At 44.2% G+C, this 144,179-nt stretch overlaps 1 protein-coding gene across 1 annotated transcript; it reads right to left on the bottom strand.

Moving 5' to 3' along the window:
* Positions 1 to 72,421: 72,421 nt before the first annotated feature.
* On the bottom strand, positions 72,422 to 123,685 carry LOC138468037 (GTP cyclohydrolase 1-like). Its single transcript, XM_069608439.1, has 6 exons — positions 122,864 to 123,685; positions 92,289 to 92,398; positions 88,623 to 88,678; positions 84,128 to 84,159; positions 82,061 to 82,145; positions 72,422 to 76,934 (listed from the first exon to the last, which is right to left on the bottom strand). Exons 1-6 carry the CDS (start codon positions 123,192 to 123,194, stop codon positions 76,808 to 76,810), a joined length of 741 nt encoding a protein of 246 aa, XP_069464540.1. The 5' UTR covers positions 123,195 to 123,685; the 3' UTR covers positions 72,422 to 76,807.
* Positions 123,686 to 144,179: the final 20,494 nt, after the last annotated feature.

Here is a 144,179-nt window from a genome sequence, read left to right as displayed (position 1 = left end):
TACTGTCCATTTGGCATTTCTGGGGGGTCCCGACCTGCCCAAATTTTGCTCAGGGGGGCCCTGGCCAAAAAAGTTTGAAGACCACTGCCTTATACCCTCAATAGGACAGCCCACAGACAGATTCAATGTGTTCCATTGTGTCGATCACACCCAACTCTGCGGGTGAACCATGCATAGGGGTATCAATAGGTGACAAAACACATTCCTTTCTTGTAGACACAGGGGCGACTAAGTCCTGCATTCGAGAGGGAAGCCAAAGGTTGTCAGGCGATGCCATGAATACTCAAGGAATATCTGGGGCTGCGGAGGTAGTTCCTTTTACAGACAATATTTCCCTTTCTATAGGGAACACGATTTATCTGTACCTTTGCTTTACTCTAGACAGACACCTGCAAACATACAGGGGAGAGACATCAAGAGCAGGCTTAACGTGACGATTTCATTCACAGACAAGGGAATAGTATGCTCCACACCCCTGATACATTTTCTCAATGTAAGGGAAATCATTCAAGCATATTGTGGATGGAAGGTACAGAAGTGGGTGCCAGGGGATGAGGAGCTGTTCCAATATGGGACTGAGATTGCACATGTCGCGATATATTACACGGCACAAGAAAGTCAGGGATCTCCTTCCCCTACAATGAATGTGGTGCAGAATAGAAACACTTTTTATTTCTACAACACAGGTTCTTTGTTAAGAAGGCCTCCAACCCGTCTCACACCCAACCTCCACAAACACCCCATGTCACAATGGACTAGGAACCAGGCCGTTGTGTATCAATAATATATTTATTAATTTATTATTTAATGACCAATTAGAATAAACAAATTACAACAGCCACCAATGTTGCGGCAACACCAAAATGAATTAACCTCTATAAAGCAACCAGGTGACGATATACTGTCATAGTTACTTCCTTTTTTTAATGGTTGAACAGAAGAAGAACAATTTACCACACAATGATATCACATAGAGTTAAGCACCCCCCTGCAACACTTGATTCCTTTGAATGGAAGGCTGTGGCAGGGAGTATGACTACAGGGGGAACAATCGGTTTTGGTGTGGTGCCCACAGAAACAAGATGGGGAGCCAGCAAAGAATGTGAAAATCAGTTTCTAGAGCACAATGGAAGAATGGGTTTTTTAATTATTTCTCACAACTGCTATTGGAAAGAGTAGAACAACAGGGTACTTGCTTGCTTATGTTTAGAAAGACAGCCAGGGCTTTTAGGGAATACTAGTCTGCACACAAGGAGTAAATCGGTTTCAGGATATGCAACACATGGGCAATGGAAAGGGAATGCAAATAGAAATTCCTTTTGCTGACACAATAGGGAAAGAGGAACAGAAGGCGAAATAAGTTTTTGGGATGCTAAGTTCAATTTCAATGGGAAAGAAAATGCAAATGGAATTTGTTTTTACTGAGGCTGCAATTGACAGGTAGGCTATGGGAAAGGGGTTAGTACAAATGAGGGTTTTTTTCAATGGGGATTTGCCAACATACACAGGCAAACAAGAAATTCTTCAATGGGGAGATGACTGAAATACACATGAAAATGAAGGATTCTTCAATGGGGAGATTACTAAAATACGTGGCCAAAACAAAGGATTGTTCAATGGGGAGATGACTAAAATGCACTGGCAATTGGGGTTTTTCAATGGGGAATATTCAATGGGTAAACTATTGAATGCAATGCTACAAGAATAAACAATGCTGCAATGCTACAAGAATAAATGGCTCATGCAATTTAGGGCTGGGGTTATTACTACTTACAGGAGAGGACTGGACTGGACATCAGGGGGCATCAGAGCACCACTGCTGGGACAGCCAAGGTGGTCAGTCAAGGATTTTCTCCTTCCTCCAAGGGGTACCAAGTCAGATACTAGGTCTCCTGACCCTCTGCTAGATTAGGCCTCACTGCTTGGATGTTTCTCCAGATTTCGGCATGTAGATCACCTCCGGGGTTAGTTGCAAGAGGTGGAGTAACCTAGTTATAGGGCAAGTGACATCACAAATGTGTCATAGTTCTCGCAGAAGGGATTGGTGGAGTGTCACTAGTCCATGCCCATCTGTGTGTTGGTAGGTCCAGAAAATGTTGGAATGCTTTGGACTGGCTAGGGGAGGAGACCACTGCATCATCTTCCTTTGGCAATGGGCTTGATCTGATTCAGGGACATAGAAATCTCCCTTCATGACAAGTGCCCTTAATCTTCATATTTTAACCCATATGACAGCATTTTCTAATCTTATATTTTGCTGCAAGTATAGAAATAAGAAGTGGAAACATACAGGACTTCCCCAAGGGTAATGTGAGTTACCTGCCATATTCAATAGGGTCCTCTAGATGGACCTAGGCAATGTACATATGGAGAGCATGGTCATACAATATGTAGATGACATTTTGATCTGCAGCACAACAGAAGAACAGTGTAGACATGACTCAGTGCACATTCTGCTGTTGTTAGCTGACAAGGGATACAAAGTGGACAAAACCAAACTACAGTACTGTCCAAAAGAAGTGCTAAACATTGAACAGATGATCTCCCAAAATGGCCGACAGGTGACTCCCGAAATGGTGGAGGCAATACGCAGGACAGCAAAACCCACGACAGTGAGAGAGATGCAACAATTTTTGGGGTTATGCAATAACTGCAGGGTATGGGTGTTCGACTACACTTACACCTGGCCTCTACTGAGTGCACCGAAGGAAGCACAAAAAGGGGCCAAGAAAATACAATGGACAACAGAAATGATCGAGGGATTCGATGAGCTGAAGGAAGCGATATGCACAGCTCCAGTGTTAGGGATCCCAGTCTATAAAAAGCAATTCTGGGAACAAGTCCCCAAGTGCCAGCTGGCCTTTTTTGTCCTATAACATATGGACATCGCCATCTAATGTCAGAGCTATTCCTGGGAAGTTCCACATTGATGCTTCTATACTGTAAGGAGTTTGATGTTTAACCTACTAAACAGCCTGTTCCATGTATTTACTGTGGTACCAACCGGGTTGAAGGTGCAAGAGTCTGCATGCCTATTACTAACGCGGACAGATTTCAGGTCACTAGGCGCTGCTCTGTACCGTTCCAGCAGCTGTGGAGAGGTGGAGAGTAAATATACCAATATCCTGCAAACTGTGCTAGGGCAACAATGAATTATAACTCGAAATCCAGAGCTGCAATACTCCCTCATTCGATCAGTTCCACCACCTTTTCCCAATTAATTCTGGCTGCTCCAGCCCCCATAGAAACACGGTTACCAGAGATCTTAACGAAGTAAAGAATTCCCTCCCTGGCCAAATGGGTATATTAGTAAAGAAATACAATAGTTTGGGGAGAACCACTATTTTCAGCCAGGAATTGTGACCATGCATTGAGATTGGGAGTCCAGACCACACCTTCAGTTTTGCTGCAGGATAAGCGAGTTATAGAGCATAGTTAGCCATAAAAAAAGACTGTAACATTCTGGACACCCTGATCCCAAGGTACGTGAATGTTGAGGGAGTCCATTGAAATCCCAATAAATCAGGCATGGGTTTAGTAGCATCTGTCAATGGGAAAAATTCTGATTTAGCTCCGTTAACCATATATCCAGAATACTGTGCAAATGTATGTGCCTCTTTCATCATGGTGGTAAGATTAATCTCTGGGTTGCAGATATACAATAAAGCATCATCAGCATATAATGAAATCACCTGGGGTCGTCCAAATATGCGGCTGCCCCTTTGTCCATGTTTTCACCAAATAAGGTCCACTAGTAGCTCCATTGAGAGCACAAAAAGCAAGGGGGTCAGGGGGTCAGGGGGCAACCTTGACCGTCCCTCTGCCCAATATTATCTCTGGGGATAAAATATCATTAGTATGAACCCTCGCTGTGGGGGATGAATACAAAAGTCACACACAGCCTAGAAAATACTGGTCAAACTGAAACTGCTTAAGAAAAGAGAAGAGCAATTTCCAAGACACAGAATCAAATGCCTCCTTGTATTTATTGAGGCTGCCTCACCCTTGGCACCCAGATTTATCTGTGAAAGAATACAAACTAAACACCCTAAATTTAGTGTTGTTGATCTGGTTGGAATAATGATCGCTTTCCTGAGTGACGGCACAAGAATCCCAGCCTCCAGTGCTTCTTCCCACAATTTAAGTTACTGAAGCGAAAGACTAAACTTACATTCTTTATAAAATTCCACCCCTATCCCACAAGACCCTGGTGCCATACCGGACAAAAGTGCAGAGATTGCAGAAATAACCTCTTCGACAGTCAGGGGATGTTCAAGAGCAAGTTTGGCTTCCACAGATAGTTGTGGCAGCTCGATACCTGCCAAATAGCTCACCATGTCCGCTCCATGGAAATATAATGGGCCTAATTCACAGAAGCGCTTTATAATGGCAAAACCCCATTGGAAAATGTTCTGTGAATTAGGCCTAATATGTCTCATTAAGGGGAAAGGCAAATATTGCTACCTGCCAACCCTTGGTGCAATCCAGAGGGAATTCAATCCCAAAGTAAAATCGATATACCAAGCCTGTTGGGTCTAGTGTCAGGCCCACCGCTTGTTATTTGTAATCTCTATGTATTCTAATTTCTCTAGGTCAGGGGTTAAAGTACTAGGGTATGGGGAAGTCAGGGCTAATGGCTAACCCCAATTTGTAATGTGATTTTTCCAATGTAATCCGTTTGATAATCAATTAGATTAAAAGTATATAAATTCACAAGTTCAACAGTTTCCATCAACCTAATTCTGTGACACAATTTTAAACAAAAGTCAAAAGTTAAAGAAAAACTTTTTAATGAATTGAAATCTACAGTTTTTTTGTGTGAATATTTTTTATAATCACAGAAGAAAGAGAAAAAAGGAAAAGTAAAGCGTAGCAAGTTTACATCACAAGCCTTGTTTTACAGCGTTTCAATTTTAAAGATAAACCAAACATTCTTACTTCAGGCATAACATAACGTTGAGGGCATATACTCCCCCTTACTTTGACTTGTGGACAATGTCACGTCCCAAGCACCTAGGGGGTGTTTGTGTGTTTGGGCCTTGGATGTGAGGCACTTATTTTAAACCCTTAACATATATTTACAATGTCTCTTTCAAATTGTGACAGGAAAAATCGGAAAATAAAGAATAATAAGGTTCTTTGGTTTGCAGTCACCAATCCAAAATAGCATCAGAATTTTTCAATGTCTTGCCAACGCGTTTCGGACTTTACAACAGTCCATCTTCAGGGCCAATCTAACTACTTGTTCCAAGCATATAAGTGTTCATGTTTTCAATTCCTAATGTACCGAAGTATAGAAAAAATTCTATTAATAATCTTGTTTAACTGACCAATTGTCAATAATTCCAACTATACAAATGACATGAGACGTACCTCTTAAGTGCTTGCAGAGCCTCTCTTTTCAGACTTTGAGCACACCCATGTGCGTGGATCTGCCTGTGCCGACTGTACATGTGGTAAATACCACCTCAAGCGAACTAGTACAGAAGAATGGTTTCTAAAATAAAGACAAAAGGAGGGAGGAGTGGATTTAATACGTTTTCCATTCCAGCTTCTAGATATCACTAACACCGTTAAACTCAAATGTGTTCCTGTATTGCAAATTTTAGTCTGCATGGGTGAGCAGAGTCATCCACCCTACCATTCTAATTTGCTAGTTAACCCCTGGTTGCTAAATTCCAAGGATGTTATTGCTATCCCAAAGTTCCCTTTAACCACGGGTTTGGGCACTTTTGGGGCAATTGTAAGCTTTCTCTGGGTGTACAGAAGAAAGTATAACTCTTACCGACGCGGACGAAAAAGGGGGCCCGCACCGGAGTCCTCTGGTCTCCAGAGGGAGAGTCGCGCTCTCCAATCCGTGAGTCTTAGTGTGTAGACTGCTCAGGTCCCTGTATTTGTGTGTCATGCGCATTGCGCGAACGACCGGGTCGAGACACTTATCGTTCGCGCATGCGCACGACACACATTCCCTGTTCCTACTTGTGCATGGGCTAGGCAGGCAGCGCGTGCACAGGGATGAGCCGCATCCCCCCTACGCATGCGCATGGTGGGAGATAGCAGATCCCGGGCACTGTACGCCGCTCGCCAGCGCATGCGCATCCACATTCATAGAGTCCCCCGCGGGGGAGACTAGTGTGAAATCATTCACGCCTGTGTTTTATTCTGACTTGGAAAATCGCACTGGACTGGAGGCGGTACCTATAACTGCTCTGCATTCCCAGAAATCAGCTGTATCTGTGTCGGGTATGTGAATGTGTCTAGCCAACAACTACCTATACGCATATTTATTGTGTAACCCTTAAATCGGTCAAGGTATCAGATAAGACCCATCAGTGATCCCTCTGCATAGGGTCTGATCAGATCTTTGCATATCTGAGGGTGCCTATGAGGTCTCCATAAGGTGAAATGTTTGACTCACATAAGAGTCCCATTTGTTTTAATTGTTAAGGAGATGACTGATTGGGGTGGGGATGCAGTCGTACTGGTCCAATGTGTTGGGCGAGTGGGGGTGACGCAGACCTGGGTCTGCTTGGGTCCCCATCTGTCCCATGTCATTATCCCAGTCTTGCAGGGCCCTACTGAGGTAATCTTTCTATGTGTAAGCTGCCAGAGGTAAGGATAGTTTTTCGTACATGTCCCATTGTTCTCTGCCGTCATCTAATTCTAATATACCATAAGGTATTTAGAAGACGTTCTATAACATGTAGATGACATTGTTAAATATTCCATGTTCAAGAACGGGGCAACACCCTGAAAACCACATTAAATATATCTTTAAATAACACCAAAGGACTTAAATCAAAACATGGCTTCACCTTGAATTCAAACATCAGATACAGAGGTGGAATGCATCTGTAAAAGCAAGTTCATATCATATCCTGATGTTTCAAACGTAACACATCAGGTCGAACTCTACGTTCATGCCCCTGGGGCTGAGACAATCAAGTGCATCAATCCACATTATTTCTTTCTGATGTAAAGTTCTTACAATGTCTCCACCTCTAGGGCCTAGATTCACTTGTTGAATTATTACACATTTAATTTATGCTATTTAATGTCTAGCTTCTACGAAGTGCATTGCGACCAGTGATTTTTGACTCCTTGTTCTAATGTTGGATTTGTGCTCTGACCACCGGATTTTGGCTTTCCTGGTGGTTATGCCTACATAGAATAGGCCGCACGGACACTTAAGTCCGTATATGACGTTGGTTGAGTCACATGTGCAGGAGTGTTTAATGGGGATGGTTCTCCTTGTATGTGGATGTCTGATTGTGTTTCCCTTCAGTATATTGCCGCAATGCTGGCAGTTGTGGCATGGCACAGTACCCTTGAATGTGGATTTCCTGGTTCTCGTTGTACTTATATTTGCTCTGATCAAGCTGTTCCGTAGGGACTTATTGTTCCTATAGGCGAATGTTGGTCTTTCCGGGAAGAGTTGCTGTCATTTTGGGTCCATTTGTAACATGCCCCAGTGATTATGGATAATCCTTTTTATCCTATTGCTCTGGGTTGAGTATGTTGTCACGTATACTAATTTTTGTTGATCTTTGGTAGGTCTCAGTGTCAGAAGTGATTCTCTTTGGGTCAAGTTTACCTTTTCTTTAATTCCTGAGATGAGGTTTCTATCATACCCCTTTTCCATAAATTTGGTTTCTTAGGCTTGTGACTGCCTGGAGAATTCTGTTGGTTCTGAGATGTTCCTTCTGTATCGTAGAAATTGACTCAGCGGGACGCTGTCCAATGTTCTTTGTGGGTGAAAACTTGTGGGCAAAAGCAGATAGTTGTGGCAGCTCGATACCTGCCAAATAGCTCACTATGTCCGCTCCATGGAAATATAATGGGCCTAATTCACAGAAGCGCTTTATAATGGCAAAACCCCATTGGAAAATGTTCTGTGAATTAGGCCTAATATTTCTCATTTTCTGTCAAGTCTCGGAATGGGAGGAGTTTGCATTTAATCTTACCAAGCAGTTCCCTATCTTTAGTGATCCAATGTTCATTCTCTAGATGTCGTATCTGCACCCTGAGAACATGTAAGTCAGACCTGAGTGTTTCAAAATTCTCAACCATTTTTGACAGCAGTTCCCCCCTTACATATAGTTTTAACGCTTTCCAAAGTGTGTCTTGTGATGCAACACAACCAAAATTATTAACAAAGGAATCGAGAATCTTTTCTGAAAGAGAGGACACCAGTATAGAGTCTCCCAGCATTGAAGGAGACATCCTTCATAGCGGTTGAGACTTGCTGCTATGACTTAATTTGAGTGACAATAACACTGGTGAATGATCGGAAATAGTGTGTGGCAACATTTCACATCTAGCTACCTCATATGAGAAGGAAGACAAAATCAACCAATTATCTATTCTGGATAGGGAATCATGAATTGTGGAATAATAAGTATACTCCCTGGTCACTAGATGGGAACCTCTCCATGCATCTAGCAATTGTAAATGCCACATTACCTGCAGTAGTGCCAGAGCTGCAGCTGAAAGGGCGAGAGGAGTCTTGGAGGAGTGACCCAAATCAACATCCAGAATAATATTAACTCCCCCGCCAGATAATAGGAGTGTCTGCCGATCTAGCCAATATAGCAGCCACTTGCCCATAAAAATCTGTGTCATCCACGTTTGGCCCATATGTACTAACCGAACCTATTGCCTTACCTGCAAGATTGACCCAGAAAATCCCATACTTCTCCTGTGGCTCAATACATGGTTTAGTGGTTTGTAATGGGACTGAAAAATGGATAAGGGTCATTATACCTTGGGCCTGTGATACCATTGGTTTCCCAATTTCCTGGCAAAGCCATAATGTACCCTCCCCACTGCATGAGTCTCTTGCAGCATAACTATATTAGGGGAATGCTGTTCAATATATGTAAGCAACTTTGTGGCTTTGATGGGATTATTCAGCCCATGAAGTTTCAAGCGAGGACCTTAAGCACATTGCTTACTACTTTGGATCCCATTTCGACCACAAAGATGTATGCCAGTATTGTCTAGCAGCATACTTGCTACCTATGTGACTTATAAAAAGATGTCTGCCAAAATGTTTAAACTGTCTAACAACAACACCGCAGCCCCTACCTTCCACCCTCACCATCCACTCTGCCCAGATAGTGTTAGACCCCAACAACCCAATATGAAAGTTCAGGGGCAGCAGTACGAGCAGCAACCCTGCAATTAAGACCCTCGGCTACCCCACATGTGCATATTCAACTGCGCACAGAGCCTTTATATCAAACAAGGCTAGGAACAATTAAATCACATAATTGGAAGCATTCAGTCCACCATATCCGAGAGGCTCGTAGATGGGCCACTCCCCAGACCCACGCCATCAGGGGGGGTTCATTGATTTAAGTGGTATTGATGCCTCAATGTAACCCCTGGCCTCAGTTGGAGTCCTGAAGAAATGTGCTTGACCACCATGCTGTATTCAGAGCTTTGACAGAAAGAGCATGGCATATGCTATGTGGTGTTCCCTCAGTAAGTGTTTGACTTGGTGAAAGGATCTTCTTGGTGTCTGGAAAATCTTGCTGAATTCAAATTGTAGCTCCCTTGCCACTTAAAGGACCATATCGATGTCTCTGTATTTGAACAGTCTCACAATGATCGTACAAGGCGGTGCACCTGTGTTAAGGGTGGAAACAAGTGCTTGGTGAGCCCTTTTTACCAGAAATTGTGGTGAAAACTAAGGATCTCTAGGTATCGATCACAGTAGACATTCCACAAATTGTTTCATGGGCCCCTTTGAGGTGTTCTCAGGTATTCCATCAATACATCCATTGTTGTGCCGTGATCTAGATTCCAGATCATCACATTTCAATCAAACATCTGTCAATTCCTTTCTGACCACCGCCATATCAATGCTATGTCGTTCCACTTTATCAACCAATTCACTAATCCGTGTCTCAGCCTGTGTTATGCACCTGCTTTCTCTATCCAATTTGGATTGCAGAGAATTAATATTGGCCACTATGTTATCCCATTTAGAGTTCACTGATGCAAAGCCATGATCGAATCCAGGTGGGTAGAGGGAGCGCCATACTTCCTCCTGGAGTGTTATCTGACACATCATCGTCGATGTTTCCTCAGCAGGTGTATTAGTATATGAATCCATCAGCTCTTGCTTCTATCCAGCTCCTCTCATCAAAGCAGGGGCAGGTTATAATTATAGCCCTACCAAGGCACTGAATTGCCCCACTCAGCCAATATATGTTCCATGCTGCAACTTAGCACTCCTTTATCAATTTAGCTCTGGAGTATGCTCTCGACGTCAGAGGCATGTACCCTGTAGTACACCTGGAGACACCCAGTGATTGTACCCCTATCGCCTTATTAACAGTGGCCCCACTCAGGAAGCCAACTCAGGAAGCCCACAAGACTGCTGCATAGATTCTCCCAGGAGTCGTTATGTTTAACAATATCACAGTGTATTGTCCCACGTCACAGGCTGGGGCTACGTGACAGCCTAATCCTCCACACTGTCACCGCCAGCCCTCTGCTCCTCCTCACCTGCAGAACGTATGGGAGGGGCACTGGCAGTTGAATTGCTTGGTCTTATGAGGCTCTCAGCTCCTCAATTCACTTGCTCCAGTAGGCACCCCTTGCCCTCCTATAAATCCACTGCCACAAGACCAGCTGCGACCGTGGAATCGCACTTCCACATGCCTCCAGCAATGGCGCACTGAGCGCAGCCCTGCTCCGGGCTGAGCGATGCCAAGACCTTGTGCACACACACAAGCCGAGATGGCGAAGGGCCCAGTATGTGCACCAGCGGCTCACTTCTATGTGGTCTTGCAGCATTCATCACCAGGGCCGACCTGCTGGAAAAGCTGGCTCGCTCTGCCTCACAGCTTCCGATATTAGTCCAGACCCAGCATATCACTGAATGAGGCACAGTGCAGGATTTATTCAACTAAGGATAGTGTCGGCCTCCAGAGCGCCGGTGTTATGCCGCTCAGTAGCGTCCCTGAGTGCTGCACAATAATGATAGAAAACATATCCCAGTAGATGGGTTTACTAAAATCTAAATTAAAATAGGGTGACATCTTTTCACCCATCCGGTGGTAGTCGTAGCACCCCAGGGCACACCTGGATTACTGGGAAACTATTTACTTCAGAGGCTTTTGACTCTGATTGATTGTATAAAGCAGGTCCTCTGGACACAAACTTGTAACCCAATCAAGCTAAAGAGAAATGCTAACTATGTTAGTTTGCATGGCATCTGTCATTTGATTGAAAAGTGGAGATCCATTTTCAGAACACTCAATTCACAGACATCACTATTGTATCTATGAAAGAAGAAGGTGGACGTGAAGGGACTCCCACAGAAGTTTTGAGAAGAAATCTTCCTCCAAACAATTAGTAATTGGAAGGAAATACCCTGAATGATCAGCAAATTCCCACTTTTAATCTGATAGATTATTGGGAATTTGGGGTTGATGCAGTGGACTCAAAACATATGATTACTAGCAGGTGCATGCTGGAGAGCCAAATGGGAAATAAAAAGATACATCATAATTGTTGGGTTGTGAGAGATGTCTTCAGTGATTGATTTTTGTATCGGCAATGACATATGACACTGATGTGCAATTAATTTGGATCTTATTAATAACCATGTCTGGTCCAGAATCTGGGAAAACCCAATGGCCTTCAATGACCTACAAAATGCATTTAAGTCAGCTGAATTGCTTCCTTATGCTGCTGACGTTCAGATAATAACTATTCTAGGAAACACAACACTAAACAGTAAAGATCAGAAAAGGACAGACCTTGTTTAATGAAAATCCTATAATAATACCCTTCAGCAGCAGAGCATGTCCCTACATCCAGCCTCATTAGCAGATCTCAAAGAAGACACAATCCAAATATTGGTTAATAATAATGATCTCCAATGTGTCATTTTATCCACAGTCACTATAATTGGAATGTCTGTTGATTCTGGAAACTTTGCTTTGTATTTAGCCTATCCTATCATTGGTCCTATACAAGAAAATGCTTATCACAATACTGACTTTAACAAACCAGAAACTATTTATTCTTGACACAGAGGAATTTTGTGGTGTACGCTTTATGCCCCTATGGAGTGGAGGATGATACCCCTCAGATGCTGGAAGATGAGATAGTATTCAAAGTCACTAGTAACTACCTCGACACTAAGGAATCAATCGCTCAAGAAGATGCCATAAGGAAAAACCTTGCTACTCAATTCAGAAATAGCCACCTCAAAAATATTTCCAGGCTTCCGCCAGTTGGTCGAGGAACAGATCAGTATGCCTGCGAGACAGAAGAGTAAACGCAAAAATTAAAACAGATATTTTTGGATTTCCAGAATGTTTTCTCTCTTGATTCATATGATTGTGAACATACGTTTCTTCTTTATGCAACCATACTTGTGAACCCTAATATGTCAGCAGTATTTGGAAGATAATGCTGGTTACATCTAATGTCCAAGGAATCACTTGCAGAGTTTAAGAAGCTAGAATCCCATGGGGTTACTTGACCAATCTACTTATCCAGTACTAGAAATATTGAAACCCAGTGAACAATGGAGACTCAGAATCAGATCCAGAGGTTCTAAAGTAGTACGGCCCTCAATTTGACTGATGGATATTGGACTGTCTCAGTACTTTGTGAACACCAATATAAACTTTTAAGTATGGGGGGGCAACAGTACACATAGAACATAACTCCATTGTGGTATATTAATAACAGAAATGAGTTCCACATATTCCTACATAAAGCCATTCCTTACCTTGTAGAAAGAAGGAATTTAGCCAATGTGGATGACCTCCTAATCAAAAGTAAAACTGTTGAGGAACACCTGGATGAGAGCCGCCATGTGTTGACTCAATTGAGACATGTATGGGCAAAGTTATCCCTTCCGAAACGACAGTGGTGCAGAACTAAAGTAAACTTTCTAGGGCAGGAAATGACAGCCAACAGTCTTAATCCCCAAAAACACAAAGGTTGAGGTGCTACTGAATGAACCTCACAAATCTACATGATTTATGAACTCTTTTAGGATTGATTAATTACAGTCATAAATTCATAGAGGATTACACAGAGATCACTCAACCCTTGGTCCACCTTTTAAAGGTGAAGTGGGAGGTCTCCCAGTCTGTAAAAGAACTAAAAAGAAGTTTATCCTAAGCTTTATGCTTGGCCTATCCCATCATAATCAAGGAATTCTTCTCAGAAATAGGATTTTCTGGCACCTGTTTAACTGTGGTCTTACTTTACAAGCATGACTATGTTAATAACGTGATCTCTTACATGAACAAAACTTTATTGCATGTGAGGCTTGAATTAAATGAATAAGAGAAATCACTCCTGACAACGTTATGGGCACTGAAAAAGATCCATCCGCTGATCCATGGGGAATATATTATAGTTGTGTGTTCCCACCAGCCTCCACAATACTTGCATAGTGACCAGATATTAACTGGGAATGTCTCTAATTCAAGGATTGTTTCCTGGATTCTTTGTAGAAATCAGATATGGACAAAATAAAAAGAGTCCAATGGCACAAAGATTAGTCAATCTACATGACTGTTATTTTGGTATTGTACGATCGCACCGAAAAAGGGTCTGACCGTACAATACGACCGAAAAAATGCTACCACCAAAGGTTCGAACACCAAAAGTTCTAATCTTTGGAGGTAGAATTGCAGGTAAGTAATAAACCTTTTTTTTTAAAACGACTGCGAGGGGTGCGCGGGTGTCCCCTGCAACACCCCGCCCACTGTACTGTATGGTATAGTGAGCGGGGGTTGCAGGGGACACCCCTGAAGCCCCCGTAGTATGTAAGTGTCTTCGCATGAGAAAGGTGCAAACTTTTGGTAGTTCGCACCTTTCTCATGCGAACTTTCCGGCCGGGGCAAAATCAGCCGTGGTCGGATCACTTAGAATCGTTATTTTATCTTATGTTGATTTATACCATGCACCGCTACCACCCAGTGGCAGTCTCAAGGCGCTTGCGTGGCTCTGCAAGAGCGGGTTGTGGGAGGTTAGTGGGGATAGGGTGAAAGGATAGGTTCAGAACCAGGAGTAATTGGTGTCTGTGAGTGTTGTTTTGCATGTGGGAGTTTGTGCGAGAGGCCTTGTTTGTTGTGACCGTATGGGTAGGATTCTGTGCCTTCAGGTGTGGATAGTGTGTTTTGTTGGTGTTGGTGTGTTGCGTGGGGTTGTGGCAGGTTTGGTAGTGTGCAATGGTTAGATTGTGCCCATAAGGGATCCAGAGTCACGGGCGATCGTAGCTGTAAGATAATCTGGTATCATGGTGTGCAATTGCTTTGTTGATGGTTTTATGGACTATGTGGGTGGTTCACTCTAGGTATGCTTCCGCATCTAGAGATGATGTGTGTGAAACATAGTATTGATTCTTGTTTATTTATGTGTAGTGTGACTAGACCAAGGTCTGGTGTCATGGCATCAGCTATGTTGGAGGAGAAGGAAGGGGAAACTGGGCTAGTAAGTTGGTCAGCTTGTTGGAGCCTCTGGTGCGGCTCTTTGGTTGCCGCTTGACGGTATCTAGCCATGTTCTTGTTTGTGGTTCTTCAACCCATCTCATCTCTTCTCTAGTTGTTTGTCTGTGATGGTGTTGTTGCCAGTGTCCCTTCGAGGTTGTCATTGTCTGTTGAATAACAAGGTTTTGAGACGTTTCCTGAATGTGATGTGGTCTTCTGTGGTTCTAATTTCTTTGGGCAAGGTGTTCAAAATATTAGCAATTAGACGTGAGAACGCTGTTCCGCTGAAATTCCTTTTTTTTCAATGTTTTGCCTCTATTTGTGGGTCGCTGCTGGATCTTAGTTCCCTCCCTGGGCGATATCGGCAAATCTTGTCTTGGAGGAATTCAGCTCCTTGTGTGTGCAAGGCTTTGTTTGCGATGCTGGTTTACTGGTTTACTGGTAGGTTTTTCAATGCTTAAGTGATATGGTCTCTTCTGTTCAGTCTTAATAGGATCCTGGCTGCTGTATTTTGCACCCTTTGGAGTTTCTTGGTAAGCCTTTATTGCATTCCTAAGTAGAAGCTTTTTGCGTAGTCAATTCTTGTGAGTATCAGGGATATGATTATGAGGCTTCTTTAGGGGAAGGATCAGTAGGCGAGTAATCCTCTGAGCAGTCGTAGGAGGAAGAAGCATTTTTTGGCAATTGCGTTGACTTGCTGTTCCAAGGATAGTGCGTTGTTGATGAGTATTCCTAGGTTATTACTACATCAGTAGTCTCTAGTTGCATTCTCATGCCGATCGGCCAGTCCAGTTGTGGGATCCCCTATGTCAAATCCTGTGGGTGAAAGTATTATTGAATTTTTCACCAGGTTAAGGTTGTTCGTTGTCATTCAATTGTAGATGTCTGTGAGGCAGTTGTTGAGGCTGCTATTTTGTACCTGAGTTCTGTTTGTTTTCACAACCAGCTGTGTGTCGTCTGCGTATTTGTAAGTGGCAAGTCTGTGGGTTTTAATGATTTTCATCAGTGGACACATCTAGATGTTGAAAAGCAGAGGAGAGAGCCTGGATCCCTGTGGGACTCCGCAGAGCATATTTTTGGTGTTTGAGGAATGAGATAAGCCAATTTAGTGTGAATTCCTGTATGCCACATTTCATCAATCTTTTTATTAGTGGTGCATGGCTGATTGTGTCAAATGCCGCTGATATGTCCAATAGTATGTGGGCTGATTGGGTACCATTGTGTTTATTTTCAGCTCTACCCATGTTGATAGGAGTGCTAATTCTGTTCCTCTCATTGGTCTGAAGCCAGCTTGTGACCGGTCAAGTATTCTGTTTGTTTCAAGGTATTTTAGAAGGATTTTGTACATGTCGTTCTCCAGGATCTTTGTTGGGTAGGGCAGGTTGGATATCGGTCTGTAGTTGCTTGTGTCTTACTCGCTTTCTGATTCTTTTTTATCAGTGATTCAATGTATGCTGATTTGAAGTGGGACAGTACTATTCCTCTTTTGAGTGATTGATTCATTAGGCTCAGGAAGGGTTTTGCGGTGTTCTGTGTTTGAGGATTCCTTTGAAGATGCCAGGTGGGCAGGGGTCTTTTGGGGATCCTGCAAGGTTGGTGTCCTTGATCATTGTGGCAAAGGTTTCTTCTGTGACTGGTTCTAGGCAGGTGAGTTTTGCTGTAATCTGTGTTTCACCCAGTATCTGTGGTACGGCAGTCATGGTTGTATTTGCCCAGGCTACGTTGATGATCTCCTGGATTGTATCTATTTTTGATCTCAAGTGGTTGGTGATGTTATCACAAAGTGCTTGTGTCGGGATGATGGAATTCTTGCAGGAAGAAGTTTTTTTGATGTCTTAGATGATTTTGAAGAGTTATTTCTGTGGAATGTTTATTATTGTGGCGTAGTAGTAATTTATTGCTTTGAGTACTGTTGATTTGTATAGTTTATATTTTTTTCAATTTTACTGTTGTTGTTTTTTAGGTCTTTCAGTTCCTCTGTGAACCATTTTGCTGCCATTTTTTTGGTGTTGCTTTGAATGTTTTTGCTTGTGCAAGTTTGTCTAGGACCTTGTTGATCCAACTGTTGAGTGTGTCTTCTGCTGTGTCTATGGTTCTTTCAGTGGGTTCAGTTTCTCTTGGGAGGGTTGCATATGGAAGGTTTGTTAGGGCCTCTAGCTGTAGGTTCTTTTCTTGCTGGTATGTAGTACTTCCTTTCCGGCCGGTAGGTGTGTTGGGATGTGATGTAGAATAGCATTAAGTAGTGGTGGCTCCATACCATTGGTGTAGGTTGCGCGAATGTGCATAGTCCTTCCCTGCAGACAATTGCATCCAGGGTGTGTTCAGTGTCGTGGGTGGATCCGTTTACTATTTGCTTGAAATACAAAGTTTCCAGCAGTGCGCCGAGTAAGTTTGTTGTGGATTTGTTTTCTTTTTTGACCCAGATGTTGAAATCTACCAGTATAACTAAGTTGTCGTGGTAGGTTGATAGAATGTTGTCTGGTAATTTTGTTGCAAAGTTGGGGTTGTAAGAAGGTGGTCTGTAGATCAGGAGGAAAATTGAGTCATTGAGATTTATCTTGATGAAGAGGGATTGACAGTCTTCTGAGTTGTGTAGAGGAGGAGCCAAATGCCTCTACCGGAGGTCCCGCCCCTATTTTGACTATATGTTGCAAGCCGGAAGTTGTGACATGCATGACACCAATAATGGTACTTATCCAACGAAGAATTCTTGGAACAAGGTATCCATTGAGAAAGACCTACATGATGTACCCGTGGAGAAATGACAGTCTCTTAAAGGAGGTTCCTGAAGAATTGTGAAGCGGTGAAGGCAAGAGACTGGTGACGTTGCATGAAGCGGAGGTGACGCACCAAGAAGAGATGCCAAGGAAGAAAGTATATAAACCTTATAGAATCTGATGACGAAGTAAAGAATTGAGTAACATTTCATGTGCGGAATGAAGTTTGTACGTGCAAAGAGCACTGAAGAAAATACAAATCGCTTTATAATTGTACAGATGCTGCAACGCAAGTAGACTAAGTAACCATGAAGGCTGGCTATACGCTATGCTAGTGAATAGACTGCAGGCGGTGCCGTCATTATATATATATATATATATATATATATATATGAATATAGAATCTGGATGTTCCATGTCGCATTTTAGCAAACTAGGACCTCAGTTGCAAAAAGACTGAAAGTGCGCGTGGTAGAGAAAGACAGCTGATGATGAAGGAAGATTCGAGAAGGGAGAAGGGTTGTCTGGCCCAGTGTCAAAGGTTGGGGCAGCCAAGAAAATGGTTAGCTATGCGAGAAGATACAATGAACGTGAGAAGCGAGGCGAGCTCCTGTTGAGGTGCAATGGAAAAACACTATGGGTGCCAAGTTTTATTCGTTTAATAGTATTAAAGGCGAAGAATTAACTAAAAACAAAATCTCCTGTCACAAGGGGTAGATGGAAATAGACTTTGGGCAAGCTATATCGAGACTGAAGATAAGACTGTGCTAACACTCCATTCTATTCTCTGGCGCAGTGATAATTTGCAAGGCTGAGTTCAAAGACATTTTGAATGGCAGACAGCAGGAGTGATGATGGATGATGGGCTAATTGGGTGGGGAGGCATGGTCAAAGTCCACCCACAAGCTCATGGGGTACAAGATTGCATGCTGCTAGCGAGTGGCATATTCCAGAAGGGTAGAAGCGTGCCAACCTATTATAGAGGGCCACATAGCAAAGAGCACTATAGTTTGAAAGTCAATGAAAAGTCATGTATTTTATGACACTGAAGATGACTTGCACTAGGGGTGGGCATAGTTGTCCACCTGACTAAAAAGACCCAATCACAATCCCATTCCCCATAGAAAGTATACTTAGATGTTCCCCGTAGACCAACCACAATCCAAATTAGGTTTTCTTATTTTGCCACGTAGTGTGACGTCAATGATGATGAGTTTTTACTATAAATGTGTTTTTTCATGTAACACTTTGAGCGAAATACTGTGAGACGTCCGTTGATGTCCGTTATACTCCCTGTTTTGCCAACTTCCTGAGTCGGTGTTATTATTGGTGTAAGAGTAAATTTTGCATGCCCGTCCATCCCATATACTGTTATCTCGCTTAAAGGGCCTACGAGTTCAGATGCTTGGATGTGTTCTTTGTGTATGGTTGCAATTCTACCTCATCTTCGGTTTTCTCTGTTGGCGTGTATTCATTTATAATTGTCTGTTGGCTTTATAGCTGTCTAATAACCAGGTTTCTGTAAGAAAGAGCATGTCTGTGCCTCCTTCGCTTAGAAGGTCATGGATTTGTATTGAGTGTTTTGCCATCAGTCTAATGTTGAGAAGGCGGCAGTGCAGTTTGTTTGATTTTCCTTTAGGGTTGTTGTTTGTATTGTTTGTTTGGTTCGGTGTGTTGTCGGTTGGGTTTCCGTTGCTTGTGGATTTTACCTGGTTAAATCTGTTGGGCGGTGTGGTTCTTTGGTGATAAGTCTCCTTGCCAAGCAGACTGATAAGGTTTATGGTTGGATTGGTTGGTTTCGGTTCATTCCGGGTGGTGCATTGTGTTGGTACGCGACTGTTGGTCCAGTCTTTGGTGATGTAGGGTGTGTAGAGTGTAATGGATTCCAGTTTGTCCCCGTTTCTGGTTGGAGTATTGTCCATGGTGTAGACCGGGTTGAGATGGTTTATTAATTGTTGTGTTGCATTTGGTGTCCCAATGGGGTCTGTATTCGTAACGGATATTGCCCGTTGGTTCATTGTCGCTTGTCCATTTTTGTTTACCACGCAGTGGTATGTGGAGAGGTAGCGAGCGATGTAGTTTGTGTCCAAGAAAATTCTCTCGAGGATGAAGGATTCAAAACAACTAATAACACATAGACATATCTAGCTTCTCCACATAAAGTATGAAGAGAACACCTGTCTGGGAATGCCCATAGTTCATATGGATGGTTGTTCCTACCATATTAAATAAAATGATGAGAAGGAAATAGTAGCTCACACTGGGAATGATTGAGTGAATGACATCCCTGAACCCTCAGCGGATATAAAATTTGATCCCAGAGTAGTCAGATGGCAGAATTGGTAGCCATGTGGCAGAATTGATGGTCCTATATAAAGCTATCTTTATTGTCGTAATCCACAGCTCCAGGATCTAGAAAACAGAACTGATTCAAATTATTTCGGAAATGGATTTGTGGATCCCTTAGTAAACTGGAAAACCACAGGTATGCTCTCTGCAAGCAACAAACCCATGAAACACAGCAAGCTAATCCAAACCATAGATGATTTTGTGACATCAAACAATATGACCCTATTTTGGAAGAAAATAAAGTGTCACTCAACAGTTGAAGGTCCTGATACAACAGGATATGATTTGGCGATCAATTGGACAAAACCAAAGCAATCCCAGGTTAATAGTTTGATATGGAACATCTCCTTGGAGAAAAACAGGTGACTCGATAATATGCTGAAAGTGAGATTTCTATATTGTAGTGGAATATAGATGTTCCAGACCAAGATTTAATTTCTGTAAAGAAAAAGAATCTGACTATAGAACAATTTTAGAAGTATTTGGAAGATCTGGAATGCTTTCCCTCATCTGAACCAGATTGGCAAGGAAAGAAAGATCTTTGAGTATTTATGAAATTACAGAAGATGTTCAAAATTCAAGACAGACATTTGGTTAGGAAACTCCAGTCTGGTTAGGATCAGTGGGTGGTGCCTACCTCATTCCAAAGCATAATGTCAAATCATGCCAGTGATGCAGCATCAGCATTTTCAAAAGACAATGAGGTTCCCACGTGAGGTCCCGTAATGGCCGCATTTGGGTCAAGACCTACATATTTATTTAAAGGGGTGTCTAGTGTGTGTGCGGTTCCAAATGAGTTCTCCCTCTCACTGTGCTCCTCTACAAATGAGAGGAAGGACATTACCATGGTCTGATCTTCAGATCAGTTAGGATCATTGGGTGTTGTCTACCTCATTCCAAAGCATAATGTCAAATCATGCCAGTGATGCAACAACAGCGTTTTCAAAAGACAATGAGGTTCCCACGTGAGGTCCCATAATGGCCGCATTTGGGTCAAGACCTACATATTTATTTAAAGGGGTGTCTAGTGTGTGTGCAGTTCCAAACGAGTTCTCCCTCTCACTGTGCTCCTCTACAAATGAGAGGAAGGACATTACCATGGTCTGATCTTCAGATTAATTTTATTGGTCTAGTGAATTCTTCTGCATGCAACAACAAGTATATGTTGACCGTTATGAGCCTCTTCACCAAGTGGGTTGAATGATTTCCTGCTCCAAATTGTAAGGCCGAGACAGCAGTAATGTTGTTGATTAACCACATCTTTTCTCCTTTCATCCTCCCTCAAAAGATTGATATCCAACTTAAGTAGTCATTTAACCAGTGAGGCGATGACTAAAATGTGGGAAATTACTCAGAGTGAAGAGAAAGCTTCATATCACTGACTACTCAACATCCAGCTGTAGCGAACAACTGTGGACATTTTAAAGACATTTGTGGTGGAGTCTGGACCCAGTTGGGACTTGTGATTACCACTGGTCCTGGAGGCTCTGAAGGTCTACAACTACTTCTGCTATTATGATGACCCATTTTGAACTCATGATCAGTAGACACAATGGTGTTGCCTCCACATCTGTTGTGCCAAACCCAGGAACAATTAACAACTTTACCACTCATGAATACGTGGCCAATTTTAGGAAGCATCTCTAACATGCTTTTTCCTATGTGCAGAGGAACTGGGAGAAATCGCTAAAGACCTATTCTGACCTGCGGGCACTCAAAAAGGAGTGTGAGGTAGGTGATCGGGTTTACCTCTATAATTTCCAAAGAAATCAAGCAAAGGAAAGGAAATTCCTCCCATCCTGGTACAATTGCACCAGGGGAAGCTCTCTCCCAATGCATACAAGATCAAAATTCCCAAAAAAAGTCAGACAGAGGAACATTGGGTTCATATGAACCAGCTTAAGACCTGTCATCCTCTCAACAATGTCACTCTCAGATGTACAGGTTACCTTCTTATCAGGCTGTTTTATGTACTTGAATCCCTTCCTTTGGGAATGAAGACAGTCTGAGAAGATAAAAGGTTGATCCTGACCAGCTGTACCTTTGTTAGCCTAAATATGTCCACGGAGCAGAGTCCAGTAGGAAGCCCAACAAAAAAGGGAAAAGCGAGCTGCACCAAAACTCCTCAGAAATGGAGGTTAACAGCTTCCAGTAGGGCAAGTATGGTCAGAAAGCTTGGCAATGTGGCAGTGGAAGACAGAAATTGACTCCAGGTTCAATATGCAAGATAAAACAATCCAAAAAGGAAAAAGGGAAAAAACAGTCAAATCTGAAAATACATGGACAAAACACAAAGGAAAGGAAGATCCAGAAAGGCAGCAGCAGTAATGGGGAAAAACAGAGAAGAAAGGACAACCAAAAGGCAAGGAAGTAGGCAGCATAATACCCAGGCACATCATTTGGGAGTTTTTAGGGGTAACAGCTACTACCCCTGGGTCCTTCTGTGCTACCTCTAGACCTTTCCTTGCTACGCCTGGGCCACTGGACAAAGAGGCACTGCCAAGAGCAGATATATGTGGTGCACCTGAAAAAGGCAGTAGTAAATGCAGCTAAATGTGCCACAGCTTTTTTCACCTGGAATTTCGAGCCTATTAGCTGGAATAATAACAGGGATGCAGGAAAAACCATGAAGCCACCATTGCTAACAGGTTGACAGTCCATTAGTGAAGAATGCCTGAATTGTTGGAATCAGAGGTGGCGTTGTCTGTGCAGCTCATACCTAGTACTGTAGCAACAGGAAGGGTATGGGGGATAGTCAACTAGCAGGGAAGGGGTAAGAGCAGCTTGCAGTACTCAGTAACAGCACAGCATGAACGCAAATCTCATCCGTGTTTCTCTTTGTCTGCTTTGCACATCCAGTGAGCCACTGGGCCTGTGATGAGAGAGGTGTTTCCCAGTGGTTCCTGCCATCAATCCTGCCTGGGCACAGTGTGACCTGAAAACGGCTCACAGACCCAGATTAGAGGTGTGGTGGAACGATCTCCTGAAATGGGCAGATGCCAAAACAATAGCATGGTATGAGGCGGCTAGCAGGGGAGGGAGACGAAGTGGGACCTCTAATAGCATGGAGACAAATGGTAGCCACATTTTTGGGATCCTCCCTAGCCGAACCCAGTGAATGTGGCATGTCCGATAACGATGAAGGGGATTAGCCCCCAGAGAACGGGAACCCGTGGATCTGAGGTGGAAGCTCGAGTTAAAGGGGGGAAGGGGAAGACAGTAATAAATAACATGTAAATGTATGATATGAAGCAAGTAACTGAAAATGTCGGGTGTGTTGGTTGTGTTTGTTTGTTGTAAAAACCAATAAAAATGTATTTAAAAAAAAAAAGGTTGTTAAATATGACATGGTGCGCTGAGGTGGAGACAAAAGCCCTTAGTGGGGCACAGATGTGGCAATAAGAGGATTGAGAAACAAAAAGCAATGGTTTTTTACTTAGCAAGAGGATGAGGATGTTCGAATTGTCACAAAGTGTTATAGCATTTGGGTTAGGCTCAAAGAGCAAGTGAAGGAATTGTGGCGTGGGCTTTAAGGGTGGAGAATACAGTTTGGGCGATGCGTGGAGCATGCTCCTGTTGACGGTGGTGAGCCAGAGAGGCTAGTGGAATATTTTGAGAATTATTATGATTTCAGAGAATTCAATTGAGAATTGACGATAATTGTGAATTGTACAAAGTGTTGAAACGTGAAAAAATCCTGACTTGTGGTCAAGTATGTATCGCAGTCAGAAAACGTTGTGTGACGATAGAGGACACACCCCTTAAGCATTTGTGCAAGTTCCTTCCTATCAAGACAAAATATGCAACTATAGCAAGGAATAGACTCACGATACAGAGGGCAAAATAGCAAAGCCATGGCCCACAAGGGTAGTGTTTCTAAATGTGTGCTGCAACACATGACCACATATTTACATGCTGCCTATATAGGGAAATAATTGAGTAACCGATTAACTATATTGGAACTATCGAAAAAATGTTTGAGGACAGGGAAGAGGACCCACCCAAGAAGGAGTGGATGCTGAGCCTGCATGATGTGGGGGGCGAAGCGTCCTCAGCTCCTGCTCCGCCTCCTTAAACTCCAGATCCTATAACAGAAAGTCAGGAATTTTACCCCTTGGAGGAGCTAAAAGCAGCGGAAGGATATAATAATCCTGTTTATGCACCACCCGTGTGTAGCAGCAAGGACATGCTTAGTGGCGCGAATTAATAGAGCAAGAGAATAGAGACTTTAGGTGATGGACGCAAAGAGCACAGCGACCTGCAAGCAAAACTGTTGGGGAACAACAAAGGGATATTAGGACGTAGTGGGTATAGCGAAGTGGCAGCCCCACAAGACGAGTGTGTAGGAGCACAGATGCTGCTCAAATTAGATGGAAGAAACGCAGTCGAGCATAGAAACACAGAGGAGGAAGCTCAGATATGTAACGGGACACACTAAGAGGACAGAGTATGGGCAGAGATAATGGAGGAGGTGAAGAAAAGAGAGAAGGAAGAGAGAGAGGAACAATAGTGGCTGAAAAGGGAAACATAGAAAGCAGAAGAAAAGCAAAGGAAGAAACAAGAAAAGAAAAGGCAGAGGAAAAGGCGTTGAGAAAAGCAGAAGGAGAAAAAGAAAGGCAATTGCAGATGAAGAGAGAGAAGAGATTAGAAATCGAAATGCTCGCTAAAGAGCGTCGATGTAGAGGAGAAGAAGAGAGGGACAGGAGACAGGTACTGGAATGAGAGAGAAGCAGAGAGACACCTTAAGGAGGTAGAAGACATCATGACGAGACCAACATGTTTAAATGACAATTAGGAAGAGGGGATACTAAGGATAACAGGGATATTATATTGGAGCAGGAGGGATAGCGCCTCTGACCCTAAAACAAACAGTATACATGGGTCCTCCTTGAAGGGTGAGAGCAGCTCACTGGACAGAATAACAGGGAAATGACAGGGGAAACACTTGCTAAAGAGGCTTAATTTTGAAGATGAGGACAAAGAGAACAGCGATGACAGCATAGGAACCATGGGATCAGATGAGGACCTTGGGGAAAGTGACGATGACGAAGGGAGGAGGCCATGCCGCCCATCCAGGTAAGTAAGCCCCAAATGGGAGACACTGTGGGGTGGAGAGGAAGGCATTGAAAAAAAAGCAAGCTGGGACCCGAGGGACACCTTGAGTGTCCCAAAGGCGAATCGCATAGCACAGACAAGTCCACAGTGGCTAAGAACCTTACCTTGATGGGAAAGAGCAAGTATGGCAAGAGTATTTACTACCACCAAAGATGTAAGGAAGCATGACAGAGGAGTAGAATTGACACAATTTCCATGGCTAGAAAAGGGTGGCGAACAACCACAATATATACCGTGGCGACAGATCGACAAAGATAATTTGAGGTGCAAGTTGCCCTTGTTGACCGGAGGAGCGGGGAAGTGGATATATGACTAGGTTAGGCTATTGCAACAGGCTAATCTCGTATCACTCCAGGTTGTGCAAAATGGCGCAGTTCACTCCATTCATGGTCTCTAAAGGTGGGGTCATGTCACTGATGCTAGGAGGAATCTTCATTGGCTCCCTATTGCACATCATATCACACACAAAATTCTCAAGCTGGCCTATAAATGTCAGACTGATGCAAGCACTAAATACCTTAAGGATTGTTTGAAGGCCCATAAACCGGGACGCCAATTGCGATCCTTGGACAACCCTACTTTTCTTCAACCCAGATACAAGTTAGTCGGATTTGGTGGCAAAATCTTTGATGTCCAGGCTGCACTGCTGTGGAAAGTTCTAGCATGACCTATTAGATTGGACAGCTCACTGGATCTCTTCAAAAAACTGGTCAAGCACCATCACTTCAATCTTAACCCGGGTTAGATTGGCAATTTTTGTAGTATTTGCCCCCCCTATTTTTGAACCCTGTTTTGTTATGTTTTTCTTTTTATGTTTGTGGTGCTCCCTGAGGCCTGTGGGCATGTGGCACACTATAAAAATGAAATAATAATAATGAGCTAGAGAGGTTGACGGCAGGGCTGGGGTATGAACTGTCCTTATAGGAGCTCAGGCATGACTGGAGAATTCTGTGGTCTTGTGAATTTGGGTCTAGTGCATGCAGTGCCACATTTACAGTGCAGGCCTTCCCTTCTACCTATGATTACTAATATCTATGCAAAATAGCGATGACGCTGGTGCCTTGGACCACACCATGTAGTTGGACCATATTTGGTTATATTGAAATGGAGTCCTGTTAAACGGGAAGGCATCCCTCTCACTGTTCCCCCTCCCCTTAGCCCATCAAAGTGTCTCAAATGCATCTCACCTCACTTTAAAGCGCCTGGGGGGACGGGGCTGCACCTTCCCAACATTCTCACCTTTCGTTAATTCTACAGTAATTAATTCTGGAATGCTTCTGCACTCCCGCTCCCCCTTTTCTGCATCTACATATGGCTGTGTCCCCTTTATTGGCACACAGGCCTTACATACTGATCACAATCTCTCCCCCCTAAGTGCATACTGTTCAGGAGAGCAAGTTATATAAATTCATCCACCCCTGCCAGATTCACCCAAAGCTCTGTGTAATTTTCGAGGTCTGGGCGTGGGGAATTGATAGTGTGGTATAGAGGATCAACTTCACCTCCATATGGGATGGGGAACATTTCATAATTCGGCCCACCCTGTGGGACATCAGTTTGTAATTCAATGTTTTTTGTTTCGCAAGATGCTTTTGGAACCACAATTGATACCATCATTCTTGCGCTATCAGGTGCCACAGTGGCACAGCATCAAAGGACCAGCTGACAAGTGCAGAAAATGACCAGGATGAATACAGTGATGGACATTAACATCTTCACAACCACTCTGAGCCACGACAGGGCCCAGTTAAATGCCATAGTTAGCCAGTCACTGTCCTGTATTCCTCCCTACTCCTTCATGTGAACACCGAGGCCATGGACTGCTGCAATGATGGGGGATAATGATGCGTTCTCTGCACTGCCGGAGGCAGGAATAACCAATTTTTTTGCAAACCCTACCTTCCATCACTGTTAACATGTCCAGCACGTAACGATTTTGGGTCGTCATGAGTCTCATTGCATGCAACTCAACCTTGATCACATTGAACCCATTCTCTGAATCGTTCGCGAGCTGGACCAGTCTCCACCTCACTATTTGAAACCATTTGGCATTGACTGCAGCCTGCACTCCTGGCAAGAGTAAATATGTGAAAAAGGATTCTGCTGAGCTGGAAAGCCTGTATTCCTCTGGTATTTCAGCCACCAATGTAGAAGAGTCTTTGAATATGTAATTTGATCTTTTCATCCTCTTCAGTTGTTGGAACTGTCCTTTTCCTAGCCGGATGTGGGGCTCTTGTGTGAGTACCAACCTCTTATCTTCATTTCGACTGTTGGAAATCTGTTGGCCCCTTAGCAGGCAGTACACCCCCTTCAGGTGTTCTTCTGGGATTACTAATAGTGCTGAGTGCAACGTGGCCAGCGAACAACAGCCCCTCCATGATGGTGGGAGGTGCAAGTAAGCTTGTCGGCCACAGACCCAGTAGTGATCCATCAGCACTGCCATTCCTTTCTTCATGTCTGTGATCAAGAGAGTTTTATTGCAATGTTCATTTGTGAGGACAAAGACTGTACCTTTGCTGTGGAAACAGAGTCTATATTCTTCTTCCTTGTGCACTCGCACCAGCTTTTCTATTGTTGCAATCCAAGTCAGCTTTGTGATGTGCTCTGTCCAGATTTGTGCACAGAAAGTGACCACTCGTGCTATCCTTTCCTTGCTATATGTTTCCAGTCCCTCTGCCAAACAAGGTAGTACTGCCAGTTGTTATTGACATGTTTACACCCTTTTACCATCAGATAGGGTAGCTCCACACACTTGATGTTTTTGGGTCTTCATTGCACTTTACAATGCCTGGGCCCACCATTTGCAGGTGCACACTATGCGCCTGGAATGTTCCTTTTATTCTGCATAGCGCAAGATGACCTAGGTATTGTGCCTCTATAATTGACACTGCTTGCGGTACTAACACTTTAGAATCCCCTAACACAAGTGGAATGGTGGAACACACATAACAGTTCCCATTCACAGTGTTTTCCCCCACACCACTCATATCAGAGTACCATCAATTAGTGAAAACGGGGTGATGCATATCCTCAATCACATCAAAACCCAGCGATTGATACATGTCATACTTTTGTCACACTTCTCTCTTTATTCTTCTATACATGCTCTCAGGGATTGCCTCTTTAATAGTGCTATCGGGAATACCATTATATTGTTTCGCAGTGGTAGACAAACCCCTAATTGCTGAAGATAACCTATTTACTGTCTCCCTCACTGATGCATTGTACTTATCAATGTCAGTCAATTAATTTCCATTATTATTGTTAGTATTCACATTAGTGCTAATATATGTAAATCCACTCATATTATTAATATTCATATGGATCATCCCATTCGTATAATATACAATCCTTTTTCCCCATTCCCCCTTAGTAAGACCTCCCCCTATAACACCCTCCCCCAATTCATTCCCAGTAGTACTAGCAATATCACACACAGTGCTCCAGAAATAAGTGACCCACAATAATAGATATAGGTCCACATTCTCTCATATGTGTGTCTGCGCTTCTGGTCCATACTTAACAAATTATTTACATTTATTGTATCCATCTTTCCTGAAATAGAAGCACAGACACACATCACAATGAAAAGGGAGAAACGTGCAAGATGAACTTTGTACACCAAAGAAGAAGGAACAAGAGAGAGAAAAAGAGAGAGAGAGAAAGATAGAGCGAGAGAGAGCGAGAGAGAATAAAGAACTCCTAGAAAGAAGAATATGGAGTTAGAAGCTGAGCTTCTGTCTGCCACTTGAGCGTACCACCACACCCATATCACGCCTGGACAGGCCGATGAGATAGTTGGGGTACAAGTACTGTTACCCCTCATTTCAAGATAACTGATGCACCAGTGTATTCTCAGGAGGTGCCCTATGAATGTCAGAGAGGTGGACCCTTTAGCGCAATTCTTTGACCTTCACTGCGAAGGGAGTACAGAACACCACCTCGTAGGGCCCTTGGAACCAAGGGTTATTCCATCTGGTACAACATTGCAAACATAAATGGAGTCCCCAGGCAGCAGCGGTTGTGTGGTCATATGCTCAGGATCTATCACTGTAGTAGGCTCAGCATCTGGCGTTTCTGTCCTCACAATGCTGGGAAGTGCAATCTGTCCGGAGACACATTTATTGGCCCGAGTTAGTGTAGTAAAATATTCTTTGAACTCCTCTCCTTGCACCGTGGCAGCCCTTTGTGCATCAGAAGCCCTTCTTGTAGGGGACATGGGAGTATGCATGCACTGGCCAGTGACTGCTTTGTTAGATGGCAAATGGTGGTCTTTGCTTGGCTGCATGCGTAGACTGAAAAGAGCCAGGGGCAACAGTCCACCCAGTTTTTCTTCAACTTGGTATACAGTTTGGATAACTTAGTTTTAAGGATCCCATGAATTCTCTCCACAATGCCATTGGCATGTGGGTGATAAATCGAACGCATCCAATGCTTGATGCCAAGTAGTGCTGTAATATGTTGAAATAACGCATTGAAAAAATGTGTCTCATTATCTGACCTTAAAACCTCGCACACACCCCATCACAGGAAAACTTCCTGCACTAAGAATCTCGCAGCACACGGCCGTGCTTCCACCCACCATGAGAAAGGACAGACCACTATAATGAGCTACCTAAATTCATTACAACGCTTACCCATATGAGTGTAATCTATGTGTAATTCACAGAACGGCCCAGTAGGGTGGGGCAAGGAACCCCGTAACGTCCGCAGTGACTATTTCTGTAATGCTTTCCTGGATGTTTAGTATAAACCAGCCCTTCTGTATGTCTGGAGCTATGTGCTGCTTCGAACTCTGGGATGGATAATGTAACTGCACTCCTGCCTCCATAACAGATCTGTCAAAGATTGCTTTCATCCTCTCCATAAGCACAACTCGTTCTCCCTTTCAGGCGCCCTTCCTTATAGTTCGATAATCTGGGAGATAGGCAATGCTGTGCAAGGTACTGGATGCTTGCTTCCCAGTGGGGCAGTCACAATTTACTCAGCTGGTATTTCATTTGGCAGATACACTGCCATTTTGGCTGCCACATTGGTAGCTGCGTTCCCCTTTGATACTTTATCTGTCCCATTAGTGTGGGCAACGCAATTGATGACTGCCACTACAGATGGGTGTGATAGCGCTTCTATCCGCAGTTCTAACAGTGCTGCATGCTGCACTGGGGATCCACCCACCCTCCGAAACCCCCTCCTCTTCCAGCGGGATAGACCAGCGTGTACCATTGTTGTAACATATGCCGAGTCAGAATATATTATGACATGGCACCCTTGTGACAATCTCAGTGCTTCGATGAGTGCTTTGATGAGTGCCACAAGTTCTGCCGCTTGTGCAGAATAATGCATAGGCAACCTTTTCAAGACCACCGTCTTGTACTCCCTTCCTCAAGTCACACCACAGATGCCCCTGTCCATCTCTGCCCACCCTCCTGATCAATTGTGGATGACCCATCAACGAAGAGTACCTCACCCTTTGTCAATGTACAGTCCCTTGCTTTGGGAGTGTCATCCTTATCCACCTTCTATGTGGCACAGTTGTGCACTGTCAGGTCCTCTCTAGTACACATGGCAGGATTCAACGTTTTGCATCTAACCTCATGAATATGGGGTTTAGAAATGTTGATTTCATATGCCAGTGACCTTTGTGTAGTCAGGGTACATTTTGACCTTTCTAGAATGGGCAACAAAGAATGTTCCACATACAACGTTACTGAACACCCCATTATGATTGTAGAACTTTTCTCTATCGCAAAAGCGGCAGCTGCCAAAGCTTGTTCGCACGTGAAATGCACTTTCATCACTGCATCCAAATGTGCTGCTATAATAGGCCAATGGCTTATGGCCCATAGTGCTTTTCTGCATCAACACCGCTGTCATGAGCTGGCCATCTGAATGTGAAAACAAATACAAAATCTGGACATTCCCACCAAACAAGTCTCCAATCCCCCTTCCCCAAGCACCCCCTCCAGCACTCTTGAGTTGTGCCCGGATATATGCAATGTAACCTTTCTGGTGTGTAGCGCCACTGAAACATGACCTTGTACCAGCCCTCCCTGATTTGTATAGATCTCGTGAGCTTAGCAATATTGCCCCACAGGTGTTCCCAGTGGGTCCCTGGTATTTCCTCTCCCTGGGCCTCATTACGAGGAGGGCGGTAAGGGGTTAACAGTGCCGGTAAAGGTGCCAGAGCCGTTAACCCCATACCGCCCTATTACGAGGGACCCACTCTGGACGTCTGGTTTTACCAGACGTCCTTTGAGGGTCCCGTGAGGGGACAAGCATGCTAACAACGGGTCCGTCATTAACGGGCCCATTGTTAGCATGCTCCCTATTCCCATTAAGCCCTATGGGGGCTCAAATGGGAATGGGGATGGTCCGGGTCTGGGTTCCCTGAATGGGGAAATACCGGGCCCTCCAAAGTCGGAATGGCTCGGTATTTCCCCATTCAGGGACCACGGACCCGACCCGAGTTTGGAGGCAGCCATGCCCTTATTAAGGACATGGCTGCCTCCAAACTTGTAATGAGGCCCCCTGTGTCTTTTTCCATCTCTGCATGTATGGCCATGTAGTTATGTTATGTTATCTTTTCTTATAAAGCGCACGGTCGCCCAAAGGCATCATGGCACTGGTAGCGTCCTGGCCTTCCCCACATGGGCTGAATACAGGTATGACACTAAATGATTGTCACCACAGTGTGTCGTTATACATTTCCTGAATGGTGTGAGAATCCTAGAAGTCGCTGTTTTGAATTCTGGCTGTTTCAGGCAATTTTGCAGTTGGTAGTATTCAAACCTGTCCCTTTCTGTCAGGGCCAGGTAAGTCTTACTCTTCTCATATGACATGACTTCCCCTCGCTGCACCATGTACCCCACTTTCACACAGCCTTTTGCCCTCCAGCCATGGAAGGTTTCTTCTTTGTTCTGGGGAAGAATTGCAGGACATCAAAGAGAAGGGTAAATGGAGATGGACGCGTCGATAGATGACATTTCCTTAGTAGTCGATCCCATATCTTACACATTATCGTTAGTATCTGACTCTGTCTGATGCCATGAGGTTGGTCCTGCTTTTGTAGCCCTAAGAGCCCTGCAAGTACAGTGGTTACCACTGCGTGATCCATTCTTGCCCATTGCCTAGTCTTCTCAACTGAGAACCATTCCCTTAATACCTTAAGTTGGGCCACCTCATAATGTTTTATAAAATTCGGAAGTCCAAGTCCACCTCACTGCTTGGGAGCCGTCATGGTTTCCATAGCTAATCTTGGTCTCTTATTTCGCCATATAAATTGTGATTTGATTCTATTGAGTGATTTAAAGAACGTCGTTGGCACTGCAATGGGGAGCACCTGAAAGGAGTATAGCAATCTTGGTAGTACGATCATTTTGATCATGGCGATCCTCCCAAGCCAGGAGATTCGTAAGGGGGTCCATACACTAAGGTCCGCCTTGATTTAAGGTAGGAGCACCGGGAAGTTTGTCTCGTATAGTCCAGAGAACAACGCCATCTATTTCATACCTAAGTAGGCAATGGATCCCTTTGCCAAGTTGAATGGCACTGCTGATTCCTGATCCTGGGGTTAGACACCCAGGATACCAATCCACAAGAGCTACGACTTAGTCTGATTAATCGTTAGCTCAGAGACCTTCTCTCCCTGAATCAGGGCCGGGATTGACCTGTTATGGTCCGTCAGAGTCAGTAACATGTCATCTGTGAAGGCCATGACTTTATGTCCCCCCCAAACCTTATTCCGTGGATCGATGGGTTTCTTCTAATTGATGCCAAAAGTGGCTCTATGTATATAGCATTCAAAAGTGGTGACAGCAGGCTACCCTGTGTTGTGCTCCGTGTAATGGGGATCTTATCTGATAGACAGGAATTAATTGAGAGTCTCATTGAGGGGTCTGTATAATCAGCCTCTACTTTCCGTATAAAATTTGGGCCCAATCCCATCTTGTGCATTGCTTCTAGTAAGAATGACCATTCCATCCGGTCAAAAGCCTTTTTGACATCGAGGGCTAGTAGTAGTGCCTGTTCCCATCTTTTCCCCACCTTCTCCATCAGGTGTGCAACACGTCTAGTGTTATCCCAGGTATGTTGACCCTTTATAAAACCCGATTGGTCCATATCTATCAGCTCCGAGAGGAGGGGTGCTAATCTGGCTGCTAGTACCCCTTGTGTAGATCTTAGCATTCAAGTTCAGACGGGCCATTGGGCGATATGAGCTACATGCCGTCAGATCCTTTTTGGGCTTCCCGAATACCACCACTTTTTCCTCCCTCATTGTGTGTGTCACTATTTACCCCCCCCCCCAAGCTCCCCTGCATCCTATAGAATTGAAGGGTTTTGCTAATCTAAATCTAGGGCTTCGTTTCTGGCTGCATTTCTGGTAGAACCCTGCCGGGAACATATTGTGTCCCAGAGATTTGTGTCAAGGACGGTCTTTTATTACAGTCTCCACTTCCACCTTGTTATGTCTTCCAGGTGAGCCTTATCTGAGGGAGTAATGTTGCATAAATGGAGGTTTCTAAAGTAGTCTTTCATGGCGGTGTGGTCAGGATAGACAGAGGACTAGCCCCATATTTCTGGAGCAAATATTGCTGATGCCCTGGTCTTCATATTATATTTTTGCAATGCTGGAGTTAGTGCCCCATTGTCATGTTAATAAGAGTGTTTCAGGACAGCATTACTATGTCTTTCCAAGGTTTCTCGAGCTGTGCTAACCAACCAGCTGTTCCTAAACCATAAGCCCAAGTACTCAAAACTTGCAATCTGGTCGATGCTATGACTGTCAACATTTATATATAGTTCTGGATTCGGTTTCTTATGTGATGGGGACAAAACATTCACTTTGTTTTTTCAAAATGTATTGTCAGCCCAATTTTGACTGCATCCCTCATAAAAAGTAACCACTTTCTTTCGTAAACAAGTTGGAGTTAGTGAAACCAGAAAAGAGTTGTCAGCAAATAAGACCAACAGGATCTTAACCTGGCCCAGTGAGTGCATCCGATTCTATCCCCTCCAGTTTAGTGATTAGACGATTTATATATATGCAGAAGAGTGATGGGGTAAAGACACGGAGAATACTGAAAAAGAGGACGTCATTTCTTAATAAATTATCAAAATGTATTTAACATGATACATAGTTTATACAAAATTAATCAATCGTATATTAGTCTACACTTTGAATTTCATTTGCGTTGCAGGAAAACATAGAGATACAAAACAACCATAAGAGCCATACCATTTTACTCCATTTACAGTGAACTATTCATTCATTCATCCACATTCAGTGCCAAACATTCATCCACAAGCCGTTAAAATGAATACCAGAATAGTAGGGCACTATATAGTGGGACACCCTGGTTGTCACCACAAACCACCCTATTTCGTATACATTCAATGTTTGAGATCACAATAATTATGCAACATGTGGTCTACTGATGGGGTGGATCGAATCAATATAGTCCAACTGATCACATCTCCAACTTTTCTTCTCGACTGGTTTCGATGTATAGAGATGATTAAGTCAACGGGCCTCATTACGAGTCCGGCGGTAACCGTGGCGGTAAAACCACCTGGTTACCGCCGGACTCGTATTACCATTCCGCCTCCGTGATTCCCGGATTTACCGGGGCATTACAACCCCGGTTTTCCGGGAATCACGGAGGCGGAATGGAGTTACTCCCCATTCCCATTGAGTCCTGTGGGACTCGATGGGAATGGGGATCATGGAAACACCTGGCGGGAACATCACCTCCCGCCTGCAGGAGTCGGGATCAGGCGGTCCGGAAACAACGGTCGCAGCGGGTTTACAGCCACCGTTATTTCCGGAACGCCTGACCTGTAATGAGGCCCAACGTCTTCATCAGGAAACCCACTAAATGTACATGCATCCATGGGCATATGCTTCCATGGGAAGAAACAGTTAGACATTGGTAGCAGCCAGAATAGCGTCAACGCCTTATTAATAAGAAGAGATTAGAAATGGTGCATAAATGTACACCAATAGTGCACCTGCATGAAAAGGAGCTGTCAAATCTTTGGCTTGGTGGACCCATATGTGATTAAATTGAGGTATCCACGCAATAATTCCATGCATCTGGCTGTGCACAGACTCGCTACATATTCAGTCCGTAGACTGGAGCAACACAAACAGCTGGTATGCGCATGCGCGACCATTTAAAAATACAGGGGCCTTGCCTCACCCCTCAGCAAATTTTAATAGGAGCAGATAAATCACCTGATTGATTCCAGCATATGCTAGCTGTATTTGAGTTATATAAATTCACTAGCAAAAAGTACCCATAGTCTGCACAGGTTCTGTAGACAGACATGATAACACTCTCCTCAATTGTTGAAAATCAATTATCCTGTAGGTCTCTGTTCTGAGTTGCTTATTGGTTGATGTGATTTGCTTTCTGGCCTTGCACACTTGGACCTCTTCTTACACCTGGGTCTGTTGTCAGGGATCTGGGAGTTAAGTTGTCATCCTCCCTCTCTATGGGGTCTCAAATTGGAGCCACCTGTCATGCAGGATATCTTTCCAGCTGAAAATACTGCAGATGCTCCTTCCCTTCCTCCATAAGCATTTTCATGGCCCGGTGGTTGCTTCACTTGCTATGAGCTGCCTTGATTGCTGCAATTCATTATATCAGATGCAGCCCTTGGATCTAATTCAAAATCTACAACAACTTCAAAGGGGGTGGGGTGTCCAAAGGTCATGTAGCCAGTTATGTCCTAACAGGTGACTATGAAAAATGTGTTGCAGATTGGTGGAATGGTGTGGAATTGTATAAGGAACAAACTAACAGATGTTCTGCTTTGTATATAGAGATAATGGCTTCACGCAAATGTCTTGGGATCCCTGTCCTAATAATGCTTGCCACAACTTGGAGCTACGACCCCATGAAATGTGCTTTTCAAATCAATGAACATGGTGTAGAAATTCATCTTTTTAAGGGAAACATATTGATGTTGTAGTAAAAAGAGCCTAAAAGATTGATTAACCATTGAACCCGGCCTGGAGATCTATGATGATATTTTCTCCTTGTGCCCAATCATCTAGGTGGAACAATAATGAACATGGGTAATTCTTTCCAACAGCATCAAGTAGAAAGATCGGTCTATAATTTGCAGGGTCCTCCTGGCCTCCCTTCTTGCATAAGGGCACAATAACTCTGTTCACCAAGAGCATGGTATAGTACTGAACTCCAAGACTGTGTTGAATAAAAGCCAGACAATTGGTGCCCAGAAATTCCCTCTTCAATATTTGTACTGGTGCCATATCTGGACCTGGGACTTCCCCCATTTTTGTGGGGTATCCGCCTCCATGATCTCTGACAGTGTAAGTGTTAATACGGGTTGGGCAGAGTGAATATCTACACGTAAACAGGCGTTCTTATGGGCTGAAGCCCCATGGAATCAGAATACAGATTGACAAAATGGCACAGCCAAACATTCTCAAGTATGTTTCCCTGTGTAGTTGCTTTGTCATCTTTACCTGCACAAATTACCTGCCTCCAAAAATCTGTACTATCTTTGTTGATGACTGCTTCCAGAAGACCATACTATTAACTTTTTACAAAGTAACTCTTTTAAAAAAAAAATCAGGGCCTTATAAAAAGCCCTCAGTCACTGTAGAATAGTCTTATCTCGGCTATTAACATTTTTCGATTCTCTAATGACAGGCTTTTTTTTACCTCCTTGCATTCACTGTCATACCAGCTGCTATGGTGAATAGATGAATTGTGCACCTGTTTCCTGGGTTCTGCGACATGTGGTACGATTTGCTCAATGATTTCCTCAAATATCATCATTACCTTTGAGTTCTTCAGCTTACCTGTTAGCATTATTTCCAACAGGGGCAGGATTTTATTATACATGGTTGGTACTATGTTTTTCTCTACTAGAAATAGCCATTTCATTTTAGATCTTGCATTGCCTGAGATATTAGTATTGGAATTCTTACATGTATCTGGGGCAGGCCATAGTACCCTCTTTCTAACAGTAACTAGAGGCAAAGTGGTCAAAGGTCCCTGTCATTCCTATCCCTGACCATCACATCTTTGACTGAAGTCTAATCTTTGATTCAGAACGGAATAGAATCAATGTGAGAACTTTTGCCACCACTTACAAAGGTTGGCTTAGCTGGTTGGTCACTCCTTGTTCTACCATTACAAGAACAGAGTTCTAAATTATTAAGAATCTGTGCAGTTTCAAGCACTAGTTTATGGACCCTTTTCGGATAATCCTTCAACAGCATAGTGATATCCTAGCCACCATATTTTTCATTCAATGTGCCATCTAATGATCTTAGGGGTCCGAATTGTAGGTTGAAATCCTCTGCTAAAAGCATAATGACTTACGATTGGAGGACATTTTGGACAAATCGATTCTGCTCCTGATCAGTTTGATTACACTATTCCCACAGCTGGACATAGAAAAATATATATGTTAAGCAGAATTATCTGATGGTCAGTTCCCTTGTCTATGTGTAATTCCTGGATGTCCTCTGTGGTCAATTCCCGATTTACCATTTCACACTTACATCTGGTGTCTACCCATGTCTTTAGACCTTCGCTAAGAGTCTACACAATTTTACCCCTCCCCCACCCACTAATGGAAGGGAACTCACTATGGAAGGGAATGCGTTAATTAAATAGATCCCCATGCAGACTTTTTGTTGGACAATCTCTGGGCTGGCACTCATGTACTCAGCAGGGCTTCGCTCTTAGGAAAAAAACAGGGTTCTGGCCAGCACTTCAGTCAATGGTCCACAGCAATCCTCCCTCTATGGTTCCAGTGAAGTCTCACAGCCTCTGTTTTGCAGTCTCCCCAGCAATATGTCCACCCAGATAAAGTTTTTGCAGATATCCTTTGGTAATCTTTGGCGGCTGTCCTTGCTTATCTTTTTGCAGCTCTCCCCCGCTTCACAGTGCATCCACTTTATTTACCACTCGCAAACCTAACAATCTAAGGAGGTGTCAATTTATGATCTCGCAACCAGGACTGGGCAGTTACCCTTCTCTCTCCACCCCCTGACTATCAATAGGTTATGGGTCTGGTGACATTTACATTATGGAAATAAAGAAGGAAGGAGACAAATCCACTGTCTAGAGTGACATTTCTTTATATGTTACTTTGCAAAATCTCACCTTACTGGTCCCTGCATGGTAACGATTTTTATTTTAAAAATAATCATCATAATGTATATATCTTTATGATCCTCTCATCGTGAAACATCTGTCTAGACATCTCTCATGTTTGCGCCATTTTGTCTGCACAATTGGTGGGTTATTTCTCAATTACATGAAGATGTTAGTGGTGATTATGTACAAACTTTAGCACCAGTTATGTGATACATTTAGCAAACTATAGTCCCAAGTTTCAGCTTCTTCCCACTTTCTGGGAAGCAGTGATTACTTTTTGGCTAGGTACCAGAGTTCTGAAATGCCAACTGTTATGTGAATAGCCCTCACAGAACTACCTTGAAATTAGCTTTAAAATGACATATTCCACAAGTCTGTAACTATAACCGTTCATTAATTCCTGAATAAAATCACATGTCCAGTGTAATTCTATGGCCACATCATTGACATATATAATATTTAGTTTCACATAGCAGCTCTCATTTTCTTGCAAGCATATGACAAGAGCCTCCTGGGCAGAATCTTTTTTAAGGCCAGGGTCATATCCATTAGTCTTTTTGTTCTTAAACGTTGATGGGTTGAGGATATCCTTATCAGGCAGCAGACTGTTAGCCTCTGCCCTGTAATGACGTTAGGTCATATTGACATCTGGCACTTGGTCCTGTTATCTGAAGTTGATCACAATTTTGATCTTAAAACCTTCTATTTTCTTGTATTTTTCTCCACCCGGGGCTGCTAGTCATTTTATTGCAGTTGCAAATAACTGGTATACATGAGCTTCAAAGGATTTCCTTTTCCAGATCCAGAAGCCAACATGGTTGCAATGGGGGAAGCCAATTGATCATTCTGCCCAGAGACCCAAAGATTGTCCTGAAATTAACTTATGCATTACATTTTCAAACATCAGTCTTCAATCTTTAAAATACTGTGTATTCTACTGATCATGGTTCACTTTGCTTTTGAATTGGTGGATTTCTTATTTCTTTGCACACAGCATTGGTTTTTAAGACAGCTGAAAGTATAGGGCTGTTTATATTAGTAATTCATGACATATACGTTTCATTAACTGCTGTTCATTTTTGTGCTGAAAAGTGGGTCTGAGTTGTCGTAGTCCTCTGTCTTTTGATTGGTGGCAGTTTCACTGAAAAATGCTGCTTTTCAGTGTGAATTTTCCCTTTGTAATGAAAAATAGGCCTTTCCATTTCCAGTGCTTGGCCATTCACATAGCTCTTCCTTGTGTTATTTTCAGAAACCCACACAGTCGGCCTTAATAGGCCCATTTTCAGTGTGAAGGTTTTTGAAGGCTGGCAGGTAATTTTTCCAGTGGGCATTTCAGTTACGTTTGTTTGGAACTTTGATTCAACCACACATGTCACCCCCTCCTGGTTCTTCCATGATTCTCTCATGGGGAAGAGCAGGGCAGAGTTGAAGAGGGGGCTTTTCTTTTGAAGTCCCACCTTTTTTTCCTTTTTATATTTTTCCTCTTGGTTGGAGCCTGTCCGGCTCAATGTCCTTCCTTAGGGAGTGAACACTCCGGCCTCCTCTTCCGTCTTTCTGGTTGGGTTGGAATAGAAACCTTTCCTTCTCCTTCCTTAGGGAGTGAGCACTATGGCCTTCACCTCTGTCTTTGGATTGGGGGTGTAGCACAGAACCCCCTTTCCTTCCTTCTTCCCGGGGGCCTTGGGTTCCTTACCACACTCCCCTCTTGCCCCCAGGCTGGATGTGAAGGAAGTTAATTATCTAGCAATAGTGAGAAAAGCAAGGTTCAATACTTTTTACACAACATATTTCCCCGGAAGATAGACTTGGGGCCTCATTCTGAGGTCGGCGGTAACCCGCCGGTGTAATCAGTGGGATGCCGAAGACCTGGAAACACTGAATCTGCTGCCTGACTTCATCCGTGCCACTGGGGCATTACAAGTCCTGGTGGAGATGGAAGCCAGGTGGCAGATTTGGTTACTTCCCATTCCCGTGGGGGAGTGGGGAGACAGAAGCACCATTGCTAACAGTGCTGGTGCTTCTGTTATGACTCTGCCTAGCAGGGCCAAACCGCCTGGCAGGGTCAGACCTGCCGGGCACTATGGCCCCTGCAAGCAGACCTGTAGTGTGGTCTATTGCTTTTGAGAGAAAAGAAACATAACACAGAAATAGACAGATTTCAGGATATCAACATAACATTTTTTCTTTGACATTTCCAAAGAATATTTGATTAACCTACCACCTGTTATAAATCTCCTTCAAGGGTTTTCACCCTTTCCTTTCACTCCTCAGATGGTTCCTCTACTCGACTTTCATTTAGCTTCTCAATCAGTCATAAAGCTTGTTGGGTATGACAGCTTTTCAACTGATTGATGTGGACCCATTTTTCTTCTATCAGTTCTCATTTTGGAATGCGGATCTTGTTGGCAACAGGTGATATTTTATCTACAATTTCAAAGGCACCATGCCAAGACGGAAGAGATTTCCGTTCCTTGGTCTGATTCCTTTGTAAATTGTACAGGTAAACCTTGTCCCCTACCTCATACTCCTTCTTGGTGATCTTTTGATCATAATATGTTTTCATCCCTTCAGCCGACTCTTCTTATTTGTGCTGAAGGTGCTTCCTTAAGTTTGCAATGTACTCGTGAGTGGTGGATGCATTTATCAGTGTCTTCTCCTGAGTTCTGTAGAGCAGATATTGAGGTAACACAATTTTTCATCTGGTCATAAGGTCAAATGTAGACATTTTAGTTGCAGAAGATGGTGTATACCTAATGGCCACCAGGACAAGCAGTAATCAGATGTCCCAACTGGGTCCAGAGTCTGCCACAAACTTCTTTAAGATGCTCACAATTCTTTTGTTGTATCTCTCAACCCCCCCCACCCTGCACCGCCCCCACTTGAGGCTGGGTGTTATGCAATGTGGAGTTTTCTTTTCACTCTAGAATCTCCCACATCTTTGCCATTACCTCACTGTAAAATTACTTCTTCGATCTGACTCAATCCTTTGTGGGAGGCCGAAACGGGAGAAGATGTGGTTGATCATTAGTGCGGCAGATGTTTCCGCCTTACAATTCGGGGCCGGCTGGAAGACACTCTATCCACTTTGTGAACAAGCATGTTACAGTCAACATGTTCTTGTTTCCTCTATAGGAGCCAATCCCTGTCCCGATGAAATCGACTTGCAAATCTTACCAACGTGTGAGTGAACTGGGTGGGAATTGAGCACACACAACACAACCCTTTAGGTAAATGTCAAGGTCCTGGTCCATGTCTGGCCAGTAGGCAACCTGGCGCAAGATTTCCAATCTCGTATGAAACCACCTATGACTGGCACTGGCCGCGTCATGGGCTTGGTTCAAAATCAGGTTCCAGAATGAGGTAGGTACCACCCACTGGTCACAGCCAGATAGGGCTCTCCTTAACAACAAACCATTTTCTATCCGGAAGACCTTGAAGAACTTCATCAACATCCAGAGATCCTCTTTACTGGCAGGATCCAACTCTGTTAGAGGGAAACACACGTGGTCTTCAATATGTCGATAACATTTCTTAATGATCAGGTACTTATTCTATGTAGTGATCAAATCTGCGTTGGTGGTATCTTTACTCCACTGGGCAGTTGAGTGTTCACTGTTGGCATGGATTTGTGACCTGTTGACAGCAGCAACTTGGATTTCACCCAGCAGGGATTCCGTTTCTATGAAACCCCCCTGCAGAGCTCAGGTTTTAGCCAGCTGGTCAGCCAGGTCATTTCCAGTCTTATCTGACCCCTCTATTTTTGAATGACCTCTTATCTTCTTCCAATAGATGGTCATCACATTGGAGGTCACCAGATTATCAAATGACTGGATCAGTTTGGCATGCTTTAATGGTTTATTGTTGGCACAAAGCATGCCTTCATTCTTCTTTTAATGCTCTTCTGCCTCATTCCTGACATAATCAGAGTCAGTGATTATGATCAACTCCGCAACCTGACTACTTCAAGGTCCTATTTGGTAACCAGTAGAGGGTTCTGTGGTATCGTATACCCAGGCATTCACAATGCCAGTCACTAATTCTTTTTCCCCATCGTTTTCAACATAGTAGGAGCACCCATCCACATAAACCATGGGTATCCCCTGACATGGATCTTCTTCATAGATCTTGTGTGAGGAAGTTAAGTACGCCTCCATGTTGTTGTTGGTCATTAGACTTTTGTCCTCGAGATAGTTTTGTTGAGCACAATCATGCAAGTCTGCCAACCCTTGCGCTAGGGACTCTTCTTGTTTTTGCTGTATCTGACATCCACAGGAAAGCTTTGCATGGACAGAATCCAGGAAGGTATTTTGCAATTACTAACATTCCCTGCACAAATTCTGTCAAGGGATGGTGAGGAGTCTCGACAATGATGTTCTCCCCCTGGATGTATGGGTGCTAATTTTTCAATGCCCACACTATGTGCCTTCTCACAGTCATTGAATTTTTCATCCACAGCGGACAAAGTTTTTCTCATGTACGAGATGACTTGTTGATCTTGTCATGCTTTTGATACAACACCGCTGTTAGGCAAGTATCTGAGAACACAGTCTCCAAGAAGAACTCCTTGTTCTTTATGGGGTAAGCCAAACAAGGAGCCTGGAAAAGGCTTCTTCTCAGCTGTTTAACTGCCTCAGCTTGTTCTGGAACCCATCCCATTTGACTTTGGCCTTTTATAAATGAAATACAGATCGAGTGACCTCTGCATAGTCTTCAATGACATTTCAACTATAATTAGTGTGAGTCCAGCGAAGCTTCCTCATTCTTGCAGAGTAGTACTGTCTTTTAACGTAATTAAAGCTTTAACCTTCTTGACCTGGGGATTAAGACCTTCAGTGGTGATATTGTGCCCTAAGAAGTCCATTCGGGTTTTACACCACAGTGCCTTCTGAAAGGAGAGATTTCCTCCAGATTTCTGCAACTGGGTCAGAACATAGCGGATTTCTGCTATATGTTCCTCCACAGTTAAGCGCTTGATCCAGACATCATGCCGGTCAAGTGGCACAGCGAGTAGAGCGCTCGCTTTGACATCCAGTGTGTAGCTTGCTAACGCAGGTTCGAATCCCGGCAGGGCCAAACTCAGCCTTTCATCCTTCCAAGGTCGATAAATGAGCACCACACACCATGGGTAATAATAAGCAGTGCTCAGATACCTGAGGGTTCGTAGCGCTATATAAATGCAAAATTATTATTATTATTATCATCTACGTAGGCCAGGTTTCCCCTTTTGCCCAAGTCGGGCATGGCCTTATGTAGAAAGATGTTGAATTGATTGGCAGAGTTTATGTATCCAAAGGGGTCCACATATATTGCTGCGCCCTAAAGGTAAAGGCAAGCTTCTGCTGATTTTCCCTACTCATGGGTACTGTCCAGTAGCTGTTGGCCAGGTCAATGTTAGTGTACATCTTTGATCCTTGGATCTGTGCTAGCCCCTGATTGATGTAGGCAAATGGCCATCTTGACATGTGCACCCGTTTGTTCAACTCCCTCAGGCCTGCACATAGTCTCCATTGGCCGTTTGGTTCGAGTATCCCCAGTACCGGATTGTTGAAGGTACTGTGGATGGGACAAATTATCCCACGGGATTCTAAGTTATTAAAAATGTCCATGAGTGAACCCTTGGACGCGAGAGGTAAATGGTATTGTTTTACAAATACTGGAGATATCTCGGGGTCTGTGGGTATGGCGGTTGAATGAATAGATGTGCCTTCATAGTCGTATGAGTCCACTGAAAAGATATCTTGAAATTCCAGGAAGAACTCTTTCAGCCTTTGTCTTTGATCCTCAGTCTCACAGGCATCAGCGATAATGATCCTTTCCTCAACCATCTGCTTGAAACCTGGAAACACCTCAGGCTTGGGAATTTCAGTGGTATACGCTAGTTTGGTGGAGAGATCTCTTTTGATGGTATTGATCTGAACAGGAGGTTGCAGGGATTTGAGGTAGTGGTTCCTGACTCTGAATAGTACCTCCTCCCACCTGATGTCACAGGACACCTCTTCCACCCCGTAGATGCAGGAAGAGTACAACAAGAAATTCCCCCCTTGCCTAATAGAAATCTTTTCTGGAGGAATACCGTTGCAGGTATCGAAACAGTCTTTTGGCATTGGTCCCATGATTTCATTACCTAAATCAATACAGTAATGTTGGGCATCAACCGCCATTCCAATAAAAGTGTCTGTAGACAAAGTGATACATCGAGGGTCGCTGTTACCCACCAAATATTCAAATCATTTCATGTTCTAAGTCTACTAGATGTGTCGGATTTAAATGCAAACCTTTTTGTAGGAGATGTGAACTAAAATTGATATAGGCATCCTGATGTTTGAGGTTCTGTCCTCGTTTAATTTTGAGGGGAATAGTAAATTGTTGCACCTGTCCAGGGATGGTAACCTATTCTCGCGCTTGAACTTCAATGGCATAAGGCAGCATAAGGCAGCAATTGAGCGGACTGGAATGCCTTTTCAGTGTTGTCAAAGCTCATGGCGTTATCCCCCATGTCGGGACCAGGCTATATTATTAATTAGGTCCAAATTGATTGCGAATCAGTTGAGAATGTCACTGCCTAGATAAAAGGTGTAAGGGACATCTCTCACAACCCAACACTTATGCTCTATGCTTTTGGTGCCAATGGAAATGTTTAGCATACACCTGCTAGGCAGGAGATGTTTGGAGTTTCCAGACCGGCTTCCCATTTGTCAATCATTTTAAATGTGGGAATGGTCTGATCTTTTAGGAGTTTTCTGAATAATCCTTTGCTGATGAAGCTCCTTCCATTATTCAGGCATACTCTGTCAAGCAGAGGCTCCTCCCCCTGTTTTATCTGCATGGGAAAAACCACTTTTCGCCCTTTTTTGAATGTCTGTCAGACTTTGAGCAGGTTCTTCATTGTATGGTTTCACGGGACTCAATGTTTCTTTTGATTTTGCACTGGTGTAAAATTTCAGGGTGTTTCCTTGTAGTGTGGATTGCTACTTAAAACTGGGAGGACAGTTGATTTTCAAGAATGGAGAAGGGTTCCCATCACCAATATTTTCTCCTACAAAGATGACAGTGATGCCTGGGACTTGGTTATTCTTGAAATGGAATTCTACTTTCTCAGAGCATTTGTCAATTAAATGGCAGAAACCATTCATGCTTACATAATTGGTACTCATTTTTTATTTTATAGGCGGGTTAGTGTGTGCCCAGATAACCTGGTTTAAACAGTTGATCAGAGCTGATAACCTACTCATGAGATTGTTCCCCAGTAAACAAGGTGTTCCCTCTGGAGTCACAAATATTAGCAGATGTTTTATTTGATGTTTTATTTCCAGATCCTCTGTATTTTCGATGGAAATGTCATTCTTGTCAACATTTTGGAGTAGTCCGGGAAGTGGTGTGAGGGGAATTTGGTGACCCTCCCCCCATACTGAGTTTAGCTGATCAAAAGTATTATTGGACAGGAGGGTGGCTTGGGTTCCAGTGTCCACCAGAGCTGATAATTTACACTGACCCCGCACCCCAACTGGTGCATAAATCCGGCCTTCTTTCTACTCCAGGGTGCAAAGAAAGTGTGCGTTATTTGCCAGCCTGGTGGTCATTTTCTTAATATTGAACTCAGACACTGTGTGATCTTGGGCAATTTTTCGTGTTGAAGTTTGGGAATCTGTAAGGAAAATGTTACAACTAACAATGGGTGGATTTGGGGAATACTGGTTGCTGCCCCCACCCCTTTACCTGGAGGCAGTTAACCAAACCTGTTTGGGATAAGGACACCTCAGCTTCTATTCTGTCTGACTCACATTGTTTTTTTTTTATATTTTATCATTTTTATTTTCACCAATAAAGTTTGCAGTACAATTAGAAATAAACAAGCTTCATAAAATTACAAACCTGGTCACAAGATTGAGTCCAAAGGAGAAGAAAAAGAAGAAAAAATCATCTCATAATGAATAACACAACATAAATAAGGAGAAAAAGTTTGTTTGTTTGTTTGTTTATTCATTTGTTAAGCGCAACAGACTCGTAAGTAAAAGGGCGCAATGACAAGGAAATGCACGGCTTACATAGTTACGTATACACAGGTTACAGAATTTACATATAGCAAGATGAACAATTTTTGCATGAATACTGGATATATACAATATGAACAATAGGACTGAAGCAGAGGTACATGCACTAATGATATAAAGCTTATATGGTTACAGTTAAGCTTATATAAGCTACAATATTTACATAAAGAAAGAATATAGCAAGATATACTGTTTTCTTAATTGCAGGATAGTGTCTTCAGGGGAGAGGGTGATGGGAGGCTAAGGATTGGTGGCAGTGATGCGTTTTATTAAATTTTCCTGAAGAGTGGATATGGTTCGTCAGCCCTCAACTCCTGGGGCAGTGAATTCAGTTTTTGGGGCCTTAACAGTGAAGCCATTACCCCCGATGGTAGTAAGTTTGTATTTGGGGATATTTAGGCAATTGGTGTTCCCACTTCTAGTTGGTCTGAGAGAGGTTCTTCTCTGAAGTTTGTCTGTAAGGTAACTAGGGGCCGCATTTTTCAAGGCTTTATGAGTCAAGGAGAGTGTTTTTAGAAGTATTTTATTGGATGTGGAGAGCCTTTTATGTTGACGTCTCAGGGCAGATGTTAGGCAGAAACCTGTGCAGTTCCCTCTGGGACCACTGCAAAAGATTTAAGTCTACAGGTGTTGGCAGTAAACCCACTTGGTAGCAGTCTGTACCACACAGATTCACTGTGGTAGCTGTGGCTGAGCAGTCAGACTTCCCTCAAGAAGAGTTAGGCAGTATACAGAGGATACATAATAGGTACAGAGGTACACTAGCACAAGCAAACACTGACCAGAGCTAGGTGTAAAAGTATAAACTTATTTATTAAAGGTACACTCATAAATTACACTAGCACATTAGAAAAGATAAGAAAGTCAAACACAGTTACTATTACTCATATGTACATCCCTACTCGTTTGTTGGACAATTCTAAGTTAACACCACTTATTTCCAACCAGAGGTGAGCGCTTAACGTTAGATGGTACTCCAACAAGTATTACCAAAAGGGAGGGAAAAAGGCAAAAATAAAGAGAGCAGTAAGGTAAAACACTTTTCACATAAGGTTAGCAAAGACAGTCAATAGTGGAACAAGGAGAATTAGTTCGGGGCCCGCATTAGAGGGAGCCAGGCGAAAATGTGCCCAAGATCACACAACGTCACAAGTCTTTGCAGGTGAGTAGAAAACGGTTTTACTATGGTTCTGAAAAGTTTAGTTAGGGTGTCCCAGACCTACCCAGGTTTGAGAGCCGAGGGCTAAATCTACCCTGTACAATCGGTGGCAAGGGAGGCCGGGCGGAACACAGTACCTTTAAAAGTGGAAAGATTCCTCCAGCGGTGGTAGTCGTTCCTGGTAGTGGGTGCAAGTCACGGCGTCGTCCCGAGGAAGAGGTGATCTCGACGGGGAGGAAGGCTGCAGGTCGTTGCACTACCAGGGATGAGGCCAGCCGTGGAGTTCTCCGGTCACAAAGGATTTTTACCCCTCTTTCGCGGTTGAGGTAAAAAGTGGTAGCCCGCTGGCCGGGGTGCTTGGCACAGGCAAGGCGGCCACGAGATGCTTCGGGACGGCGAAAAGAAGGCAGCAACTGGTTGTCCCCACCAGTTAAGGGAAGAAGACTCTCCGGCGGGAGATCTCCTCTGTCGTCGGGAAAAGTGGTGAGGCGATTCTGCAGGGCTTCACCGGTGGTGTCGTCTTGGCAGGTCGGCTCCGCTTCTCCCTTTTCGGCTTCTTAGGTCCTGTGGCGACTTCTGAAGAACCAGTCCCAAAAACCCTGCTTTTATGCAGCAAACCCCCATTCATACAGCCTAGCTGTCACTCAAACATGCTAAGTGGTGAGCGGGGTGGCTCACCACTTGGGCCAATCACACTAGAGTGCGACCTGAGTTGGCAAGGCAACTCGGTCCAGGGTGCCTAAACCCCCTCCCACGCCCCCTGTGGTACCCAGACAGAATGGCACCACTTTGGAGGGCTTCTGTGCAGAAGCCCGCCAAAAGTGGAACAAAGGCTCGACTCGGGTTCAGGGTTACTGAAGTGAACCTAGACGCCATTTTGGCGGCGAGTTCCGGCAAAAAATCCCAACCGGTGAATTTATATTAATTAAATAAACCGGCGGTATCTTTAACATTGCACCAAAAAGTGGTGCATCAAAAACCAATGGGAAATCCCATTGGGAAATATTCCGGTGGAATATTTCCGTGGTATCCACTGCCACCAGCCAGAACTCGGCGAGGGGGGACGGGACAGTACCCCCTCGACAACAGACCCAGGGGCAATCTAATTGCCCCTACCAGTACTTCCACAGTAAGATGGTTTGTACTGGTTAAGTTCCTAAGTTAAGACTAGTAAAGTCAATGGTAACTTTACTGACCCAGGGAGACAGTAGTCAGTCCCAGGGTGTGGAGTCTATGCTTGGGGGTCTCTAAGACACCCCTGTGCTACTGCACTGAGGGTGCTGTGTAACACACATTCAAAAACCAATGATGGCCTATGGGGAAAACTATCCCCTAGCCCATAAGCACATAGCAAGTCACAGAGAACACTCTCAAGTCATGTCCAAGAGTGAGGGTAAAAGAGTCTCACTCTTGGCAGGAGAAAAAAATAAACCCCAAAAATCCAGCAAAGCTGCTGGGGGACTCACTGGGTTAGGAAATCCAGCCTAAACAGAGAATTCTTCCTAACACTCGCCCCCCCCACCAGACTAAGGGACAGGAGGATTTAATCCGCTCCTGGATGAACCTCATACCTCTAGTCGATGACATACATCCTAGAGAGTCCATCAGCATTTTGATGGTGACACCCTGACCTGTGCTCAATGGTGAAATCAAACCCTTGGAGGCAGATTGACCATCTCAATAGTTTTGGATTTTCCCCTTTCATTTGCATTAACCATCTCAAGGGTTGGTGGTCAGTCTGAATGGCAAAAGTAGAACCATACAAGTATGGCCTAAACTTCTTCAGTGCCCACACAATAGCAAAGCATTCTCTTTCGATTGTTGCCCACCTTGTTTCAGGATCCTTCAGTTTTCTACTGATGAAGCAAATGGGGTGTTCCCTACCCTTCTCATCCAGTTGGCTAAGGACTGCACCTATACCTACATTGGAAGCATCAGTTTGTACAATGAAAGTTTGGTGGTAGTCAGGAGCTCTGAGTACTGGAGCTTGTCAGAGAGCTTTCTTCAGGTTTTCAAAGGCCTGATTGCATTCCTCAGTCCATTTGACCTTCTTAGGGAATTTTGGAGAGGAGATCACATTCAGAGGAGAAGCTATGGTCCCATAGTTCTCAATGAAATTCCTGTAGTACCCAGTGAGGCCTAAGAAGGCTCTCACCTGGGTCTGAGTAGTAGGTGTTGTCCAATTTTGCACAGCTTCAATCTTGCTGAGCAAAGGCCTTATTTCTCCACCTCCTACCTCATGTCCAAGGTAGACCACTTTACTCTGACCAATTTGGCACTTGCTTGCCTTTAAGGTCAGATTGGCCTGCTCAAGAGCCTGCAAAACATGTCCTAAGTGGGTCACATGTTCTTCCCAGGAGTGGCTGAAGACTGCAATGTCATCCAAGTATGCCATGCAGAAGTCCTCCATCCCAGCCAGAACTTGGTTCACCATCCTTTGGAATGTTGCAGGTGCATTTTTCAGTCCAAAAGGCATAACCTTGAATTGGTATAGGCCAACTGGGGTAGAAAATGCAGTTTTCTCCTTGGCATGGTCTGTCAGGGCTATTTGCCAATAGCCTGACGTAAGGTCCAGTGTGCTGAGGTACTTGGCTGCACCAAGTTTATCCACCAACTCATCTGTCCTTGGCAAAGGGTGGGCATCAGTCTTGGTGACTGCATTAAGAGCTCTATAGTCCACACAGAATCTCAACTCTTTGGATCCTGCCTTTGGTACTAACACCACTGGGCTAGACCATGGACTAGTAGAGGGCTCTATTACCCCAAGATCAAGCATCTTCTTGAACTCACCTTTGATGTGGGTTCTGACATGTTCTGACATTCTATATCCTCTGCTTTTGACTGGCAGACAGTCACCAGTGAGTATCTCATGCTGTCCCCAAGGGGTCAAGCCTGGTGAAAGTGAGAACAGGGGGGCAAACTGATTTAACATAGCTTTGCACTCCTCTTGTTGCTCAGGGGTCAGATCTGAAGAGAGATTAACTCCTTCAACCTTTTCGTCCAAAGGTAAGCCTCTCAGGAGGTCAGGTAGAGCGTCACTCTCCTCCTCCTCTTCCGATGAAGCTGGAAGCAATGCTCCTACTTCTGGTCTAGAGACATAGGCTTTGAGGCGGTTGGTGTGGAAGACTCTGGGAGCTTCCCTGGGTTTGCCCAGATCCACCAGATAGTTGACCTCTCCAAGTTTTCCCACAACCTTGAAGGGTCCCATCCATTTGTCTTGCAAGGCCCTCTGCCTTGTTGGGAGCATAACTAGAACTACCTGGTCTTGAGTAAACTCAACCATGTTAGCCTTCTGATCATGCCAATGTTTGATCAGAGCTTGGCCAGCTTTCAAGTTATCACTTGCTTCTGCCATCATGTGTGACATCTCCTTCGGAGACCTATCACATAGTCAGTCACTCTGACTGGCTTGGGGGAAGGAGCACTCTCCAACCCCTCCTTAATCAGGGCCAAGGGGCCTCTGACGGGATGGCCATAGAGAAGTTCAAAGGGGGAATAACCTACTCCCTCCTGAGGGACTTCCCTATAAGCAAATAGAAGGCATGGCAGTAGAAGGTCCCACTTTTTCTTAAGGGGTTCTTCTAAGGCACCTATCATGCTCTTCATGGTTCTGTTAAATCTTTCTACCAACCCATTTGTCTGAGGGTGGTAGGCGGTTGAGAACTTGTAGGTAACTCCGCAGGTTTTCCACATGGCTTTCATGTAGTTGGACATAAAATTTGTCCCCCTGTCAGAGATCACCTCCTTAGGAAACCCAACCCTGGTAAAGATACCAAGGAGGGCCTTAGCCACAGCCTGAGCTGTAACAGTCCTCATAGGAATTGCCTCAGGGTACCTAGTAGCATGGTCTACTACAACAAGGATAAACCTGTTGCCTGAGGAGGTTGGGGGATCAAGGGGACCAACAATGTCAATCCCTACCCTCTCAAATGGGACTCCCACAACTGGGAGAGGCACTAAAGGTGCCACATTCTTGGAACCAACCTTACCAGAAGTCTGGCAGGTATGGCAGCTCCTGCAATACCTATCTACTTCAGCCCCCATTTTTGGCCAATAGAAGTAGAGAGAGAGCCTTTCCTTGGTCTTCTTGAAACTCAAGTGACCAGCCAACGGAATCTCGTGGGCTAGTTGCAAGAACTGTTGTCTGTTCTCTTGGGGCACTACCAGGCATTGGTATGCTCCAGGTTCAGATTCGGTTGGTTCACTGTAGAAGAGGCCATCTTCCCAGTGTAACCTATACTTCCCAGGCTCTTGCCCATCAGCCTGAGAAGCTGCCTGCTAGCGAAGGCCCTCCAGAGTTGGACATTCTCTTTGTCCCTTACGAAAAGCTGTCCTGCTGGGTCCACCTTCTGCCAGTAAAGACTGCAGCTCAGTATGGTCAGCCGGGTCCAGGTCTCCAATAAGTTCTGGGCCTCCTACTAGCTCTTCTTCAGAGTCTAGTTCAACCAAACAGGGTTGTACCTCCCTCTCAGCCTCAGCTAGAGGTGGAGTTACAGGTGTAACTTTGGACAACCTCGGGGAAGTCCTTGTTGGAAGCACTGGAGTGCTTGCTGTAGGTTTTTTTCTATGAGTCTTGGGTTGCCCCTTTGCTCATGATCTGGTAGTTACTGCAGTAAGTTGCTCCAGTGGGAGAGGAGTGATTTCTGTCATCATGTCCTGAGATAAACCTCGCAGGGTTTTCTCTCTTGCAGACTTGGTGAGCTCCCGTAACCTTTTACTAGGAGGTCTGGGGGTATGTGACACAACTCCAAGAGCTTTTAGGTCATTTCCCAGCAGAACTCTTCCTGGCACTTCACATTGTATACTGACAGGTATCTTCACAGCCATATCATTACACTGGATGAGAACTGGTAACTGGGGACACATCTGCACAGGCCCTCCAGCTAACTTGGTGAGGCATTTGGGTGCCTTAGCAACATCCTCTGCCTTGAAAAATGATTCATCCACCACAGTTATGCTGGCCCCAGTGTCCCTGATGGCAGGGGTCTCCTGACCATTCACGTGGACACTGTCCTTATAATACTCTTTAGTATTATCTGGGATAGAATTATACACATCTAAATTTTGTTGTTCCCACAACCCCAGAGAGACTAAAGAAACACTGGCATAGACTCCAGTGGGTTCATCAGCCAGTAGTAGAAAGTTTCCACTTGCCATAGTGACTTCCTCCTCTGGAGCGAAGGCTAAGGAGACAAGTTGGACCCCTGAAGGTTTACCCTTACATCTGGGATCTCCTTTCACATGGTCAGTAGCCTTACAAACATAACAGGCCCCAAAGGTCCTTTGGAATGGAGGCTTGTTCTGACCTCCTTCTGGTTTAGCACCAGAAGGTATACTACTCTGCTGTGGTTTCCCAGGTGGCTTACCCTTATGGTTTTGTTTGGGGCCCTCTTTGGAATTAGGATTATTAGAATTCTCTTTGGAGTCTTTCTTAGGCTGTCTTCCCTCATCCTTCTTCTGAGTTACCCCAGAATCCTTGTGAGTAGCCCTGTTGGCAACCCACAAGTCAGCAGCCTTAGCTAGTTTCCTAGGGTCTAATTCCTGTGAATCAGCCAAGTGCTGTCTGAGCTCAGGAGAGCAGGCATCATAAATTGACTCCATCATTACAAGATTTCTCATTCCTTCATAAGTGTTCAGCTTGTAACCCTTAATCCATCCCTCTAAGTTTTTCAACCCTTCACACACCCAGGTAGCCCAAGGGGTACCATCATGCTTTTTGAGGCTCCTAAACCTCTTAAGATACTGGGAAGGGGTCTTCCCAAACCTAGCTATCAAAGCTAGTTTCACACATTCATACTCTTTCCTATCCTCCTCCCCCAACTCCATTACCACATCAGTTGCAACAGGGGGAAGCCTAGAGAACAACCAGGTGAGTAACTCATTACCTGTGATGTTCTGGAGCCCATGATTATACTCAAACATAGACAACCAATCCAACACATCCAACTTAGGCTCATACATACCAATCAATTCCGTAGGCATCCGGGGTCTTTTAGGACTGGAACTTCTAGAGGAGCCAGAGAGAGAAGCATTCTCAACAGACAATTCCTTCATTTCTAGCTCATACTTGAGCTCCATTTCCCTTAGCCTTAGTTCTTTGTCAGTTTGAGCATTTAGTTTCTTGTACTCTAATTCAAGTTTCATTTTCTCTAGTTCAAAGTATTGAGGGCTAAATGTGGGACCTGGCAAGGGTCCAGTAGGTACAGCTGGTAGAGCAGACAGAGGCCTAGAGGGACTATCTACAACAGTTTCATCCTCCTCTTCTGGTTCTGACCCAAGATCATCAATACTTTGTTCCATATCAAGATCATTGCTGCTTTCTACATTTGCTGGAGTAATAGGTTCCTCTGGACCATCCTCCAGACTTTGGTTTTCTAACAACCTTTCTATTAGCTCTATATTCTTTCCTTTAGTCATGAGATTCTTATGCTTACAGAGAAGTCTTAGACAATCAGCATTTTTTGTAGCAAGGAACCCTTGACTATAACTTTCCATAGTAGACAGGTTAAAAATGACTTTTTTCTTTCTTGTGCTTAAGCTTTGTGGTTAGTTGCGCTAAGGTATCTCAAAAGTACTCTAAAGTGTATACTCAATACAGATCCCACCGCTGTACACCAGTGTTAGGCAGAAACCTGTGCAGTTCCCTCTGGGACCACTGCAAAAGATTTAAGTCTACAGGTGTTGGCAGTAAACCCACTTGGTAGCAGTCTGTACCACACAGATTCACTGTGGTAGCTGTGGCTGAGCAGTCAGACTTCCCTCAAGAAGAGTTAGGCAGTATACAGAGGATACATAATAGGTACAGAGGTACACTAGCACAAGCAAACACTGACCAGAGCTAGGTGTAAAAGTATAAACTTATTTATTAAAGGTACACTCATAAATTACACTAGCACATTAGAAAAGATAAGAAAGTCAAACACAGTTACTATTACTCATATGTACATCCCTACTCGTTTGTTGGACAATTCTAAGTTAACACCACTTATTTCCAACCAGAGGTGAGCGCTTAACGTTAGATGGTACTCCAACAAGTATTACCAAAAGGGAGGGAAAAAGGCAAAAATAAAGAGAGCAGTAAGGTAAAACACTTTTCACATAAGGTTAGCAAAGACAGTCAATAGTGGAACAAGGAGAATTAGTTCGGGGCCCGCATTAGAGGGAGCCAGGCGAAAATGTGCCCAAGATCACACAACGTCACAAGTCTTTGCAGGTGAGTAGAAAACGGTTTTACTATGGTTCTGAAAAGTTTAGTTAGGGTGTCCCAGACCTACCCAGGTTCGAGAGCCGAGGGCTAAATCTACCCCGTACAATCGGTGGCAAGGGAGGCCGGGCGGAACACAGTACCTTTAAAAGCGGAAAGATTCCTCCAGCGGTGGTAGTCGTTCCTGGTAGTGGGTGCAAGTCACGGCGTCGTCCCGAGGAAGAGGTGATCTCGACGGGGAGGAAGGCTGCAGGTCGTTGCACTACCAGGGATGAGGCCAGCCGTGGAGTTCTCCGGTCACAAAGGATTTTTACCCCTCTTTCGCGGTTGAGGTAAAAAGTGGTAGCCCGCTGGCCGGGGTGCTTGGCACAGGCAAGGCGGCCACGAGATGCTTCGGGATGGCGAAAAGAAGCCAGCAACTGGTTGTCCCCACCAGTTAAGGGAAGAAGACTCTCCGGCGGGAGATCTCCTCTGTCGTCGGGAAAAGTGGTGAGGCGATTCTGCAGGGCTTCACCGGTGGTGTCGTCTTGGCAGGTCGGCTCGGCTTCTCCCTCTTCGGCTTCTTAGGTCCTGTGGCGACTTCTGAAGAACCAGTCCCAAAAGCCCTGCTTTTATGCAGCAAACCCCCATTCATACAGCCTAGCTGTCACTCAAACATGCTAAGTGGTGAGCGGGGTGGCTCACCACTTGGGCCAATCACACTAGAGTGCGACCTGAGTTGGCAAGGCAACTCGGTCCAGGGTGCCTAAACCCCCTCCCACACCCCCTGTGGTACCCAGACAGAATGGCACCACTTTGGAGGGCTTCTGTGCAGAAGCCCGCCAAAAGTGGAACAAAGGCTCGACTCGGGTTCAGGGTTACTGAAGTGAACCTAGACGCCATTTTGGCGGCGAGTTCCGGCAAAAAATCCCAACCGGTGAATTTATATTAATTAAATAAACCGGCGGTATCTTTAACATTGCACCAAAAAGTGGTGCATCAAAAACCAATGGGAAATCCCATTGGGAAATATTCCGGTGGAATATTTCCGTGGTATCCACTGCCACCAGCCAGAACTCGGCGAGGGGGGACGGGACAGTACCCCCTCGACAACAGACCCAGGGGCAATCTAATTGCCCCTACCAGTACTTCCACAGTAAGATGGTTTGTACTGGTTAAGTTCCTAAGTTAAGACTAGTAAAGTCAATGGTAACTTTACTGACCCAGGGAGACAGTAGTCAGTCACAGGGTGTGGAGTCTATGTTTGGGGGTCTCTAAGACACCCCTGTGCTACTGCACTGAGGGTGCTGTGTAACACACATTCAAAAATCAATGATGGCCTATGGGGAAAATTACCCCCTAGCCCATAAGCACATAGCAAGTCACAGAGAACACTCTCAAGTCATGTCCAAGAGTGAGGGTAAAAGAGTCTCACTCTTGGCAGGAGAAAAAAATAAACTCCAAAAATCCAGCAAAGCTGCTGGGGGACTCACTAGGTTAGGAAATTCAGCCTAAACAGAGAATTCTTCCTAACAGCAGAAATGTGGGTTTTCTTGTTTATGCCAAGGGCTGCTCTTAAGGCGTTATTCTGTAGCGTTTGGAGCTTTTGAATAGTGGATTTGTTAGTCCCAATGTAGAGGGCATTACAATAGTCGATTCTAGAGAGTATAAGAGCTCTAGCCAGGATCAGATAACTATTGTCAGAGAGGAACGGTTTACCAGCTCTAAGAAGTTTGCATGTGTAAGCCGTCGCCGAGATAAGGGATTTGACCTGCTTGTCAAAAGATAGTGTGGAGTCCAAGTAAAATCCCAAGGTTTTTACTTCCTTGGAGACTTTAATAGTATTGCCGTCAATATTGAAAGATGAATATTCTTGACCTAATTTTTTAATATTGACCTGCAAACCCAGTATTATTAGTTCAGTCTTATCATCGTTCAAGCACAGTCTGTGAGTGGCCGTCCATGCTTGGATGATAAGGTAAACTTTGTTCACTAGGCCCATGTCCGTACCGTAATCCCCAGAAAGTGGTAGGAGAATCTGAGTATCATCTGCATAGTTAGTGTAGGTGATACCCAGCTGGTCCAGATCGTCGAACAGTGGCTTAGTGTAGATGTTATAGAGGGTAGGCGAGACGCAGGATCCTTGGGGAACACCACATAGGATGGGTGAAGGATCGGCCGAAGCTGAGGGGGAGAAGACTCTCATGGTCCTCTCACTCAGGAAGGACTCGATCCCTTTGAAAGCGTCCGTGGAGAAGTGAGCTGCAGAGTCAAGGTGCCGACATAGGACCTTGTGGTTGACCAGGTCGAAAGCAGCGGAGAGGTCGAGTAGGAGCAGGAGTACTGTCCTTCCTTTGTCTCTCAACTAGTCTATTTGGGACTTAAGGTTGATTAGGGCAGTCTCAGTTCCGTGCAGTGGACGGAAGCCAGATTGTCTGTTGCCCAGGAGTTTGTGCAATTCTAAATGCTTCTGAATTTGAATGTAGGCGGCCTTATCCAGTATTTTTAATAAAAATGGTACCGTGGTAATAGGCCGGTAGTTTGTAGGAATGAGGGGATCAAGTGTCTGTTTTTTGAGGAGTGGTAGCACCCAGAAAGGTAGAAGAAGAGAGAAAAGTGAAAAGAGACCAGAAAAGGATAAGAGAATGAAACAGAAGAATATATAACTGTATCAATTGGTAGGACAATTTATAAATAATCAATAAACACATCCCCACATAACATGGCATGATCTTGGCTAGCATAAGAGCAAATCAGAATACATTTCAGGGTAATAGTGAATTTGAACAAAACACACCAGCATATTGAGGTAGAATTTTTCCAAGCTGGGCCAGTCTCCATACGTATCCTGTCCCACTCAGGGTCTTTTGGGAGAAATCTCCCCCATTCCTGAATCCTCTGGGGCCTCTTCTCTGTCAAAGGTGATACTCTTGAGTTCCTCCACAAAGTGGGGTCTTCTTTGGCCTATCCTACTTACACTTTTCTCTTTGGGTTATATATTTCTGGGGGTAGAAAATGTACTTTAAGGCTGAAAGGTTTCTAGGGGTTCTGTCTCTGATAAAGGAAGCTTCCTCTAGGGCTTGGCATCTCGTCTCGACCCGGGCCCCCTCCTTGGTATTCTGTGGTTTGTCAGATGTTTTCTTCCATCACTCCACCCCCACCAGGGCATCAGCCCTGAGTGTTGGGGAATTCTGGGAAGCAGGGTTAGGTTGGGGGTTGGACTGAGCCCTCATCATGCACCCCAGGTTATCTGTCAGTTGCCGGACCTGTCGCTTTACTGCAAGACTTTTTCTGGGTTGTAGGGAGATCCTGAGTCATACCTCTGCTGCTCCCAAAAAGGGAAACTTTCCCTTTTCCCGGAGTAGCTTGGGTACTGGAAATTTCCCCCATCATTTTCTATCCTGAATCTCCCTTCCCCCGGGTTCAGGGATCTATTGTCCTGGAATAAGGGATAGAGAGGAGGATTATTTTCGTAGTTCTGGTTTGGGGAGTATCTGGGGAAAGGTTTTTGGTTGGGAGGTGGAGTGATACTTCTCTCCTGATGGAAGTTTGAGGGGAGTTTCCTGGTGCAGTACTTACTGGATTGGATCACCCCCTGGGCAAGGGGAGTGTATACATACCCCGGGATTGGTTTGGTACCCTTGTGGTTAGGGCTTAGATCGGAGGCAGGGTTAGAGGGATCATTGTTCTGTGCCCCTGCCTGACTACCATTTCATTGGGCCGGGGTGGGTAATCCCTTCTGCTTTCCATTTTGCTTGTTGGAAGGAGGGTTACTTTAGGCCCCTTAACAAAATATGAGGGGGCCAATAGTTCAATTAACAGGGAATGTCCTTACTTAATCAGTAGCGTAACACAAACGTTTGGACAATTGCCAACTGTATTCAAGTTTACGTGAAACTAACCAAACACTAGTCTGTATTCCAAAGCCAGGCAGACAGTCTGTACTTTGGAATAAAACCCCTGTGGTTAAGGGCACAGTTATTTCTAACAGAGCAAGAAACTACTATGGGTTTTACCGCCCACAGTGGCAAGGCTGTGTAGGAAGACAGGAAAGGATAGATTTAGATTCTAAATTTCCCTTCCTTGTAGCCTCGTCTATCCCTGTGTAGTGCTGCTGGACCGCCAACAAATACAGGGGAAAGAATAAGAAGAGACACTAACTTTTTCTAGATGTTAAACACCATTCAGCCTTGCATCAATGTGCCCAATAACGATTCTCTTCCCCTATGTGTATGCATGGGAAGAGACAAATACCAGATCTAAAAACAGTGCTTGCGTGATGGGGAGAGCGTCCATCCACTGGATTGTCTCCAAGTTTATTTGCCAGGGATTGTACGTCCACCCCCATCCACTGTTGTTAAAACAGGAAAGACTTTCCTGTCAATGATCCCTCTGACCCTGCCTCCGATCCAAGCCCTAACCACAAGGGTACCAAACCAATCCTGGGGTATGTATACACTCCCCTAGCCCAGTGGGTGATCCAATCCAGTAAGTACTGCACCAGGAAAGTCCAATCCAGTAAGCACTGCGCAGGAAAGACTTTCCTGTTTTAACAACAGTGGATGGGGGTGGACGTGAATATCCTGTCACCAATGCAGTTGTCATGAGTGAACAATAATGGACCAGATCCCGGACGAGCCCCAATTAGTAGCATTATTTTGAGAGACCACCCTTAACCTGGGGTGTTCCTTCCCACCCCCAATAAAGGTGCCCTAGAACACTTGCTTAATTGTTTTTAGCTCCGGCGTAATTAAAGACACTTATAGAGCTGACTAAGTCTCCCCCTTCTCCCTGGTGCCCACCATGAGCCAAGAACCAGCACGGGGTATAGAAGGAATCTATATTTATTTCAATTTAAGCTCAATGAATAATACTTTGGTTAAATTACAGCTGTCACATTCTTTGTGGCAGAAAACACGGCTTCGATTACAAAACACACTTTTCCTATCTTTTGTTTTGTCTCACAAACATGGAACACAGGCTAAATAAACTGGTCAGATCTCTCTTCCCATGAACCCAGTTGAATGTTGAATTTCAACAACAATGATAATATTGCACAATACTAAAACATAATCTTCACGTTTCTGTTAATGTCAAAAATAGGCTCAATTTTGTTTTATACAAGCTAGTTCTCCTTCAAGCCTTGATATTTGGCATTCCCTGACACTCAAAATGATAGCAGTTTAAATCACAGATTTGTAAAATGCATATGGCAAATAGGACTTCACCAGAATTCAGATTGGGAATAGACACAGGGCTAATTTAAAAACAAGACATACATCAGAAGTTCAGTGTTTTATACATGAGGTCTCACTTTTGCAAAGCACTTCTCCGCCAACCCCAAAAACCCAAGCATCAATGACATGCAGCACCCTTCTGTTCAAAGGCCAGGTCTAGGGAGTGGAGACAGTTTCGAAGTTAGTTTTCGGAACCCCCCTCACTTAAAGGCCCATGTTAGGGAAGTTGGACAGTAAAATGGGGATGATTTAGAAATTTTGGTTTTTCAGATCCCACCCCCTTAACTTCAATGCCTGTGTTGGGGAGGTTGGGAAGTTATTAATGTTCTTTTATGGGGCCAGGGAACCCCTTGGTTAAATACAATGTTGAAAGAGTGGTGACATTTGGGAATTTCGTTTTAAGATAAGAATACCTTTTATCTCCAATCAAGTTTTGGGAATGGGTTTTCAGTTGGGAATTTTCATTTAAGGAAGGAACACCCCTTCTCATTAGAGTAGGCCGGGGTGAACAGGAAAATCAAGGCACTCCAATTATATTAAATGACTACTGTGTTGTTATCCCGCTAGAAGAGAGTGTGAACGTTTTGAATTCCTACAAGTGTCCCCTTCTCCCAATCTATTTGGGAGTTAATTTAATTTTATACAGTTAAATATGCCAAGGGTCTACACAATTTAAAACCCCCCACCCACTAATGGAAGATAGCCCACTGTGGAAAGGAATGGGTTGATTAATTAGATACCCATGCTGACTTTTTGTTGGACAATCTACTTACTTTTGGGAATCTTTGGGCTGGCACTCATGGACTTAACATATATGGCTTCGATTTTAGGGGAAACAGGGTTCTAGCCAGCACTTCAGTCAATAGTCCACAGCAATCCTCTCTCTATGTTTCCAGAGTTGTATCACAGCCTCTGTTTTCTAGTCTCCCCAGCAATATTTCCACTGAGATGAAATTTCAATAGATATCCTTTGGTAATTTTGGCAGCTGTCCCTTGCTAATCTTTTTTCAGCTCTCCCCCTCTCTTACTCATAACACCCACAAACGTAATAATCTAAGAAGGTCCCAACTTATTATCTTGTAACCAGGATAGGACAGTTACCCTTCTCTCCCCAATCCCTGACTACTGGTTCTGGGGTAGGTGACATTTAAATTATGTTAATAAGGAAGGGAGGGGACACATCCACTGTCTAAAGTGACATTTCTGTATATTTTACTTTGCAAAATCTCACCTAAAATGACCCTAAATGCTATTTTTTATTTTACAAATAATCATAATGTATATATTTTTGTGCTCTTCTCATTGTGACAAATCTATCTATACACCTCTCATGTTCGCATCATGGTGCCTGTGCAATTGGGGATTTTTCTCAATTACATGAAAACGATAGCAGTGATTCTGATAAAACTTTACCACTTTTGTCCCAGGTTTCAGCTTCTTCACATGTTCTGGGAAACAGTGATTGTTTTTAGCTAGGTAACACAGTTCTGACATCCTGAATCTTTATGTGAATCACCCTCACAGAACCGCCTTGAATTTAGCTTTAAAATGACATCTTTCACATGTGGGGTACATTTATACACCCAGCAAAACTCCCCTACAACAGAAGACTGCACCTCAGCAGTCACCAGCAGAACGGCTGCGCTGGCTCTGTTGAGCACTATCGCCTTGCTGTCTTACCAGCCACACATGGGATGGAGCAAGATGACACACAGAACACTTTGAGAATTGCTGCCAGTATTTTCTTAATTTGCACCAGAGAAAAGAAGTCAAAGGCAGCGCTGCTAGGCTGCCAGCTCAAAACTTTTCACTGAGAAAGAAAATATTCTGCCTTTTAAAATGACTGTACCCTAATGCTCTTTTTCAGCTTTTCAACAATACACAACTTGGTTCCAGTGAGACCCAGATATGTCCATCCATATTCAGGTGGTCCTCCAGCAAATGGGGGCATTTCTCATTGAAGGACAGCTGTGTCAGGCAAGATCTATGAAATAACAAAGAATTTCACTCCAAGCCGTACACAAAGCATTTTACTTTTGCAACAAAATATCACAGATAAACGCTTTACAAAAAGCCCTCTCTCTCTCCTAGCTCATGTCAGTTTCCAAGGACATTTTATTTGAACAGATGCCTGTGCATTCGAAACGTGACTGAGGCTTTGGAAATGTTCCGAAAAGGGTTGAGAGGAAGGCCACATTGTAAAGTGACAGCCAAGGAAAATTAACCATGTGTAAAATGGTGCTTTTTACAAACAAGAACATGTCTGTTTAAAAGTAAATTGATTAACTAAGGCCCTGTCCATGCATAGAAATGTGATGGGGGTTTGTTTTAAAACATGTATAGGATATTTAATCCCAACAGACCTGCTTTCTGTTTCAGGAAAGAAAAATAAATAAATAAATAAAATTGCTGTGGGGCCAGCAGAACAGGTTTTTTTTACAGGCTCTGGCTTCAAAGGATCTTGCTTCCTGGGACCAGGATCTACCTCCCTTCAAGTGGACAAGGGATTTCCAGGACACATAGGTGTGACTTTCGGTAGCACCTCCCCTCAACTCAAACTAAAGAGCTTCAAAGGCAACTCTATGGCAATGCTGTGCTAAGGCTGGCTAGAGCCTGACAGGTGGCTGTGGGTTGGGAAGAATGCCCTTTTTTGAAAGACAAAGTCAGTCCCTCCGGGGCAAAAGCCTGTTCTTATTTAATAAACTTTAAGACTTTTATTTCTGCAACCGGAAAACACTGTAATGCAAAGTTTTAACAGTTTAAATGTACTTTTTGTGTCATTAAAACAAGATGGTGTAGCTTTCCCTAGCATGTAGGGGATGCAAATGGCAGGAAAATGTAATTCATGGGAAAAGTATACATGGTACAACTTTGAAAAATAATGCAAACATGCTCTATGATAATATGTACACATATATAAAATTGTAGAATTTTAGGTGAAGCAGTTCCCACTAGAAATTGCTAAAGATTATTAGAACAACTAAATAACATTGTAGAAATTTGGGAGTTGGAATGACAGGTTCAGGGTAAAATCTGGACTCTGCCTATGTGATTTTAAAAAGCACGACAAATGTAAAAATTTGCATTTTGCGTCATATCTGATTTTGGCAAATGTAACTGTGGGATGGCTGTGTACATTGTAAAGCACTCATCATAAAACTGATGTCATGTCCCTGAGGTCCAACTGGCTGACAGGAAGTGGTGACTGCCAGCCCTGACCAATCCAGTTGTTAGAGGCATGTCAGGTCAAAGGTATGCCACCATAGTATATCCTGTGATGTCATCTGCCTCATAAAATGTGGAGGCTCAGAGAGACAAAGGACTGACTCGCCTGACTTCTAGTTTCTGCATATCCCGAGATCCAGACATTTCATACTCACCCTGCAAGATTCCACTGCCAGAAAAGGGATATCTGATCCAGACCCTCCTATCCAGGCAGAATCACCCTCCTGAAGTAAACCCCACAAAAAAACACTAATTCAGGGAGAAAGGGGAAAGGTGGCTGAATCCTCATTTGGATTATCCAGTGCTACCTGCTTGCCCTGATTCCTGCTTTATCCAGCTGATGCGCCGCTGTGTACTGTGACCAGATCCTTGTCCCACTGTCCAGAAACCTGGTTGGCTGTCCCAAATTCCAAATTCAAGTGCTGATGGTAAGTATCACTAGTAAACAGGGGTCAAGCCGGCGGAAAAAGAAAGAGAAGGTTCACTCAAAGAACAACGTCCAACCGTGGAGAAAGGGAGAAAGTCCCCTCAGCTGCAGTTCAGATCACCATACATGAAGCAAGCAATCATTTAAAATACTATATTTATTTATTTATATTAATTTTGAATCTTTGTAAAAAAATTATTAAATCATCTCATGTGCTAATACAACATACAAAAATATATGTCACACAACTATAAAAGAGTGCATACTATGTTAAAGTGCTAGTTTCGAATATTGGCTGCTGCAGGAAATCACAAAAGGATGAATCACATTAATCCTGAAAGTTAGTCTGGGCATGCCGTAAGGGGTGCCTCAAGCGAGTGAAGGGGATCACTCTAATGAGGAAGCTCCCAGTTGCCCTGACCAGACTAAATATATAGCAAACAAATTGTATATCAATGGCATGACCTGAACAATATTAATGATCAAGGAGACATCAAAATACTATTGATATTAATAATTCCAATAATCAATTTAGAAGCAGACAATAAACTAGAAAAGAGTTCATATTAATTCAAAAGAAAACAATAGAGCACACACACTAAAATCTAACTATGGGATGCTGTGCGTCGACTACTAAAGTGTCATGTGGAAAGGAAACAAGATAATATGGAAAACATGGCACCGTTCAAAATTAGTAGTTTCGATGGAAATAACACATCTAACAATAAAATGCAGGTGGTATCCATCTTCGTCAGGACATAGCATTCCCGTAAACTTCATAAGTTCTTGATCATTCATCTGTGTCTTTCTGAACGTGTTCAAATTTAAATTCAGTTTAAAAACTGTCGCATATACATTTCAGCATATTTAAGAGAAAAATACCTAAAGATAAGGTGTCAAGGAAAAAGAAGAAAAAGAAAAACACATAATCAGTAACGAATTCAACACTAGTTAAAAAATCAGTGATCTCTGAGTGCAGCAAGTGGGACCTCTCCCATATCGATCGGTTTAAACATGTCAAGTGACGCTATATGTAATTGGGGAGAAAAGGTAATTACCCTGATCTCAACCCTTTGGGGGGCTGATTCCGCAATCCTGTTAATGAGTCCAGACATTAGCAATTTGGCCACACCGGAAGGAGATCGCAATCAAATTGGATCTAACGCGCAAGGTATCAAATTTATTACTTTAATTTTTATTTAAATTGACCATAAAACATCATAGTCAAAACATTGCTTTGTTTTCAAAGAATTCTTATAGAGTGAAGTGAGAAAAGAGAAGTCCATCGGGGTCATACAGAAAAGTGATGATGAATAAAATGGAAAGAGTATTTGAATGACTGAATCACGGGTGAATTCTGAAATAATAAATGATGTGTTAAATAATTAATGTATAAATGAATAATGAAGGGTAGCGGCTGAATACCCAAAGCTGAAGTTTAGGCTTATCAACTCACCTTTAGACCAGTTAAATCATCCAAATGATGGTGAGCAAGAGTTGAAAAACATTCTACCATGTCCACAAAATGAAGTGAGATCTGGCTTGGATATAATCAATTCATTTATCCGTTCTGTCCACTGGTATCGGGCTTCTGTATCATCAGATGACACAAAAGTGACCTAATCAAAAAACGGGTATATATAAATAAGTAAATATAGGTAAATATATCCCGTGAACACAATCGTATGGCATCTCTACTAGTGTGATTGCTACTAGAAGAGCAGTTTGGTAGCTCTAAAACAAACAAGCTCTGCAATCTACATATTAGAAGCATGCAACGGCTGCCGGCCTACGGCTAAAACTGAAAAGTGCAAATAACCATTAGCAATTAGCTGCCTATGTAAATAAAATGGAAATGATATACGGCTGTATTTACATAGGCAGCTAATTGCTAATGGTTATTTGCACTTTGATTAGGTCACTTTTCTGTGGGACCTCTCCCATATCGATCGGTTTAAACATGTCAAGTGACGCTATATGTAATTGGGGAGAAAAGGTAATTACCCTGATCTCAACCCTTTGGGGGGCTGATTCCGCAATCCTGTTAATGAGTCCAGACATTAGCAATTTGGCCACACCGGAAGGAGATCGCAATCAAATTGGATCTAACGCGCAAGGTATCAAATTTATTACTTTAATTTTTATTTAAATTGACCATAAAACATCATAGTCAAAACATTGCTTTGTTTTCAAAGAATTCTTATAGAGTGAAGTGAGAAAAGAGAAGTCCATCGGGGTCATACAGAAAAGTGATGATGAATAAAATGGAAAGAGTATTTGAATGACTGAATCACGGGTGAATTCTGAAATAATAAATGATGTGTTAAATAATTAATGTATAAATGAATAATGAAGGGTAGCGGCTGAATACCCAAAGCTGAAGTTTAGGCTTATCAACTCACCTTTAGACCAGTTAAATCATCCAAATGATGGTGAGCAAGAGTTGAAAAACATTCTACCATGTCCACAAAATGAAGTGAGATCTGGCTTGGATATAATCAATTCATTTATCCGTTCTGTCCACTGGTATCGGGCTTCTGTATCATCAGATGACACAAAAGTGACCTAATCAAAAAACGGGTATATATAAATAAGTAAATATAGGTAAATATATCCCGTGAACACAATCGTATGGCATCTCTACTAGTGTGATTGCTACTAGAAGAGCAGTTTGGTAGCTCTAAAACAAACAAGCTCTGCAATCTACATATTAGAAGCATGCAACGGCTGCCGGCCTACGGCTAAAACTGAAAAGTGCAAATAACCATTAGCAATTAGCTGCCTATGTAAATAAAATGGAAATGATATACGGCTGTATTTACATAGGCAGCTAATTGCTAATGGTTATTTGCACTTTGATTAGGTCACTTTTCTGTCATCTGATGATACAGAAGCCCGATACCAGTGGACAGAATGGATAAATGAATTGATTATATCCAAGCCAGATCTCACTTCATTTTGTGGACATGGTAGAATGTTTTTCAACTCTTGCTCACCATCATTTGGACGATTTAACTGGTCTAAAGGTGAGTTGATAAGCCTAAACTTCAGCTTTGGGTATTCAGTTGCTACCCTTCATTATTCATTTATACATTAATTATTTAACACATCATTTATTATTTCAGAATTCACCCGTGATTCAGTCATTCAAATACTCTTTCCATTTTATTCATCATCACTTTTCTGTATGACCCCGATGGACTTCTCTTTTCTCACTTCACTCTATAAGAATTCTTTGAAAACAAAGCAATGTTTTGACTATGATGTTTTATGGTAAATTTAAATAAAAATTAAAGTAATACATTTGATACCTTGCGCTTTAGATCCAATTTGATTGCAATCTCCTTCCGGTGTGGCCGAATTGCTAATTTCTGGACTCATTAACAGGATTGCGGAATCAGCCCCCCAAAGGGTTGAGATCAGGGTAATTACCTTTTCTCCCCAATTACATATAGCGTCACTTGACATGTTTAAACCGATCGATATGGGAGAGGTCCCACTTGCTGCACTCATAGATCACTGATTTTTTAACTAGTGTTGAATTTGTTACTGATTATGTGTTTTTCTTTTTCTTCTTTTCCTTGACACCTTATTTTTAGGTATTTTTCTCTTAAATATGCTGAAATGTATATGCGACAGTTTTTAAACTGAATTTAAATTTGAACACGTTCAGAAAGACACAGATGAATGATCAAGAACTTATGAAGTTTACGGGAATGCTATGTCCTGACGAAGATGGATACCACCTGCATTTTATTGTTAGATGTGTTATTTCCATCGAAACTACTAATTTTGAACGGTGCCATGTTTTCCATATTATCTTGTTTCCTTTCCACATGACACTTTAGTAGTCGACGCACAGCATCCCATAGTTAGATTTTAGTGTGTGTGCTCTATTGTTTTCTTTTGAATTAATATGAACTCTTTTCTAGTTTATTGTCTGCTTCTAAATTGATTATTGGAATTATTAATATCAATAGTATTTTGATGTCTCCTTGATCATTAATATTGTTCAGGTCATGCCATTGATATACAATTTGTTTGCTATATATTTAGTCTGGTCAGGGCAACTGGGGGCTTCCTCATTAGAGTGATCCCCTTCACTCGCTTGAGGCACCCCTTACGGCATGCCCAGACTAACTTTCAGGATTAATGTGATTCATCCTTTTGTGATTTCCTGCAGCAGCCAATATTCGAAACTAGCACTTTAACATAGTATGCACTCTTTTATAGTTGTGTGACATATATTTTTGTATGTTGTATTAGCACATGAGATGATTTAATATTTTTTTTACAAAGATTCAAAATTAATATAAATAAATAAATATAGTATTTTAAATGATTGCTTGCTTCATGTATGGTGATCTGAACTGCAGCTGAGAGGACTTTCTCCCTTTCTCCACGGTTGGACATTGTTCTTTGAGTGAACCTTCTCTTTCTTTTTCCGCCGGCTTGACCCCTGTTTACTATTGTTTGTTGCTTCCCTTCAGCCAGCGAAGTAGGGGAAACCCATCCATTGTATTGTTGATGGTAAGTATCACCCCATCCTATAGCAAAACGTAGCCTATCCCATTTTGATACCTGGTCATTTGTTCCACCCTATAAGTAATCCCATCAATACACTGATAACTTGTTAAATTATCAGAACCCTCTGTGTATTGTGTTCCTTGATTTCCCTGTGTTAGCACCATTCTTTCCTATCCTTTTAGCCCATTGCATAAATCCTTAGTCATATTTGGAATAAACTAATTAAATTTGCATCTAAGAGGCACACTGCGTGAAGGGGTTACACTTGCAAAGTAACTTGTGTCGTGGGCGGCGTTCCTCTTTTCTAGCCACAAAAATATGGTTTCAGTAAAACTTGTCATTTCCTTACCAAACCGATTTTCCCTGTCCACTGCTCTCATTTTTAAAACCAAATGTCTTTTCCCATTAAGAGTCTCCCCCTGTCATTCATTTAGAATTATCCTTTCACTTTCTTATGATTTCTGTGATGTTTATCTGTCCATTAGCATAACAACTGCATTGCAATTGTGTCTGTTGAACCCGTTTTTCAAGCTGTTTTGACATTTAAACCTGTGAAAATAAGAAAATGCAATTTCTCCATGTGTGATTTGGCTGCACTGGTTTTTCCTTCCCAAATCGATTTTCTGAACTGTATGCCCTTTGTTAGGACATTGCTTTGTAGTTGGCTAGTGTTCTTATATTGTTATACTCATTTGTGCCTTTTCCATTCAACCGCGCTTGTAAAATAAACATTTAGTAATTTCGCATGCTGTTTTGCTACATTTTGTGGGGAGCAAAATCCAATTTTTCGCCTCCTATTCAGTGGGGTAAGTTGGATTTTCATTCTGATTGTTGCATAGTGTACCTGACTCCTTGCTGCATCCCTCCATCCACACAAAGTTTGATTAATAGGGGTTTGAGGGAGTGCTCCGGAGGGAATGATTAACTGTGATACCCTTTCAAAATCCACTGAAAAGTTAATTTTGCTTTCTTTCAATTGTGTAGTGTTTATCTTACATGGAAAAGGTCAAACTAAGTATATTTGTCAATTTACTCTGTAATTATCACCCCACTGGTGATTGCTGCACAATATTAAATTTGTGTGATTTCATTTAGGTTTTAAAATAAATAAATATTTTATTACCACTTAACGGCCTGGTTCATGGTCCATTGTGGCCTGAGGTATTTGTAAAAGGGGGTGTCAGATGGGTTGGGCGCCATCTCAATCTGAATTCTTAGTAAATTAAGAAAAAGTGTTTTGAATGTCCGCTACATCCTAGGCCAGTAGCAAGAGTCCTGGTCTGGTGTGTGACGCCCCTTTAGAATCTTTAACACACAAGTCTGTAGCTATAACCAGTCATACATTGCTGAATAAAATCATATGTCCAATGTAAATCTATGGCCACTTCATTAGCATATATAATAAGTAGTTTCACGCATGTGACCAGAGCCTTCTCGGCTGAATGTTTTCTCTAAGGCCTTAGTAAAATCCATTAGTCTCTTTGTTCTTAAAAGTTGATGGGTTGAGGAGATCCTTATCAGGCAGCAAACTGTTGGCCTCTGCCCTGTAATGCCATTAGTAATGCCATTAGGCCATACTAACATCTGGCACTTGGTCCTGTTATCTGAAGTTGACAATTTTGATCTTAAAACCTTCTATTTTCTTGTATTTTTCCCTACCTAGGGATGCTAGTAACTGTATTGCAGTTGTAAATAAATAGTATGCAGGAGCTTCAAAGGAATTTCCTTTCCAGATCCAGAGGTCATCTGGCTTGCAGTGGGGGAATCCTTTTGCAAATTGTACCCAGATACCCACAGATTGCCCTTGGCTGAAACAAATGTACATATTATATTGTAAAACATCAGCCTTTATTCTTTAAAATACTGCATATTTTACTGATTATGGTTCACTTTGCATTTGCATCGGTTGATTTCTTATTTCTTTGCACACAGCATTGTTTTTTAAATATGACAGCTGAAAGTACAGGGCTGTTTATTTTAGTCATTCATAAAATATATTTTTAACTATCTGCTGTTCTGTTATGTTTTTGGGCCTTTGATTAAACCCGGCCGCAGCTGAGCTCAGATCTTCCTTCAAGTGCAGGCATATACCGTCCTTCTGGTGTGTGACAGGGTGCAGGGAGCAACGAATATAACAACGCTAGAGCTCCAATGCGTTGAAAAAGTGGTCACTGCTCAGCTGCTTCTGACTACAGCACTCCCCCAGAAACATCTTGGGGGTAACAGCACCTCCATTTTCAGTCAACTTTTCAACCCTCTTCAACCTCTTCCTGTCCCGGCACCAGCCGCACTGCTGATCAACAGACCAGGAAAGGGCTGGATAAGAGCACTTCTGAACACCTGTGAGCGTCAAACTTCACTGCAAAACCTCATGCAGCCGCTTCTGATGCTGTGAGACATATATATATATATATATATATATATATATATATATATATATATATATATATATATATATATATATATATATATATATATATATCATTACAAAGTCTGTGTATTCTTTTTCTTCACTTACAGGGTGCAGAGGCGCAAGGCCAACCCAAAATCTACAAATACCCACTCACAGCACTTTGTAGGCATTTACAGATGTTAATGTCACAGTGGTGGGCCTAACTACATTAGCTTCAGGCCCCACTTGATAGACAACCCTGGCTTTGCCTCTGCAGGGGTGGCTTATCAGTGTTTGTATTGTGTGTATGACTTGATGGCAGATTTGAATGCAGTGTGTGAGTCTGGTGTCACGTTTCCTGTGAAAATTGGCACTATGACACTAAACTGACTAGAATTTGCCGATGACATTATTCTGTTTGACAAAACAGCAATAGGTCTTCGCAGGAAGCTGACTCTCTTCCACCAAGATAATGTTATCAACAACTTGAAGGTAAATGGGAAAGAAATCTAAAACGGCACCCTAAGGGCTACACCTGGAAGGTGGCTGAACAGCTCCTGGAGGGAGTACAGTCTATTAAATACCTGCACTTTACCGTGACCAATAGCTATTCCAGGGAAGCCTGGAAAACATTTGTGAAGGAAGGGTCCACTCCAGTGCTCCCACAAATGACAAGAGTGTATTCCTAACTGTGCCACTACTCCCTTCTTCCTTTGGTGAGGTCCTACCTGCAGAAGGTTGAGCTGACCATTTTGTATGGGTTGGCTATTGTGCCATTTGATATGGGGCCATGCTTGAACACATTGCAGGGCCAGTTATGGAGAAAATAAAACCTGGGTCTGGCTAATTCTTTGCCGAACGTGGTATTAAGGCACGAGCTGGGACTGGTGTCTTTAGAGGGTAGGGCTGTGTGGAAGGACTTTTCCGAGTACGCTAAATTCCTAAATCCTCCCAATAACTCACTTTACTAAAATTGGTGGGAGAAGTCCACCCTGAAGTCAGCAAATTCCATCAACAACTTCAGGGAAGAAATGCATAAAATTTTGCATTTAATAGGTTCTTCGATTGCGGAATTGAAGATCACTCCAAACTTGGTGAAGAAAAAGCTATTTGTGATGGATTGGTGTGAAACTTATGACTTGCTGGCCACATACTCCATTTATGAAGAGTAAGTCAAATTCAGAAGAAATAGAGTGGAAACCCTACAATATGTGCATTCATTCCCTTGCCCAAAGGTTCGTATGGTGTATATGTGCACACCTGGAAAAAAGGCAAACCTGGAAAATTACTTGACAGGCTAAACGAGTTCAGTCCAGCCGGATGATGATAGGGCAAAACCCGCCCACGGAATGACTTGTGACTTTTGAAAGAAAGAAAGAAATGGAGAGCGGTGTGTCAAGTCGTCTTCTTAAAAACTGTTCATGAAAAGAATTTTAAAAGACTGTTTTTGTAAAAATCTTTTTGATTAAATGCAAATAAAAAAAATTAAAAATAATAAAAAATATGTGCTTTCGCCTGAACCAATTTCTAACGCTCGAGCGGAGGAGCAAATGGGACAAATGCATTACCAACACCATCTGTAGGCTTTACTGGGAGCATCCAGCAAACAAAACATTAAAACATCTTGTTCTGAGTTGTGCTGCCTTGGGGGAGGTAAGGTCGTGCTACTTGGGCTCAACTGAGCCTTCTGGGATGCTTGGGTCAGACATATGTTGGGAAATGGGGAGAGACTGATCATCTCTCTCCAACCACTGCTGTGCGTTGTTACAAAAAAGCTGGAAGAGTCTTAGTTGATTGTATAGGGCTCGTCGAATGGTAACATTTTAGATAAACAAAAGAGAAACTGGGCTGGACTGGAACTGAAAGTTTTTTATAAAAAAATAACTGCGATAATTGATTTTATGTTAGGATTGGAACTGTTTTAAATTGTTATATTTCTTTGAAATTGTGTTTTCTTTTCCAGGCTGGAACAATAAAAAAACAATTGTGTGTATTTGTTTTTTAGTTAAAGACTCCTATGTTTTTTTATACAACCTTGGTTGGATATTCTTTTATTTTGGTACCCCAGTACTATTGCTTTTTGGAAGTTTCTGTACTGGCTCACGTCCCCATTGAAGAGCATAGCCTGCCCTCAAGCCCTTCTAGTTTAAAGAGATGAGGAAGGTGTACCATTCGTGCTGTGCCTGATTCACCTTGATGAATGAGGTCACTGCTAGTTAAGTAGTAGTGTGGGGCCGAATAAAACATTCTAACCACTACTCACCCCTATACTCCTGAAGAGCAGTAGTCGTTTCTTCAGAGGCAAGCAGTGTGATTCTGATGCTCATGCAAGATACACAGTGATGGAAAATGACAAAACACACCCCTTTTTCACCAAGGTGTTGCACGCATTCAGATTCAGTCTAGAATAACACTCTATGCAGGACTGTTATTTGAAAATTGATGTTTAATGGCAGTGTATCACACTAGAACTACAAAATGCCAGTTCTGCAAGACTGAGCCTTGCCAATTGGACAAAGACAACATTGTGAAACATGACATGGTGTGGTCATTAAACATTGCCCTATTACCCGAAGAGTGATCTGTACCTCAAATCTATGATTCTGTCTGAAACATTAAACAGTCGAGACACTTCAGAATGTCAAACTTTATTCTAAAAGATACGCCATGAAACAATTACTGACCATATTGAAGTGTGTTGTAATATCTTTAGATAAGCTGCCATTGACCATGGGGGGGGAGGGAAATATCTGCACATGGACCCCTTGCTTGCTTATGAAGGAGAATCTCATTGGGACAGAAGAAAATAGGACGGCATGGTGGGCGCTGTCTGTGTGGGGTGGGCACAAAATGAAATCATGCTAGCAGAGGACACACGCAGAGCAGCTTCTTCCGCATACAAGTAGAATGTGGATGAACAGGAGTTTAGCAGCAGCATACCCAATTAGGAGGTTAGTTCAACCATCATCCACTTAACATTGTTTCATTATCTGATGGATGTAGCTACTGGAAACAGAACATTTGAACACATAATGTATTTATATTGTGCTTATTATGCAGGGTCCAAATTCTTTAAGGGGGTCCTGAAGAAGGCAGCAATGCACCAACTAATGCCATGCCGAAACATCTTGCAAAAGGAGCCTTAGGTTACTTAACTGGAGAGAAAGTGTTCTTCCCTAATTCAATTAGAGATGTTAATTTAATTAGAGACACTGACCCCAGCATTTAGAATGTATTACTTCAACCTTTTTGTTCATAACCATATGCATCCACTGATTTTGCAACCCTGCAGATTATGTATATGAGAAGTGCTGGAAATATTTATGTTAAAGCATGACCCTATGAAGAGGGGGCGGCCATGGACTTGATGGGGTGGGGGGGGTTGAATGGGCTTGTGGTGCCAGTCTACTTTTCTACTTTTGGACTGTCTTGGCTTTTATTTTCAAAATCTGGTCGCCCTACCTTTGTGGCAAGTGCACTGTGCTCCAGAAACACCCAGTGTATTTTTTGCCAAGTACAAAACAATACAAATGCTATATCAAATTCTAGATTACATTGAACTGAATTATCGCAGAACACGTGCAAGAATTCCCTAAAACAAGTGACAAATCGCTGTGAATGATTGGGGCCGATGGGGTATTTATAAACATAGCTGAGAATGGGTGCAAACTTGTAGAACCAAAGTTGCTCATTTAAATACAAGATTGTACGTCCAGATAATAACGTATTTCTGTGGATTCGAGAATTTAAAAGGGACTCGAAAGTCTGCGTCGTTTGCCTCTGCTAGCATTAATGTCAAGAACACAGAAAGGGGCTTCCCACTCAGTAGGATGGCCAGACATGTGGGCCATTATTATAAATGGAATTCCTATTTCATGGTTACACTATGTACACAGTCAAAATTAAAATTCTAATATATAGCTATACAAAATACTGGTAAACGTATATATCTGTATTTTGTGACAAACGCGCATTCGCTCCTCTCGAGAGGTCCGCGCTCACACAGCAGGCGAGGCTGGGAGAATGGAAGGGTAAGGCATGATACTGGTTTTTTACACTCCCAGACAGAAATGTCTTATTGATTTTCTTACAGTAACTTATCAAAATATTGTAAGATCTTACAGAAAGGCTGCTTCGAACGAGGGGTTGACTGGCCTATAGGGAACTCTGGAGACTTCCCGGTAGGCCTCTGCACCCTGGGCCACTGGTTTCTCGCAGGTTTTTAGAAGCCATTTTTGGATGGGCTCTTTCGCGTGACACGTCGCATTCTTTACCCGATGCAAACAGCCCTGGCGTGAGATGAGGCGTTTTGCAGCTCTTTGGAAATAGCTGAATGTGAAGACCAATAATAGCCAGTTGCAGCTCCCACATTCTCTGCTTGGTGAATTAATGACTTGTTCAGAGCCCACACGTGTACGTATAATGAGCACGGTTCATTCTACGCAAATGAAGCCCTCAACTGAGTGATGGTGGCCTTGGAGATATGAAACCCAAATGCTTGAAGTCATAAAACGAGAATATGGGGTTGTGTTTGCCATTTCTAGGAAGCCAGGCTTCGATCACAGAGTAAGATATGTATTTCGCACAGGAAGCCAAAAACGTATCTTATCTCATTTTCTTTTAGATAACAGTATTCTTTTTCCGGATAGACCCACTCTCATTGTAATGTCATTTTAGTAAAGGCCTCTTGCATTTCCCCCGTCTTTTCATAATGCTATGTTTTGGGGTCTGCTTGGGTGATGGATGCGATGGCGATTTAACCGGCTTCCAAATCCCATGCTCACTCAGATCATACATGCAGTCACTGCAGGAGCTCTGCACCACTGAGTCCCGGAGAAGGCCTAATAGTAGAAACGTGAACAACGCATCAGGCATGACTGTTGTTTTTGACATGACTGAAACAACTTTACCATGACAACGGGATCAAGGCGACAGCTGCAACTTGCTACGTTCTTGTTAAGATGTGCAAACGTTCTGTTTTGAGATGAACGGGGTCCATGCCACTAGAAGCCTTTACCCTTTTCACGTGCATTATCAGACAAATGCAGTGCACTAGCAATGGGAATAGCTCCCATCAGAAATGCGGCTCAAGGTTCACACAATGCCGAGGCGCACATGATCACACAGTGGTAGGAAATGGGCCTCACTCTGTACCTCCCAGATAAAGATTTGCCAGGAGAACATTCAAGGGCACTGAATTGGTGGTGCGGCTCGGTGAGCTGGACTGTGGCAGCAATGGCGTTTTTAGACTTCCCTGCTGTAATGCTAGCTCTTTTCCGAAGGGCCAACAATGTCACGCGAGAAGATCCTAGCCGGGCCGCTACACCTTCCCCGCTTCCTGAGGTAGATGCAATTAATTGCTGCGGTGCCTTCATGAAGCAGCGCAGAGGCGGCATAAGACACTATTTGAAGATGTTCTCCCAGTGCTTGTGAATAAGTTTAATTTGTTCATATGCACTGCTTTGTTCATCGTGGGCCTGTTCTAAATCTAAATACAGAGTATCAATCCAAAACACTATTTGATTGGCTCGTTAAAAGAGTCCTCCACTGCAAATGGTACAAGCGCTGATCCCATTGCAGCGGTTATTAAAAATAGTATTGGAATCTGAGTCAAAAACTGTTTTTAGCATTGACGTATCTTTTTACCTGTCCTCATAAATACATGCAATTGTGTCTCATATCATTATAGCTCGTATAAGTAACTCATAAGATTTGAGGCCTGGCATGGAGGCCCGGTGTCACTGCCTACCTATTGCTACGGGTTCTCACTATTGCAAGGTAGAAATGCACTGACCTCTGCATCCCTGGTCCTTATTATGCAAAGGATTGGTGCAGACACGAGTAAGATGGAATGGATGCTTATCACACAGCTCTGTGGTGACAGGGATCCCAAAGTCTTGTCTGGCTATTGGGGAGAAGGCAGAGGAACTGGGAGCAGGAAACCCCTGCTGACTAAAGGGTCCAGACATTGAAAGGCTTTTATTATAATGAAACAACATGAAAGATAAGCAGCCGGGATCTCTTTGGACAATGTCCATACACCCCAAGGTGCAAATCTGACCTTTTTTAACACACTAGTCAGCAGTACGACATGCTATGACCTAGTTGGATCATGAAATTTAGATGCATAATTTTAGAACTCAGTGCAGATTTGATACTCTAAGGCAGGGGTTTTTATCCAGTGTATCTCCAGATGTTTTGGAAAACAGTTCCCATCATCCCTAGAATAGTCAATGGTGGTGGGTCATTGCGAAACATCTGGAGGAGCAGAGGTTGCAGAGCCCTGCATAGGCGGCCTGTCTTTTCCTCTTGGTGTCTTGCCCCTTAGTTTCTGCATGAGCACCACGTCTTGCCCTCAAACTATAGCTTCTGTCTGTTCCACAGTAACCTCACATTGTTGTTCATCCTTTGGCAGATGTGAATACCTTTAGCTTCAAAACAACAAGATGTGTTTTCAGACCAACATTTGCCTATTCAAAGCACAGCATCAACCTTTCTGATGGCATCACTGCTTACAAGAAATGACATAGTATTTTCATTCAAAACACTGTCGTACCCAAGACTAGAAAAGCAAAGGGGAATGTGCATTCCAACAAAAAAATAACAAGCGTTCTCTTGCACCACAAATCTATAAATCATTACAAATAAAACCAAAGAGACAGTACACAAGAGTATAAGAAGTGGCAAAAGAACATTTTTCAAAAATCCTTTTAGTAGCACTCTTTAAAATGACCAAACATTCATGTACAGACAGACTGTAAACATAAACATGATTCGTAAACATTGTGCGGCAGCGGCAGAAGACGCGCAGGTCAGCCCTTGATTAGACTGAGGAACTCCTCTCTGGTTTTCGGGTCGTCGCGGAAGACGCCAAGCATGGTGCTGGTCACCGTCCTGCTACTCATTTTCTGCACCCCTCTCATGACCATACACATATGCCTAGGGATTCAAGTTTACAGAAGACATTCAGTTATGAAAATGGCAGCCTACCTTCCCTCTCAACCTCCTCACCCATGTTATATGCCATGGGTCTGCAACCTTTGGCTCTCCAGATGTTTTGGACATTAACTCCCATAAGCCCTAGCCCGCATAGTCAATGGAGATGGATCATGCGATCTGAAGTCCAAAACCTCTGGAGAGCTAAGGGTTGCAGAACCCTGTATATGTTCTCAAATGTACACTTGGGTTACATGCATTTTGATACTTAATTAAGTTTTTCTCATAACAGCATTACATTTAGAATGTGTACACCTGTCACGATACACGACAATTCCCATGGCCTCTCTCTTTCTCATGCATTAGAATGTATTTTGCATTAGGGGGCCCTGAATTACAAAGTGGAGGATATTTATGATCTTATCCAGCAAGCAAGCAAGTCTAGAGCACCTAGGCCCAATAGAACCTCGAATTGTCTTTTTAAGCATGTGCCGAAAGTATGGGTAGGTATCTTAAAAATTCTCTTTAACAATATACTTCAAACTGGTAATTTTCCTAGCAGCCTTTGTTATCCCCATTTATAAGCATGGCTATAAATCGGATCCCAATAATTACCGCCCGATATCAATACTAGACTCAGACAGTAAGATCTTTGCAAGTCTGGTATTGAAACATCTTGAAAGTTAGCAGAGGAAGCAGGAATTATAAGGAAAAATCAGTCTGGGTTCCGTAAGGGGTATGGTACAGATTTAAATGGGTTCATGCTGGGCTGTTTTCAAGATCTGGTGATGAAGGGAAAATATGAAGTTATCCATTTGGTGGCTTTAGATCTATCTCATACCTTTGACAGAGTGTCAAGATTGAGGCTATGGAAGAAATTGGCTGATTTCCCAACGGCCCATTAAAGGTCAGTATTAGGTTACACTATGACTCAAATGTCCAAGTTAGGTTACATTTTGAGGGAGCTTTATCACAAGAAATCATGACTTTTAGGGGCTGATTCATGGAATTTGTGCGCCGAAAAATGAGGATTTGTGCGCCATTTTAAACATGGATTTGCGGGCAGAATGGCGCACAAATCCACATTTTTCAGTGCACAAATTCCATGAATCAGCCCCTTAATGGTTTAAGGCAGGGGTGCATCTTGGCCCGCTGCCTATTTAACCCTTATATCACAGATGTTGGCAAAACTTTAGAAAAGCCAGCTTTTTTTCTCCTTGAGTGGGGAAATTGTCTTTGTGTTGGTTAGCGTATAGTGATAATGTTTTGCTTGTGGATTGCACTGGTTTTGGCTTACAGCCGTTATTGGCAGCTTTTGGGACATATGCTTCTGAGAATTCTCTGAAAATCAATTCAGGCAAAACTAAGATCCTAACATTCACGAAGAAGAAAGGTAAATTTACTACTAGTTGGAATTTAAACAGATCTAAATTGGGAACTATAGACTGTCTTAACTATCTGGGTTTTCCCATTATAAGTCCCTATTTCAAAGCTGGCATAATGAATTACTTGAGAAGGAAAGTAGAGATATGTATTCCCCAAATGAAACATATAAAAAGCTGTTACTGCAATTTTTCCCTTTCCCCGTTGTTCAAGTATTATGAGGGTAAAATGTGTCCTAAACTCCTGTATGGCATCGAACTACTAAAAGATTGGTCATTAGGCTATTTTACGGTGCTGGAAGGAGTTATTTGGGGAACAGCACTTGGGATCCCGAATGTGGTTCTGCCAGCAGCAATAAGATTTGAACTAGGACTGAGTTTGCTAAAAATTAGACTAGTGTTTTAAAATGTCATTATATCGAAAATTCCTAATAACCCGTGGCAACTCCCTATATAGTGGCTTGGGATATGAGATTGAAGGAGGTCAGGATGCCACATCGTTGGAATATGCTAAAAGGTGTTTGCTAATATTACTGGCGAATTTTAGTACACAGAATGATCTGCTGAATGAGTCTGTTGGAGCAAAAGATCCATGTATATGATGCACTGGTGATATACCACAGATCTAATGCCTGGATATGTCAGCTTAACTCACTGAAAGGGAGAACGTGAGAAGTTTGGGACTCTTGCACCCCACTTGAAGATTTTCCCTTTCCCGAAGACTAGAAAAGATTTTGTCTGTTTTCGATTGAATCTGGCGAAATTCTCCTAAATTTATAGAGGAGGACTAGCCCATATGTAGATTCTGTCAAAAGATTGGCATTTTAGAGACTTTGAAGAACCTTTTGTCTGAATGTCCTGCCCTTAAAACACAAAGACTTCTGTATTTTAAGAAGTGTTTTACCATGTGTGAATATATTGATAGTGGTGTTTTTTGGAAAAAAAAGTCTTATGGGTTACCTACTTCAATTGCAGTTTCGTTGGTACATTCTTTGGATAGTTTGATGCTTGATAGACATGATTGTTAATTTTATCTGTTTTTATTGCTTTGTTTTTTTTTCTACTCTTGATGAAATATGTAATTGTTGTCAATTGTTTTACTTGATTATGTGATTGTTATGTTTTTTTAAATGAATTGTTAAGGTTGAAAAACAGGTTTTCAACGAATGAACAAATAAAAAAATAAAAAAATGCCAATTCAATGAAGAAAGGAAAGGACATATATGCACAGGGTGCTGTCAGAGTCTCACATCTACTTCTTAGCTGATAGAGTGGGTGCAAAAGGAGTTCAGCAAGGGGGAAGATGTTTCTTTTTTGTGATATAAGAGCTCTGGTTGCCTCAGTGCATGCCGCGGCCCACTCTCCAACAATGGCTGTGTCATTTGTGAAAGAAACCATTACTTCATGACCAAATATGGGACAAGTCACTTCAAATGTGCCTGACTTGGATATTGAGGGCCAATGGAGAGGTTAGTGATCAGAGGTTACTGTCGCCAGGAGGATAGCTTAGGGGCAATGCGCTTGCCTTGGAAGCAAGCCGACGGGCAGCAACACTGGTTCGATCCCTGGATCCGTGCTCAGAAACCTCTGGGTATTAACTGCATTATAAATAACCACTTATATATATAATTATGGAGACACGCATCTACTGAGCCTTGTCCCTTATAAGGTCACAGAACTCCACGACTTGCCCTATCCAGGTTATATTGGGGTGAGTGTTACCTAGCACCTTAAGAAGAATGTTTATCATGCTTCATCGAATTCAAATGCCCTTGATGACCTCCACCCTCAAAGGAAAATACACCTAAGCAGAGTTCTTAGCTGGCCTAAAATCATCCAGAGCACCTTAAATTCTCTGGTTTGTGGACCAACAGATTTTTGCATGCTGGCACCTGTAGTTTCAATGTATCCGTTATAAGTTTGAGCCTACAAGTCACAGCAAGCAAGGTCCTGTGTCACTAGAAAGCCAACATTGCCCAGGGGTTCTTCTCCTGACCTGGGCCAATTGGCTACTTTGAACCTTTGTACCATACTATGATGGTTTGTGTTTAGTTTGATTTCTAAATAGATAATTGTAAGTGCTGGCATAAGGGTCACAATGTTGTGCCTTTACTAAGAGACAGTTTCGATTAAGGTCTCTTTGTACACACTACTACCGCTGAAATGTAATTTTATTTGAATTTCCCCCTTTTGGTACTTCTAAATACGTGTATGGTTTATCTAAAACCTGATAATAAATGCAGTTCATTGAGTGATTCATATACCACAGGTAGTGCTTATTATGGAAGCTACTTACAGGTTTTTACTGCAGCAAATACTGTCTTTATTTATGCATTCACTGAGGGATGTGGCAAGCCACTTTGACAACCCAAAAATGTGCAATAGACAATAAAGCACACAGCTTAGAGGGTTGGTTGGGAATTTATGTTCCCAGGCATGTGATCATTTACAGCATTATACAGTGACAGTCGGTTGTGCAACCTGTGACAGACGGGGGAAGGAAAAAGTCGGGTCAGGGCCCAAGCAGAGGCAAAGTGCATGTATGCAGAGTGACACATGCGTGCATTACTCTAGGGAAGAGAATGTGCTGTGTGCATTTGCCATCCCGCTCTATTGCCCATCACCGGGCAATGCAGAGGTTGCACCAGTGTAAGCGCTTTCGTCCTTCAAGATGCAGAAGGAGCACAAACACCTACCTCCTTTCAGGTCGCAGGACATTCATTGCTAGAACACTAAGGGCCCGATTCATGGAACTCTCAGCACTGCCAACAAACACGTTGAACCGGCCCTGATTCACAGACCGGTGCAAAGGCTATTTTTGCGGAGGGCCTGATTCACAGAAGCATTTTATAATGGTGCAATCCCCTAGGGAAACCTTCTGTGTATCAGGCCCTCACGGGGCTGTACCTTTTAGACTACAACACCCATGAACTGACACCGCTGACTAATTCGGGCTAGGGCTGATGGAAGTTGTAGTACAAAACGTCTGGCGAGCCAAAGTTGCAGGCACTGGCACAAAGTAAAAGACTGAGACTGTTCTGCAAAAATGTTCCAGAGTAAAATGATAATATGGATTTAATTAGACGGAATTCTAAAGGCACAGTTAGAGGGGCATGGATTGAGGGGGTACAACGGATTAGGGGCAGCGGATACAGTTGGCGGAAGCGGTCTGGGCCCACAGTTGGCAGAGGCCTGATCGCCTATTCTGTATTTTATAACCTCTGGCCTTTCAATAACTTCCGTCCATGGTCAATGGCAGCCTAACATTACCAGTGCATCTTTAAAGCGAGATAAATGAGATGCAAACTTTACGCCAATGTCCTTAGTCAAATAACAGACGCCACTACCGCCAAAGAACTGGTTTGAATCAATACCCATAGCATATACGTGTTAGCGCTGCACTTTACTGACTCTTACCAAACCTGCGGTAAAGTATTTTGAAGGGTCATTATCTCGTGCCCACAGCTGCCGCATGCAAGATATATCATCATTGCTTTGCCCCACACGGAAGGAGCGTAACCTGTCAATGTGACAGGAGCCACGCACCTCATTATGTGCATTGCCGCCGCTCGGCGGCGTGTGACGTCATTCGCATTGCGGCCTGCCCGTCGCATGTGTGCTCGCACATAAGGTCTGCAAATAAAGCCTGCCCGGATGTACACATGAGCAGCGCCACGCGCAGCTCGCCGCCCTCGAACAAGTGGACACTCCAAACATTGGCACAAATGCTGCCGCCCAACGACTTACGCTGCTTCGATCACCACGGCAACGCCGGCGGGCATCAGCGCCTCGGTGATGGCCACAGCAATCTGTTTGGTAAGTCGCTCTTGGACTGAAAAGTAATAAAAAAAACAAATCAATAATGTGTATGAGGTTTGTGTGAGCGAATACTGGTGTGTAAATAGATCTGTAATCTCAAAGCACCTGTGCATCCTGCCTTTCAAGGCAGTGAGGCAAATCGCCCCCATAAAAGAGGACATCGTGTGAACACTCTTTCATTCACTGCACACAAAGGTGAATTGCTATAAACATAAGAGACGAAAAATACAGGAAAGAACTGCGCGCGCCATTTTTATTTCCATATACGGTAAACTTGAAACACATAAAAAACAACATTGCCCAAAGCAAGCAGCTAGATTTTATAAGTAGTGACACGTGTTTTTTAACTTTTATTTGCCCTTGGCGCCCTGGAGGTTTGCCCCTGCATGCCAATGCCAATAATACTGGCTTCTAAGGGCTGTACCAGACCGTGTAACGGGTTACTGGGGCTCTTGCTAAAATAGAAACTTAAGCTACGAGCCATTACCACCGTGTGCGACTCTCAGAACCAGATGTTATTGATTATATGTGACCCCCAGGCCATGAGTGATGATAAGTGTGGTGGGATGATGGTACTTGAGACGCCATGTAACCCACACCCATGTTTCAGCAGTGTTATTCAGACTTGTTCATACTTAGCCCCCTTGAGTACACATATAGTTTCTGCCCCAGCTCCCACCCCTTCACCTAGAGGCTGGCCTCCCTAAGGGGCCCAAAGGATGTCCAGGGGGGGCCATGCTCTTTACAATATAAACAGATTTTCTATGCTCATATGTTCCATTAATAGCAGCTACCTTAATCCTGTTTTATATTGCAAACAGTCATTGTAATCCCTCTTTAAAGAGTCCGGGCATCATTCGGGCCCCTAAATTTGAAAAACATTGTGTTACAGCCTGCAGTATCAGTGTCCCCAGTGGTAGCTCGGCTTGTGCAGCTGCGCATTTAGCACAACATGCTAGGGTAGCCACCTGAGTGTTTTTTCATTCTTATGACCAGATTTTTTTAATGGACATCAGAGTAAAAAAATAAACAAACTCAGACGAAATGGGATATTTTTCTCCTTTGCAATATGAAATACAAGCAGACAGAGTTTCACCTTTTCAGAGAGGGAGTCATACAGTTCCATGACAAAAATGTGGAAGCCATTGCCAATTTTTGGAAGTCCAAATACTTCCAATCTTAAAGATTTGGGAGTAAGTATGTTCTGGGACAAGTATTTGGGAAGGAAGAGGTAGAATTGCTCTGATTTCTTGAAGTCTGAGAAGAAACTGCAAAACCAATTAGCAAATGGATTTGTAAAAGTCCCTCTGGGGCCACCAATTTGTGAGAGGATCATTTGAACCATAACACAATAAAAATAAAAAATAAAAAAGCGCTACATTGTCCAGAACTGGTGCAAAGCTGCCCAGCCAAGGAGCACTTTGTGTCACCTGGCCATTGGTATGTTAATACAATCAGAAAACAACGAACATGCCATTTCTAGCCCAGCATCATATAGCAACCACAACAGAAGCTTTGCATCTGCGACGCGGCCTGTCAGATGGCCCTGCCACACTGCCACAGTAAGACACGTGGTACACCCTATGGACAAACCATGGTCACCCATGCCTGGTGATAGACAACCGATTTCCCGGGTTAATCAATAATCACAAAGCGAGGGATTGAGGGAGCTGCGTAACATTGATCCTCACAGTGGTATGTCACTAAGTAAAACTCATAGTGTTACCATTACAAAGCCGGCTCAGTGACTCTGTTTGTCAACTAGATTGTGTATTTGTATATTCCTCCTCTGACCAGCACCCCCTTGTGCTCTTCTGGTATTGGTTCCTCTGTCACTCCTGGCGCTCTGAAACACATGCCTCGCATTGTACCGCAATACAAAGCACCAATAATTGATAGATATTAAACGTTTTCTACTTAGAAAAGAGATATGCCACTACCCGTACCCCTTCTCCCATCACCTCACAAACCCACTTTATCAGAATAAATGCATACCCTGTAGTCTTCTGCTGAAGATTTCAACAATCCTAAAAAAGAAGAAAAACATTGATTTAGGTACGGAGGTGGAAATCCTATATGGTTATCAAGCTTGCCAACATTATCCATTCCATTCGGGAGACACTAATCGAAAGTTGTGAATAGAATTCTGGGATATGTAGTCCTGGATGTCCGCACTGTACGTGATGACTACAAGTCCCAGAATGCAAAGTTAAAACCAGGGATGGATTATTGTCTCCCGAATGGAATGTTTATTGTTAGCATGTATGGCTTATAGACCACACAAAGGGTCATTATAAAGGAATAATGACCCGCCCCCATGTTTTTGTTGAAGAAGCCGAGGGCTCTGAGTTGGGAAGAGTCAGTATCCCATGTGAGAATGACCCTGCCTGTGGTCTAGAAGGCTATTATCACATGGAGGTGTGCAACTAAAAATGAAAGTGTTTTATTGTTGAAAGGGGGGGAAGACCACACAAAGGTACTTTGTAATGTTTATTTAAAGAACATGGAACAATACATTTTACACATTTTTTGTTTCATTGCTGTTGTTGATTTGTGGAAATGAACTGCCCACGTGCCTCCCTCCCTCCACACAGCTGAAGATAATTGTTTCTGTGCTGCCTTCCAGGCTTCTGCTCAAGGCGGAATTTTGGAACGGGGCCTATGCCAGGGATTGTAGTTGTACATTCCAAGAATTCCGAATTTCTGATTGGCTGAGAGAAGATCTATTATTGGTATCCATGTGCTGATTCGTGCTAGGGTCATATTAATAGTATACGTCCATCTTCAGCGTCCATGCAAAATCGAAACAAGGGCCTGTGGCAAGAGTGAATTATGGTACACGCCTTGGTAAGAACAACACTGTGCTTTTTACCCAGAATGCCAAATACAGGCAGTCTGCCTGGATGCTGTGGACTCAGTGCCTACATGGTCTCCAGCTTTACTCATCTTATTCTAGTGTTTCCTTTTCGCTCTCAGTGAGTTGCAGTGTGCCAATAGAGATATACAGGAAGGGCATTTGGTATTTAAAGAAGCTGCATTGCCCTGTGAATTAAAGCTACATTCGGATTCTGCAAACGGGGAACATCTGCTAATGATAGTCCAGCCCTCAGCCCTGAAGTCCCCAGGTAGAGGCCGCAAGTTGCAAGAAGGGGAAGGTGTTAGCGGCAACACTTCCATACAAGGAAGGAGAAACAGGTCACCCGTAGTGGAGACTGCTTTTCCGTGTTTCCTTAATTCCTTCATTTAGCAGACATCTCTACTCTGAACTGTATGGGGGGCTACATTGAGCTAAAGGCGGGGGTCTCCAAGTCCGGTCCTGGCGAGGACAACCACTGACTATATAAATGATCTCCAATTTCGATATCGAACGTAGTTTTAGAACTCTTGAGAAGATGAAGTGTTTTGAGCTCGCCAGGAAAATACTTGGAGACACCTAGAGTCTGATACTGAAAGCCGATTTGCCCGCGGACTCTTCGATGATAATTGTATGTGCTTTGCCCTGTGCCAACGCCCTCTATATTACAGCTCTAATATATCTTCTAAGAAAAACAGAAATACAGCTGCAGTGCTGTACTGTATTATCAAGGCAGTATCCTGGATTGGCACAGCATACACCTTTGCCTAACTTTTCCAAACTATGTTCTTGATTTCAAAAGATGCAACAGAGTATTCTTTAATCAACAGACTCTCCAGGGCACATATCTGATCAGAACGGGTGCAAGGTTTTATGCCTTCCCAAACAAAGCACAGTTTTTGGTGACCCGCCTCCCTTAAAATGAAGCCAAAATGCCGTGTTCTTTTGCCCCTCTGCTGCTGGCTACCTATAGGCAGCTTTCTGTAATTGCCATCTTGAAGCACCAGCTTGATAATCATGCCGCCTCAGAATTAAGTCTGTACTCAAGGGTTGTGGAGGACCCTTTGCCGTAGCAGCCTACCCTCACAGAGTTTCCTGGAGTATGTGGGATTTCACGCTCTTCTTCGTGTCTCCAAGACCATATAGAACAAGTCTGATATTCAAAGACAGGGGAGCAAATTCACTAATGTCCATGTGATTGGACATAAACAAGGAATGAATGACCAATCGCACTGGCGAGCTGGCTACAGGTGCCTGGTCTGCGAGCTCCTGATACTCAGGAAGGTCCTCTGTGAGTGATGTGCCCACCTCAGTAGCTCTGAGGCCCCTTATGTCATCAATGAAGATAGTCTTCAGGCCACTGCAACAAAGCGTAACCAGCATGGGTCTGCACTGCAACTCGCGGCGTGGATCATTTTCAGCGTTGCTGTTGCCTGTTCTAGGACTACTTCGGTGGGGCAGGGACTTCCACTTACTTTGCAGGCAAAACATTCCTTCTGTTTGTAGATGATGTTTTTACCGTTCCTGCCTCAAGGAAGTCACATTCATTTTCCAGCCTTTCTGTGAAAAGGAACTGTCTCTCTTCTTGATATGACTTTTGTGTTGGTCCCCAGTTTTAGAACAAACCTCCACTGAATTACTGTATGCCCGCTTCCTCAGATGCATTTAAACTCTTGTGGCATTCAGATGGCACTCATTCCCACCTCCTCTCAATGTATTATATACCCAATGTGGACATTATACTATGCTGTTAACTCACCTTTAGCATGTCTCTAATCGATTCATAGCCTTTCAGAGAAGGGATTGGAAAGCCAGCAGCTCGCCAAATGTTTTGCACTAAAACTCCCATGATCCCTCACCATTGACTCCGCTTGCTAGGGCTGATGGAATTTGGAGTCTAAGGGCCTGATTTACAAAATCACTTTAAAATGGGAAAGTCCCATTGAAAAACGCTCTCTAAATCAGGCCCTACGATGTCTATAGAGGGATAGCCACCAGAAATGGATGCCACACTCTAGATAAGGCCATTCTGCAGACCCATACAGCCACACAGTGGCAGCACACTTTGCCACTTTATGCTGGATCAGTGGTCACCAAATCTGCTCCTTGAGAGATGGCATCACACAAGATTTTGAGGATAAAAGCTGATTACGCAAAGAACTCCGAATTCATTGCATTGAGGTTATTTTCTGTCATTGTCCTGAAAACATGGTGTGGACTTGTATTATGAGGACTGGATTTGGAGGTGACTCTGCTGGATACACCACTCACCGTGCATCTTAACTTTCTCCTAACTTAACATTAGTAGAATAGGTACGTGTGCTTCTGTAGTGTTAAGTACAAGATGGCCTCCAATTGGTGAAATACAAGGTGTGTAAACAAGGAGGGCCTACTTCTAATGCCAATATTCAAACATTGTTGAAAACAACTCAATCCGCAACAGTCTCGGGAGGATAGCTCAGTGGCAACGTGCTCGCCTTGGAAGCAATATGACACGGAGCAAAACAGGTTTGATCCCCGGGTCCGTGCTTAGAAACCTCTGGGTGTTAAGCGCGTTATAAATGACATATAATATCATATCATAACACTCCCAAGCAGCAGTCTGCGGCTCCTGCTTCTTCCTGTGTGAACAGACTCTCAACTGTGTGGACCCGTAGCTCGGGCTACTTCTGAGCTACTACTAAAAGAACACATAGGCCCTGATTCACAGAGCACTTTCCTATGGGATTGCGCCATTATAAAACACTTCTGTGAATCAGGGCCATAGTATGGCACAATGAGGTCTGATTCACTTCCTTGTTTTTACTTTTCCACTCAAGTCGCCTATTATTCATATATTTACTTTACATTTCACTGAAATTTCCATTTAACAATATATATACATGTTCCTATTGTTATCACCGTAAATCAATTTGTATGCATAATGTGCATGTCAACAGATGTCACGCGCATCACGTAATTCTTTAGGGACTCCACATTCTTAAATAGAATTGTATGTCACCTGTGTTCCCTTGGCATCCATCTTGGATTGGTGAAATGTAAAGGATGTACAACAAAAGTCATTGAATTGAAGGAATTGGATGTAACCTGGTAAGCATGAATACGTTCCACGTTGGATTTCCAAAACTAAGTTACAGGTGTAGTTATTCCGGTTCCTGTGCACATGTACATATAATATTCACACAACCACTGACCCATCCACACACCAGCCAGCTCTCTTACCAACTGGCACTCTCAGAAGACTCACAGCACCGACCGACATTCCGTACCAACATTCTACTCAGCCATGTGTTACCCTGGCAAGCACATTAGTACAGAATTGAATGGAAACATAAAAACAAGAAAGTCATTCACGCCGCATTGGCACTCTTTGGCTTATTATCTGACACAGCATTCATTTTGATCTTGAATTAAGACACGTGACGTGTGCTACTCAGCATGCCACATTTCTGGGAAGCAACGTCCACTCTAACAGAGTGATCAGGTGCTCTGTTGCATTAACAAAAGTGCATTAAATCAAAGGAGCTTTAATACTTATAGTATTAGATTAGAAACACTCCTCAATGGCTTCTAGTAACCAAGAACACAAGGTTACTTTGAGAGGCCAATTAAAAGCAATATAGTTATATAACTCACCTTGCCAGCTTGCTTAATCCCACAACCTTTTTTGTTGGAATGTAGCCAATATGGACCTGCAGATCAAAAACACTGATGCTGAAATTCACCAGGTTAAACTTTACCAGTAAAGAGCTTGCACGAGAGGTAATATACATGCAGACATTTGCATAGCCAATAGTATTCATGCATGCCGACACTTGCTCTATTATTTCACTGATTGGATTTAGTGTATGTCCAGCTCTTGACAACATGTATTTAGGTTTAAGACGTTGTGTGTCTGCCCTCCACCTTAGAAGCAATATTGACAATGGACGAACATATTTCTTTGTATCAACTCACATGATTTTGGTGGGTGTCACCCGCCCTGTACTCAGCTCTCTCACCTGCCAATCCCCTTACACGCCCATACACTTCAATGGGCTCTCACTCACCAAAACCAAAAGCGAGCGTTTTCATCCGCCCTTGGGACACACAAGGTTTAGAGCAATGTCATGAACTAGATAGTTGCCCCGAACCTGGCAGGAGGAACTACATTCAGTTTGAGGGACTGTGTGTCTTCTTTCTTCTTTGCTAGTTACCAAGCAGACCCAGTGGGGATGCCATTGGAGCAGTGAGCCAATGAGAACCGGAAATTATGCTCCAGCAGTTAAACACACCTGCCCACGTGCAAATGGTGCTCCAGCAGCAAAACTAGGGTTTCTAGACTACCCATCGAAATTAGATTAATCAAATTAATATGAAACAAATTATTGTTAATTGAAAGCCATTTCCATCGAAATGCACTTTCATTGAATACATTTAGTTGGATTTCGATTAGGGTTAGGGTTGGGTTAGGGTTAGGGCAGAGCCCTTGGGGGGACTCCCCCCAAAAAACAATAAACACTGAAACGTTACATGAAGCTGGCCAGTGCCGAAATACTTTGAAGATTTCAGCACTGGACAGCTCCATGTAACGTTTTAATGTCAAAAATAAATGCATCGAAATGCTATCTTTTACATTTAAAAGTACATATCCATTGAAACTTGTCCATTCCTATATTCGATGGACACGTTTCGATGGATATGTACTTTTAAATGTAAAAGATAGCATTTTTATACATTTACATTCAGTGCTTTTACTTCGATAGATTTCTGTTTTGATGCATTTTTTTCGATGAAAAGACTATAAACCCAAAACCAGAGGGACAGGGAACTGACCCTGCAGCATTGAAGGAAAGATATGATGGTTGATAAATGTCACAGTGATCAAATGCAGCTGTCGCCAGACCAGAGAAAGAGTGAGCACAGCGGGCTGGCAAGTAAGTATTGAAATAGCGAGCATGGGCAGATGCAGCCAGACCAGAGAAACAGTGAGCACAGCGGGGTGGCAAGTAAGCATTGAAATAGCGAGCATGGGCAGATGCAGCCAGACCAGAGAAACAGTGAGCACAGCGGGGTGGCAAGTAAGCATTGAAATAGCGAGCATGGGCAGATGCAGCCAGACCAGAGAAACAGTGAGCACAGCGGGGTGGCAAGTAAGCATTGAAATAGCGAGCATGGGCAGATGCAGCCAGACCAGAGAAACAGTGAGCACAGCGGGGTGGCGAGTAAGTATTGAAATAGAGAGCCTGGGCAGATGCAGCCAGACCAGAGAAACAGTGAGCACAGCGGGGTGGCGAGTAAGCATTGAAATAGCGAGCATGGGCAGATGCAGCCAGACCAGAGAAACAGTGAGCACAGCGGGGTGGCAAGTAAGCATTGAAATAGCGAGCATGGGCAGATGCAGCCAGACCGGAGAAACAGTGGCGGTCATGCATGAGCAGTGTAATAGTGAGAACAGGCTGATGCGCCAGACCAGAGAAACAATGAGCGCAGGGTGGTGGCCAGGGCCAGATTGTGCCATTAAATTGTCTCGGGCACCAATGAAAACGTGGCCCACAGTTGCAAAAGGCTATTCTTTCTGTTTGTGACACTGTTTGAATAGTAACCAAGGGGACGTTTTTGATAAGTTTGATACAATTTGTGCATTTTAAAGAATATTTATTCATCAACACTGGTCAAATATACTAGAGGCAGAGTGAATAACTCATCAAATTGGCCAAAAAACTGTCCAACTTTGACCAAACAAAATGGGCTACACCAGCATTTGTGTTTTTGGTTCGTCCATGGGATTATTGCCCTATAGGCCAGTCCGAGCCTGGTGGTGGTGACATGGTGAGCACAGGCAGATGCCCCCAGACCAGCGAAACAGTGAATGCAGAGGTGTAGCACATGAACAGTGAAATAGTGAGAACAGGCAGATGCGCCAAAGCAGAGAATCAATGAGCGCAGGGAGTTGATGCACGAGCGGTGAACTAGTGAGCACAGATAGATTCTACCACAGAAGAGAAACAGTGAGCAGGGTGAACAGGGTGGTGGTGAATAAGGAGTGAAATAGTGAATGCACGGATATGAAACTGGGTTAGTGAAACACTGAGGGCCCGATTCTGAGCCAGGCGCAGTGAGCGTGCTAAATAGCACGCTTCACTGTGCCTTTTCCAGACGCCCAGGTACCACGCTTATTCTGAAGTGGGCTCGGCATCAGCTCAGTGCGCGACAGTTCACTGTCGGCAATCCGCCTGTTTTTATAGAACCGGTGGATTACAATCGCAGCGGCGGTTTTGTTAAATAGCAATCACAAGATAACTAAACTGCTGGGAAAACATGATAAAACACAAAGGAAGCAGTACAAAATTGCAGGGTGTTTGTGTGCTATCCTGGAGGGAAAAAAAGACATTTCAAACAAAACTAGTGACTGCAAGTTTAAGCAGCATTTTTGAGTTGGGAAATGTCTTTTTTTTCCATTGATAGTGTAAAATGTAAATTTGCAATACTATAGTGTGCCCAGCATTTATAAATCCTGCTTTTAACAGTGATGGCCCCATTCTTGCAATCCAAACGTGCGAAGATGGCTGGGCAATGGAGTGCAGTTCATCAAAGCCCTCCCCAGCGGTTCCTCTGCAGAGCTGGGGGCTTGCAGGGCTGAGGGAGGCTGTATCACACATCGCAGCAAAGCTATCCAAGGCGCTCCTCCACAACAGCGACACCAAAGTGCTGCCGTACACGGGCATCATTTTTAATCCATTTGCTAAAGTGGAGGAAAGCCGCGAGAATCGGCATGTAATGTCTGATACCGAAAGTGCTAGGTTCGTTTATCGCCATTCCTAGCAAACGGCACATATATTCCGAAAGTGGCGCATTCATTCCGACTTCGGAGCAATGGCCACCTACAGAGTATTTGTTAAGTATCGGAAATGCTTTATACGAGATTTTCAGCACTTAACACCATGGTGAGAATCGGGTCCTGAGTGCAGTCAGATGAAACCAGAGCAGAGAAACAGTGAACACAAGGGAACAACCAAAACCCTTGAAACACTGAATGCAAGGAGATTACATAGGAACAGTGAAACGGTGAGTACACGAAGGAAAAACATGAGCAGTGAAATAATGTGCAGAAGGAGGGAACACGAGAACAGTGAAACGGTGAGTGCAGGGAGCGCATGGAGTTGATATGAGCGCAGTGACATAGTGAAAGAATACAACTTTAGAGCAGTGACACAGCACGCGCCCAGAACGGCTATTTGTGGTCACGTGCACATCAGAAGCAGCAGAACACGCCGTTCCCAGCAGGTCACCTACTTAACAATTAAAAGATCAAAAGAGTACCTTGCCAAAGAACGGGACCAAGTGGTGCTCACAGAGAGAAAACATATCAATGTCCTTCACGATCACGATCTCATCGTGGTTTTCATCGAAGACAGCGTCGTTGAGGATATCTGGAGGGAAAAGAGTGCAGATCACACATCCGTTTCCATTGGTCAATGATATGGAAACATTTCAAATAACGATATTCAGTGCAAAGATCATTGATGGGCTCACTTGCTAAAATGCTGCACGTTAGCCAATAAGCAAGCACGGATCCCGAGTGTGGCCTTCTGAAGTCCCCGAGAGGAGGCTTACATGCTGCACAGATGAAAGGCTGCCCATTTGGTTAGACATTTCTCTGTTCTGTGACTTCACTGGGGTCTGTGACTTCACTGGGGGTAAGCAGGATAGGCGTTAGCCAGGGCCTTATGTGGGCTGGTGCCAATCCCCGGCAGGCTCCGAAATCTCGTTTTGATGCAGGGCCCTGCCGGGGCTCACTAGTCTCCCCTGGCAGCCTCAGCCACTACATGACAAGAATTTTTTTCTAGAGCCGGAAACTCTTGCTTGTACGAGAGCTTCAGGCTTCAGAAAAAAATGCCTTTCATCCATAATGGAGGCGCCGCACCTGCGAGGCATCCCTTCAAGCAAGCAATGTCTGTGAGCCAGCGCCACCATTATGGAGAGAACCGTGAGGCCGCTGGAAGCAGAGGCTTTGTTTTCTAAATCCTGAAGCTACTGCGCAAGGAAAAAGGCCTCAGCTTCCAGTGGCCTCACCCTTTCAGCCTTAATGGTGATGCTGCCCCTCCCCAGCTGGCGAGGGGCAGCGCTACCATTAAAGCTGAATAGGCAAGCCTATAGAAAACAAATGCAGAGATTGCACCCTCTGCCCTTTGGGGAGAGAGTGCTGATCTCCACAAAAGGCTGCCTGGCAGAGGTGCCTGTACCCTAGTGAGCCGGGGCTTGTCAAGGGGGCGCAGCCTACCAGGCCAGCAGGACCCCCCCCCAACCGCCGTTAGGCCACGCCCCCTTGATGAGCCCCAGTTCATTTAGCAATGCCACTTAAGGCCTAGCTTGGCCTTAGCCATAGGTGGAATTGCACACATTTTAGTGACATCGTTCCGAAAGCAATTTACAGATATTTCTGGCTGGAATGTCAGGCCTGAGACCCTGCCAGCTCCCAGTCGCGTTCCATGATGTACAACAGCACACTTGAGTCTGGGCCCCCATCTGGAAGCAACAGTCGGCCATTTCCGACTGTTCTGCGCCTGCGCAGATGTTGGCACGTCACACGGACCCATAATTGAAAGCACCTGGCTTGTCCACCCCGCAGCACTGTCACTGGTGCTTCCTCAAAAGAGCAGGCATCCCGAATCACCGCGGGCTTGCCTCAACCGACTGCCCCCAGGGCACAAAACACAACCCTCTAACTATGTGCTGCCTGTTCCAATCGATGGCTGCTCCATTTAAGAGCCCACTTGAAAGACCTACTTTAATTATGTTGCATTAACGGAGGCTTATTTTTTACTGTACTTTAGGAAACGAGTTAAAACATTTTTTTAAATTAAACTTCAAGGAACACTTCTTTTATGAGGATAGGTCGTGATAACCTGTGACCTACCAATTACCACGCACCACCAACCACGAATAGCATTAGCCCACCAGCTTCTTATTTGCTTCTTGCTCAGGTATTAAGCACTTCATTTTATACCATAGAAAAGATTACATTTCTGAAGCGAAATTTTTGTAATGCATTGTTTCTTTTTGTAACGTGTATCTTGCTTGATTGTGCAGGTCGTCCCTGACGATGTTTAGACTCGCCCCGCTCCAAGAGGGGAGGGGCAACATATGGGCCAGCAAGGTCCAGCAAGTGTAACATACATCCAGCAGCTTGTCATTGTATTATTTATATTATTTTATTACGGTCCATTGTTCCAGGGATGTCATTTCACCAACATGTCAAGGGGGAAGTGATATCACTCACTCAATATCACAAGAAGTGACATCATATGATCTTTGACCTCAATTGGATCACAGGAATTGCTGCCACATAACCTTTGCCTTTTAGGATGGTAAATAAGTGCTATGATTATAGTAGAAAACCTACAATAAGTGCACATTAATATAATAAATACTTTCTAAAGTAGACACCAGTTTATTCTGTTTACCATTCACGTATTAAGTAGGGTACTGCCTATATATATATATATATATATATATATATATATATATATATATATATATCAGTTGCTGATAGAAATACAGGAGCACAGAGCACAGGGCATACGCTTCCTTCTGGTTCCCCTCTCACACTCCAAGTCCCCAGCCCACATCCTTGGAACCTGGAGCACCCCAGCTTCTACACACCTCACATCACAAGCACTCATCATACATAGACATCTAAACCACAACACTTTTCTCACCTCAAAGTCAAACAGCACAGGCTGCACAAGCCTCCCACCGAGAGCTCATCCTTTTAACAGGCTCGGCAAGCAGATCATGTCCAATAGGAGGCGATCAGTGATATTAAGAGGTTACAATACATGGAACACTGGTCCCTAAACTTCGTTAATGTTGCACTTGTGATATTAGCTCCTCCCACCCTAAGCCCAGCCTACCAAGGGCCCTCTCTCAATCTTGCCTACGGGGCCCTTTGCCCTAAATCTGCCACTGGACAGACTGATGAATAATATTGAAGAATACAACCTCTTTTGAAAGCATTAGCCCACCCTCACACTACTTATAGGGAACGTCCTGGAAACACCATAACATGTGAAGAAGAAGGGGCAAGCACAAGAGGGCCTTTCTGATGTCTGAGACGGTCCGCTTATGAAGAAGGACCTTAAAAGAAAGAGGTGCAAGAGGCTGCTCACTTCTGGTGCTAGAACGCACAGGCGTGCGTGCACCCCCTAAATTCCCAACTAATATTTCCCCTACAGATGACCCTTGAGAGTTAGGCTCCTCTAGGGCACGTTCACCCAAAAAGAAAAAGAAACCGTATTGATTTCTTATTCAGTGCTCTGATATTAAGGAACACTCTATACTCGATAGTTTAGAAAAGTCCCTTTCCACTAAATTCCAAGTCCCTTAGATAGGAATACACTGAGAGCTGACTTTTCCCAAAACCATCATTCAACAAAAAGTCTCGCAGACTCCAAAGCTGGTTCAGCCTGGTTCCTTTCTTTCAAAAAAGGGGAATTCACAGCCTCCCAATAAAAAGATACACAAAGCTTTACAAACCTGCCATGACAAGAGGTTGGATGTTTTGGTATTTGTGAGTTTTGCCCACACGTTTAAGGGAAACATTTCCCCTTATGTCCACACCTTTGCAGCCTTAGGTAAAGCCATGTTAAATCTGTAGAAACGTGTTTGCTGCTAATTCTTTCATCAGGGCATTAGAGGAAGGCCCTGCTCCTCTGACCATTTCTCCCAGGGTTCATTCTGTCCCGTTCCTTCTCCAATAGAGGGGCACAGAACACCGTCAGATGTCGACAACAGAGGGGTCAAGGTCACTCCTGTACCTCTGCATTTAAGACTCCATTGTTTAAGCGTTTGCTTATGTATTTATTTACTGGGTACAGCAAAAGGTGTTTCAAGGGGCAACACATCATCCGTAAAATATTTGGGTGGCAGACTCACTCTTTTGTTTTCCAAAATGAAAGCAAAATACATCAGATCCATTGATTATACAAATGATAAAACTTTACAGAGTGAAAATGGACTCCTCTCCTTGCAGGTTGACCCCGCCCTCTCTTATTCTTTCAATAAGAAAACGAATCCCTAAAGAACAGGGTGATTTTAAATCTGTTAGAGAAAGGAACAGTGGATGTAGCTTCCCCATCTTATTAGAAATATGTTCCTTGTTGCAATATGTTCCTTATTGCAATATGATCCTTGTTGCAAAGAAACATGAAGGGTTAATTCTGGTGATACATTTAAAAGCTTTACATTCTCTTGAACACACACATTTAACAATTGGAGAGATCCTCCTTCTTGGAGACACTTCCCTCCCTTCAGAGTGGATGAGGAAGTGGATCTGAAGGTTGAATGCCTAGTGGTTCCAGTGTTTCCCCACCATCAATAAAATCTCCAGTTTCATTGGAGGAGCAGGTTTGACAGATTTTGTGACATCTCTTTTGGACTGTCATCAACCTCCTTTGACCAATGGTGGCACATCTCACGCCAAGGGGCATTCATGCAACAATTACCTAGAGGACATGCTTCCCCTAGCACTAGGCAGCAGCATTCCAATTCACCACCATCACATCACAGCTTCTCTTCTTCAATACTTGGGATTTCTAATAAACTAAACCAAATCAGTTATGCTTCCTAATCAAGCCATTCAATTTCCAGGATTCATTACAGATGCCCCTTAATGTGTTTTTCTTTTCCCCCGGAACAGATTAAAAAGAACTCTAAAATAGGTAAACAGATTCTCAAGAAGGATGTTTTCACTCATCGAACAAGGGCCATGGCAGGGAGAATGCGAAAATCATTGATTCAAGCAATTCTATCAGGGCTCCCTTCATTAAAGATCGCTAAAAAGGCTAAAAGCAAAATAACTTTCAAAAAGATGCCTACTATTCCCAGTTGATAAGGTTTTCACTGGACATGCGGGGAGAACTTTTGTGGTCGCTGCACCACACAGACTCCACAGTGATCTTTGGAACCATCTCCAACACAATCCGAGAGGCAGATGCCAGCAATTTAAGAGGCAAAGCAAGAAGGAGAACGATTTGCACACAGGAGGAAAATGATCAGAAGGGGAAAGGTCCCTTTCCATAATTTGTCTAGAGCTCTTGGCAGAGCCATTTGCATTGAAGATTCTAGTAAAAGAAAAGGTAAACTGTTATGTCCTTATTTTAATGGGCAACATCCCAGCAGTTACCAAATCTGAGAGTCTAGTAGAGTTCACAAAAGAGTTCACAGAAGAACGTTGGCATTTCTGTCTGCACAAGAAAGTTTTCCCAAGTAGCATTCCTTGAGGTTCTTTCAAATGCAGTAGCAGTCTGGATCCGATATCTTCAAGACAAAAGTGATTGGATGTTTAAGAAGGATCTGTTTGTCCCCATTCAGAAGATGTCGTGCCTTCTTCACATAGATCTGTTTGCATCTCATCTAAATTGCCATGTTCCTCAATTTATTCAGTTACCAACCAGACTGGAAGTTCGACCCAGGAGCTTTTCCTCGGGATTGGTCAACACCCCTGGGGTATTCCTTTTCCCTAGTTAGTATGATTCTGAGGGTTTGCAACCAAGCCCAACCAAGTCCCCAGATAATTGGCAGCCTAAGTTGCTGTGACCCAGCTTTTGTCTCCCAAATATGGTTCCCATGCCTTCACAGACGCTTTGTAGACTTCGTCAGAATTCTCCTATCATTTCTTTCATTGCTTACATGTATTGCAGGCAGTGCCCAACACCAGGCCCCTCAGGAACAACTGACATTGATGGCACAGATCACTTCAGCGCCAAGCCATTAAGGACTCATGGGTAAAATCCTAGTCAAGCTATGTATGGATGTATCTAATAACATTTATAAAGCTCTAACTAAGGCTCAAAGGCATCTAGGCGCTAGGCATACAGGTAAGGAACCCTCAAACAAGCAAAAGGATCACAGCTATGTGTCTTCATAAGCATGCTGAGATAGCTGGTGCATGGATGAGAACATGGATGAGTAGATGTGGTCAGTTTTGTAGTTTCACAGTTTAAAGAATGTAACACTTATAGAACAATAAGCCGCTTCAGGTCCCCCATTTCAGCTGGTTAGATTCTACTTAGAGGGGAACCAATAGTTAAACACTGTTTGATAAAACAGAGCGTTTGCATCCTTCAAATTCCAAGTATCTACACAACTCAGCTATTCAGAATTAGTATATGTGAATTTTTTTATTTTTATTTTTTATTTTTTTTGACTGTTTTTTTTAGGAGCTATCCTAAGAAAATTTATCAAATTGGTCGAGTAGTATATGTGAATTTGATTTTCGGCTGTTAAGTCTTGGCTCGCCAATGAACATTTTTTGTTTCAACAGCCAATTGCTAACTATAATTCTTGGTATCCATCGGGAGAATTTCTGATATCGTAGCATTGGATTTCATTCAGCAAGAAGAGTGTTTTCTGACCTAGGAATGACATTTGTATTGCACGTCACACCTAGAGCATGTCTACCTCCATTTATTATCCCTTGTTCCCAAAGGAAGAAATGTTATCTTTTGTGAGCTGCCTTCAATGTCAGGAAAGGAAAACAACATCCTTCAGATTGTGTTTCCCTATTCGCTACAGGAAACCTCATCTCCATTTCCCATCTTATACCTGGACATGTTGGTTGTGTTGAGAGATGAAGGGAGTGGGGCTTGACATTACCTGTATTGCGGCACATTCTTCGGAGCGAGGAAGCTTTTGTCTTCCATAGTAGAACTGAGGACATGGTGATGCTTGATGGTGTCCTCTTTACGCATGAACCATGCACTGACATGGCATTGCTGTGTGTGCCATCCTCATGCATCCCCTCGTATCACACACCCATCCCATGAAAAGTCTCCCAAGATCAACACGCGCCATTCCTGGCAGCATGATCAGTATTATTATGACCTAACTACAGTCATTTCATTGAACTCAAACGTCATAACTTCATCATTAGTGGCGGAGTAAGGTGTGCAATGCAGCAGGACCATACTATTGCAATCATGTCCCTTATGATTTGATGTTTGTTCTTGTCAGACACTATATTGCCAGAAACAAGAGAGGTAGAATACATGCTTGAAAATAAGCACAACCCAGTTGCAATATGGATATTAGCTTCCACGCTCTGCTTCATCTGATAATGCAAGATTCGTTCATCTCTACTTCAGTTAATTTCTTTTCAGTCTGCAGTGAAGTCGAACCTGTTCTTCAAAAGATTTGGATGGCATCTCTGCGGTCCGAGGCTGTGCCCTTTTGCCAGGAGTCAGGCGGAGCCGCCTGAAGCTATTACTGTTGGTCTGCCAAACAGATCTTTTGAACCAGCAGATGTTTTCTGAGCTCACTGAGTGGTTTGCGCTCTGTCGGCTTCCCTCTCGAATATTAATCTAATATAGCCCTGATGAAGCCATCACTACCCTACCAGGGTGAGATTCTTCACCTGTTGCATGGGAACAACCTCACTGGCACACCTGTCTGTCAAGCCTCTGATTCCTGAATTTACGTTACTTAACTATAAATTAATTCAGCTTACTGACTTCAAATGGGTATCCACATGTTGTATATCGAAACCGTACACCATCCACATCCATAGCTTTGCTAAGCAATTTACCATATGTAAGAATTTACCAATTCACATACAGTACTAAATTCAGCCGCCTTGCTACACTGGCATGTTGAAGGGTACAGGCTACCCCACCCTTCCACACGTAGAAGGGTGGGGTGGCCGTTGTTCATCTCTCCTTTGTTCACTTAGTCTCTTCCCTCACGAGACAGCCACCGCCCCCCCGTAACACAAAAGAGGGAATTACCCAGATTATACAAGATGTTGAAGAGCATCAATGAGCACATGAGTATTACCTTACCTGCTTGACAATAAGACATCTTCTAATAACGCATGTGGAATGGCAATGGTAGTGAAAGGGACAACATAGCATTGTGCCTAGGAGGGTATGTGTGCCAATGGGTGGGAGAAGGGGAAGTGATATATGTCAATGCAACATGTTTAACGAGAGCGATTTAGCAGATGATCAATGACGCTAGGTCAATATTCTAAGATATCTTTAGACAGATGGACATTCTGACTTAGAGGAGGGCCCACTGTCAGCCAAGGTGTCATATCTCTCTCTCTCTCTCTCTCTCTCTCTCTCTCTCTCTCTCTCTCTCTCTCTCTCATAAAGTAGCACACATTTGGAAGTAGGAAGTATTTACTCAAGAAGACAATGACTCAAAGCCATAAGTTAGATAGGGTGCCCAAAGTAGGGCAAGTGTGCCCACTGCCCAGATGTGAATCCCAAGCTTTCGGTGCCTGCAGTCCCAAGCAGCACCTCACTTACGAGGCCTGGCGTGGCAGAACAATGCCAAACGTTCCTTGGGGTCTTGTAGAGAAAGGATGCAGCCTTCAGTTTGGACCCCTTTTGGGGAGAGGACCAATCCTGGCTTGCATTGGTTTAATCTGTAATACCACTGCCAGATGAAAAGCATGGTCTGCAGGGTTGCCCAGAGCAATGCCAGTGGTTATCATTGATTCTGGGCCTTCGGTCCATCATTCTTCAGTGTTGCAAGAAGATGATAACTCTTTTTGTAGGGCTGAAGCCCCACTTGTGTGGGTAAGTAAAGATAGAGCTAGAGAAAAAGTGCGCTGATGTAAAAGGATGTCCGCACGGGAGCAGGGATAAGACGATGGTTCTCCCAAGTCTGGGAGTTGAAACCGTTGAGCCATAACCAGTGGAAGAAAAAGGTCAACACTGTGGCAGATGAGAAGAATGGACAAGAGAGAGAGAGATTAATATTAATTCTGATTGATTCTAGGCGGTGGATGGCAGAGTCACATACCCCCATGAGTAAGGAATTCCAGAAATGGAGACTGGGAGGTACTCAGAGCCCGAATGGCAGCAATGACGTGAGCAGTAGAAAACAAGGTTTTTGTTTTGCAAAACGCTGGAGGTACCAAGTAAAGGACCGGTAAGGCGGTAGGTGTCTTTATTGATATCCAGAATGGGTGTTTTGAGTGATTAGATTTGTAGTTTAACTCACACGCAAGTCTGAACGAAATATAGCCTTTGTCTTGAACATGGATTCACCCCGGTTCATGGGACCTCCTCTAGTCGAGCTTTGATGTATGTCTCTGAGCCACGCCCCACACAAAGCACATATTCCCTGGGGAACCCCACTGCGAGAGAAGCTCTCTGGGTAGTGCTGCCCTCTGCGTGTTGGATTCTGTAAAATTCACTGGATCCATGCAACAGCACCCCTCCCCCACTCCAGAAGCCAAACCTCCCTCACAGCACCCTTATCAGAGAGGTATATACTGTGCCCATTTTGAACAACTTAGTGGTATTTGATACCGTAAGCTTTACTGCTTGAAATATCGCTAGTGCTTAAAAACGAACAAAATGGGCACTTAGCCAGCATGGACAGACAACATCCCATCTAAAACAGCGAGAAACCGATACTCTACTTTTTAGGTGACGCGCGCTGCAACCGTCAATTGAAATCAGAGGTCGGTGGTTAATGCCGAGCACTGCTCCACCGTACCACTTATTTTAATTTTACGACGAGCACTGTTTAAATGCCACAGCGCAGAGACTGCTCTGCTTCCTCATGATGCAGACAACACACAGGCCCAGAGTGTTCGGGGCTATAAAAAGCAGATGCTCCTTCACTGTGAGGCACACTGCATCCTGATCAGCCGTGTGTGTGTTCCTTCACTCAAAAGGATCGATTTCAGATAGAATCCAAAATGGTGTGGCGCTAACCTTTACCTAATGGCAACACTCCCTTTTATTTCACTATCCGCCATGTTTTGACACTGCGTCACGAACAGATAGGGCTCCTGAAATTGTTAAGCATTACTTCACATGTTAGGATGTGGTAGCTGGGATTCCACTGTTGGGTGTGAAGTCAGTGGCATGCAGTTGAGGATATGTGAAGGCACAGTGAGTAGGCACAGTGGTGTAGGGATTGGGGGCTGTTGGGGTTACCTGACGGTCTGTGCAGATATAGGTCCTCAGGAGACTCGGCTGTTGAAGGATATGAGTTTTACGGGCTTGGAAGTTAGCCAGAGAGGACATTGTCATAGAAGATGTCAGTGACATAAATATGTTGTGGTGCCATAGACAGGTGACGTGGGGATGGTGGGTTGTTGCCATCTGCTGGCTGAGAGGCTAGGATTGAAAAAGGATGGTCTGCCTCGTAGTTTAGCCATAGCCCTCCAAGGACTGAGATGTGGATCCACCCTTAAGTTATACACATGTCACCGGCGGTTATTCTCAAGCTGCTGACACAAGACTGCTCTTGATCTCTCTCTCTTGTGACCCAGTTAGGATGAGTGACTGTCAGCTGGCAGCAGATCTCTAAACCGTGACCTCTCTCTTGAGACCCAGTTAGGATGAGTGAATGTCACCTGGCAGCAGAGCTCTAGACCAGGACCTCTCTCATGTGACCGAGTTAGGGTGAGTGACTGTCACCTGGCAGCAGGTCTCTAGACCAGGACCTCTCTCATGTGACCGAGTTAGGGTGAGTGACTGTCACCTGGCAGCAGGTCTCTAGACCAGGACCTCTCTCTTGTGACCCAGTTAGGGTGAGTGAATGTCACCTGGCAGAAGATCTCTAGACTAGGACCTCTCTCTTGTGACCCAGTTAGGGTGAGTGAATGTCAGCTGGCAGCAGGTCTCTAGACCATGACCTCTCTCTTGTGACCGAGTTAGGGTGAGTGAATGTCACCTGGCAGCAGGTCTCTAGACGAGGACCTCTCTATGGTGAGACCCTTTTAGGATGCCTTAATGTCAGCTAGCAGCAGCGAGGGCCTTTAGAACATCATGAGTTCCTATGAATCCAGTGGATGCTCCAGCAGCCCCCCTACTTATGGGATTCGAGATCTCCCACCGCAGGGTTCACTTTCTACATGCACCACAAGGGTCCTCCCTCTTGCTCTCAAAGGCTTGTCAGCCCCTCCCTTTAAAAAATTAGAATAGTACAGATATGAATACCCTCATATAATTGCCTGTTTCTGGCTGCCAGAAAGTAGGTTTGGAGGAACTGGCTGCTCGTCCATCCTCACCTCAATTTGTACAAGAAGGCCTCATTCTCTGTTCCTCTCAATTTTTCAATAAAAAGGTTATAACCAGTTCTTAAGTTGCAAAACAATAAGTGCCAGGGCCCAAATATTTTCGAACAGATCTGTGACACATTGGGGCGGCAGCTCATCGCCGACAGTGTCAACATATTTGGGTTTAAAGCTGTAATTCCTACTGGCCCATTGGGGTTGATGGATGCACTGACTATAGGAGATGTGCAATTTACAAATACCAATCAACACGACAGAAATTAACATAACAAACTATTTTTGCCTTGAATAGACACGTTTAACATTTACTTTAACACATCACAATTGGTAGCATTTTGCCCTGATTTTGTGCATGGCAAATGGGCCACGTTAACCATATATCCAAAGAAAACACACCAAACATGCTTTCTTCCTATGATACACTGATGGACAAATACATGCATAATCATTACTGAACATTTGAACTTGCCTTTCACACACTGCAGTAAGAGCTTCCAGTATAGGTCAGCACTCAGGACAGGCTCTACTTCTTGGCAGTGGCCATTTCTCTGGCATTGCCCCCTATGTTGATGCTGCTTGCTCTCCTGTTGTTGTCAGCACTCCCTCCTGTGGCAGTGCTGCTGGTTATTACAGTATTGGAGATGCACCAATGTCATGCAGGCGGACTAGCTGGCATGACCCTAACGAGCACTCATTGTCACCTTCCAACTCCTTATTCATGAACATGGGTAGCTAGCCCTGCTACCCCAGTGCAGATCATCTGGTTCGTGAATAACAATGGGACTGCCCAGGATGCAGAGACAAATTGACAGTGCACTTGAAATAAGTGACAGGGCTGAGACCTGGCAAACACCCTCACAAATTAAGAACTAGTTGTAAGCAATGTCCATGTGGAGGATGACCTAGTCATGCCCACTCTCAATGACAGAAGTGAAGGGTCTGATCCTGCCTCCCCCAAATCCCTTGGAGGTTGGTAGGTCTGTAATGCTGTATCTCAATTGAACTAGAGGGGGCTAGATAATTTGATTACTTTTTTGCGAACTTTGTTGTATTCTGTGTTATGTTTTAGTGTTGAATTCTACTGCTGTAGAATTCCACACTCTCTTATTCTACCACTCGTTTACCTATGTGTGGGGTTCTGATGTTGGTCGGTTGGAGGATGATGTAGGAAGGTGGAGTCTGCTAGGGCTCAGGTTGATCAAATAAAGGAGCTTACCTGAACCCTCTGGTGAAAGGGAGGTTAGTGACCCTTGCGCACGAGGGGCATCTAGGAAGGTCTATGACCAAAAGAAGGCTAAGAGATGTGTACTGGTGGCCCAGAATGGATGAAGATGTAGAAGCTGTTGTCAAGGATTGTGCGGCCTGTTCCACTAGTGATAAGAGCAAATCAACTTCCTCCCAACCCATCTATCCCATCGAGATTCCTGAGAACGTGTGGTCTAAGGTGGCAATCGATATAATGGGTCCCATGGAGGGTTTGGGTGGTGGCCTCAGATACATGGTAGTATTGGTGGATTATACATCTAGAAGGTTGGAGGCTGCTGCCTTGTCTTCCGTGACATCGGAGAAAGTGGTGGAATTTTCTGACTATGGTGTTTGATAGGGAAGGCATTCTGGGTGGTGTTGTAACTGACAACGGGGCACAGTTTGTGTCTGCTTTTGTGCAGGAATTTTTAGAGAATCTAGGAATTTGCCACTATAAAGTTGCATTGTATAACCTGTATAGCCTGCGAGCACCAGGAATGATCCGCCGGGTGGTGGGCTTCTTGTAGGGCCTTGACCTTATCTGGGTCCAGGCACATACCCTGGTCTGAGATTATGTGATCAAAGAACTTGAGGGTCTGTTTGCCAAATTCACCTTTGTCTTTGTTGATCGTTACGTGAGCCACTTCTAGGGTCATGCAGATTTTATGTAGGGTATCGTTGTGTTCCTGGGCTTTTGGGCCAAACACCAGGATGTCATCACTGTAGTTCACCCTGGGATGTGCTTGATTACCTGGTGGATCTCTTCCTGGAAGATCTCCGCCACAGAGGATATGCCAAAGTTCAAACGCTTGTAGCGATGCAGCCCCATGTTGGTCACAAACATGGTAATATATCTGGACTCCCAGGCTAGTTCCAGCTGGTGGGAGCCCTTGTTGAGGTCAAGTTTAGAGAACATGGTTGCCCAATTGAGAAGGAGGATCATGTCCATTATTCTCAGGGCTTGATGTTGTTCTCGCAGGACGGCCATTTTGGGGCAGCGCATGTCTATGCAGAGGCGGATATATCCTTCGACCGACTTCTTAGGCACTGGCAAGAATGGGCAAACCCACAGGGTTGGTCCCACCACTGGATCAATGATGTGAAGATCCAGTAGACGTCTTATCACTTCCTCTACTTGTTTTTGTATGTTCATGGGGATGCCCATGTATTACTGGGCAACAGGTTTGACTTCCAGATCAATGGGAAGCCTTACTTTGCAGTTGCGTAATTTGCCCAAACCTTTGAAGAGACTTAGGAAAACTTTTGTGACGTCCCCTTCTGGGGCCAGGTATTTATGAGCCATCCTCCGGTAGAGGATGTGGACCAGTCCCATATCAATGGCCATTTTAAAACTTAGGGTACATTCACTGTTGGCTTCTGTGGAGAGCACATGCAGCTGGATGCGGGCCGTGTGTGATTTGTGCGCACAGATTGTGGTAAAAAGTGCCCTTGGACAGTAGGGGCGTGTTCGAACCATAAGGGAAAATGTCCACCTGTGACGCTCATACTTAGGGCAGTTGTGGGAGGCGTTTGTAGGCCTCCTCACTCATGACATTTACTGTTGCTCTGGTGTCAATGAGAAACTGTTGGAATCTTGTGGATCTGAGAGTCAGGATGGGACTGTGTTCCTTCTCTGACTCATTCCCTAACACCCACACGCATCATTTTCTCCGCTGGCTGTCTTGTGAGGATGATGATGAGTGTACTTCAACATAGCGAATGCTCCGTCGAGGTCTGTGAGAGCTCCTCCTGTCGGGAGACCAGAGTGGTCTTCTGTACTGCTGTCGGCTGTTCTCTCCCTCTGTAGGATGGTATCTCATGTACTGGCGGCTTGACCTCCTATCGTCTGGCTGGTGATTGGGGTGGTGCTTGCTGTTCCTCAGGGATATGACCTGGGTGGGTGGCACTGGGCGTTTCTGCAGAATGCCCTGAAGTGGTCATCTCCCCAGCATGCTGCATGCTTCTGGCCCAGGGGAATTCATAGCCACATCGTTAGCCCAATTTTGCAGTGTGACTAACCCTGTCAGGTGGAGTTTGTGTCAGCTTCTTGATGACCTCCGGGTCCCTAGGGTCTGATGAAATCTTCACTCGTCCCAGGCCGACCACCTGTTGTGTGACTGCTGAATCGTGCGGGCCCTTGCTAAGATTCCATTGACGGTCCACTGTTTCTGGAGCAGTTTCTTCTTAAATTCTGCAGACTCTCGCCCCACGATGACTTGGGAGCGCAGTGCTTCCTCATTTGAGTAGTGATGGAATGTGCAGTGCTTTATGCGGATACTGAGTTGCATGGCATAGCTGTCCATGATCTCCCCCCTTTCTTGCATGGTGGTGTAGAAGATGTGTCGCTCGTAATCCACGATGGTGTGCGGTGCAAAGTAGGTGTCAAGCGCCTCTCAAATTTCCTGGTATGTCACCTTCTCCTCATCAACTATTTCATAGAGGATGTCTCATACTGCTGCTCCCACCGCCAGGGTTAATATATCCTTCTTTCATTCTTCATCCGTGATGGCCATTGCCCCCACATACACTCTGAAGTCCCTCATCCATCTGACCCATCAGGGCCCCAGATTACCTGTATCGCTGAGGTCAAACGCCTGAGGTAGATGCCAGGGCGTGATGTCACCCTGGGTCTGCTGAAAAATCTCTGATTGCCTGGCTGGGACCGTGGTGGGGATATCCTCCTCTGACATCTTCGTGTAAATCTGCGGTGCTGCTGTGCACCTTTACTGTGGCACTCTGTATTTCCTCCTTCCTCACCTCTAGAAAATCAGGGTTATTCACTTTGGCCTCTGGTAGTGTGACTGATGGGCAGGCCACTCCACAGGCCTGTCTTCCTGCCTAACCGAGTGGCGCGTGGTCACTGGGGGGGGGACATGTGCGCCACCTGCTGGGTCACCTGGACATGTTTACCCATGCAGCCCAGGCCGGCCTGCGTAGCTGTGGTGGGCCACATCCTCCGACCATTACCTTTGTGGATATTCGGGACATCGGGGACCTCGCCGGGTCTGAAACGACCTTGTCGCTAGTGTTCTATGGTCGCGTCATCCACTCGGTGCGGCAGCGCTACTTCAAACTCTCTGCATGCAGCATAATAAGGGAGGCCCACACAGACACTGCTGGTCTCAACTCCGTCCTTTATTTTTCTAACTTACTTCCCCCAACTTCCTCCCTGCACCCCACCGCATCCCTTTTCCCCTCAGTCCTGCCTGTGCCCTAACCCCGCTTCCCACATAATGATGTGGACTGGATAAGACTGTGACACGGTCGACTAATGATATCCCCCCTGTATGCTTGCATTCAGTTTATTTGGGGTATTTTATCATCTGTTCTTCTGGAGCACCCTGACTTATGCTCACTCACTCCACACTGCTGCGTCACAATGCTGGGAAACAGTGCTGTCAGAAGATATTACCGCTCTGTGCCATGACCTTTGAACCTGAAGCATTTCCTTGGGTGCTCCGCCGGCCTCACACGCCCTCCAGCCTATGGCTTTTCTGCCCAATCTTCCAGGTAAGGGTCATTCTACCGATAACTCCTTCTGTGTTCATCCACCATCGAGAGTTCTCATGTGACGCACTCTCCCTGTGTGTGTAGGTACTGAAAATGATCAACTTCTCTCAGTAGCAGGTGTCAGTCCGGGTTCTATTTCTTCTAACCCTAATGTACACTGCTTCATACATGCCATCGTTTTGGATCAGCTGGGAGGGAGATTTGTGCTTTTAAAGCAGGAGAATGTTTATTCATTCCACATTCAATTGCATTGGGGTTCAGAATTATTTTAGGTGGGCGAAAGTAGAAATAAAACATCATTTTTCATAGACAAATGGCCATGTATCTCTCGGTTTCCAGGTGTCTGCGGGTCCCAGTGTGTGTGTGCCCGTGGAATAGGTGCCTGTCAGGTCCCTGTGGGTACCAGGTGTCAGTCAGGTCCCAGTTTGTACAATGTGTTTGTTGTGTCGCAGTGTCCGCCAGGTGTCTGCCTGTTTCCATTGTGTATGCAGGCTCTCAGTCTGAGAAACTAATCACCTAACATAGCTGCTTTATTTTTCTTTTTTTAAATGCGGACTTACCTCGAAAGCAGCAGAGATATGTGTAGGGTGCGTAGCCAGCGTGTGGCTTCTTTGAACAGTAGCGCAGTACTGCGAGGTGCAGTCTGTGCGACAATCGGGATTAACCTTCATTTATGTGTGTTTTTATTTATTGTGTGCATCAGTAAAAGCCTTTTCACACATATAATCACAGAACAAATTCAATATTACATGCAAATTATATTTTTAAGATCATGAATTTCTGATATTAATCAAATCGAATAATTCTTCCATTCTAAAATCATTAAAATGCACATACATTTGACATAACACCTACTTAAAAAGGAGAGATGATAGGTCACTCTGCATTTCGAAATGACGCCATACATCTCTGAAGGCTGCCGATAAAATCATGGAGCCTGCCACACAATACGACCAAAAGCAGTCATTCTCTACATTTGTCATATTGGTAAAGAAGTTAGCGCAGCCCTTGTAGTAGAGCGTCAACAGCCTAGGTTATGCCAGCACATGCCTAACAGTTTCGGTAGCCTGATGACACATTCTGCATATCCATTTTTTTGGGGTAATGATGTGTTAATGATAATGATGTGTTATTTATATAGCGCTTACGCCTAAGCACTTTCCAAAGAACATATAGGCATACAATATCACCCAACCGATCTTTGTACCCATTTTTGAAACTCGGAAGGAGGAAATGCTGTGTTGGTTTTGCCGGGTCTCGAACCTGCAAACTACAGATGGCGCACAGATCACACCAGCGAGCACTCAACCTGCTGAGCTATCTTAGCAGCTATATGCCGTATGGTACCCCAATTGTTAAGTCAGATACTCGATATTGCATCGCCAAAGTTGGACTGGAAGTGCAGTGCTGTAGCTTACCTTTATATTCCTTTCCTGGAGTTGGATGAAAGGTGCAGCCCCCTTCAGCAGAACTCATTTGACTCTGGGACACTGAGGCACCTGTGCTGGTAATCTAGTGCTTAGATTTTGTATTTGATTGTATTTATTGGGAGAAAAGGGGGTTGGATCCGAAACACCACAGTTCAGGGCAATCCTGCGAGGTTGTCCTGAGGGCTCAGGTGCAGCTCCAGGGCAGATGTAAAGGAGTGGCTGGTGGTGGGTTTTTTGACGTGGGGGGTATTAAGTTCTAGTGGTGAGAAGATGTGCAGTGGTCGGGAACGGCGAGATGGAGTAGGGTGTTAGAGCAGAGGTTGCAGAGAGGAGAGCAGCAGGAGTTTGTTTGGTAGGTGGGGCAAATCCATGACGGGATTTGAAAACAGGCAGCTGAAATTTAAAAAAGGATCCATTTTTCACAGAGACCCATCCAACATGGATAAGGTGCTGGGAAGTGAGGGAGGAAAGTTTATAGAAGTTGCCTGTGGCGAATTTGAGTATTTTGTATTGCAAGGAGAAGCAAGGAGAAGGCAAGCACAGTAGTCAATGAGACTGAGTACCAGGGTTAGGATGAGGTGGTGGTTTAATAGTAGGTGAGGAGAGGCCGGATCCTCCTTTCATAGAGCAGGTTCATCCTTGCAGTGAGCAGGTGTAAGGACTGATATTGCTGTCAGAATTGCTGTCAGAAAACTGACTGTGTCTCAACAGCGACAAAACTGAGCTTCTGTTGATCGGCTCACCAACCATCTTGGGTAACCTTGACAAGAACTACTGCTCCTTCACCATCGATAATATACCCATAGCGGTGTCCCATACAGTCAAAACCCTGGGAGTATACTTAGACTCTAATCTCACCATGAACAGGCAGGTCAACACCATTGCCTCCTCATCGGCATATTACGCTAAACTGCTCAACGCAGCAAGACCCTACCTAACTACTCAGAATTGCCTCACCATTGCCAGAGCTACTATCGGCTCGAGACTGGGCTATTGCAATGCTCTCCTCGGAGGGACTTCAGGCAAAAACATTGCCAAACTCCAACTTGTCCGAACAACGCCCTCAGGGCTGCCACAGGATTCGCCAGAAAGGACCACATATCAGACCTTAGAAGACAAGTCCACTGGCTTCCCGTTAAACAGAGAATCATTTTCAAAATCCTATCCCTCACACACAAATGCCTACATGATCTGGCACCTCCCTACTTGGCTCAGCGCGTAGCCATGCCCACTTCCGCTAGACCGTCCAGACTAGCCTATACTAACATGATCACCAAGCCCATAACAAGCAGAGTGCGTGCAGGCGGCTCTCGCTTCCCAGCCATTGCTACCACCCACTGGAACGCCCCACTTTCGCACATCAGGGGAATTCACTCCCACCTAGCGTTCTGCAAAGCCATCAAAACAACGCTATTTGCCTAACTGCTTCTGTCAACTCCCAAGCAAGCCATTACCTTGCACACTACTGTACCAAATATGAACACCCTAACTGTACTTTGTAACCCTGTTCATATGCTGTAACCAAGTAACCACCGTCTGTTTTGTAATCCTGCTTACGTACACCTTCTTGCAACAAGCGCCTCAATGCCTTTGGGCTGCAGTGCGCTCTACAAATGTAAAAAATAAAAATAAAATAAAGAATGCAACGGAGGGGGCGATGTAGAGCAGTTCCTGAGGACAATTAGATTGATTAGGGAAGGAGAGGGTGGTGGAGACACATGAATCTAGATGGCTTTGGTCTTTGAGGAGTTGAGCGTGAAATGATGAAGTTTCACCGAGTCGTGCTTGAGATACGCTTATTGCGGTCTGAAGTGCCAGTGAGGAACTAGAAGAATATTTGGGTGTCAGACACAAAGAGACGATGGGGGAACCCAATGGAGGAGATGATTTTTCGGAGGGAGGGGGTATAAAGGGTGAAGAGTAGACGGCCAGGGACAGGGCCCTGGATGACGCAGACAAGGAGGTGGGTGGAGTCAGGGGGAGGTGTGTTACAAGAGATGGGGAAGGGCGGATTAGAAAAGTAGGAGGCAATCCAGCCAAGAGCACTATCCTGAATTCCAAGGTCAGCATCAGATCCAAATGATAGTCATCCTCAGTATCACGGGGAGCAGAGAGGAATGTTTAGAGAGAAGAGTTTGTGATGGTTGGCACAGGTCAGAACATTACTTCCTGAAATCCTCTGAAGGGAATAGATTTACATTTATATTTTGTGGTTTCAAGCACTGTTCAAAGTTTGATTCAGGGCCTATTATGAATACGTGGGATAGAGGGCGTAATTTAGGCGCAGGGAGGAGTGTGGGGCTCTCTTACCCTTCTGCTTATTCTCTCCTTTCCATCACCCAGAGCCCTCCATATAGTTCTTCATAATTGCCACTAGCCCCTCGGGATGAAAGGTCCTAACTTTCACATCAATAATGGGTGCATGTATCTGTATTTTACTTTGTTGTCACACTTAAAAACCCAGTCTTCCAAATTCTACTTTAATTAAACGGACTTTGTGTCTTACTGCACCGAGGTAGGTGGCCATCTTTTGAACTCTATAATGCTGGGAGGCACGTTATTCTGTTGCCTGGCCCACACCCATCTCTCACATTGTGAAACAGTGTAATACAAGCATGTTGTTGGTTTAAAAAGTTGCTTGCATTTCTATGAAGCCCTCATATGCTGGAGTATATAACTATTGTACTAACAGCGGGTACTATTCCCTCAATCAAAGTCACTCAATTTATTGACATAGAAACATAAACGTTGGAGCAGTTCCGGTGTATTCTAAGCTGATATCTGCACCGATACCTGCAGCAACCACATTACCCACTGAGCTATTTTACAAGGTTTGGAACCAGATACCTGCAGGCCTCAAACAGATCTCTCCAGCAGACAGATTAAGTACCTGAACGGCTGGAATTAAAATCTGTGACCAATGTTGAAGCTACACAAAAACACACACACACCTGTGCTATTTACTGTCAGTAGACTAGTGACTTGGTCATTACACAAAGAAGTCTGCAGCAGGGACATTATCCCACCATTCTATCTTACAATGATTGGATGTTGCGACCCGATGGTTACAAACAGGGATTTAAGTGGGCTGGGGCTGGCACCGGCAGAGTCCCGGCAGGCTCCAAACATTGTGTTTGAGATGGGGCCCTTTTGGGGCCACTGCTAACCCCAGCCCAATAAGCTTGTAGTAGGCAAGGTTTTTTTTTAGTAAAGTCTAAAGCTCTCGTGTGTAAGCGAGAGCTTCAGACTTTACCTACCTGCATCTCTATTGAAAGGGGTATCTGGCGGTGGGGGTTGGGTGGTCGGCAACACCATCAAAAGGGAAGGCTTATTTTTGTAATGCCTGAAGCTGTTGCATGCAAACGAGAACTTCAGACTTTACACACAAAAAAATCTAACTTTTGATTGCGTCTCCGACCCCCTGCCGCTAGACCTTTCATTAGAGATGCGGGTATCATCACCCTCAGTGAGGGGGTGATGATCCCCGCATCTCCAGTGAAACGGGTGCCTGGCAGGGGTTCAGCACCACAATTAAAAGACAAGGAAACACTTACCTGACCTGAATGGGGCCTGTTAGGCCATGGCGCCTGGCCTTTTGCACAATTAAGCCGGCCTCTTATGGGAGAGTAACATAATAAGCAGCATTTAGGTGAGGTAAGTGTTGCCTCCTAATTGTGGCACTGACTTCCCCGGCTCGAGTGTGCAGGCCACTTAAAGCACTAGTTTCAAACATCTCTGTGTTGCTTTTGCCTGGTCTTAAAATTGGTGTACATCAGACATTTTTGCGTACCCCTTGCCCTCCCCACATTCCCTTGTTTGGTACCCTGGTGGAGTCGCCAAGTGCAGCTAAAATTCAAAGATGTGAAAACACCACATAAAACACAGCGACCAGATGCAGGATGAAAGATTGCTCCTCTGCTCTCCATTTTCAGCTTAGGTTGTGGTACCACACTAGGGTGGCGCTCACTGCTACCCATGCATTTGTGTCTTCCTTGCCACCCACAAAGCGGGATACACACTCTAGCAATTTACAAGGTTGTGTGTGTATTCTGCTAGCTCACTAGTCCCTGTGAGGATGTACAGCACCGCGAGAAGTACGGCTCAGAACGCGATGCAGCGAATAAACCCCAGTGTTTGTTCAAGCCGAACCCTTAGGGTCTCGATCATTTGCACTTTTTTGGTCTTAGCACAGGAGCCATTGGAGGCATAGCCTGCGGCATCACTATAAATCAGTATTGGGGGGGCAAACTGAGGGGCACAAATACAACAAGGTGGGGCGGGGGTCAGAGTGCTGGTGGCACATCAAATAAGCATTTTTTATATTAAGGGTAGCTGGTAAGCCTTGTTCCTCCAGGTTCACAATGACATATATAACAAACAGTGCAGGGGGATCCCTCCACGAGCTGATCTCTGCTTCTCTGGTCGATAATTGAAACTGGAGTGCCTATCCGGTGGATCCTGTCTCCAACAGACGTGTTAATCGGAGGTCTGCCAGTCACATTCCGTGACTACCAGACCTCGGAGTAACACGTCTTTTGGAGATGGGATCCACCGGATAGGCACTCCAGTTTCAATTATCTACCAGAAAAGCAGAGATCAGCTCCTGGAAGGATCATCCTTCACTGTGCAGTGATCTATATGTCTGGCTATTGTTGGATTGTATCCATACAGGAGGGTTATCGGCACCCCCTTTTGATGCCAGGCAACTTCTAAAGACACAAAATACACATTTGTGTATTAGAAATTGAACACGTCCTGATAAAGGCCGCACATCTGGAGAACCACAGTTTTGGTTCATGAGACGGCTGAAACACACTGCGTCGACATGAAATGCAGAAGCAATCGACACTGCAAACAAAGGTCAGGTCTAGCAAAAGCAACAATTCAAAGTTATCCCAGACTCAGTCGTTTTATTTCTTCACAAATTGCACTGAGAGGGTAGAGCTATGCTGTCCATAGATCCCAACTTAGCACAGCCGGGTAGTTTTGTGTCTGAGAATGAAATGAGATGTTATTGTTTGTTATATAAATTTGTAAGACGGTTTAAAGATGGGTCACAGAATGTGCATATATGAATTGTTTTAAAGAAAGATGTTTTATTGTATGAATAAACATATATTTTGTGGAACAAATTGAAAAGTTAAGTTTCAGAAACATACTGAAGTTATTAGTGTGTGACAAAAAAGCCTTGGTCACTTGTACCCGAGTAGGTTTAATGCAATACAATGTTTGCATCTATTTAATATACATCCTAAAAAAACAAACTCTTTGTTAACAGTTGCAGAAATGCCCGTGCACTCAGCAAGAGGTTGCATTCTTTTAACTCAAGCAGACATCACTCCCAGAATAGCTTCAAATCATGTATAATTAGAAGTGGTATTTAGCAATGGCGACACCAATATCTGCTCACCTATAAATAATAGCCAGTGATAAGAGTCTGTTTAACAGAAAAGATATCACTCATACCTCAGTTTCAGAGGATAGTCAAGGAGTGCACAGTCTGTTTAACAGATGAAATGTCACATAAAGGCGCTGAGTACAGGGGGAAAGGAGACAACTGCTCCTTTGGTTCTTTAGCAATGGTTGCAGGAATCTCACTTTGTCCCCCTAGAATTGTTTGCAGTGTTCAGTTTTTGTCTGTACATCTTTAATTGAAGGGGCATAAATATTTCCCCCAAATATGCCAGTGTGATGGAGCATAGCAAGGTAGCCCGAACCAATCAAGAGGTGTTAGGGGGGCTTTCCACTCCCCAAGACCATTTTTAAAATAATGGCTAAAAATGGTGCATTTTACAGCACAAATTGTGTAAAATGCCAGTTTTTGTAATTGGTTTTGTAGCAGCATTTTGCCAACACATGTTCATGAAGCCTTTGCCCACACTATATGCCATTAAAAAATAATGTTCAAACAGTATGCGCCCATACATGTCCATGCTGGATGCACTGATATATGCCAGTATTCCAATATAAGCACATAGTCATGTTTGCTTTGCACATAATGCCTGTACTGATTATACCATAAGAAAACATGGCCATGTTTGTTCTACAAAAACGTGGCAGTATCCCCACACAAGAACATACTCCAGTTGGCTTTAACATTAAAAATGTCAAGACCCAGTAGGCAAACATGTCCAAACTGGCTGCTGCAAAATGCCAGTATAGCCAGGTAAACACTTATCATGATTGCTCTATCAAAGATGCCTAATACAAAATGTCAAGACCCAGTAGGCAAACATGTCCAAACTGGCTGCTGCAAAATGCCAGTAGAGCCAGGTAAACGCTTATCATGATTGCTCTATCAAAGATGCCTAATACAAAATGTCAAGACCCAGTAGGCAAACATGTCCAAACTGGCTGCTGCAAAATGCCAGTAGAGCCAGGTAAACGCTTATCATGATTGCTCTATCAAAGATGCCTAATACAAAATGTCAAGACCCAGTAGGCAAACATGTCCAAACTGGCTGCTGCAAAATGCCAGTAGAGCCAGGTAAACACTTATCATGATTGCTCTATCAAAGATGCCTAATACAAAATGTCAAGACCCAGTAAGACATGGCAGACTGGCTGCCCCAAAAACCCAGTCTAGCTTCATAATAGCATTTATCATGCTTGCTTTATCAACGATATCCAATACAAACGGGCATGCTACAATAAGAAATGGATAGACTGGCTGGATCAAAATGACAGCCTAGGCACGTAATAACACATATGCTTACTTTATTAAAGATGCCCAATACTAAATGTCATGCCACAGTAAGAAATGGCTAGACTGACTGCATTAAAATGTCATTCTAGCGACATAATGAAACGTTTTCTTGCTTTATCACAGATGCCCAGTAAAAAATGCCATGCCTGCCCTCTGAGACCCCCAGCGCCAAGCACACACACAATATGATTGTGAGCATGCGAGGTCCTGGGGAAGCCAAGGGGTATTTTGTTACTAGCCATCTATCATAGAAGCCCAGTAAAAAAATACCATGCCTGCCCCCTGCGATCCCCCCGCCCCAGCGCCTCACACAACCTCCGTCCCACCAAAATCAGCTCAACAGCCAAGTACAAACACACGCAAACACACATTCACGCAACCCACGCACACAGCATGCACTCGCTCATTCACACAAACGCCAATCATCATACACTTTAATTTAGATATTTACATTGTGCAGACCATGGACCCGTGGGCATAAGGGCGCAGCAAACAAAGAGACAGAACATCAACACAAAGCTATTAAGTAACAAACCGATTTTAAGAATTCATACTTGCAGATACACTCACTCATTACACATAAAACAAGCATAAACACATGCATACATATTTAGATTAACGTACCATCTGCCCCGGTCCTGAGGTTTCCTCCCAGTGCTCCAGCTCCTGTGTAGCGCAAACAGGAATCAGGAAGCAAAGAGCGCTTCCTGGTTCGTGTACATGTGCGCAAGAGCCAGAGCACTGATGATAAAGTGCCCCGCTCTGTTTGTATGCGCGAGGAGGAGCAGGGGTGCCTCCCTCACATGCAAACATTCAGTTCCTCAGCGAGCATCCCCGATGGGCCATGCAAGGTTGGGAAAGCAAAACACCCCCGGCTTTGCATGGCTCATTGGATATGCAAGGCTGAGGAACAAAACTGTCAAATGGATACCACGTTTCCCTTTGACAGTTCAAGCCAGCCAAGGCGCGCTCTCTCAGCTGCAAAAAACACTGGGCCGGATCCTCCATAATGGGCGAAGGTGCTTGTTTGTTGTCGCCCCCTGACCCATTATGGAGAAGCTGCCACTAATACACCGTCAATTAATGTATGAACAGGGTTGGTGTAACATGAGATGAAATACTGTTGACTTTGAAGTCATGTACACAAACTGCACTGTTTGGAATATAGCGATTTTGAACACATAAAGGGATCCACAGACACGCCCTGCAGTAGAAGGCTACTTAGGTAGCCCATCAGGTTGAGTGACTGTTGCTAAGATGTTATATGTTTAAAACTGGCTGCAAATCTTATGACTTTTTGAAATTCCTTATAAAAACAAGTGCTATCAAATGTGTTCAGCCAGGTGGTGGGTTGAGCTGGTCACTTATATTAAGGGCAAGGGTGGGGACATTTCTGCCCCCATAGTGAAAATCAAAAGTTGGCACCCATGAACCCACAGTTTAATTTCCCAATAACTGCTGTCAGCACAATAGAAGCATGTATTTGTGATTGAACTCTTTGTCAAGCATATAACCACTTTAGAAATATAACCTGTGATAAAACACAAAGGAAGGGACACAATAATCACAGAGGATTTGTGTGGCAGTACGACAAAAAAATAAACACATTTTAAAGATAACGAGTGGATGTAAGATTAAGAAGCATGTTTCAGTTTGGAAATGACTTCTGTTTTTTTCTAGACAAGGGTAAGCTGCACATTTGTAAAACAATACTGTTCCTGATTTGTGGGTAGCCTGCTTTTAACACTGTTGGCCCCTAACCCAGTGATATTCATGGTGCATTGATTCCCGTGGTGTTCCTTTGATGCCAGAAGCAAGAAGACAGGCTAGCAAATAGCGCCTGCAAACGCGTGAATGATGGCTGGGCAAAGTAGCAACATTAAGACTTATGGAAAGACATGTTTGCTTGGGGGAGGCAGGCTATCAATTAAGGGGGGCAAAGTAGCCAATAGTGGGGTGGGGGAAATTGCCCCATTTTCTCCCCTCTAGGGACGCCTATGGGCGTAGCTCAGCCGTATTCAAATCGTGGGGCGTGCCCCTCTGGTGGGGCGCAGCCTCATGCCCAGGGGGGCTCACATCCACAGCCTGAAAAGCTGCCGGACAACAGATTAAGCAGCCTGCTGTGCCAGTGAGCGCTGCTCTGCGATGTGCAGCTGGATGATCTCTTTTGATTTATGGATGACTGTGATGTGTATGGAATATGCAAACAAAGGTATGCATATTCCAAACGCAGCGTGTGAGATTCTCTGGAGTCACACAACCTGTGCCCCTCATTCTTTGTGTTGACAGCCTTTCAAGTGGGGCAATTTATGTGATGGCTCATTTAACAAGCCATTGTTTTTATACAGTAATGCTTAACATTTCAGTGTTAAGAACTAAACATGTGTCATCTTTATTCATCAGGCCAGCACGAGTATCAGTTAGCTGACCAAACCTATGCAAAAGAGAATTAACATGCCACACAGAAATGTTTTGAACTATTTTCTTTATTTTCGTGTCTCTTTATTTGACAAACTAAAACCATTTTTTTAATATTACTTTTTGTTACAAATGGCGCATCCCTGGAAAGGTTAACTGTAATTTTCTTGCTTACATATTTTAGTGGCTGCTTTGGGACATGCCCTAAATGCATCCTCTAAGCATCAAAGGTCTTTTAATTGTCTAAACAAGTCAGCCACTGCCTAGCGAGCACACCACATGGCAACTCAATATCAATGGGCACATTGATTAAGAAAGTGGAGTTCATTGTGTGTCACCATGCAGAATGTAGTCCATGGCAAATCAATGCAATGATGTGGGCAGCAATGATTTGTGCACTGCACAAGTCACCACCCTGTTGGTTAATGGTGTCTGTGTGGTGCTCCCTTATGTAGCAGCACATATATCGGTTTTTGTCTGATGTGCCCAATGTCCATAAAAGAGCACATTGGACTGTTTTGTGTATGTGACTCTGACGAGCATGCCATACTGTGCCCACACTTAAATACATAAAGCAATCAAAGAAGTTGCCTCAAATTGTAAATCTACAAGGCCAAATGCCCTTTCTACACTGCCACACCATGATTTTCATTAGCTAAAGGCTTCACTAATAAGAGAGGCTAATGCCAGCTCGGTTAGATAAAGCATGGGCCTGCTCTTTTTTGCCAAAATACCCCTGAGACCGGCACAATGGCGAGGAGCTAGTGGCTGAGGAACTGATTCATCAGCTTATTACTGGTCAGGCTAAAGTTTGAAAGAGGTACAATCCTTTCTGTGTAGCCTTTCTGTGCATTGTTTATTGGGTCTCTCTTGTGAAATGTCCTGCCATATCTGTAAATATTCCCTAAAGATGTTTCTGTATTGGGGTTGGGCATGCCCACACTTAGACCCAGCCCTTCCTTCTCTAACATTCTACAGAAACAAGAAGCAAAATAGCCCTTGTACCCTATTTGAGTGGCTGATTTTGAAGCCATTTTATGCTCGCATTCAAAAATGTACGCTGTCTAAATGAACATGTATGGTTCATGGTTACAAACATTTTAATATTAGGGTGAGTATTGTGAACCGTGATGTGAGCACCAAGCCATGCATCAGTTATGCATTTTTGAGATTCACACATACAATCCTTTTATCACAGACTTGTTTATCAAATTTAGAGATCTCTGATCCTTATTATAGCCCTGAAATGTTCTGTGATTTGATGCAAAGTATACAGGAATCCTTGGTGCTATTTGTCCCTTTCCCACACTCAGGGAGGTATTTTGAAAGAGTGCAATAAGAGTGTACCAGACTGTCCATCTTGGAATGATCACCTTCTATCAGAAAATAATTCATATGATTAATCTGGTATTGTCCCAGGTGAAATACAACTGAGTTGGTACGAACAGAACACCTGCAACACAAGGCCAGGTCAGTGGGCCCTCAGTCCCCGATAGGCTGTTCACACTGCAGTGTGCCAGTACGGACAATTTGAAACTGCATTCAGGCAAGGCCTTCCCTAAGAACAGGTGACAGAAAAACCATTTACTTGGGCAGCAACAGCTGTGTTTTCACATTAGAATGCTTCTGTAAAGTACTTGAATTACAATGTAATGAAACCAGCTTCATTTATATAGCAATTATTTATTCATATTGAGGAGGGGTTTTGTCGCACGACAGAGGTGTAGTTTGGAAGTGACGTGTGCTAGTCAGTGGGGGTGGGAGAGTGTATTCTGGTGTTTCACCATGGGCACCAAGTCGGCTAATAGCTGCCCTGATTATGGCACAGACCTTCTTTTGCGGGGATGACCCACCCCTCCCATCTGAATGCAGAGCAGGAAAACAATAATGATGGCTCATTAGTGACATACTGCCCTACCTTGAGATGTGAGAGGTTGGTACGGGAGAAGCAACTGCCCCCATGTTGCCAGTCACAATTAATTTAGCTCATCAATGTATTCAGTTCTCTATATTTTGTCCTGGTGCTTAAAATGTGGGCTTTGCATTACAAGCTGTGTGCCGCAGACTGGTTCCACTCTAAGTGGGGGAGAAATGAGGACTGTGGGGACTCAGTACAAGTGAATAGAACAAAGGCCACAAGGTCCTCATTTCTCCTGCAACCAGAGTGGCCACGGAAAGCGCCAAGTCATTTCATCCTTTTCAAATTAGAGGTGCCAGGGCATTTCAACATTTTCATATGAGGGGCCTTCACTGTGCCTGATAATCCCAAAATTCTCTTTAATGTTATGCAAAGCTGCATTTTATTTTTTCAAGGTTATTTTACTCACTGAATGCTCAGCAAGTCACCTAACACCATTAAGGTCCAGCTTTGACTAATACTTCCCTGAGTAAAATGCTGGCATTAATGACTGGGTGATGCAGCCTATTCTGGCAGAGGAGGTGGTGCATCTTCCATTTGATGTTCAGGAGGAGCTGATTGAGGTTCAGTTGGACACTACTCTGCAATCTGAATTTAGGAAAATTGCAGTGGGTAACTTTTGGCTGAAGGTAATCCTGGGATATCCTACATTGACAGGGTCTGCTATACAGTCTCTCTTACCCTTTGCGTCCTCCTACTGGTGTGAAATAGGCATTTCAGCACTGGCTGTACTGAAAACAAAATACTGCACAAGGCTGGACGTGGAGGACAACCTCAGAGTGGCGGTCTCAAAAATAAAGCCACACACTGACATACTTTCTGCAGAGACATGCCCACCCTTCCCATTAGTACTTGCTCTGTAAAATCCAATTGCCTTCTGCTGAATATACTAATAGGAATGCGTTTTGAGAAAATAAAATCCCTACTGGAGAATGTTGTGCTTACTTACACGGTTTCTATGTTTGGATTGGAAGTGATTGTCTTGGAATGTCTCCCCAACAACATATCCTTTCAAAATGATGGCACCACGCATTTTGCAGCCAACTTTATAAAAGAAAACAACACCAACACAGAGGGGCGGGGCACAGGGGTCCGAACAATTTCTTTTTTGCTCACGGGGCCTTGGCATAAAAAGTTTGAAGACCACTGCTGCTCACTCTGGCCATTACCAGGTCCGGTACTGGAGAGCTCAGGCCTCATATGAGCATTCAAAGTGACCCCTTACATACAACACCAAGACCTGTCTGCCAATGCTTGGTGTATCACTTTAGCGACTGCTACAATAGCCAACACGCGGCACTCTCTGAGAAATCACTGTCATATCACTACGACGAGTGTACATGTGGTACAAACAAGGCGGGGCAAGTGAATCATAAGCCGATCTCAGACCGTGACCCTGTGCATGCATTCTACACATAACAGCAACACGCACGCACGAACACACGCACACACCAGAAATTATAAGCCTCTAGACGCCTTCATGCTGACCAGAATGGTCGAGTTCGTTTCCAATGTATCCTTTAAGATTCGTGCTTTACCTGTTTTTCGGGTTCCTGAATACTTGCAGATGAGGAAAGATGAATGGAGGTCAGAGATCACACACGATCACCAGTGGCGTCTAGCTCGGACTCCTAACTAAACTAGGCACCCCCATTGATCAAGAGCCTTCCCCACTCAATGAGGGAGATCAATGGGGGAGCCTAGTTAGGAGTTCTAACCAAACTAATTCTGTTGGTACACACTCTTGATCAATGGGAGCCTAGTTAGGAGTCCTAACCAGACTTTCCCCATTGGTACACATGCTTGATTAATGGGGGAGCCTAGTTAAGAGTTCGTTCAGGGCTACTCCATTTCAAGCCACTCTTAATAAATGGCCAGCATTGTTAGGAGGTCTAACCAAACTACCACGATTGGTACACACACTTGATGATTGGAGAGCCTAGTTAGGAGTCCTAACCAGACTACCCCCATTCATACACATGCTTGATCAATGGGGGAGCCTAGTTAAGTGTCCCTGCCTGGCTACCCCCACTGCCACCCACCTATGATCAATTTGGGAGCCTAGTCAGGAGTCCTAACCAGACTACCCCCATTGGTACACATGCTTGATCAATGGGGGAGCCTAGTTAAGTGTCCTAGCTGGGCTACCCCCATTGCAACCTACTCTTGATCAATTTGGGAGCCTAGTTAGGAGTTCTAACCAAATTACCCCATTGGGAAACACTCTTGATCAATGGGGAGCCCTATGAGGAGTCCTAACCGAACTATCCCTGTTGGTACACACTCTTGATCAACAGGGAGCGTAGTCAGGGGTCCTAACCAGACTATCTGCCTTGGTACACATGCTTGATCAATGCGGGAGCCTAGTTAAGTGTTCTAACCTGGCTACCCCCATTCCGACCCAACTTTGATCAATGTGGGAGCCTAGTTAGGAGTCCTAACCAGACTACCCCCATTGGGGGACACTTGATAAATGGGGAAGCCAGATTACCCCTTTTCATCACTTGTGTGTGATAGCCCCACAGCCCCTTTCTCTTTCCAGGGCCCTGGTTCCAATGTCAGTGCTCTGGCACTTGCCCACATCCCATGTGCCAAGCGATGCCAGAAGCAGCCCAGGGGAAGACTTACCGTGGATGTTCTCTTTGTAGCCTTTGGTGAGGAACTGCATGGCCTTGGCGGCTCGGCTGGGGGTCATGAGCAGCCCCTCCCGGTCCGGGTCCTCGCCCAGACCCCGGAGGATGGCGGTGTAGGCGTCCTGCATGGCGGGCAGCTGGTCCTCGGGCTCCAGGGCCCCGCCCGACTTGCAGGGTGTGAAGCTGCACAACTTGAGCGCCTTCCTCACCTCGGCAGTCGGCCCCCCGCTGGAGCTGAGGGCGCTCGCGTAGTTGCCGTTCATTTCCACGCCGTTGTGGTGGAAGCCGTTCATCTGCTCTGCTGGCGCGGCGTGCTGGCACTCCATGGCTGCTGGCGACGCGGGTCTCTCTGCTGCCTGTGGCGGGCACCGGCTTCCTGCGCTGATTTCTAGGATTCTAGTACTGAGCGCCTTTAGGTGGGATTGGGGGCAATAGTCCGTCTGCTGGCACTGGGCGCTCCTACTGCTCTTTTTTTGCTATGGCGCTTATGTTGGCAATGTGCTGCTTTTGCTGATGGCACCGGGCTCCTTCAATGGCACTGGTATCCTCCTGCTGGCACTTGGATATTGAATGCACCGAGTTGTGGTTTCGGCGGGTGCTACCAGAGTACTTGTCTGCTGGCTGGCACTGGTCTGCTGGCTGAGTCGGGGAAGTGCTGAGGGACCCTGATTTCCTGGCTGTACCTCTTTACCGGGCTCGGTGAACTTGGCTGCAGGAGGAGCTGCTGCTGGGCTCGCGGAAACCGGACAGGCGGGTTCTGCTTCTGGTCCTTGTGCAACTCCAGGGGCCGCTCCGTCACAGTCTGGGAAGCAGTCCCCTCTGCCGCCGGCAGTATTTATTCCTCTCTCCTCTGAGCAGAGCGAATGCGTTCAGCGGCGGTCCCAGGGGCTGTGCAGCTGCTGACGTGCGCAGCGGAAAAGCCAGTTAACCACGCAGCACACGCGGCCTGCCCGTGCCCCTGTCCCGGGGGCACGCACCTTTGATTGGCATGCCTCTGGAAGAGGGTAACCGTGACCATCCGCCCGCTACTCAGCAAGCTGGCCGAGCGCGATACAGGAAGGGTTCGTGTCTAGCAGGAAGCCCCCACGCCAGAGAATGTAACATATCCAGTGTCTAGTGTGTAATCTTTGCTTACTTTGCCGTGCTTTATAGTGATGCTACTGGAGGTGTCATAGGATGGAGGTGGTTCGCCCTTTTTCAAGTTTCTCCTTCCCCCTGGGCCTTTGTGCATTAAAACATGCACACCTATACTTTTAGACCTATACCAACATTGCTGCCAGCACATCTACAGTCTTCTGTAAATCAAACTCCATAACCTTCATTCTGTACATTACTTGTTTTGAAAGTACAAAGTTGCATGCACAGTCAGCGTGGATAGCCTGCATGCACAGTCAGCCTGGGGCGCATGCACAGTCAGCGTGGATAGCCTACATGCACAGTCAGCGTGGGTTGCATGCACAGTCAGCGTGGATAGCCTGCATGCACAGTCAGCGTGGGTCGCATGCACAGTCAGTGTGGATAGCCTGCATGCACAGTCAGCGTGGATAGCCTGCATGCACAGTCAGCGTGGGGCGCATGCACAGTCAGCATGGATAGCCTGCATGCACAGTCAGCCTGGGGTGCATGCACAGTCAGCGTGGATAGCCTGCATGCACAGTCAGCGTGGGGCGCATGCACAGTCAGCGTGGATAGCCTGCATGCACAGTCAGCGTGGGGCGCATGCACAGTCAGCGTGGATAGCCTGCATGCACAGTCAGCGTGGGTCGCATGCACAGCCAGCGTGGATAGCCTGCATGCAGCTCTCCTTTTGCAAAGCAGTGTCTTGATCTATGCCAGGGCTTTGGACATTTGCACTATCCATTGGCTGATTACCATTGACTCTGTGAGTGGGAAATGGTGTGTGGGCGGCACCAATTGAGGTGGTAAGTTACTTTTTACAGCCGGAAGTGGCTTGTGACTTGACATTTTTACCTCCTTATGCTGTGACTCAAGTACATGTGATTTGGCGGCCTCTTGCACAATAAGCCTTCCACAGTGAGCAACTCCTCTTTTTTGTGTGGATATGTTGGCGCCCCCCCCCCGCCCCAGTGAACCGGTAGCCAGTGATGAAATCGTTACCCAAAACGTTCGCAGAAGCGGAGACAAAAAAAGAATGCAGGAATTTAATAAATAGCGGCTTATAATGTTGTTATGCTGCATGTCATTCTACATTCTGTTGAAAAGAGAATATGGCCAAGGGGCGGTGTGGTAGGACTAGGAGAGGAGCGGGAGGAATTCGACCATCCACACAGTGAGTCTGCGCTCACCTGGGATTTTTTTAAATGTTATGTGAAATTGAATGATGGTAGATCAACCTCTTGAAAATGCGTGGGGCTAATCCACACATTTTCCTTTGCTCACCACACGACATACACATATACCTGTGCACTCTAGGTGAGCCTACAGGCGCAGTTCTCCCTGTCATATTTAGTTGGGATCTGACAGGTGGAGTACACAATGCATCTCAGAAGGGGGAGGGCCAAACCTTCCTCCTGCCATGCCAGCCTAATTAACTAACAACCTTTGATATGCACTGTGTTAACTTGAAGACAGCTCCCGCCTCACAGCATCAAGAGCAGTGACCTGTCATGTCTGGTACTACGTATTTACAGTAGGCAACTGTGTTCTAGCACCTTGAAGCGTCTTTGTGCTAGATGGAATTACCAATAAAATGTCTTAGACCAAATAACCAAACAGACTCAAAGAAGATGGTAAAATAATGCTTTTATCTCAATGACGGAAAGCAGGGTGGGTCATCATTCATCAACTTGATTCATGCAGGTTCACAATGTCCTTTTGATTATACACAGTTTTATAATGCTAGATGTGCCATCTATGACGTCATCCTACGTGGCATATTAGAAAAGCCTTTCGAGTGGTGGGATTGGATTAGGGGAACATGTGTACATATAGAATTATATACAAGTTAATATCTCATTGGCTGCCCCTTATCTGTAGGACATGTCCTGAGCTACTTCTACATACGTAGCACACTGATTACAGCAAAGAATATGGCAGTGGAATAATACATGCAACATTGTGTGTAAATGTGCATGACAGGCTTTTCTGATTGTTTGGCAACCCAAATCCAACCCGGGACATTTGGCTCACTAGCAACACGTACATAGAAACAAAACCCAGATGCTTGGATATACATCAGCTCTCCCCTTGTTTTACCAATTTGCCTACCCACTCTCATCGGTAGGCCTCATGCAAATGTCCTCTGTTTGAAGATTGACCTTGCCAGTTTGCACTGTCTCGGAACATTCAAGGGAGTGTAGGCACACCATTATCGTAGCTTCAAGTCTAATGAATAGCCCTTGTTTGCGAGCTCTTCATCACATGTTACAAGACCACAAATTTGTCAATTTCGACAGTGTATTCAACACTATTTGATTCAATTATACTGGGTGCAGTTGCTCCTCTTGGCCTTAAGATACTTACTCACTCTATCCCATTTAAACTTTGTGCACTTTTAATTGTCCAATACTTGGCATCCGTAAAATTTCTTGTTCCTCGTAATCGTGTAAAATATGTCCTTCGCACATGGTCAATCTGCTCATTGGACTGCCTTCGTACTTTTCCTTCCTCTCTCGAAATAGCATCCTTGGTCCTAGACCAATGTACTCCTCTATTTTGTAAGCAAAACACAATTTCTTCATCATCTTTTCACTTTAAGATCCTGGGCTCATATTTTGAGGTAACTGGGTTGATTGACATGAGCCATTGTCCATCTTGTTCTAATGGTCGTCCTAAAGGTTGAATATATACCTCTCATAAGCATATGTTCTTTTTACCTTGCATTTCAGCGGATTTACAGTTATTGACCAGTGAGTCACTTCATTCTTCTTCGTGTTTGTGATTACTGTATCATCAAATACATGTTTCTCTTAGTTCTTTAGTTACATCGTCATCCTTAAGTATTTTCATATTGTTTCAGCATACTTTTTTACATCTTCTTCATGACATTCTTTCGTTGTCGTCAGACTTTATTTTAACGCACATCCATTCTGTTCATGGCTGCATTTCGACAGCTCGGCAATGAGCATCCTTCTTGGTAACTTTCCTCCTTTATATCAGCTTGTAGGTACACTCTAAATGGTTGCCTGAGTGCATATCGTCTCTCATGTACTCAACGTGGTACAGGAATATTGCAAGGATTCATGCATGCGTTCCCAATTGTGGCTTTTTGTCTGACATTCCAATAGGACAGTGCCAAGGGGGCGGAGATCCAGGAGAAGGTGTACACCTGCTCCTCTACACAACCCCTGCAGGGGAACCCCATTCAGAAGGTACGAGTATGTGGATTGATGGAGACAGAACGTCTTTTCTCACTGCAGCTGCAAGGGAGACCTGCCGCTTTAATCAGGAACCACAGAGAGCTCAATTAAACAGAGAGCCCCTTTGATCCCCAACAGACAGGAAGATGGGTGCCCTGAAACTGACTGGATCCCATCAAGCATCAAGAACCTCTGCAAGCACAAGGTACATTGTGGTTCTGTCCCCCGGTTCTTTCTCCGAAGGCCCCTAGTGACAGTTTATGATGCATTGCTCCTTTTGTGCTGAAACCAAATATCCTTGAATGGTTGCGATTAATTACTTTACCGATTACACTCCTGACAGTATCCAGAGTGCATCCCCTTTCCTTCTTGAAACTGTCTTTCCTCTGCATTCCTTTACATGGTGGGTTGTATTTTGTAGTGTGCTAGAACTGTCTGTTGTGATAATTATAAAGTAGATATTTGTATGCAACCTTGACTGAACAGTGCCTTTTATTATTGGTTAATAATTGTATATTCGCTGTGTTGCAACTAACCAATGATCTACGACCTTGCGGAGATAAGCCTGCCGTTCCATCCATGTTACCAAAATTGAACAAGGAGGTTTATAATTTTCTTGTGTTTCCAATCTGTTTGGATCCCTTCTGGTGTACTAGAGTTGTGGGTTGATTGATGGTTTAGAAACCAATATTCATCCCTGGACCACTGGTGCCCCGGAAGTTGATTCGTCACAAGGAGGGTTTGGGTTCAGGGAGTTACCACAAAAAGCCTTAGTAGTCCGACTGCATTCCTTCCTTTCGGTGAGTGTCTGTATTCCTTTTGGTTTCTTCTGCCATAAAATCAATCAACAGTGTTACTGATTTACTTCAGTTTAAAGGCGATGTTGCACACTTTGATTTCACAGGCCTGAAACACTGGATTTCATGTAAGCTAACCACTGAAAATGTGGCTGCAAAGCAGCAGGCTTCTGTGATCATAAGCTACCCCCATTGGGACGCACTCTTGATCAATGGAGGGAGCCTGATTTCTCCATCTCCAGCAGAGCAATGATTTCCAGCGATGTTTTATGAACGATGTTTCATGAGTAATGTTTTTAAATGTGCCATTGTTTTTATCAGTGCACATATTTAAGCACTCTTTATTTTTCCAATGAGATTTCTACAACACGATACAACCCAGTAAACACTTCATGCAAAATAGTCTGAATCCTTTGACCATGCTTTTTCAAAGTACTTTGCCTAGACACCTGCATCGTTCAAGATGGAGCAACCACATTCTTTCCCAGCTGTTCTTTCCCTGTCACTTTTCCTGAAAGCAGAGTCATTCCTCCATACACTGAAGATTTGGGAAGCTACCTTCCAAGGGTTCTTAATCTCTCCCAGACTATCATGTGGCACCCTTAAGCCACATCTTGCTAAACAACATCGCATCCATTACGTTTTTTTAGTTCTTTAGGAATTGGTCTTCAAAGGCTAGGGTGTCCACAAGTCATAGATGCCACTGTTCCCTGGTACCTATATCGCACATGGAGGGCTATTGGCTGCTCTTCCACAAGTAATGAGACACCAGAGAAGGAGGTATACTGCTTTCTCAGGGGCCACCATTCCTGGTTACAGGCCTAGCTTTAAGGGGTACTCCACTCTGCCACACTGATTGATTCTCTCGACGCCTTCACCCCTCTCCAATCAGCTCTATACCCCGGCAGTCGTAATGGGGCCTTATTACATACTTCTCAAGGTTGATGTGCAAAGACTAGACACCTACTTCTCATTAGGCTGCTGCCGATACAAGGACCCGATTACGTTCATTCCACACAATCCCAGAGTTTGGCCTTGGTATATCTGTCTGTCAGATTGAACACTGAGCAGCACCTCGTGAGTAAGGAAAGTAAGAATGACACCATTCTGCACAAGCATTGTGAACGCAATGTATTTGACCTAATGTGTACCTTTTTGCCATACCTGTATAGGCCATTAACTATGTATTCCCCAGAGTGCTATCTTCTGCAGAAAAAATGGGGATTTGTTGAGGCCAGCCGACCAATACCCTGACACATTGGTGCATGCCCAAGCCTCTCCTGATATTGTTTCCCAGTTGTGCAAATCTAGTGCAGTGCACCCTCCCACTGGTTGTAGCACTGCACTCATCTGAAGTTGCATGCCTCTGTGCTCTGCTCCAGCGTTGGCGTCTGCCATTCCCTTTCTCGGTAGGGTAAGATAGATCCTTGTCCTGGCCCTTCCAATTTTGGAAAACCTATTTCCTATCTATGAGGCAGTTTGTCATTTTGGTAATTGCTGGACGAGCACAAGGTCCACTTCTGGACCTGCCGAAAAGTTGACCATGAAGATGTTTGGACTTTTACAAGGCTGCACACATGTTCAAAAACCTGGGCAATCTTTTGGAAATGCTTCCGATGTGGCCAAGTCCTTAGCTGTGACGAGCGACAGATGAATGTGTCCATCATTGCGTCGGCCCTTCCCCTGTTTTGACGTTACAGACATGAATTGTGTACCTCGCTCGTGGTATCTACCCCCTCGCCACCATTGTACCGCCGATGCGAGAGACGTTACTCCCTGAGACAGCCCTACAGACCCTACCCATTTGACGTCACTGAGCTAATAAACCTGCAGGCGATGGAGCACCTGTATGAGCTGTAATCATAAAACAAACACATGATGTCACGGCTGAAGCCACAAAGGTGCATTAGAAACAAAGCACATATACATCTACACACAAAGATACACAAACACTAGGTCAAGCTGCATTTAGGCACAAAGAGCATGCTTACATCCACTAAGTTAGAAAACATGTACTCTCTCTTCTATATTGAAATGCAAGACACACGAAAATACACATAATACTTGCTTAACGCAGAATGGTTCTAAACTGAGCGGCCACGTAAACCAAGAAGGAGGATGCAGCCACATTAGGTGAATGGGAGACATTGAGAAAGACTTAAAGACTGCACAGAGACCCTGTCTTACTGAGCCAGCGAAGGAGACAACCCTGAACAGCTCAGACAGCAAGTGCATGGTTTGCCAAGGTTATCAGGGCAAGACAGGTTTGAACCAGCATTGGAAAAGCAAATAAACAACTGTTGTTGTAAGGTCAGTTTCACAGCAACTCAGACCTGACACCGAGAGGAAAGTGGTTCAGAAAAGTCTCTAGGGCCTTAGAAAAAAGGGCATAAATCACTGAGCAGAATAATTCAAAATGTGTTCCCTACCCAAGTGACTTTTAGCACGCAGAGTATGCCTATTCATTAGAGCCAGACATGGGCAGAAAAAGGCCTTCATTCCCATCCATCTAGTTGGGAAGAAAGATGCAATACAATATAACGTTGAAAGCTAAATGTCCTGGCTTGTGGCCTAGGGAATAAGAGCATGCTAGGTAACCTTCTTGGGACATGCAGCACCTTGGGGCCGTTCTCATCACCTTCAACTGTTGCTCTGTTCTGGTAACCGTCCAGGATGCGAAAGCTGAGAAAGCCACCCCTGACCATGTAAGTGGTTTCAACCCAGCACTCCACCCAAGTCAATGCATAGTATGGGATGCCCAATGGAAACCATTATTTAGATATTTTTATGTCAAAAGTTCTTTTTATTTCTGGATGATGTACCCTTATATAACGCCCCTCTCTTTGAATATCCCCGCTCTCAATGAACCAAGAAGAAGGTTTGTTTTGGCAAAAGTGGATGGCGGCCTATTTTTCAGATTTTTCCTGCGCACTTCTGGGTGATTTTAGCGTGCATAATGCTTTCCAGCGGCCATTCTGATGTTCCTGATGCAAGCAGCGCACAGGAATGTTGCAGGGCCTGGACTAGTGGGGGAAAACATCCCACAAGCCCCCCCTCTTGAGATTTGGCGTTGATCATCCATCAGTGGGGATTCGCAAGACTGGGATGTCAGTTACATCTCTTCTGATTCCACAAATGGCAAAGTTCATCGTCTTTTCCTCCATAAGGGGTGGATCGATCGGTTTTCCTCGCCAGTCCTGATGTGAGTATTGAGCGATACTCCGGGCCCTTTGGATCTTTACTACCGGTCCCCGGGTAGTCCTCCTTGGTTAGTCTCCATGGTTTCCAATCAAAACTATGGGTGACAAAACAAAAACATATTTGTAGACATTTCCCCACCACTATTAATGTAGTGGGGCGGACACATACATTTTGATAAATCAGGACACATTTTTACATGGTAATCATGGACTATATATGGAGTATTTTAGAATTGGAATTTTATAGAGCTGGAGTAACCCCCTCTGGGGTTCCAGAAGACTTCTCCAGTTGCTGCAGAGTGTGCCTAGGATGGCAACACTTATTAATATGGACCCACTTATCTTCCCCTTCTGCCAAACTACCTTTGGGGATGCAGATTTTGTAGGCGACTGGTGAGATTTTGTCTACAATTTTAAAAGGACCCCTCCAGGTAGGCAAAAATGTGTGCTGTGTTGCCTGATTCCTTTGGAAATTGTATAAGTAGACTGGGTCTCCTACATTGTATTCTTTTCTGGTAGTCTTTAAGTCATAGTGGGTCTTCATGCTGTTGGCTGATCTCTCCAGATTTCGCTGAGCACAGGCAAAAACATGTTGAAGGTGTTTTCTTAGATTTTCAACATACTCATGAGTTGTGGAGACATTGATCAATGTCTGCTCTTGGGTTCTGTAGAGCAGATGCTGGGTAAGCACCATCCTGTGTGCAGTCATCAGCTCAAACGGTGACATTTTAGTTGCATATGAAGCGGTAGATCTGATGGCCATTAGGACAAGAGGTAATCGAATATCCCAACTTGGCCCAGAATCTGCCACAAACTTTTTTAATATGCGCACAATTGTTGTGTTGTATCTCTCTACTGCACCACTAGAGGCTAGCTTGTAAGCAATGTGTAGCTTCATTTTGACCCCAAGTATCTCCCACATCTTTGTCATTACTTCGCTAGTGAAATGGCTACTCTGACTGACTCGATCCTTTGGGGTAGTCCAAAACGTGAAAAGATGTGGTTGATCATCAGGGCAGCTGCTGTTTCTGCCTTGCAGTATCGGGCTAGGAGAATTTCCACCCATTTAGTAAACAAGCATGTGACGGTCAATATGTACTTGTTCCCCCTAGAGGAGCGAATCACGGGCCCGATAAAATCGACTTGCAAATCTGACCATGGCAGTGTGATCCCCCTCTTTTGGAGAGGCGCACGGTGTGTGAGGGATTTTGGCTGAAATTGTGCACACACAAGACACCCCTTCAAGTATTGGTCGAGGTCCTGGCCCATGTGTGGCCAGTATGCAACCTCTCTTAAGATTTCAAGTGTGGTATGAAACCCCCTATGACCGGCTGTCGCCGCATCATGGCCGTGACTTAACATCAGGCTTCGGAATGAAGTAGGGATCACCTACTGATCATGGCCAGATAGGGATCTCCTTACCAACAAACCGTCTTGGATTCGGAACATTTTTGGACATTTCATCAACACTCTGAGGTCCTCTGTCCCAATGTAATCGGTATCCGTCAGGGGAAAGTTCTCAGGGTCCTCAATGTGTTGATAAAACTTACCAATTATTGGATCCCCTTTTTGAGCCGTAATCAAATCAGCATCTGGGGTCTCCTTACTCCATTGTGCAGTTGAGAGTTCATTGTGAGCATTTGTCTGGGACCTAGTGAAAGCGGTGACCTGGATTTCTCCCAACAGGGACTCGATCTCTATTAGATCCCCTTGGATGGCCCCGGTTTTGGCCAGCTGATCAGCTAAGTCATTTCCAGTTTTGTCTGGTCCCTTTACTTTGGAATGACCCTTGATCTTTTTTCCAGTAGATGGTCATCCCATTCGAGGTGACCAGATCATCAATATTTTTTAATTAATTTCCCATGTTTCAAAGGTTTATAATTAGCACATAACATGCCTCTGGTTTTCCAGTTAACCAGGTGCTCCACGAACCCGTTCCACACATAATCCGAATCTGTGATTATGACCAGTTCGTGGAGTTGATGTTGGACAGCAGTGAGGATGGCTTGATGCACAGCCATCAACTCTGCCACTTGACTACTCCAGGGACCAATCTTGTACCCAGCGGAGGGTTCTGGGGTCTCATTCACCCATGCATTCCCTATGCCGGCCACAAGTTATTTTTCCCCGTTGTTGTCAACATGGTAAGAGCATCCATCCACATAGACAGTGGGCATTCCCTCACACTTGTCTTCTTCAAAGACTTTGTGTGGGGAATTAAGGTATGCCTCTATGTTGTCCTTGATTTTTAGACTTTCGTCCTCGAGACAGTTTTCTCTGGCACAATCATGCAAATCAGCCAGGCCTTGCACGAAGGGACTCCTCTTGTTTTGGCCATATCTGACCTCCACAGGAAAGCCATGCATTGACAGAATCCAGGAATTTATTTGGGAATTACTCACATTTCCGGTCCGGATTCTGTGACTTTGGAGATATTGCAGAGGCTGGTGTGGAGTCTCCACTATGATGTGCTCCCCCTGGATAAACGGGCGGTATTTCTTCAATGCCCACACCGTTGCCAGGAGTGCCTTCTCAAAATCGTTGAATTTTTCCTCCACAGAGGATAAAGTTTTACTCGCGTAGGAGATTACTTTATTGACCTTGTAATGCTTTTGATATAATACTGCAGTCAAGCATGTATTAGATAACCCTGTCTCCAAGAAGAACTCCTTGTTTTTGACAGGGTAACGTAGGCAAGGCGCTTGTGAGAGGCTTCTTTTGAGCTGTCTTACTGCCTCAGCTTGTTCTGGACCCCACTCCCACTTGACCCCACCTTCAAAAGATGAATCAGGGGTCTTGTGATCTCTGCGTAGTCCTCAATGAACTTTCTACTTTAATTAGTCAGTCCAAGGAGGCTCCTTAGTTCCTGCAGAGTTGTGGGGTCTTTCAATTTCTGGAGTGCTTCCACTTTCTTTTCCTGGGGACAGAGACCCTGAGGAGTAATCTCATGCCCCAAGAAATTGACATGGGTCCTACACCACTGTGCCTTTTGAAAGGAAAGTTTACTCCGGCAGCCCTCAACTGTGTCAGAACGTAACAGATCTCTGCTATGTGTTCCTCCACAGTTGAGCTTTTGATGAGAACATCATCTACATAAGCCAGGTTACCCCTCTCACCTAGGTCGGGCATGGCCTTATGTAGAAAAATGTTGAATTCATTTCCGGAGTTGATGTATCCGAAGGGAGTCTGAGTCCATGTATACTGCTGCCCCCCAAAGGTAAAGGACAGCTTGTATTGGTCCTCCCTACTGACAGGTACAGTCCAGTATCCATTTTTCAGGTCTATTGCAGTGAATACATGTGACCTCTGGATCTGGGCCAGCCCTTGGTCAATGTAGGGAAGAGGCCATTGGGAAGTATGGACCCGTTTGTTGAGATCCCTAAGGTCGGCGCAGAGTCTCCACTGGCTGTTTGACTTCTGGACGGATTATCCCACGGGACTCAAGGTTCTTAATTATTTCAGTAAGGGACTCCATTGATGCGAGAGGCATGCGATATTGCTTCACAAACACTGGAGTCATGCCAAGGTTCGTGGGATTTGCTGTTGTGTGGATGTCGGTGCGACCACAGTCATATGAGTCCACCGCAAAGAGATCTTGAAAATCCAAGAAAACTTGTTTCAACTTTTGATTCTGCTCCAGAGTCTCACAGGCATCAGCTAGGTTGACTCTCTCTTGAACCATCTGCCTGAAGCCTGGAAAGACTTCTGGTTTTGCTATCTCAGTGACCTCCTCCAGCAGGGTGGCGAAGTCCCTGGTCAAAGTGCTGATTTGGACTGGTGGCTTCAGGTGGGGAAGGCAGTCCTCACAGACCTGGAAAATCACCTCATCCCTCCTGAAGTCACAAGTCACATCTTCCTTACCATAAAGGCAGGATGTGTACACCAGGAAGTTCCCCCCATGCCGAGTAAAGATCCTGTCTGGGGTTGTGTTGTCATCACTGTCACTGTCAAAATAGTCCTTGGGGATTGGTCCTAACAGTTCATTTCCTAAATCTATAGAAAAATGTCAGTTATCAACCGCCATTCCAATAATGGTGCCTGCTGCTAGAGTGATACTCTTTAAGTCGCTGTTATCCACCTCTATTGGAATGGTGTCATGTTCTATATTGACTAGTGGTGTTGGGTTTACCCCCAACCCTTGCTGTTGGAGAGAAGCATTTAGATGAATATAGGCATCAGGATTTTCAATTTATGTCCTCTTTTAACTTTCACTTCCAGGGTGAATTGTCGGGTCCTTTCTGGGATGGTGACCTCTACTCCAATCTGAATTTCAACTGCATAAGGCAGCACTTGAGCTGACCTAAATGCTTTCTCTTGATCATCAAAGCCCATGGGATTATCCGTTAATCGGGACCAAACTTTGAAGTTTATTAGGTCCAAACTAATGGCAAAGCGATTGAGAATGTCACTGCCTAAGTAAAAGGCGGCAGTGATGTCTCGCACGACCCAACAATTATGGACTATGCTCTTGTTGCCTATGGAGATTTTGAGCATACACCTGCTTGGTAGGAGATGTTTGGAATTGGGTGCTTCCAGATCCATTTCCCATTTGTCTATGAGTCTAAATGTGGGAATGGCTGGATCTTTTGGGAGTTTGCAGAACATGACTTCGCTGATGAAGCTCTTACCGTTGTTCACACACACTCGGGCGAGAAAAGAGTCCTTCCCTTCATTTAACTGAACAGGGATGAACAACTGTTCTCCAATTTGTTGAATATCAGCCAGGCTCTGAGCTGATTTCACATCTTTCTGGACTATAGGACTTGGAATGTCTGATTGTGGATTGGTAAAAAATGTCAGAGTGTTTCCTTCCAGTGTGGAATGCCACCTTAAACTGGAAGGAAGGCTTATTTTCAGGAATAGAGAGGACCCCCATCACCAGTTTGTTGTCGTACTGCTATTACTGTCACGTCTGGAATTTGATTGTTCTGGAAGTGAAATTGTACTTGGTCAGATTTTTGTTCAACCATGTGGCAGGTGCCGTTTAAACTGACATGGTTGACGCTCTGTTTTAACTTTATTGGTCGGCTAGTCTGGGTCCAGAGGACCTTGTTTGCGCAATCTATTAGGGTGACAACCTTCGCAGGAGGTCATTCCCTAGTAAACAAGGGGTGCCCGCTGGAGTCACAACTATGAGCGGGTGCTGCACCTTGTGTCGCCCAATTTTAATGTCCAAATCCACAGTCCCCTCAACAGGAATTTCCTTCCCGTCAAAGTTCTGAAGTTGTCCAGGAAGATAGGTGAGAGAAATTTGGTAATTCTCCCCTCTTCCTGAATTCAGTTCATCAAAGGCCTTTTTGGACAGAAGGGTAGCTTGGGATCCAGTGTCCACCAGTGCCAAAATTGTACCCTGCCCCTGTACGTGAACCGGGGCATAGTATCTTCCCTCCTTCTCCGCAAGGGGCCACAGATAATGCACATTTTTGGACAACTGGTGGGTTCGTTTTTTAGTTTTGGACATTGAGAGAGAAGAGATTTGGGCCGGATTCTGTGGGGAGTCTTGGGAATCTGCAAAGAAAAGGTGGCAACTAGAGATGGGAGAAGTTTTGAGTTCCCCTGGTTCTGGGCCGCCCCCCACCCTTTTTGGATGCTGTCACCAGGATGGTTTTGAACCAGGGGATTTTCATGTTGTTGGTCCTAGGGTTGGATGATGGGTGGCGCTAGCTCAGACCCCACATCTACCCAGTCTGGATTTGAATCCTTTGGAACCCATTTTTCCTTGGGAGGAGTTCCTCCATCTCTGAAGGAGAACATCTTTTTCCCAGGATCCTCTGAGGATCCCTCTCCTTCAAATTGGAAGACTCGTACATCCTCCTCAAAATGGGTTTTTTTGGGTTCTTTGTTTCTCCTACCCCCTCTCTGCTCCTTGGGTGGCAGACTTTCAGGGGCAGGAGATTTTGGTTCCGGTTCCTGGGTTTCCAGGGGATTTCTACAAGTGGGGAAGGAAGCTTCCTCCAAGGCTTTACACCCCCCTTCCCCTTGTGCCTCCTCCCTGGGAACCGATGGGTTGTCGGGGTGCTGCCCCCTTCATTGTTCTGGAGCACCAGGTCCAGAGTTTGGGGCATTCTGTGCCGGCATGCTCATCTGAAGGTTCTGTTGAGCCCTCAGCATGCGACCCAGATCCTGTGCCATATTTTGGACCTGGCGCTCTAGCTGTGAAACCCACTCAGGCTGATACGGGGTTCTCATTTCTCCCCTGGGCTGATCCAGGGAAGGGTAGCTATCCCTTCTCTGGTAATACCCCGGGTTGGGAAGATTTGGGTACCCCTCCACCCTTGGCCTCCCCTCTCCCGGATTAGGTTGTCTGGGCTCAGGAAAGTGGGGAAAGAAGGATGGACTGTTCTGGAGATGGAAGTTTTGTGGATACCTGGGGAAAAAGTTCTACCCAGGATTTGGGGAATTTCTGCCCTCCTGGGGGTAGTGAGGAGGGAAGTTCCCTGGTTTAGGTGCTGCTTGGTTGGATCCCCCCCTTGGGCTGGAGGAGTCCACACATAACCCAGGATGGGTCTGTTCCCCTTGTAGCGGGGACTTATGTAGTCAGGGGAGTGAGGGATCCCATTTGTGGGACTACCTCCTTGGCTCCCTGTCTGTGACTGGCCCGAGGGCCTTCTGGGCTTGGGGTTATTCTGCTATGCAGGCGGGTTTTTAGGCCCCCCATCTCCAAATCCAAAATGGGGGCAACCTTCACCTCTGCCACCTCAGCAGCAGCAGGGGCGCTGGTTGTTTTGGGGCTTTTAGCATTGTTTTTGTTTTCTATGGGCTTTTGTACCTCATAGATCCGGGTGGCCTGTTCAATGGCCCAGTCTAGTGATCTTTTCTCATGAAAATCTCTCACTAGCTAGGTCATGATGTACTTTGGTAGAGCGTGGAAAAAAGTATTAACAAATTCTTTGCTGTCCGTGCGCAACCCTTCTGGTAGTCTGTGCAAAGGCACGCTTTAACTCCTGCACAAATTCTTGTGGGGCCTGATCCTCCCCACATTGTAAATTGTAGGCTGCCTTGCGAGCCGCTTGGGGATTTCTGTGTACAGAAAAATGCTTCAAGATGGCCGCCCTATATGTGGACCATCTAGAATGATTTTGGTCCTCCAGCCCCTCAAAGAAGCTGGAGTACTCTGGTGAGAAGGTCCATTTCACATACTGAATGCAGCTACTGCTGTCTTTCAGATGGAAAGTTTCCATCATCTGCTCAAAGAGCTCTAAGTGTTCCAAACAGAATACTTAGCGTTCTTATGATAAGGCGTGAGGACGCTCCTTATTGCCTTGATTTGTTTCAAAGGGTCCTTAAGCAAGGCTCTTTTTGCCTTATTGGCCTTCTTGGTTCGGGTAATCCTGGCCCAATCCTCCTCTGACTTAGAGGCACTGCTGCCAGAGGTGCCCGTCTGGTCTTCTAGATTCTCCCGGATTCTGCAAGCCTGGGAATGGCTGGCAGAATGTGGAGACCTAGTCTCCTATGTCCTGGGGCGCTCAGAGGAGTCTTCTGATTACTCCTTGCTCACAGGATTTGATGGGTACCCCCCCCACTGTCCTAGCTGGGCAGAGGTTTTAAGGATGCCCTTAGTGGGCCTACCCTCATGGAGTTCCCCACTAAACTTCACAGTACTTGATACCCATACCCAGATGCCCGCCCATCCATTCCTGGGAGGTACTGGTCTATGAGCCCCATACTTCTGACTGGATAGTAATCTGCCATCCCTGTGGCCCTGGGCTCATGTGCGCCAGTGGACAGGGGGTGGCAGAGTCCAGGGACTGTGAGAGATGAAGGCCTCTGGTACTAGGGTTCCCGAGGTTATGCTCAGGTGTTTCCCTTTCCCAGCGAACCTCATCTCTATCAGCCCCTGCTCCCTGTTGGCATGCAAGAACCTGAGCTTTCTGTTCCTCAATCAAGGCCTTCCTAGTCTCTATTAGTCTCTCTTGCATGGCTACCTGCCTGTGGAGCCTATCATTGTTCTGACAGAGAGCCTAATTTTCTCTCTGTGCTTCCTGGTTTGCCTTTGAGTACTGGGCCAGTCTTTGCTGCAGGAGGGTAACCTCCTGAGTCCTGTCCCTACTGGCCTGCTCCTTTCTTGCAGAGCATCTTCCACCCTCCTGGTGTGCTCTAACAATCTATAATGCTCTTTTTGGAGGTCACCCAGTCCCTGGAGGGCCAGGTGATTTTCTTCCAGTTTCCCTTTTAAGTGACAGACTTCCTGGCTTAAGGTGTCCCTTTCCTGAGCAAGAGCCTGCCTCTGTGCCGCCAGGTCGTCCCTCTGTCTTTGAAGGGAACCAGTTTTCTGGTGCTCTTCATCAAACTCTGCCTGGGTGTCCGGGTCTTTCAACATCAATTTGTTGCTCTCTGCCTTCTCTCTATCTAGGTGGCTTTGCAGGGTGGCTACCTGCTCTGTGCATGCCCTGTTGAAATCCAGTTGTTGCTCCAGCTTTTTCTGGCTCTGCAGGAGGGAGTCCAAACCTTCTTGGTACTCCTTCTGCAAGGCCAGAATTCTGGTTTCCTGGTCTGGCTTTTCCTGCTGCAGGATACCCATGTCCTCTTTTATTTTAACTATATACTGCCTGCTTTCATTTTCTGACTCCTGGCTCCTCTGCAGCCTCTGCTCAGAAGTGTCCATATCAGATTGGCCCTTTTCTAATGCCATCAGTTGCTTACTTGCCAGATCTTGGCCTTCAGCATATTTATCCTGTATGGCTCCCATAGATAAATATAGGTATGCCGCTATCTTGGCAATCTTATTTTGCTCATCCTTGGCCTTAGGCGCCATATATAGCTCACTCAGGGCCACATGTAAGGGACCCTGGTCTTTCCAGGTATCTAACTCTGTTGCAGTGATCTGTTGTGCGATTGCCTGCAACCACACATTGTGGTCCTGCTCAGTCCATTCCCCTCTTACAAATAACTTATGCAAAAGGTGTTCTCTAGCCATCTTGATGTCTACCAATGTCGCCATTCTGGAAATATTGATTTCCTTCCTGACTTACAGGAGTTTATTTTATCTTTGCAAAACAGACAATTTCCTTAGATCGTTCCCTTTTGAGGGGTGCTTTTACAGTGTAACACAGCGTGGTAGCCCAACAGGATTTATGTATCCTATTAGTTAGCACACTGCATTAAGATGCACAAGTGGTATATCTAATCCAGAAATCCCAGACATGAGCCCCCAATCTGTAAGTGGTTTCAACCCAGCACTCCACCTAAGTCAATGCCTAGTATGGGATGCCCAATGGAAACCCTTATTTAGATATTTTTATGTCAAAAGTTCTTTTATTTCTGGATGATGTACCCTTATATAACGCCCCTCTCTTTGAATCCCCCCGGTCTCACTGAACCAAGAAGAAGGTTTGTTTTGCAAATTAAAATATTTATTTGAAGAATTGAACAATATATATATATATTGCACTTTTATAAATATGAACAATATCTGAATATTACACTTATGAATATTTGTACAATGATCCACAATGGGTAGTATTACAATATCAACAATCTCTTTAATCAATTAGGAGTAGGAATTGGAAGAATAATGTAGCAGAGAATAACTTTGTATGGGTTCAAGGAAATGCAGTGATATGAAAGAATGCAACACAGAAATAAAATTGATATGAATTCAACCAAAGACAATGTGATCACTCTTTCCCCTTGTCACTACTCACTCCCCCCAATATATGATATGAAGAGATGGAATAAGGGCACACAGGTTTCAGGAATAACAATCAACAATTGCAGTTTCAATCCCGATTCCCCCCAGCAAGCTTAGAGAGAACAGTAATGATTTTAAAACAGGTCAATTGCTTTTAAATGTGGTTTGAATGGAATGGGAAAAATGCTAAAAATGGTTTTTAATTCGCTAACTGGGATTCAGAACTAGTGACAGTTGCTTTGGGTTGGTTCAGGGAAACACTAGCAATGATTGATGAATGGTTAGCAGATAGAAAACGAAATTCAGAAGTTGAAAGCAAGAAATAGCTGTTTTTACATGTGGTGAAATTGAGCCAAATGCGAAATCGCAGCAAACTTTTCAACGCACGAAAAACGCGATTACGGAAAAACTATAAGGAGTTGGAATGCGGTTCTTAGTTCATTTGAAAGCTGTGAATGTTAGCTTCAAAATGACATTTAAGAAAATCCCTCCCCTCTGCTTTTACCCAGAAAATCTATTTTTCCCCAAAAACATATTTCCAGTATGCACAACTTGTTAATGATACATAATTACATGACAGACTGACTAAGGTACGTTTCTGTCCAAATCTTATCTTCCTACGAGTTTTGGTTCACAAATGACAGTTTTGCGCACTTTTGGGCGGTTACTCAGTGTCAGTTCTGTACCAACTTTTACACATGCATGCACATACCCTCTGGGCATATTCCTGTAATTTTTCATGTTCCTAACATAATCACAATAGCTAGAATATGAACAATTTCGTGGTTCAGTCTCTGAATATCGCACAGATTCCAGATTAGTTTTAAACTGTGAGCGAACTTTTCTTTTTAATAACCTATAAATTCCATATTTTTACCAGTTCAGCACACTTTGCTATACGTCTTTTTCTCAAACATACAGTTACTTCAGTTTCAAATCCACATTTTCAGTCTGGCCCGCCTCCAAGGCTTGGCTGAGCCAGAAAGTAACATGAGCTTGTTCCTGCCTGGGCTGGTTTCTGTCACACCCAAATTAGGATTTTCTTTCAGTTCAAGAAACCCATTGTCTCTTTCCCAGAGCAGCAGAGGAAGTCTCCTCCTCTTCTCATTAGCATTCCAATGTGATATCCTCTCCTTTTGGTGGGAAGGAACAGGGTGGGGTGTTCCCAGTGGGAAAAAACCTCTTTGAAGTTTTAGCTAAATCAGGTTACCTTATGGTCAATTGCGACATTGTTCCTTGTGAAAAATTACAGTTTCAAATTTAAAATAAGCAAACATATCTTCAATTCCAGTCTTTTTCAACATGAAAATCAATGTGTGGCAGCCTATATTGCATTTGATGGAAGTCCCTTCTTTCCCCACACTTAGATTTTGAGACACAAGTTTAACCTGACAGATTTAGAGATCGCCAGCTTCTAACAGAGGCGAGTAACGGTATTGCGCCTATTTTCAACATATTTTCTCAAGCAAGCATCTTTACATGTGGATTTCCTTCTGACAAATGTACTTCTGCTGACATTATATTTATGTGGATTCGTGAAGCAAAATTATGTTTAACATCAAACAAGGAGGTTGGATCTTTTGTGTGGTTTATGAACCATGATTTTTGCAAATTTGACAACCAAGAAAAACAGATTTCCAAAAAGCTCTGTGTTTCTTTGGCAATCAGCATTGCTTTTTCAAGCAGTTTCAGGCTGCTCAGTGGGTAGCCCAATGGTGGGCTTTGGCAGTGGTCTCCTGTGTTACCACTGACATAGGCAAAAGTGGATGGTGGCCTATTTTTCAGATTTTTCCTGCACACTTCTGGGTGATTTTAGCCTGCATAATGCTTTCCAGCGGCCATTCTGATGTTCCTGATGCAAGCACCGCACAGGAATGTTGCAGGGCCTGGGCTAGTGAGGGAAAACATCCCACAAGCCATCCCTGTTCACCTTTAATGCTCACCTTAACAGTGTTGCAGCCACCACTCATAGAGCACCCTGATGAAATGTTCTCCCATGGATCTTTTTGTAGGTGGTGCCAGGCAGAGCTATTAGATATGGCTGGACCAATTAGATTACTTACCCCATATAGAATGTATACTTATCCATACTACTCACACAATCCCATCCCACCTTAGGTTTTTGCAATGTATCATTTGTTTGTGATCTCACACCTGCTTACAAACCATTCGCCAGCCTGTACCGATTTGAGAGAGAATCAGAGATCACTGTGATATTAATTTCTGTCCCTGTTTTATCTGCATTTATGGAATAAAACAGTATTTTTGCCACATTTGAAGACCATTCCATTTTATGTGTGTGGGATTCCCCCTGCACAGTCCACTGCATGCCCATATGGGGGTTTCCCCCCAATTCAACATATGACAGCAGAGAATGGTTTGCCAGCGCGCTCAGTGATTTTACCGCCAGAAGCCTGAAGGACTGTGTTGCATTCCACGAGGACCGGATCGTTAATGACACATAAAAACCCAGACGATCATCAGGACCCCCCTTGGAAAAATTCCTACCTGCTCCCCGTGGGACCCCCTGCAGACCAGAAGGCAGAGTGGCAGATTGTATATATATTGTGGGGGGGAATAAAAGATGAGAGGAAGTTTGGGTTTACAGATGGTGGCACCTTATGATATATTACAGAAAAAAAAATTATACAAAAAAACTACAGAGAAGTTTCCCTGTGCTGAGTGGTGCATAGAAGAAGGGCCACACCCCCCATGGCCTAACAGGGCTGTTATAAGAAGAGATGCGTTCCTCGTCATGAGATAGGCAAAATGACGGCCCTAGGGTTGAAATAGTTTGATTATTGTGTTGTTTTAAGAGTGCACTCATATGTTATATGCATATAGAGGGTGTTGTTGAAGGTTATAAATACAGTTTGAGAGATTGATAAGAGGAGGTTGTCAGACCATGACAAAGTGGTACCTGGATTGCAGCAAACTAGCGAGAAAGATCTTGTTTTTTGTGGTGAGAGATGATAGCTGAAGAAGGGGGAGCCGGCTGAAGGTTGTGGTTATTTTGGCATTGGCACAGGCTTCAGGAGCATGTGGAGGTTTGGAGTAGCCTTAAGGGGCAGCGGTTGGAGTTCGGGCAGCAACTGTGGTGCACACCTCACTTGATATTGGTGAAGCCAGAGTGGATTGTGGGAAGGCTGAGAACTGTTGCAAAATTTGGGAAAATATATTGATTGTTGATAAAGGATTGTGAGAACAGGGCGAGGAGATTTGAGGTACACACAAAAGCCAATTGTTAGGTCAAGTAAGCAGTCAGAAATGTGATGTGCCTGCATGGCAGACATGCTCCCCTAAAGCAAATGTACAACACCCATCCACAATAAAAGTTAACATTTTTAAGTATATAGTGAGGAAT

This window comes from Ambystoma mexicanum, chromosome 4q (genome assembly GCF_040938575.1).
Source record: "Ambystoma mexicanum isolate Mex_15411 chromosome 4q, UKY_AmexF1_1, whole genome shotgun sequence".
In the NCBI taxonomy this organism is placed as follows: domain Eukaryota; kingdom Metazoa; phylum Chordata; class Amphibia; order Caudata; family Ambystomatidae; genus Ambystoma; species Ambystoma mexicanum.
Note: the sequence above shows the minus strand (reverse complement) of the source record. Positions and strands in the feature narration are given on the sequence as shown.

Coding starts and splice junctions, on each gene's coding strand:
- LOC138468037 (XM_069608439.1), bottom strand. CDS start 123,194: ATGGAGTGCCAGCACGCCGCGCCAGCAGAGCAGATGAACGGCTTCCAC. Junction 88,679..92,288: donor TGGTCCCGTTCTTTGGCAAG/GTACTCTTTTGA, acceptor TTTGATCTGCAG/GTCCATATTGGCTACATTCC. Junction 82,146..84,127: donor CTTCAGCAGAAGACTACAGG/GTATGCATTTAT, acceptor ATTACTTTTCAG/TCCAAGAGCGACTTACCAAA.